This window comes from Watersipora subatra, chromosome 3, assembly GCF_963576615.1.
Source record: "Watersipora subatra chromosome 3, tzWatSuba1.1, whole genome shotgun sequence".
Classification (NCBI taxonomy): Eukaryota; Metazoa; Bryozoa; class Gymnolaemata; order Cheilostomatida; family Watersiporidae; genus Watersipora; species Watersipora subatra.
The window spans coordinates 70,519,349-70,641,244 of NC_088710.1; the positions used below are offsets into that span (position 1 = coordinate 70,519,349).

Here is a 121,896-nt window from a genome sequence, read left to right on the forward strand (position 1 = left end):
TCGCATAGTTAGCCAATCATAACAAACTAAATAATGTTCGGCTAACCAATCGCTTCAGTCTAAACACTTGCTATCCTGCCAGAAGAAAAGTGTTTTATTAAGCTGTTGTTCTGTAATTAAAGATATTAATTTAATTTTAATTATTTTAAAATTTGAAACGGCTTTTTTATTTATTTAAAAAAACTATAAATTTTAATATTTGTACTAACTAACATATAACAACTCAGTTTTATTTTATGATACTTCTTCTGCGGGTAGATCTCAACAACCATTTTAAGAGCCTTTTCTATACTCTCATGTCATCAGAATATATTAAGTTTTCTAGTTGAAGATATTAAACAGCTTTTAGAAATGAATAAAAACCGATAAGAATCCTATTTTGCTGTATCAAAACAACTCCATGTCGGCAGAATACAAAAAAGCAAAGTAACTTTGATTGTAAATAATGCAATAATTGAAAGATAAGGACTTGAAATAACTTCAGTTTTCAGCAACTTAAAATATTTTAGCAAAGTTCATTTTATTACAAAAATTTTGCTGTTTTTAAAAGATCATATGTAGCTATATGGTGAACACTAGCCTTTAGCTCTGTAGATATGACATATTCTCACAGTGGCAGTTAAGATTATTGCTGTGTTCCAAGATCCATGACCTTCTAGAGATCTACTACACAGAAGAATATTTTTGTCAGCCATTTAAACCTGATGGTTTGAGTGGATGTTGTTCATCTTTGTCTGTAATTACAATAAAGAGCATATCAAGTAAATGCCAATAATATGCAGCTGCCTTGTGTATTATGATTATTTCAGTGACACCAGGTCAGATAATATATGCGCCACAATCGGCCTATTAGTGATAGTCGACTGCCATTGGCAAAATAGTAATATCAGATGCTGGCTCCTCATACAGCAGTCTTGAACAGAGGCGCCACGATGCTTGAGTGCAACTGATAATGAGCGCTTTAGCTGTCTGTTAATGTTACACCGTATGCCTCCCCTCATGATGTCTATCTCTCAACCCTGTCTCATCCTGCCCATGCATGAGCGCCCTCGGCAAATATTATTAACGACTACTATAGTCATGCTCATCAAAACACAATCATCTCTTGTAACAGTAAATCTCCTCGAGGCTCCATTAGATTATGACCGCGATACGCTTCTCTTTCCCTCTGATTGATGTTTGCCAGTGATTGTTTTGATCTGCGAGAATTATTAACTCTTCATCATAAGCAACAATTGGAGACTATGATGAGACAGGCCTGGTACCAGTGAGCCCTTTGTCAACCAGACCATGAACGCGAGTAGACATTCGCGTTAACTCATCAGCTACTCAAGAACTGAATTGTTTTTCCTGGCTGACAGGCAGCGCACCCTCTGTCTCAAATATGACACAGCCTCCATTGATGTTTATTAGGAGTTGTCTTCTACGTCCCTTTCCATTACACAGAGAACCAAAATTAATGCAATGCATATAAGAAGGTTCTAGCAGCAGTTTGTATCAATCCTGAAACAGTTAATTTTGATATCAAAGTGTGATATTCACTGACCGCTCTTATAACTAAAGCCTACCCCAATGATGGAGCCACTAAAATACGCACTAATGCTTGCAAATAGACATCAAGCTCATAAACCTATAACTATTATAAATTCAAATCTCAGATGTAGAAAGATGCACCAGAACCCTCTGCACCCATGAGATAACTCATTTATGCAATGCCGATGCAATGAGTGACTTCTGTCCTGTCATACGTTTGCCTGGTTCTAAGTTTTGGACACACCTACCTTCTGCCAAATCTCATGGGTTAGTGTTTTTTCAATACTATTATATGTATTATTACTACATGAGTTTTAGTGGTCCATAGAAATCTTTTTATTAGAGTCTCGAAACACCCAAGTTGTCTACATTACCAAAGTAGATATATTTACCAAGTTTTTATGTCTGTTCTCTGAAAATCATGTGAGTGTCACCTCTACATTATGCCAAACGTCAACTTTAACTTTCATGGTATAAATGTGTCCAGTTTTTGGAAATTGACCTTTGACCTTTCACTGTAAGAAAGCTTTTTAAATAAAACTGCTTTTGCTAAAATTATTTTCCAATCCTTTCAGTTAAAGAAAGTTGAGTAGATGTTATCTTATGTTATAGTCACAAAGCTTATATTGAAGAGAAGCCAGGCATGTCCAAATGTCTAAATGATTTATTCAATTTAACAAATATTTCAAAAATATTTAAAGAGCGACTGATCTAGGTTTAAGAAACATTATCAGACCATAGAGTTATTTTACGACTCTCTCCTCAAGTCAATGTTAAACCATAGATGTTTCTTATAATTCTCTGTTCAACTCAGTGTCAAACCATAAAGTTACTTTATGATTCTCTCTCCTCGACTCACTGCTAATCATAGAGTTACTTTATAACTCTCTCTCTCTCCTAAACTCAACAAGATTGTTTTTGTTTGTTATCCAGAGTGACAGAGCAGAAGAGTACACAGGAAATGCTCCAAAACACACTAATTTTATATCAGCATTTACTAAGTGCCAAACAAGCTTTACAGTACATAAAGCAGATTGTTTGATTATTGAATCATGGTTCTATGACCAACCTCTCTCTACAAGTATGAGCTCACAGTAATACAGGGGTAAGCAACTCAAACAGCAAACGCACAGCCATGGCCAACCTCTCTCTACAAGTATATGCTCACAGTAATGCAGGGGTAAGCAACTCAAACAGCAAACACACAGCTATGACCAACCTCTCTCTACAACTATAAGCTCACAGTAACACAGGGGTAGGCAACTCTAACAGCAAACACACAGCCTTGTAGGTATGTAAAAAAGCTACATGTACATACATGTGCGTCTAACAGCTCTTCCGTAGCAGCGCTTCACACCTTCAGCATCTCATAAGCTTGAGTAAGTAATTCGCTATTTTATCGCATATTTGTTTCTTTCAACATTAGTACAGATGACTGGCTTTATGGGGTCCCTTTATGGGGTCCTCTTAATAACGCATTAACAAGAGATCAGCGTAAATCAGCCTCGGATTAACTATGAATTGCGCAGCATTCATCTGCGTCATCGTGACAACATAAACGAAGAATATTTATTGTTAATAGTGATAAATCTGTAAATAATAATAATAACAGATTGTAAGCTGCGGAGTGTTGCACTATTCAAGACTGTCAAATCTCATCCTACATAGTTAATCCGTTCTGATATTTGTTTTGTATGCCAAAACGATTATTTGTCGGAACAAGTATTCTTATAAGAAAACACTATATTTTGTTTTATTTGTTTCATAGTTAAAAAACTTGACGCAAAGTTTTCAAGTATACTCATACTTCAACATACGAGCATTACAGTGCGTTTTGGGATTGAGCTCGTTTGTGTCTCAAGGCACGACTTTTTATGTAAAATAACTTAAGGCAAATTTATCCGTTCCCATACTATAAAAAGCACATATAACACAATATTACGGTAGAAAAACGTATTTTTAATTGTTGTAATTTGGTACTTATACTAACAAACTAACAAATACCTATTTAGTTGTTAGAATCTGCAATAAAATGTAACGTTATTATGTACACTACTGTGAGCTTTTACCTTGGAGACAGATGATAACGGCTGAGATATACTAAACCTTTGTGACGCTACATACCAGAAACTTTGAATTGAACTTATACGAATTTAACTTACTTACACACTTACAGTTAATTTTTAATCTTGCACTTACTTTAATTTTGTCGTCTTAATGTTGTATTGTTTCCGGTTTGGCACTTTTTGCCCCGCATTCCCTATAACTTTTAGCCAACCTTTGAAAAAACTTTTTCAAACTGATTCGAAGAGAAAGACCGAGCGATGCAATTTATGAAAGCAGCTTCTCGTCTACTTGGCCATATAGTAGCTATCGAGTATCAGCTTGTATGCTCACATACTCGTATCTCAAAGCAAAAACCTGCTCGAAATTCTGCACGGTTCTCAGTTTTCTGGTATGTTGGGGCACACGTATGTTAAAGATTGACTTGCAACAAAATTCATATTACAGTTATTTGGTATCAAAAGATTCACCATGTCTTACTCTGTTGTATTGTAAGTGCCAAATATGTGGAAATGTGATTACAAGCTCTTCAAAGCTCAAAAACGAAAAGCCGCCGTAGATTGTAATCTCTGTATTTCGATGACGTAACCACGAAATTTGGTTATCGTCTTGTCACGTATGTTTTCACGTGAATTGAAAGGCCAATAAAAAGCTCAATATAAAACTTATCGTAGTACTAGTTTATGACAAACACTTCGGGTTTTACCGAAGACCCCGTATCAAATATAGATGCTCGCTACTTTACAGTTTTGTTTCGGCATTATTCAATCGTCAAGTCGTAATCTGAACATGTGACCAAATACTTTGCAAATAATGTTTGCAGCACTTTTCGATTATCACAGGTGACCAACAGGCTCGTCATGATTATCAGACAATGATATGTACTCTTTCGAGCTAAGGTTACAAAGTTTAACGATTTTTTACGGTAAGTTATATCACTGCTAAAAGTGACAGCATTACAATGATGATAAAATAGACGCGTAAGAACAATATACAGTTTTATTGAATGCGTGAAGTATATTTGTGAAAATATTTCGACGAATAAGGTTGCAAGAAAGTGTAAACAGAAACCATCTCTCACAACTACATCACATTTGAGCCGTTTTGGAAAGGGAATCCAAACTACGGCAGTCTCGTGTAGCTGCAATTTTCTGTTCGTTTTTGAGCTTTTAAAAGCTTGTAATCACCTTTCTACATATTTTGTACCTACAACACAACAGAGTAAGACATGGTGAATCGTTTCATATCAAATAACGGTAATGTGAATTTTATTGCAAGTCAACCTTTAAGGTATGACTGTAATAGTATTAAAAAGTTGCATTATGCAATGAGATGTAAAAAGTTAAATGTAAAAATTTGATTTATACAGATTATTAAATTAATAGCGTCAAAATAAAGAAAACATGTTTCTATTGTGACTTTGCGTTTACTTCAAAGGAAGGCAACTGGACGTCTAGTCTTGATAATACAGGATATAGCGCATAGGTAGAAAGACGGTGAGAGTGAGAACTTTAAGTTAGCATAAGTTATTTGTATTTTTGATAATTTTACTTTCAATTGTTGCATTCTGTCGTGTTACTCACTTCAAGCATTTTTGTTTTTTTATAATTACTAGCTTTAGTTCTAAAAAAACACTGGCGTTGTTTTTTCATCACAGCTACTACTTTTACTCGTTCCCTAAATATTTGTTATTTCAAAAATAGATTTAGATAGTTGGAAATACTGTTTAATATTATTCAAACACCGCAGGACTAAACTGTGTGAGCAAAAAGTACAAACATACGTTTAGAAATAATGTGGATGTAGATGTCAAAGATGTTAAAAATCACTGTGAAAGTTGAGTGAAGTACTTGCTCCAATTTTACATCGCGTATCAAAAGTTCATACTATAGGTCGAGGTTTGACCACATCGATTAATAGAGTAAATTAGAGAGTAATAAAATTAATTCTCCATAGGCCCAAGTCATTCTTCAGCATCTTTTTTTCCACCAGTCTCATTCTGATTGGAGAGGATAACTCTAAACTCATTATTTTTGTCGTATCTGCTGTACCCAAATACATTCTCACAGCCATGTGAGACATTGCAGTGTCTAAAGATGGACAATGAAATTGTTTATAATTCAGCTTAGCATTAGCAACATCTGGCTAATTGTCCCAAACTTATCAAAGAAATAAGGATGCACCCTTGAATAAACAAGTGAATACAGCCAATTTTGTTCATCTCTGTCCGGCATATTATGTGACCAACCTGTTAATAACTGATTGGCAATTGGACTCGCATCTATCTCTCTGTCGAAACACATTCCATCTCTCCACTGGCATATGTATCAAGTATTATTTTTAATATTCCATGATATCCAACCAATGGACAATTTCATGTATTCAATGCCTGCCAGATTATTAAACCGCTTGTGACCTACTTATGACATTGAAACTTGTACAGAAACAGCCCTGTTTAAAGGAGTATTATCTTTATCATTATTCCTATTTAGAAGTTATACCAACTATAGCTGCCGAGCTAATTCAGCTTGCAACTTGTTAGATGCCCCAAACCGTAACCTCTACTTGTCTATGCTCAAATTCTTTACTTCATCATACATCTAAGTGCAATGCGTATGTAATATCTTGCTAGCTTGAACAGCAGGAAATACACATAGTGTCAATCCTTTCTCGTACACTCGCCAAGTTTTTATAAAAATCTTTTTCAAAACATTGCGTAAGAAAACTCATGCAGGCTTTAACAAACTAAACATCTGAACAGTCTCTTTGGTTTAAATACTAATTAGGACAGACTCATGGCTGAATGTAAAACCAAAATCAATAGCGCAAAACCAGACCCTAACAACCTGTCAGGAGTCGTCTTACTACTAATATAAAACTGAAGTAATGTTTGTATGATTAAAACTTGGCTAAAATATGAAATATTCACACTAAGGATTTAACCCATCTTCTAATCCCACCAGGTATCAAAAGAATTGTGACCGTATTTGGAGTTGTCTTCTTGAATATTACTTAAACCAAAAATGAGTTAGAGAATTATCTTCTCTAACTCTTTTCTGAGAAGATGATTTCATTTGCAGTACTCGCTTATATACGGTGTTAGACCTGAATACAATATGCTAAGACTAGCTTAACAAATAGCATTACCTGAAGTTTTGCTGATGGTTTGGGCATCTCCAGAGTTCTATAGCTCTACTCAACGGAAGGCAGTTGACAGTTCAGTAATGGCTGGTGCATTGCATCATACCCGTATCACCACATATACTAAACTTTATATCCTGTTAATTTTTTGGGAAGAATTCAGTAGGACCGGATAACCTTTCGTATTTAGGGTTGAGGAATAACACAGTACAATAGCTTGCTCAAACAAAGCAGTGTGATTAACCAGTGCCCTCAGCTTGAGTGTGCTCAAATGTAGTACATAATACTAGTAAAATCAGCAGAAACAAGTGTGTAAGATTATCACATATTTATTTCATTATAAGCATTAAAAAATCTGACTTCGCTATTGGCAAATATTATTGCACAGTATATGACTTATATAAACTATATACACGTTTTAAATGCAATACTAGGTAATTTTATAATTATATATCTTGCAAAAAGACTGACAACCTGTTTTATTAAAGCGCATATAGAATTTTGTATGTCTAAGGTCTCTCTTCTTGATGAATAAATATCTCGTAAAAGAACGACTTTTTAACAAATGTAAGCGCTTCAACAAAGTTACAATTTAAATTCTTGAGCGAATTTGTTATGGAAGTCTGACACAGCTTTACAAATAGATAGAGAGAATAAATATGAAAGGATAATTCATAGAATACAAGCGCAATAAAACCAACATACGCATTTGAATGCAAAAAAGCAGGTATATCTATTAAATATGGTGAACATACGAATAGAGTACTATGGGTATAGTGTTAAAATAGAAGTTAGTTAACCGTTAGCCTGTGAACTGTTGCTGCAGCAAATATGATTGTCTCACAATAACCCTTCCTTCTATATACGACAAAATTAGAATAAATGATACAAAAATAGAAATCAATAATCATAACCCGCCTTTTACGGTACGTCAAAATTAGATACGAGTCTATTACTGTTAGAAAGGTGCGAGCGTATAGGCACTTCGTATTGTTCATCTGTGAGCAGATGTGACATCTGGGCCTTGGTCTTCAGCTTATTTCGCTCGATCACCCAGTGCTTCCGCGAAGAGTTTTTTCGCTTATAGAACCAGACTTTTACAATGACTAGAATAGATGCCATAACAACTACTAAAAATATATAAACTAGGACCATGACTAGCATGAAAACAGGATGCACCGTCGACTCTGATTCTGACCCTGTTGTGTTGGAGTCTACACTTGCATTGTGTTCAGTTGTCTGTTTAGTACTTTGAGATGGCGCTGAGGTGTCTGCTGGCGGACTGGCTGCTTCCTCCAATGAGCCTATAAAAAGAGTTGTTAAACTGTCAGCAGTCATCAAATAGGTTAGTACAAGTAAATCTACAAACAGCTTTCTGCCTTAAATCCCATGAGTCATTATTATTCACAATTTCGAAACTTTATTTGTCCAAAGAGGCAAAAATTATGCAAATACTAATTATTATCTTAATATTTTCAATTTGAATGAATAATTATTCACAAACAAGTTTAATGTGGAAAAGACCTAATTTGAATATTCAGTGATACACGGTATTAAAGGTACCAAGGTTTTATAGAACACGAACTCTAGTCTAATTGTTTGGTAGAGATGTCATTTCAGAGATCAAAGGTGCAGACTGCTGAGATTCCAAAAAAACATATTGATAATGAAGTTATCACAGAGAAGTAAACTACACACTTTACGAATAATGGCATATGAATTAAATGAAAAACACATAGTCGATGTTTTGCGTTGCTATTTTGTTCTGCTCTGACTGCACAGAATGATGCAAGGGAACGATGCATGACATTGAAACATAGCGAACTGTAATAATAATACCTGTACTAGCTTTTGCATTTAGTTATCATTTTTGAAACAATGTCACTATTTCAGAAATGACTGTCTGATTCTTAATAATACTTTTTGCTGAAAACAGTTGCATTTGCATAAGTTCCGACTCTCCTATATTTTCATAAATGAGAACAAGGCTAAGAATAATGACGAGTCTGGTCTCGCTGTTGTGCCAATTTTAGACAAAATGGATGAAGCTAGAGTGGAATAGATGGAAGTAGAGATTTATCCAATGATGATCAACTCTTTCAGTCATTTACAGGTGCATAGGTTACTCCTAGGCTAATGAAGCTTAAAGTGTTGGTGTCAGAAACGACGGGTTAGTCAGCTAAAGGTTGGCAAAGTGAAAAAAATTTTGTGTCGATGTGTGCTGCCAAAGCTTGATATGTAGAATGAAGATGGTTCAGCCGGTTGTCGGTTCTGCTGCCAGAATGTGATCAGCAGTAGCAGTAGAATATTGAAAACAACTTTCCTAAGAGCCCATGAATGACTTATAACGAAAGATGAGTATGAACACTTACTGGTAATTTGAAACAGTTTTTCAAAAATCTTGAATTGTCGATAAATTTAAAACAAAATGACATTTTTTTCAGTGAGTAAAATGTTCTGCGAAAATTGGGCGAACTCCAGTTTGAGCTGATTAACGTACAGATAATTGTTTCAACATTACAACCAATCAGAGCAGATCTAGAACAGCTTCATGTTTTCATATAGAAGAAGCTAGCATACGCTAATAACCGATGAGAATGACGAGCATATCAGCCAGCAGTGTAGATTGGTCAATGTTCTTGCAAACTGATTATCATTAAAATAGCAGATTATCCATCGTTTTTTTATGTCATCAATTTGTTTGCACACGCGCTCATTCGCAAAAATGCCGCCATATCTGTAAAAAACGATCGTCATTCTCTTATTTAATAGTATTTTTTGGTGTTGTTTTGATATTATAATAAAAAAATTGCTGACAAAAGCATCGTTCGCAAAAATTAATTGCAAAAACTTTGTTTTTTTTAATGATAAAAGTTGTCTACAAAGATGGCGGACAATGATAGAATGACGTCACAACAAAAAGAAGGATTTGGTAGTGTTTACACAGCTTTAAGCAATAGGTTCCGACCTCTACTATTGTTTACTGATACTACCATTGCGGGAGAAGATAATCCCAAAATTGAATATTGCAACCAACTGAAGGCCCACAGGCTGTAAGCCTCAGATGCAAGCACTTTCGATGACTTTGGAACTCAGTCTAGTTTGTTAGTGTTTTGTATAACTCACTTTTCATTGGCTAATTTTGTTAGTGTTCATAGTGTTCTAGGTCTAGAAAGAATATGGCCACCATTGCATAATTTCTTTGGTGAGCAATGCAGAGCAATGCAATATAAAAACAACTACAGACTAACTTGACTGTAAGACTCATCTGCCAATATACTAACAATAAAAATTTAATTTTTCATATATGAATCATCCTGAAGCAACCATCAAGAAAATTGATAGTACAGCGTAGCCAAGTTTGACAAGTACCTGTCACGTCGGGAAGGGGCAGGTCAAAATTGCAGTGATCTGTATAGCAGCAAGCAGTATTGGGCCACTCAGAGTTATATGGTCCCGGGCGAATGTGAGAGCTGTCGCACCAAAGAGAGGCCTTGACACAGCCCATGGTTATTGCTGGCTCAATCTGTAACGGACAAACAGTGTACAGATTGGTCAGTGACAACAGGCTGGTTTTCAGCTCGCAACTTCTGTAAGATTATCAGCTATATAAATGAGCATAAGGCAAAAAAACGATTCAAACTGAATGGTTTAGGGAAAAACTGTTTAATGATCTCTAAGAAATATGTCATACGCCTAGGCAGCCATAGACGCCTAGCCAGACACAGACGCCTAAGCAGGCACAGATGACTAGGCAGCCATAGACGCCAAGGCAGCTATAGACAGCTATAGACGCCAAAGCAGCCATGGGCTATGACAACTCTATGATCATAGACTGAAAGCTGGTTGTCAGTTCAAAGGGGTATTTAGTATATTTTTATGTAGAAATTATTGCTCGGCATGCGTATATGAGCCGAGCGAGCGCATGACCTCTGTAACACAGCACCAGACAGACTCTAGAATGAGCAATACTTAGCAGTATTTAGAGCATGTATAAAGCTACAAGCAATAAAACCAAATATGTCTGCGTTGGCTGTCTGCCCTGTCATCATGTTTTTGTTAGATTGACTCGCCACTTTGTCACCGCACTGGCCAGCACAGCATCGCCTCACTGAATACTAACAGACTTCTTCAGTCATGATTTATGTGCTGGAAACTGCACACGGCGCAGTACTTAATTGATAAAAACACGAGATAAACAAGCGATTTATAACCATTATTAATACTAGGCAATAACAATCTCTATGATGTCTTTGACATGATATTTATCCATATGTAGCTATCCACTGTCTCTGTGCCACATAGAATTGCTTCTTGAATTCATCGCACACCCCCACTCCATCTCCTACCCTCACATCAGAGAGACTCACAGCACTCACAGCGATGATGCCGGCAGAGCATTTGATCCTCCAACTACCTTGGCCAGTAGTCAGCAACAGCTCTGACTGAGCGCCTTAGTGTGGGCACAGCTTTCACTAGACCTTTTAGTTGGGATACTCATAAAACCTTCAATGTGATTTTAGTCTCGATTTTTTACACTCGTTTACTGTTCTTATAAAAAATTTCAAATGCACAAGAAATAAAATAAAGGATAGCCTCAGCTCTCAATATTAAAAGGTCTAGCAATGCAGGCGACGCCTGCTGAAAGATAGCCTCAGCTCTCAATATTAGAAGGTCTAGCAATGCAGGCGACACCTGCTGAAGGATAGCCTCAGTTCTCAATATTAAAAGATCTAATAATGCTGACAAGGCATGCCGACGAATAGCCCGAGCTCTCAATATTACTTTGATTCATGGTAAATCATACATTGCTTGTGAAGGTTTTTAGATACGAATATATAGCATGGCCAACGAGTGTGCCAAGCCAGGACCTCTCATAGCCTTGTTTTAATATTAGTTAGCAACTGACAGAGCAGACAGTTAAACGAAAAGCTGTTTGTAGAAGAGTCGAAAGAGCAATGGACAATTCCCTGGATTAAAAGTGGCTCTTATCTAGAATCAGGCTTAAAAAGAGGCATGAGCGTGGCTAATACGCCGGCTATCAGAGTAGCTATATAGCTATCATTGAGTAATCCAACCCGATGGGTAAATAGACACTGTTTAACTTCAGCCTGCAATCTTCTCTATTTTAGTTACCTCTGGCAAAAATATGTTTAGTTGTAATTTTTCTTTAAACACCTATTTGCGACATCTTCAGTTCACTGCCAGTGCAAATGAGAGTCGGATGCCAGAGCTGATAAGAGCCTGGTACCGGTTCAATAGAATGTCTTGTGTCAGCTCTAGTGAAACTCTGGTGTTAGCTAAGGTTAAAGTTGGTTGTCAACACAGGCAAGACCAGGTGTCAGTACCGGTGAAAGCTTGGTGCCAGTGCGATTGAGAGTCAGATGTCAGCACTAGTGAGACTCTGGTATGAGTCAAGGTGACAGGTGGTTATCGGTACTGTTAGAAACTAGTGTTAGCGTAGGTGAGAGTCTGATCTCGGATCTGGAGAGACGCTGTTGAGATTCTACTGCTGATACTACAGGTTGCTGGATGAGCTGCACTGCCTCTAGTGATGTTTCATATGTTAATACTGAATAAATGATTCAGTGTTGATGATCTTACGATAACCAGTAATGCGAATGTGGAGCCACACAATAAATCGCTTGGATGGTTAACTGGAGTAAGATGAAATGTGCCTTAGTATTAAACCATCTCTGACAACCACTTTGCTCAGAAAGTCCGTTCATAAGCTATCAATTTACTTCTGAACCAACCTTGGAATAGTACTGCTTGTAGCAGCCCAGCTCAGGGTTACTTTGGACACACATGTTAGACCTGTCTCCGCTCAAACACTCGTCTTCCGTGCAGTAGCAAAGCAGAGCATCTGCAAGTAAAACAAAGAGCAGAGTTGTAAGTATGAGGCGCAGACTTTGGATTACAATCAACTAGTTAGACTCTAACATGCCAGAGAACAGGCGAACATCTCGCAAGACTCTCACAGCCATAAAACCTGACCTTAAAATGTTAAATAGCATGTTTTACATCTTTACAAGCAATAAATGCGATTAAGATTGGGGTTTTAAAGGCCAGGCAGGCGTATGAAGTGCCAACTATAACAGACACCAGATCAACTGATGCAAACATAAACTTATTAAGTATACTTTGTAATTATTTATTATAATATAAACAATGGTTTATGTTATAGTTCTCTAGCGGGAGGCGTATTAGCCTGCGCTGCATAACATGATTGTTAATGAGTTTATAAACACTGCCATAACATGATACGATATTGAAGAATATCAGAGGAGTCAGGCTGCTAGTGCCGCTCTCTACAATCCTCAACAAGCTAATATTTATTGCGAGTTTTAGTGATGCTTCCTTAAGCTCACCGAGTCTGCAAACTGCAGCTAACCAAAAATGATGTTTGGTCAGCATGTGCTATAACAGGAAGTGCTGTTTCTTCACCCACACCCCTTTCTGCTACTATCCCCTTACTATTCCCTTTGCTAAACACTTGCTAAAGCCGAATCATTAACAAGAGGGGACATTCGTACATTTGCGTTCTATAGCGCGTGTTGAAATAGCCTTCACATAGGCAATACACTGGTAAATAGAAGGTTGACCGCAGAAATTTCCCTTTCAGTATCGCACATCGTCAATGGTCGATGCCGTGCTCGCTTCGGCATCACACCGGGGCTGGCTTGTAGCTAAAGCTGTGTTGGCAGAAAACGATCATTATTTTCTCATTATACGTTTATATTCTTATCATAAACTCGACTATCATCCCCATAACACCCTGAACTCACAAGCCTTGAGACCGTGTAAGAAGAAAGGTCATCAGATCCTGCAGTCTTATGATATGCCTTTAAGAGTTTACTGCCGTTTCAATCTCGCTACAGCTGAGAGCGAGTGAGCATAAACAGCCAACAGATATATTTTATGACAGGTTCTTGTCTAAGTGGCTCCACTTTAATTACCGGTGTTGGGCTCTGACTAACCCGTGACTGTCAATAACTTATGTATTTCTCTCGCTGTTTGTTTTTACAGAGAAGCTATATCTTGGCATCTTCAATAAAAGAGTCAAGTACCACCCATCAAACACTCAGGAATAAAGAGATGATGAATGAAGTCTCTTCAACATGAGCAACTCATCTTATTAATATCATTCTTCTTATTCGTATCGTTCTTCTTATCAGGCAGATTGTAAGAAAACAGTCTTGGTAAAACGCAAAATCTGTGTTTATGTTACAATATATGAATAAAACAAACTATTTACAAGCGGGTTGCCAATTACATAAATAATGTGATTAGATGTCTCTAGCGCTAGGCCTGCCACAATGTGACAGCGTCGCAGGTCAATTCTTCAGCAGACGACTGACTATCTTATCGTCAGATAGGAGCGAAATCAAAAGTTTATGTAAATTTTTGGATCAACTAGAATGACACTGGCCATTATTAGCTGGCCAGCGTTACATGAACCACCCTTAATCTTATGAAGGCACTGAACATGAGTTCGAGGTTTGAAATCAGGCTGTAGGCGCGTCTATGTGAACGAACATTCAGAAGTGCAGTGTGGCAGTTCTTATTGATAGATAAAAATTGATAAGCGAATAATTCCTGAGCCCACTGAGATCTCGCTGTTCAAGAATTAAGGATTATTTGAAATAGTGTGCGACCATATGCAACTGCCGATTCTATCACAGGGGTTTCTTTTCGACTAGCTACAGTAACTGTCAGGTAAAAGACCTTGTTATTTCAAGTGATTGTAGTCATTGAATCTCAAGTCAAGCAGAGTTCCTAGTCATAAGGATGCTGAAAGAAAGTGCTAGAACATATCTACTCAGTTTGAATAGACATGAACATCCTTGACCAATCATGATAAACTCTGGTTGTCTATGTAGCCTATATAGCTTTAGTTTTTGTTAGGCTTGTGTCTATTTTGCTTGTTTCACACGCACACAGTCACTGTTGACGAACAAGTTGCTGGCAGCTGCTGGCCACACGTGTTGCAGTATTTCATAGCATACGACAGCCCGCTCATTATCTCACTAGCCGCTGCTTCTATTCATCTATCTGGATTCATTTTGAGCCAAAGATTAAAATTCTTCGCATTGCTCTAGGATTCTGGGATCGAAATATAGATCAGCATGTGCATGGGTTAGGGCAGCGGGTAGATCAGTAGGTAACTAGCCACTTCCTGCCTCCGCTTATAGAGTTGTCTGCTCGTAAAGACTTACTATTCTAAAGGCTAACTAAAGGTTAAAATTCAGTTTATTTTTCAAATTTGTCTGCGAATCCCGACTCATAGTTGGCATTTAATGTTAGTCGCATTAGTTTCTGAATTATGTTTTGGAAAAAAGGAAAGAAACTATAAACATCTAACTTTTTAAGTCATTGAAAGATGTATCCTAAAGTTTTCTACAACAAACATGTACTTATTACGAATACCCTGAGTTCTTTTATCTGACCAACCCAAAAATTGCTTTACTTGATGACTTAAACACCTTTAAATATCAGTCTTTCATTTAAATGAATTCTGCAACAAAACTTGTTAGTCGATATATATTTTTCATTTAGCAACCTTTGCCCAAAAGAACTTGAGAATCATATAGTAAATGAAACATTAGTCCATTTACAATGATTATGTACTAAGCTAGGTAAACCGCAGCAGTTTTTTTATATTCTTGTGTCTATCGGCAAAAAATAGAGTAATATAATAAACAACCAATATTTGTGCCAGCAAACAAGTGAGAATTACATGAAGAAGGTTAAAATTCTGGTGGTCTTTGTTGATGCATAAAACCTCCAATAACAAGCAATTAATTTTTTGTCAAGTGCATTTCAAAATGACATTATTTCATAACAGGTTTGGTAATATATATTGTCACACTATATCGCGGTATGACGACGTTTTCATTTCGGCGTTCATCATTGATTATGTGAACCGTAAACCGATGACAGCAACGAAGCAACGCGGAAACGCCGGGAATGTTTGCAGCTGTCAAACTTGCCCATTATTTCACCGAGCATCGACGACTGCCTTTACAATGTGAACCATTTAGGAGATAGTATTGGCAGTCGCTGATAACTGTGATTTATTTATTTCTGTTTATGATAGTCGCTGCGGGACTAGTATTTGGTGAAAACAAAGGGGTTTTTAGCGAAAAATGAAAAAGAAAATTAGAACACTACGTCATGGAGTATTTGCTGATGCAATTGCAGATGGGGTTGGGATAGTGTGAATATTGTTATCATCGAAGATCACCGAAGTACTGTGGCATCAACGCTGAGATACGGCGATATAGTGTAAACCAGCCGTAATTGTATAGAGGAGTGGAGTAGGAGTGGGCTTGTTGACACTCCAATCAGAATGGAAGGCATTGGTGTAAAGGTCTAGTGACTATATCGTAACCTTTAGGAAAAGCTAAATGTTGGACATTCTACTCCTGAGAGACTATATAAAAGAAACATCTCAACAATAACAACCTTAAACTTAAGTTAAATAAAATTAATTAGAATTATTACTCCGTCGCTCTTATTACCTGTTACTTGATGACAAACGAACTTAAATTTAGCCTCCTGCTATCGAATAGCTTATTCGAATAACGTTTTTCAATTTTTGTACGAAGATGCTTCATAATAGCGAGTAGAGTATGTCCAGTTTTCTATAGCTCTAAATATAAATAAATGCAACTTTGGAAGTACGAAAATCTATCGCAGTCAGGCTAAATTAATTCGAGCTACATGTATCTATTTTACTAATGTTAGTCATCAGGCATCCAGGACCTAAGGGAGGCCAAGAGACTGGCGACACTTACATTTCCTTCCCTGTGCTGCAAGAAAGCACCTGGCATTGTCTGCGTATTATGAGCTCATCTATCCGATTAATACACACAATAAAATATTCAAAATCAACACTAGACATTGCTATATACATAGATGTCTTGCGATTGTTTGTCATAGCGGCGGCTTAGCATAGATAATGTAAAGAATGCTGGCTCTTTATTGATATACTCACCAATCTTTGCGAGTGAAAGAATTGCTATTAAGAAAGTGCAGAGAGCTGACCAAGCCAGCGAGTCTGTTGCCCTCCTCATGACGAGCTAGCATTTGACGCCTCCTTTCTGTCTCCGGCCTCCTTCTTTTACTGAAAATAATGTAAGATGCGCCATTAACGAGTTAATAGACCAAAACAGTATAGCTGATCATTTGAGTCACGCCAAAAGCCTGCCTTGATAATGGTTGAAGGAGACGAATGGCTGGCAGTTTCAAATGGATGAGCACGCTGTCTCTGGTCATCTGAGCGCTGAGCATTTTGGGGACAATGCTAATGAGGAATGAAAAACTATATGCATGTCTCAAGTGACTACTGTAAAATCTTCAAAGGGGTACCATATCACCTAACAGGCTGAGCTCAACACACGGTTGACCTCACCCTCAGCTTTTCAAGCATAACACGCTCGACCCGCAGGTAAACAAGCGCAAACCATTTTATGAGCTCAAAAAGTAGCTTGTCACAACAAGTGATTGCCAATTTACACAGTGCCTGACGCATCATACCAATATGAATAGAATGCAGATTATGACCATTAATTGGTATATCTGCCAATAAATTTAGATAGCCCTGTATAAAGAGATAAAGATGCCCCAAATACAAGTCCTCTAGTGCATGCTCCGCACCAAGGGTTAACTGCAAATCTCTGCTGTGATATTGAAGCGCATGCCTTTTCTCTGGGTAATAGTTATCGAGGTTGCGCTGTCTCTACTCGCGATCCAACGCTACCACAATGTAACAGACCTGACCAGAGATCGCAAATAGGCTAATTTCTCTGTGAGCTTTAGATAAAAACAGCAGTTGTATGTATGTCAGACAACTGGTCAAACTGTGTGTAAGAATACTCACCATTAACCAGCTGGTCAGTAGTTGAGACAACTAATTTCTGGCATCATATCTTTTATGCTTTCTCAAGTTTTCTCTGAGGAAATCAATTTCTGTGTCTCGATCTATGGTTTCTTCTTGCGCTCTGACCATAAAATGATGGAACAATTAGCCAGCTAATAACCCTCCTTGGAATACTCTATGGTTATTAATAGGAGACTCTTTATCTTCTAACTAATCGTCGTGCAGTGCGAGTAGAGGCTGTAGCAGTTGCAAGCCTTCTTAGTTGCTTATGTTCTAAAGTGTGCATACGAGCGTGCACAGTATATATAGTGGAGGTAGCGGGCGCGACGTAACTGTAGCCACATATAGACAAGTGAATGATGCCTGAGACGCTTGGCCTCCATCTCTATAACCCTTGACTTCATTTATCTGATATTGATAATACAAACATTGGGTACAGCTTAGAGAAGATCGGGTACAAGTATAAATAGCCCTCTCAGCTCACGAGATGGCAATACAGAGCTTAGGCTAACAGAATTCTGTGGTCGTAATTTATCACGAAAGCCAATCCTGGGAGAAGACAGGCGTCAGAGTGTTCTGTAAGTCTGCGCATCTCAAGGCACTGAGCTCTGTTCTCATCTCTGGCCTGCTCACTCTGCAATCGCAGGATTACTGTAATTAACAGTTTGTTACGCAATATTAAACAATTGGGGTGACACTTAGTGCAGCAATCTTGATGGCTGCGCGAGTGATAAAACTGAGGCATTTAGGTTAACACTTCGTATTAAAGGCGCCATGAACAAAAATCAACTGAATTGTAATAGAATTTTTCATTAGGAAAAGATATCACTATGACATTTATATTTATGATGCTTAAACGTTCTTATTTTATAAGCTTTAGCCGAACAATGGGTAGACTGGCATGTGTTCGGTTAGGGGCTTCCTTTGCCATAAATTTCTGGAGCTAAGACTAGCGTCAGCCATTTGGCAAATGTCAAGCTCACCTTAGGCTATTAAATTCCTTGTAGCTTTACCCATCAAACCTCGAAACCAGAGCCCTGACTTTGTTACTTGGGCTATATATATAATTCTGTGACATGTTGAAAATTTTATTGTGATACACGAAAAAAAGATAAAACAAAAAGCAATTAATGAGTGACTTTTATGAAAAAGAAAAATTATTTGTATGTTACTCATAGCTTTTCTGGTTATAGGATCACACAAAAAGTTGCTATTCAAAAGTTTTTTTTTGTTTTTTTCTGTTAAGCCATGTTGAGCTTCTGGCTACCTGATATACATTACACATTCATAGGCTATTTTTACATTCACATGCATGTATGTTTGTGTGGCTTAATTCTATTATCTTTATAAAGGAGCACTAACCTTGAAACATACAGGCGAAACTAAATCTTTTTCAAACTTGTTTATGGGTGCTTCTAAAACAATCTGATCATATGTCTGTAAACTCACCTTGAGCTAACTGAAATTTCAAAATAATATATTAATGCAATATTTAAATAAAAGGTTAGATAGAAAATTTGACATGAAAGAATTTCGACGCGTTTGTGCCATTCATACCACACCATTATGTCATAGCTATAACTTTAAACCTTTGCAAGTTACACTACCGTTGTAAGAAAAATATTCACAATGATCTCTATAGCTAGTGTAACCTGATTCTTAGGTTCTACTCTCGTATACAGTCAAACTTATCTCTGTTTACGTTTAGAAGTTAGGGTTCGAAGTAGGGAGTGAATTGAGTTGAGTGACAAGTCTGTGATGTCATCAACTCTCCTACCTTTGGCTCAGCTAATTAAAGTCCTGAATAAATATTTTTTAGCACTTGGACGACTGACAACGGCGTGCGTTCCTTCAAAAAGGATTAGTTTGGTGAACAGCTAGCGAGGCCAGGTATAAAGATGCTAATTGCTGGGGTATAATCTCCAGCTGGCTAGACTCTGTCTAGCTGCTCGACACTCAAGAGCTAGTCCTTGCTCTCACTACCAATACACACACCCTCCAAGCCGTGCTGATCCATATTTGCATTGCATTTCATTATTTGAAAGCATGTGAATCTTAGCGAATGAGGAGACAAAGGTAAAACCATATTCTATGACATGTTGCTTTTGCTCATTGCACATTTACCTTCTCGTGGTGCGTTTACACTGGCCGATTTTGTCGAGCACCGACAAATTTGATGAGTTGGTGTCGGCGTCGGTAGGTGTGAACAAAGAGATCGGTGTCAGCACCGATCTGAAAATCGGTGTCGGTGCAACCCAGCAGTGCCTGGTTGCGCCGACAAATCGGATGCTCATCAGCCAATCAGAAGCTAGGAGCCTCATTAAACTTTCCCTCGCGCTCTTTCTGATAGTGAAATAATATTTTTTAAATAAATAAATAGTAGTAGACTAGGCTGGTACGTATGTTGATAGCAGTCGTGACATACAAACATACACCAAAAAGCTCCTTGCGTACACACACAAAACAATAACTAATAACTAGTACTACTACCAACAAACAACAACAACAACAAAATAAATATTATATCAAACAAACCTGCTCTTCCTCCTCCATCATACAGGCTGTCAGAGCAGCAGCAGCCAATCCTGCCATCAACAAAATCTCATCGTCATCGGAAGACTCCATTCGGCATACAGTAGTTGCTTCTAGCGGTGGTAGTAGTAGTAGTAGGAGCAGCAGCAGCAGTAGTAATGTAGTACAAGTATAGAATTTTCCACATCAAGCGCGTTGATTTTTATGTGTCCTCGTCTTCGCGTGGTCGAGTGAAGGTCAGAACGGTGAAGTGCTGTGATTGGCTGTTGGTACCGACAAAAATAGTTTGATCGTTGCAATGTAAAGGGGGAGTCGGTGTCGGCACCGATACGTGAAATGTCTGAGTCGGGGTATTGGCACCTAATCGGAGTCGGTGTCGGCCAGTGTAAACGCACCTTCAGTGTTACTAAAGAAAGTGGTTCATGACGGTGAGTTGTAAATGGTCTCTCTTGTGTCTTGAACATTTAGTTCACTTCATCCTTTAAGGGTATGAGTGAGTCTGGAGGAGTTTGCTATGGTGAATCATTGCAGTTATCTTCCCATAGGTATCACCGGCATGAGCTTCGACTCCATTGAAGATGTTTATTGACGTTTATAGTCGTAACTAGTACCATCCGAAGTTGTCGAAAACATCGAAAGGTTCAGCTCAGAAGCCATGACAAAAACATCATCATTTGTATATTTGACCACTTAATGCAAATCTCTGTCAGGCTAATAACACAGACTAGAACCAATTAGCTAAAACTATAGAAAGAAGTACATCTGGCTCTGCAATATTTCGGAGTGAAAGATAGATTCACTCACTTTTGCTTCTAGTAACACAAGCGTGAAAAAACATTCATACAGAACAACGATATTAAACAGCTTACATCACCATTATTAGCTGCCAATTGAGAAAACAATTTTATTGTTGTCACCTCCAAATTCATTCAGCATGTTCTCACAAGTCCAGGTTTATGATATAGGACTAGGTGAATTGTTCCACATAAACATTGCATTAAGAGAGATATTAACACAAATCTTATGGTTGCGCATGATTCAGACAATTTTCAATACCAAACTGCTTGCAACAGCGCAACTTCTGATGGTCGAATCAGTAGGGACAACTCCTCAGCACACATAGATTTTATGCCAATACATATTTTCTTAATCCCCTTTGATAGATCATGGATCGACATATGGTAGACCATGATAGGTATAACAACAGTAGGTTCTTGAACATGCTAAGGGACACAGAAGGATGCCTGAATATTGCAGGGACACGTTGAGAGGTCTTTCTATCAATAAACTGAGCTCTCAGTTTAGTAGTAGCTCATGCTCCTTTTCTTGACACACGGTGTAGTTTGATGGTTGAAAGGTAGCTTGGGAATAAATAAATAAAAGTTGCTGAGGTTAAAATCATTCAATGCTAAAACCTGACGATTGCTTGACTTGCAACAAAATTTACATTACAGTTATTTCGTATGGAAAGGTTCACTATGTCTTACTCTGCTGTGTTGAAGGTGTAAGCTATGTGGACATGTGATTACAAGCTCTTAAAAGCTCGAAACAACTCAAATGTCATGCAGTTGAACACAATGTGCTTCTGTTTACACTTTCATGCAACCTCATTCATCAAAATATTTTCACAAATAAACTTCCCACCTTCAATAAAACTATGTCTATTGTCCTTATGTGTCTATTTCATTACCATTGTAAATCTGCCACTTTGAACACTTATATTTTAAAACTTAGCCTAAAAATCAATTTAATTTTTAACCTTAGCTCAAGGGGTGCATATCATCCTCTGATAAACATGAAGAGCCTGTTGGTCACCTGTGATAGTCAAAAAATGCTACAGAAAACGTTCGCGCCATTTGGCAGGGAAACACGGGTCACATGATCAGATTGTGATGATCTATATTTAAGAAGGGCTTTCCGGTAGAACCCGAAGTGTTTGTCGTAAACTAGTGCTAGTGCTACAAAGCATTTTATATTGAGTCTTTTATTGGCCTTTCAATTCACATGATAACATCACATGTAAAAAACAATAACCACGGCGAGTTCAATACGTCATCAAAATAAGGTATTCCCATATACAGCCAAGAGTACAATAGATTTAACTGTTGGTTTTTGAGCTTTTAAGAGCTTGTAATCACATTTCAACATATTTTGCACATACAACACAACAGAGTAAGACATGGTGAATCTTTTGATACCAAATAACTGTAATGTGAGTTTTGTTGCAAGTAAACCTTAAATATTGTGATTGACCATCAGGAGCCACATTAGCACAAAGATGAATAATTCTATGCGAGCCCCAATATCAATGTGCAGTGAATAACATGGTCTATCTATCTACATTACTTGGTAAGAAAGGTTCCAATCTTGTTTACTTGCTTCCTTTCATGTTTCAGTTGACAGCGGCTAAATAATGGTGATGAGTCTTGTACCTCATCCATTGCCAAACAGCGGAAGTTGAGATGCTGACAACGCTGCCACAACAATAGAAGCTTATCATAATTTATGAAGATTCCCAACCAATAGAGAAAGTACTTAGAACTATTACAGTTTAAGAAATATCTCAATTTGGCACAGCTCAGCCTTTTTATTTAAATTGCTTGTAAAATGTTTATGAGCTTAAAAAGGATGCTATGATCCTTGAGCAAAATTCCTCCAATTTTACACCAGTGATTTTATATATAGAAGCAATCTAACAGCTAGACCACAATTTAAAATTTGCGGCGAGCAGAAGACTTAAAATATACGAGCTTTATCTTCATCTAATAAATTAGCTGAAGTTTCCTTCAAATTTTAACCCATCAATGGAAAGACCAAAGTTAGATCTGTCACTATTTGGTGATTTATGTTGAATATCCAATGAGCCCTGTGGTCATTAGAAACAAGCTAAATAACAAAATTAATGGTAGTATGAACTGTAAGTGAAGGTTACTTAACAAGCTTGTGATACTATTTCACATCATGACTGCTTGGAACTGAAAACACCAGAACAGATTACGGAAAACCCTTGTTAACTTCCATCAAAATTTGGGTACATAGTTCTTTGGTACCTTTTCTTTTGAATATGTGAAAAGATCAGGGAGAGGTTATCAACAGCAGAAAGATTAACAAAACAGCTGCAAGATTTAATGAAACAACTCTCTTTTCTACCAAAGACAGATTTCAAGTATAATGCCCATCTTAAATTTAAATAACAATTATAGCTGCCACATAACCAAGAAAAAATAAACTAACCAAACAATGTTAAACAGACAATATTTACAAAACATATAATGAATATAAACATAGCTATACCACAGTGACCAGTATAACCAAAACTGAGGTTTTAAGCCTACATTTATCTGGACTGAGGTTTTGTGTGTTGAGGGCTTCACTAGGCATGGCTGTCCCGTTAATTAAATGAAAATGAGTCAACACAAGCGGTAATATCATGTACTTGCTATAATATGTAGAATCCGTTACTTCTTGTGATGGAAAGAAAATAGTGCTTTTGGTTGACCAGGTAAAAATATTTTATAATATGAACAAATTAAGCCTCCAGGCCAGTTAACTGATCAATTTTCATAAAAAGGGGAAACTAACAGATTCATATAACTAAAAGTTTTTATTGCATGACAAACGGGGCAGGGCTTTTGCCGGTATATGAGCTGATGGGTATTGAAGGGAAAAAAGGCATACAGCGTATTTAGTTTTTAGGTTTTTTGGCTACCTTACAGTTTTATAAACTGCTTGGCGATTCAAGATGATAAAGAAGGTAGCCGCAGAAGAGCATTTCAGTAAAAAAAATTAATTGTGGTCCTCCAACGTCATTTCATGAAATTCTATGAAGACAAGCAACCGACAGTTACACTTTTTTGTAGTACCAGCATCGTAGGTAGATAACCTTGCACTTTACGAGTAATTCTAAACTGAACTAGTCTCAAATCTCAAAAGGATATAAGATAAATTTTTATTCATAAACTTATACAACTGAATACAAGTGTTTATCTACACTTGAGCTAAACATCAAACTGTATAATTGTGACCTGGTGATGCGGTGACTAATTATTCTTTGCATGTAGAACAATAGGAAAACATGCTAAAATTTTTCATGTCAGGGTTGTGACCAATTTTTAAAAAGCAACATAATGTAAAGAAAGCTAGAAAAGCTTCTTTACGACACACCATACCAATCGCAACTGAACAGTTGAGATTTGCATGGTGCGATAAACTGCACAGTTGTAGTAAATCACGATACAAATGTATTTGCATTTACAGTAATGAATACAGCAAATATCCTATACACAGTGTATAAAACATAAAGGTGCTCTGCCTAGCCTGCGCTTTTAGCCCTTTATATATGTGTCCTCATCAGGTAGGCTCCATTCCTTTTGTGTCTGGCTTTTTGTTGGTAGCTTGGACTAGATGATGGGCCGATCCAGATACAGGACGGGCTGGCTCTCACCACATACCCCTCCTTGGAAGTACTGTTCTCCAATCAGAACAACTCCAAGGGTGTCGTGCTGAATCGGTCATCTATTTCTTCAGCCGGTTCCCTAGCTGGGAAAGCCGTGGAGTTGTTGGCCCCTCAATTATTCTTTAGTTCCTTACTTTTCTTGGCTGGTGCCGCATATGAATGTGGCATCACTGGTGTAGGAATTAACCAGGCTGTTTCCAGGTTATCAGCTAATTACTTTGGTCTTCTCTTTTCTTGTTGGGCCCTCTCTTGGGTTCCTCTCTTGGGTTCCAGGGTGGACAAAATCTGGCCCAGCTTTTTTAGGCACGCATGATTTCAGATGACTTTCACTCTGAATGGAGGGCAGCCCCTGCCTTTCTACCAAGTATGCGTGATTGGCCCAGGCCTTCATAACAGGTTTCAGGGTTGTCCCCCTTCCTTCGACATTGGTTGGAGAGCCTCACCCAGTTGCCGGGTGCATACAGAGGTGGCTCTTCTTTGCCTTGTCAATTTTCTTGGGCTTGTTTGAGCGTGTCATGTAGTCTTTAGTTGGTTCGGGAGCTTGATTACAGGCTCATGAGCCAGGAAGAACTCAGCGGGTAGAGAGTAGCACTCCAATTGATCCGGCAGCCGTAGCTCTTTGTCCAACAAAAGCATATTTGCTGTTTCTAGAGCAGGGAAGTTTGGCATGCCTCTATATGCTCTCATCAGCTGGGGGAGAAATAGGCTCAGTTCATTTTGGTCCCTCACTAGCAGCAAGGCTTTTAGTGAATATGCCAGCCCCTTGTTATTCTTCCCTACCAGTCCATTGGCCTGAGGCTCGTATGGGATGATGTATGTCCTGTCACTTTTCCAGATCTAGCAGAGTTCTGGCATCAGACAACTCTCGAATCAAGCCTCAAGAGGCCAAGCCTCCATGCAGCCAGCTGGTGCGCGTGTGATTTGCCCTCATAAGTTGGCCCCTCTCAGCCCTCCTTGACCAAATCCTTTCGTGTAGGCCTCCCATCCCTTAGCTCGATGAGCTCACACTGATGACGGTCTTTACAAGTTTGCCTACTTAGGCTGCCTCCGTTCCTCTGCTTCTAGCCGGCCTGATGCTTCAGCATGTACCAGAACCTAACCAGTATTCCTCTTTCCACATATCCACCACAGAAAGACATGATCTATTCATAAAAGGAATTGCTGACCATACAAGTATGGCTTGAAATGCTTCACGGCTTTGATCACTGCCAGCAACTCTCTGCAAATAACCTAATAGTTTCGCTCTAGAGTTGTCCCATGGCCAGATCAGTAGACACTCGTCCTTGCTGACGATGTGGCCGAGGTGTCAGGCTTCAGCCCCGTTTCATACAATCTCTGTAAGACCTTCTGGAGATGATGCAGGCATTTTTCAAAGCTCCGAGCCAATACGATGATATCGTCAAGATACAGTAACAGGGCACGCCAATGGAGCCGCGCAGCACACCCTCTATGAGCCTCTGAAAGGTAACCGGAGTAGAGACCTTCGGTAGCCAGACACCACTTTTGTGTCCGGCTCTTTGTTCGCAGCTTGGCTGAGCAAAATTGATGGTCCGAGCTAGCCCAACCACAATAAGAATCTTTCATAATAATGGATAAGGAGTTGTCTTTCCTTAAAATTTGTGCATATTCATTCTTTCCTGTGTTGTTTTACTGAAATCATCTCTGTTAGCAAATGACTTTATTTTTATTTCACAAGTTTTCTCACACTAATCACTGTTATGCTCACTCCTCAAATAATCATGGTGCCACTATTGCAACATTTAATGTAACACGTTTTGATTAATTTGCCTATTGGAGCTTTTTCAAACAAAGTTTGCTTTCTACAAACCAATATATGACGTATTTAACCTTCCTGGTTAATTGCACAGACACATACAATTCCTAGATAAAACCTTTATATACACAACACGGCTATAAAGCTTCTACCAAGCACAGAATATTTTGTGAATAGCAAAATAGCACATTTATCTTTCAGCTGTAAGCTTTAAGACCTTAAAAGAGCTGTAAGCTTAATCTGGCTTTATTATATCAGCTAGAAGGCTAGTCATGTAACAATAAGTATAGACAAACAGCATGTTGCTAGCAGCGCTATTAACCTGCATACAACAGAAGTATGAAAAGTGTTATATTGCCATTATCTGTTAAAGCAGTACATAATGCTATTTTTTTCAGAAACAGTACAACTGTGGGGCCATAAAAGACAGACAACCAGTATTTGCATACTGACCTACATAAAGGTCCTACTTGAAAATGTACGTTTTTATAAAATAGAAAATTCTTGTTAGATATTTATTACTCCAGAAATGCTTGAAACTTTATTACATATGAGAGAAATGACAAAAGGTTTGCAACAAGTAATTCTATTTTTGTCTTTTGATACATTTAAATTACAAATATGAAAGAATAATGACCGTAAGTATTGACTATAAATAGTGATTATATAAAATGAGCAGAGGTAAAGCAAAATCACAAAAACACTAGTACACAATGTATGGCTTGTAACTTTAAGGGCATTTCAGCAATGTGCTGGATTGTATCAGCTACTAGACTACAGGAACTGCGTTTCAGCCTATGAGTACCAGCTCAGAAACAAGTTCAGTGTTTGCTGATGCTAAAACGTGGTCACTGGCTTCCTTACCATCACAAAACAAAACTCATCCCGTTCTACGGCTGCTCCTCCATGGCTACTTACACTCTTTTTTATACTGCAGTCAAGCTGGAAACTGTCAGCCTGCAAGGCAACTGATCTAAACTATCACTGATTGCCCCCCTTTCCTTTTATTGATTTATCTTTGCTTGCTCATTTTCTTACCTAAACACTTGATTAAAATAATTAAGACTTATGAGATAATTTTCAACATTTAGCAAGTAATACTAACACTCTCGTATGTCTAATGTTATGAGCATCCTTGTGTTCTTAACATATATCTTGCCATAAACTGTTTTGAGGATATTTTGTCTCAGCTTTCCTCTCACTTTCTGCTTCTTTGGGAACTCGGCAAACACAACTTGTATTATAAACAGCACCTCTCCATACTTCTTTCCATCTTCATATGCAAAATTACAAGCATGATTTGTGTCAAACATCTTCACTCAGACTATTTTTATAAACAAAAAACTATGTGAGACGATGCCAACAAGCCAATACCTGGTCCTACTACTATTTCAGAATACCTTAATAAGGTTCAGCCCACTATTTGATTTTAGGTGAGTTCTATAAATAGCATAAAACATTCGTTAATACATATTGATTGATACATCTTAATGTTTTCTATTAACTACCGGATATGTGACATTTCGATTTCGATTATTTTTGAAAATAAGCTGGTGTGTGATCATTGACTAACTGCCTTATAAACGAGAGAACATAGTGTGGTAGGCTACGTTTTACTCATTAGTAGTGAGTGGTCCACTAGTGGTACTAGTGGCACATGTTAGAGGGCCGAGGCACTCAAGGATCACTACAAAAAATTTCCACAGTGCACTCTCGGTTGTGTGTATCAATCTGGCTCGTCTCCAAGTGGTCCAACTAATGACGGTGTATATATAGTCACCATTGTTATGAAAGATAGAGAGGTTTCTCTTGTAGGAGTTACATTTCTATAGACCCTGCCTATATGCATATATATTATGTGTTGTGATTAACTATTTTTCTTTAGTTACTCAATTTGTTATTTCATTTTTTGTTTTGCTGGTTATAATCTGGGAATAGTCGATTATTTATCGCTTTTGTAATAACTACTGTATTTTATATATACCATATATGCGAATATAAAATATTTGAAAAATATATTATATTAAATGACAGCAGTTGTGCCGTGCAGACTAGTTTGGTGCTGAGAACCACTTTCTAAAACTTTCCAATATGAGGTTATAAATAGGGTCCAGGAGGTGATAACTCTCATGAAATGAACACCTTCACCTAAAGCTGACTCGTGTCCATATAAATTATTTGCATCACAGGTTAGCCAAGAAGGACTTAACTATGCGCAGCACATATTAAAACTAAATTGATTGTTATTGGCAACGATAAATGGTTAAAGTTGTTTAGGAAACTTGCCATCCGAGTCTGCACCTTTTAATTAATGATTACCAAAAGAACCACATGTTCAACTAAACATAAAATATTATTTTATGTTTATGCATTTGATGCGCATACTTGTACTTTAGACACAAAATTTCATTTGCTCATGTGAGTGTATTCATATGCTCATGTGAGTGTATTCATATGCTCATGTGAGTGTATTCATATGCTCATGTGAGTGTATTCGTATGTAAATATAAATTAAGATGTGACAGACCAAATTCACAAAGTTTATTAGCTATAATGTCACAAGCTGTTGGGGTAAGTAGAAAAACTTACTGGTGCCCATCAAAGGGTGGTATTCGCTTTTGTACGAGAGTGCAAAAATAATCTATGCATAACATGAGTCAAACACAAAATACAAAAAGAAACAGAATAACATTACATTAACATTACTGATTTTTGTTTCAGGCACATAAATATAGAGGCAACAAACAAATATATGCAGATGTCCTTTTTTATAAACAGACTCCATCGTTAGAGCTGACATGTCTTCTTGACCTCAAAAAATCTATATATAGATCTCATTGTTTGTTTGACTTTTTTGATCTGTCTGTGTGTCCAGTTAAAGCAGCAAAGTTTTAAGAATGAAAAATTCATAGTGCACATTTGAGCTTGGCACCTCCAGGTTTGCAGACAGGCATTTATCCAATACACTAGACTGTATAACTGGCTATATTATAGAATAAATTGTGCGCATACTCACTACACATGCCAAGCTTGTAAGGCTCCACGCTAGACATTTCATCTAGCATTACGCTAGAACTGTTGGCCAGAAGAAAAATGCTTAAACTCACAAGATTATTGTAATCAGTATAGAGCTGTAGTAGGCACTGCAGCCGGTACTGTAACAGTATAAGTATACAGAATAAGCACGGTACACAAAAATATAGTCTTTATTTCAGTGCACAAAAAATAAACAAACATCTTCATCTAAAAGTTAGAATGGTAAATGTATATGTTGATTAGAAGTAAATTTTCTGTGCAAAAACCTTTTTATTACCGGTGCAACGCCAAGCATTTAGCTAGTATATATATATACATATACTATATATATATATACAAGTACATATTTACGACTCAAATATATATATGGATATGTTGAAATTTATAATAAGTAGGACTAAAATCACAGTGCTCAACATAGAATGGAGCAGTATAAATTTGTAGAGAATCAGATAGAGTACTTATCTTGGTTAGCTGCTGTCAGTTTCGAGCTTGCGGAGTCAGTTGAGATCTACAGCCTGATATTTGCGCAAGCATGAAACTGACAGTAGCTAACCAAGATAAGTACTCTATCTAATTCTCCACTAATTATACATCCATGTAAATATATATCCTACATCAATGTCAGAATTTGAACTCTAAAATGGTAATGTACAGCGTTTTAATGTTACTCGTGCACAAATGAAAATAAAGCTTACTAGAATTAATGTATCTTGAAACAACCTTTTACACTAAAAAACTTAATCTGGATTTGACATGCGAATGAAAAGGTGCTGGCATATTGAGTTAATGATTCGGTAGAGATGGCTTGATTATCAATTATCGAGATAGACTTCTCCCACAGAAGGCAACTGTTGCATTAAAAGCAAGAGAGTGACATTCATGTCTAAACTGAGGTGACTAAATACTTTAGAATTCTACTAATAAAATGTTGTAAATGCTGTGAATAATGTTCACCTTTTAAGCTCTGCTGACAATTCCTGATGAGGACAGTGTAACTAGCTACCACAAAATTGAATATTATGCACATTGTTTTGAGTTCTCTTGTGGACTACATTATTTTCTTGGACCACATTACACATACTAGTTGAAATTGTGGAATGATGCTTGGCAAATCTTTATGTGCTGTAGCAACACAAGTTATTTCACAACAGCTACAATATATGCCCCAAGCAGATTTTATAGAATTTTTCAAGCAAACAAAGATTGCAGCACCTAGTTTGGCATATGAATGTATGAGTGTTGACTTTTTACAATTAATCCACTATTTTATTGATTTTCGGAGTTGCCATAGGTGCTTGTGTATGAATTATGTTTAGGGGGTAGCTGGTTTATCCAGCCTTGAATTCTGATGAACAGAGTTTTATAAAACTTTCTACTGACTGCATTGATCTGTTTATCATTGCTCGGTCTATTATGCTTGGCTTAAACCTTTTTGTGGATCAATTTTCTTTCTTGAATGACATGTTCTGCCAGTGTTGTTGGCAGTTGTCGGTGTGGCAAGTTGGTTATTTATATTTACTGTTGCTTTCTTGTTATGCATCCATCTGTAGTAAAGTGAATCTAGTACATTTCTGTTGACCATCCATTGAGATGGTAAGCGGTTAGTGAAAAAGATTTATGGAATCTGTTACATATGACTTGGTGCTTTATTATATTGGAGCTAATAAGCTTCACATCATCACTTTTCTTGCCGCTTTTGTTTTTCTTGTAGGTGGCCGAGCTGTTTTCAGTTGATGCAGTCAGACATTGACATGCATAGTTTGTCTACACAAATATTTGCTTTGCCTGTAAAAAATGTGGTACTTTGAAGAAAATATTCTAATAAGAATACACTGCAAAGCATTTTATTTTGTTCTATAGATCAGAAACTTAATAATAAATATTTTAGGTAAGATAGTTTTTTGCCACAAAGAGCACTGAACTATAAAGTACAATACATGTACAAATAGCTTTTAATGCTACTTTATTCATGAAGTGAAATTATAGAGATAGAACAACTCTCGATAGAGGAGCTGCCTGGAGAGCTAAAGATTATAACAGTCAAATAGATGAAGACCATGCGGCTGTCTACCGGAAATCGCCTTTTAACGAACAATTGTGTAGTAGTAACGATAGGATAGGGCTGCTAGATGGTACTGTTCAACCTAGAATATTATATAGTGTCAGTTGATTGTTTTTATTGTAATAGTATAGCCGTAAGTACCTTTTATAATTATTTTTAATCTGGCGATGGCAATTTCTTTACGCATTACTCTCATATTTAATGCATGATATCCACTCGTATTTAATCTACATTTATCCACCTGGACTGAATAGCTCAAAACCGGATATACAGAAAAGCGCCATTCCTGAGTAACTTTAGATTTTATCACACAGCTTACACTGACATTATCATTACTACTACGTATCATATTCTTATTGCATTACTACGGTCGTACCTATATAACATTGTTATTATCGTTACTGCAATTGTGTTACTCATAACACAAATATTATCTTGCTTCTATACAAGACACTGCCTACGCTTGCTGGCTAATTTCCGTGAAGGTTGGAGCAAAACCTCTGAATTTAAACAAATTCCCATTATTCATACATAAGGCAAAAAAGAACTATAAAACGTACTAAACGAAAGAAGTCTCAAATTGTTTCTTTAAATTAAACAAAAATTTAAAAGATCATAACAGGCAGGGTAATAAATTTATTGATGCATGTCATATCAATCTGCCAAACTTTTTATTTTTTGTGTCAATGTGAAGCAGTTGTACAATTTCATTGTCAAGCATGTCCGGTTTTGCCTTAGTGTTATTTCAATCTCAAATCTGCTACATTGCTGTTCAGTTATAATTCCTGCTTTATTAAAAGACTAGTTGAACGCTCGGCGTTGCCTAGACAATAAAAAAGTCTTTGAACAGAAAATTTATTTTTTGAATACGTTAAATAAAAATAAATTTTATTTATAGGTTAAATAACATTTACCATTCTAACTTTTAAACTTCATATCATGGGAAAAGTGTTTTTTGTGCAGTCCAACTAAATTTAGAGAAAAAAAGAAAACAACTGTAAATGTTTTCAAGTTTTTTCAAACAGCTGTAACGATTAAATTTTATATTATGAAAGAAGTGTTTTGTTGAAATAAATTAGGAGGAAAGATAGAACTGTAAAGGTGTTTAAATGTAAACGGGAAATCATTAGCAAGTAATGGCTAAATATAGTCTGTTTTGCTACGATTATAATGAAAAACTATTTGGTATACGATTATACGATTGTAGTTTGTTTAATAAGTGTTGGCATCATAAAATGAAAATATTGTATAGAGTGGTCTAGAAACCTATAGTAATTATCTAATGCATTCACTTCCTGGTAAAAATCATCAAAATCATTATCATTAAAACATAGTAACAAAGTAACAGTAACAAAACAATATGGTAACCTTAGTAACTATAGCTACCTACAATAACTTTGGTGCATTTTGTGTTTATGACCTGCAAGAAAATGTAACATTACAATGTACTATGTGCAGAGTTCTTACCTTCGAGACAGACGTGTAACATAAATGCTGAATCTAACTTATATGAATGTAGCTTACTAAAACATACTTAAAGGAAGTTTTAGTATGCATTTTAGTAACATTTTAACAAAAATTTCATCAGTTATCTGTTTGCAAACTTGTTTTTACCATAACGGATGATGCTGAACTGAGATACAATCGCTAAATTTTATTCTCGATAAAAATTATTGTTTATATCGTTTTGCGGAAAACAAATTAGCCCTAGTATGGCGAGAACGAAAAAGCATCGTATTTCATAGAGTTAATAAAGTTCCAATTAACGCGTCATTTAGCTTGTGAAATTGAAAAAGGGTGTGTACAGTATATAGTAAGAGCTATGAATTGAAAGAGCTTTGTACACTTGTGGTTAAACAATTGGATTACAAACCTGTGGTTGCAATCTTTGTGAGTTTAAATCCAGCGTGATGTGAGATTTTAATTCCAAGATTTTAATAGCTATAGCTGGACATACCGAACTACAGACATACAAACTTTAAGATTTATATATACAGATTGGGTGCTGGGAAACCTGATATTTTGGCCCAAGCATCCACAACCCATTGGCAAATAGTAGCATAACTTGCCTGTCTTTGTTTTTCTGTCTTAGTAAATGTATGTTCACCGTATCTAATTTAATGCTCTCATGAAGCTCATATATACGTTTAATGACACCATATCTAACAATTGGAATATTCTGTTTAAGAATCACAGAATGATGGCAAGTTCAGAAATAGTTTTCTAAATGTGGGCTTTGACAGTATTGGTCAAATGGGTACTCTAGAGTCATAAATAAATGAGATGGGAGATACATGAAAAACCCATCAGGCCTCTTGATGTAAACATCTCCTTGCCAATCATTTATCACATCTTCATTCATCCAGCTCTTTGGGTTGGTCTTTATGATGCCACCAAGAAAAACTGTTTTCTTGCAAAGACATTTTTTGTTGAAAATCATCAATGGTGGTAATTTCTGGCCATTTGCTTGACAAATAAGAACTACTGTGAAGGCTGGCTGTTCGTTTTCTATGGGAAGTAATTTGTAAAGTAAATACACTGGCATGTGGTATTTTAACACTACGGTTACGGGAATGTTGAAGATCACGGGATCTCATCAATGTTCGCGGTATGATTTGAGGAACTTTCAGCTTATTTATTTTTCTCATGCAATATATGCGAAAAAATGATTATTTTCTTTACAATAATCTAGTAGTTGTTGTGATCTCTTTGTTTTTATGCAAAAATATTATGTGTGCATTTCATAAAACAGAAGCACTATAAAGGACTGCCTACGGTTACGGGGCAGTCCTTTGTAGTATCATGTTCAGAGCTCTTGCTATGCACACAACTTTCAGTTGAATAAAGACAGTAAAGATTTGTTATCTGTAGGCTCTGCTTGACAGTTCACAGAATAACCTTCCCTTCCAGTTCTGAAAATTTGGCTTGTTCTCAATAACCAAAATTTGCCTGTTTAACTTAGACTAAAGTGTTTTGCTGCTTTCTTCACTTGCTTTGTGTGTGTGTGTATTTATTTTCATCAATAGAAACAATACAGAAAAATAAACTGCATATTAGTAAATATATCAGATTAATTACAAATTAGTGAAATAATGAAAAGAGTATAGCAAAATTCACTCAACCTGAGCACGAGATAATGATGATGGAGCCATAGGTGCGCTGTAGCCCAGCTAATGTTGCGCAAGCCCCAAAAACAGCCAACAGCAGCAGAACAAAGGCTGGCCTCAGCCCACCCTAGTCAGAGAAACAGGAGATAGCATTTTACTTGTTTTTTAAACTCAAATTTGTTTACAATTTTCTTCAATCTGTCAGGTAGGTTATTCCAATAAAAGGTTGTTTGATATTGAACAGTTTTTTGCCCAGCACTAGATGTAAATAAGGGAATATGAAAATTTAGAAGAGAGTGACGAGTACTATAAGAGTGTGTTGGTCCCCCATTCCCAGATGAATAAAATACAGTATGACCCCTTAGCAGTAGCTTTAACGTATATAACTTATCTAAAGGTAAAATATTAGTTTGAGTAAACAATTCTTTTGATGGATAGTCAAAGGGTTTATGACATATAATTCGCACTAGCTTTTTCTGAAAGACTTTAATTTTATTTAAAAATATGTCAGGCGAATTGCCCCAAGATTCGAGGCAGTAAATAAGTTTAGAATTCACCAAGGAGTTATATAATGTAATCATTATTTCTCGTGGGAAGTACTTTGATAACCTATAGAAAAGTCCAACCGCTGGACGAAGGTCCTTTAGTATGTTAGATATATGAGTAGACCAATTCAGATTATTATCAAGCCAAACACCTTGTAGTTGTTTATATTAAATTCTCTTGCAGCTCTATTTCCTTGTTATAATGTCTGCCTAATAATTTGAAGCTTCCAGTCAGCTTTGTAAATATGTCTTGTAATAATGGCCATTTTGAAAAGCTGGTATAAAAAGTTAAATTGCCATAATAAATAGAATAAAAGAGAAAACATACAAAAGAGCGTTTGATTAGCAGACTCAACTACTTCCCAATACAAAACCATGTGGAGGTTCGCTCTGCTCACACGGGTGCTTATGGGGAGAAAAAATGCAGTTGCAAACAAAAAAACTCTTACATATACTTTATAATATCACGTTCAGCCTTAGAACAATCAGTTTTAGTCTCATCGAATTGAGGTACAACTTTGACGATTCAGGAAAATGAATAAGAAAAGGAGGCGATAGGAATATGAGGACGTAAGGTTATTGCCAAGTACTTAACACATTATGAGCTTTGTTGACAGACTGTGAGAGCATGTGCAGGTTTGCATGTAAGATAGGCAAGGCAGACAATTTTTTCATGCTATGGTTAGGATCATGGAGACAGAAGCGTATTCAGTGTCGTTGCACATGCGTCAGTCTCTGACCTTGTCTCTGGCGTTTTCAGAAAATCATCTGGTTAAACAGCAGATGCAGGCACTTCAACTTAGTTAGACGGTGTTGATAGTGCTTTCACGATACTGAGCTGCTGATGTCAGCAGCTCAACAACGTGAAAATACAGAGACATGTTATAATAAACTTCTGTGCTCCCAAAAATACAATATGAAAACAGTTGACTTGAAAAAAGGTTGAGGTGAAAAAACAGTACGAAGAGGAAGGGCTGTGCATGCAGAAATGTGATACTGGTTAGATTATTATAGCATAAAAATCACTAGTAAGAGCTTGTCAGGACCATAAACCACTTCCCTTTCAGAGACATCCTTTTATAATCATCCAAATAATGTAGTCTACCTGCAAAATTCAAATGCCATAAAGTGAAGACCCCAGATTTGTACTTCAACACAAGGATACAAGTCCAAGATGTGACTATGTTCAAATGCGTATTTGACTCAGTAATTACCATAAAACAGCGGTTTAACATCTGCTGATAATGCCGAGGATGCTGCTGATACATTGCTTGTTTAATGTTCCTTGAATGAAAAACTCCAAAAGGTAACATACGACATTCTGAGCTGTAGGTTCTTAAAGATTATCTCTCCTAGCAACCAACAAACACAAATTCTTGCACCTGTAGCAACTCTGATTTACATAGGAGAGACTTGTCAACAGGTGATTGGTTTAGTACACATCTGCTACCAGCTTTGAAAATTAAGTATGTACTAGACCCATAGCTATAATGAACCTTTATAATTATTTATATTATCTATATCTATTATTATATCTATGACTATACAATACAAGTTGGGAATCAGCTTTAAGCAAAGTCGTTAAAGATTCAATGACAATTTTTGAAAGCTCATTTTGCCTTGTGACAGTAACTAAAGGCTTGTAGTACGTCTCCACAAATCATTGTTTACCAGATAAATTAAGGTAGAGGTTTTCATTTGGTTAGCATTGGACAAGTGCTGTGAGATGAATGCCATTGCGTGGCACAATCTGTTGTGATTCTGAAGCAGTGCCCCAACAAGCCCATAGAAAGATGCTTTTGTTAACAGGACAGTTTCAGTCTTTAACAGAAATGGGACAAACACTGAAGCAAAAAATTGTTCTATTTTATAGCTTCAAGTTCTTAATTTGTCTTAGCCGACTAACCCAACTAGCATCTTTTCTGGATAATTTACCCATATGTCCGCAGGAAGTAGTGATGAGAACCTCCACACAAAGTTGATGATGCGGAGAACTGTTCAAGCTTGTCTCTAGTAACCGGAAACTCAGTGATGATAAGCATCAATAACATTATCTAGCAAGCAATATGTTTTGTGAACTCACATTTAGCCTGAGCCTGGACCAGTTTCCACTAATTTTGAGAACACTTGATTTGGCTTTCCCTGGTGAGATTGTCAATCTATGTTACAATCCGAGATTTCATCTATTTGACATACCTCCTCAGACAATTCACCAGCAGTTTTCTGCTTTTAACCCTAAGATGTCTTTGGGCCGATGAAATCCTGAAAGGCAACCTTTTACAAACATACCCATCAAATGGTGTGATGAATGTCATCAGCTCACAACTTTCAGAATTACATCCAAATTACCAGTTTTCAAAGTTGGCATCCAGCTTGAAAAAACACTTGGCATTCTCTAACATAGTCGACTCTCATCCATGGCAGGCAATGGATAATAGGCGCACTTGAGTGTGGCGTTTAAATGAGTGAAATCTGTATATAATCTGGTTGATCCAGAATTATTGGGTACTATTAGGTATGAGTACACCACTTCGTAGGCTTGCCAACTCTCTCAATAACTCCTAACCTTTCCATACACGCTGCCTCATGGTAGCTACCTTTTTAAGAAATGTTTGAGCAAATGGTGAGACATCACATTCCAATGCAAACACTTTGAGATCATATGGGAAAAACTCTCAGAAAAATATGTAACAAAAAAGTATTAATGATCAATTCAATCAGATGATAGTTTAGCTCCATTTTTACTAGCCATGACCTGCATGTCTCTGTAATTTCCTCTACTCATTACTCCCAGAAAAAGTCACCAAAATCCTCATAGACACCTTAAACATCCGGCCTTTTTTCAACATTATTTTGTGGACACCGCTTTCCAGTGACCATAATGCTTGCCAATATAACGAAAATTTGGCCGCAGAATATTTGGGACCAAAATATTTCTGCATGCAACCTTCTCTTGGGAGGCTATTTCTACAGCAGCTAGTCGGATGTAGGCTACATGAATTGGAAATTACCACAGATTAGTTATTTTTCGTTTTTTTAGATATTAAACATATTTTTTCATTTGAATTTTTGATTTATAGCTATCAAGCAATGAAGAACTATACACCCTTCAAAATTACAGTGATTGTGTAGTGAGTCAATGCAAAAATGAATTTTGTAAAACCTGTCACCATAACCATAACATAACAAAGTGCTTTTTGTGAACAGCCCTCAGTAATAGCTTATTCTTCGTCATTTTTTCTCTGCCATTCAAGTTCTAGTCTAAATCTGCTATAGTTTGGAGAATAAATACTGGATCAATTAACACTTGTGTTTTGTGTAACTGCACTAACTTCTACTAGTCAGTAAGCCACTATCTAAAAAGTGGCCTAAAAATTGAGTTCCGCTCCAGTTACATGGATATACACAATTTAGGTGGTTTCTGGGTCAAAAAAACCTGAATTTTTCAACTCTTGGTAGTAACTCGCTCCAAACCGGCACGATAGCTGGGAAAACAGGGGTGTATAAAAATACGAACAAACCCTCTTCATTACATATGGCAATCATTTAAAATCAAACTGAGCATTAAGTTTTCTTAAATTTATTGTCTGAACACTCATATCTTTTAAATGAAAGTATATCTAAAGGTTTTGATTGTAAAAAAATCACAGGGTGGATAGAAATGCCCCCTTGCTGGCACATGTCTCGCGAATTATCAAACAAGTTAAAAAACATTGATAGTTGATTTGTTTGATTATCCACTGGTCTATGGAAAAGTTAAAACTACATTATGTTGGAAATGAAGAAAATAATGAACTCAAATACACCAGAACTGAAATTAGCCATCAAAGTCGTCATCCTCTTGGATTTCTCCTTCGTCGTTGTCATCTCCTCCAGCTTTATTCTTACAGTGACAACACTGACAGAACTCGGTGCATTTCAGGTTCTGCTCATAGCAGCCACATTGTCCTGTCTGACATTTACTAGCCTTACATGAGCAAAAGGCATCTTTGAGTACTTCCTCACTCTGTGTGAGATACCATCTTTGCAGAGCACCTAGACAAAAAAGTATGATGATCAGCTTGTAAACTATTATTGGCAAACCAACAGGTTTTTGAGCAATTTAAGATATTCTTGGCTGCAAATCAAATCATGTTTGGTTTGTTTTTTCACAAATGAAACATCTTTCCGAGTAAACTAATGAACAATTCATTACTGGCGCTATGTATTGATCATGCATACCTCTCGATATCAGGGGCATCATCATACTTATTGTGGAGCTCTCTTAACTGAGTCATTGATAAGATCTGCTTCATGGTGACTAATCGATAAGTGATCACTTCCCGGCAGAAGGCAGGGCTGAGTCGTGTCTCTAGGTTACTAAAAAAAATAAGTAAAACATTATTACAAATGCATATGGTACTGCTTGTTGCAATACCCATGTACCGTTATGTTCAGATAGCACGTACTGTAATTCATAAGAAGGTGCTTCCTCACCAAGGAAACAATCGTCAATTTTTTTATTGTTTAGAAGGACACCAGTCCAGCATAGGCCATGTTAAGAAGTTTTTACGATTTCACATACACAGACAGGATGAAAGTGTATTAGGTGTTAGATTATGCATCCTGTTTTGTAGAGTTGCCCCGATTTCAGTATCGGAATTGGTATCGGTGCCGATATGGGTGTTAAGTATCTGAATCGTTATCGGCCTATTTTTTCTGAAACTATCTGAAACTTCCGATACTTTTTACAGATCAACTATTTTGCAGAAAACCGTATTTTAGCCTGCAACACTAATAAAAAATCATCGGCGGCAAGCTTCTTACTTTTACCTAATGAATTTCAGGCCTGCCACACAATTTATTTCATGTCTATAGCCTGATAAACACAGCTAAGGAACCTTTTTGCTTTAGTCAGAACGTAATCACAAAGTGTGGTATTTCCCAATTACAGCGATAGGATTTATTGCAGCCAATCACGAGCAAGATAACAAATACGGAGACAAAAACGCAGTGTAATATTTCTGTTTGCTAGCATTACAAAAGTAATTTAAACAGTCGGTGTATAAAGTTATCTATCACTTTCTTGATCCTGACGATACAATGTATCGTTTGTACCGTATAAAAAACGGTAACCTCAGTGGCTTATTGGTTTTAGCTTGTCCTTCATCATCTGTGGCATCGCCCTTCAGTACGACTGGCTACATTAATAGTGATGGAAGAAAAATACTTCTTTCTGAGAGAATTGAATCACTAACGGTAATTAAAACAAATGCTGATTTGCTCTAAACTGGTACAGACGCAGCAGTTGATCCAGCAATAAAAGAGAGACTTCGTTATCACAGAGAGAACTGTACCACTAACAGTAATTACCTTTATTTACAAATTACAAGAAACACAGACTGTTTTGTTACTACATGCACGGTATGTCAGTATGTGATTATGCATATACATGTAAACAGAAACATGTACCAATAAAATTTAACCAGATGCAGGCATTCATACATTTCATTCATCATTCAGAGTTGTCTAAACAACAGTAAAAACCTAGCTCATAGTTTGTAATTTTAATTTAATAAATGTAATTTAAAATTTTTAAAACATTAGGTACTGCAGATTAGTTCAGAATTATAAGATTACTTACATTTGACTGTTGTGCTGATTTGAGCTTTCCTAAGCTGGTTATCCTTACATAGCAAGTTCAGTGGATTAAAGGCAGCTCAGCTTTGCTATCATGCAGTGGACTTATCAACAACATCATCATAAGTATAAGAATGTATAAATTCCTTGCACAAAGTTCTTTCTGAATCTTTATTAGTAACTACCCAGTCTTTGGCATACTTCAGCAACTTATCATAGCAATGCTGACTCAGTTGTTTGTGTAGATTTCTTTGGCTAGTGCCTTGAAAGTGGCAGCAACAAATCATAATGCTGATTATCTTACTCAGAAATCAAAAACATGTCGATTGGAAATCAATTTTTCAATATAAATAAATGCTAGAACTCCACACACTGTATTAACTCATAAACGACCTTGCGCTCTAAACCAATCAAATGGCCGAAATTTGTTTGGCAAGAAAGGGCAACTCCTCAATTTTAGTTCTCCAAAAAATCATTAATTCTGAGTGAATGTGCCGGTTTGCAGTGAGTTACTACCTGCCATGTTGTTCAGCACCTTCAACTCTATAACCCATAACTTACACAGTGTATATCCATGCAACTGGAGCGGAACTGAACAATAATTGGAGGTGGCTTACTGACTATACTGGATTGTTTAAAATATTAAAATTTCTAAACTTCATTTCCATTATCTTTCTTCACATGAGCAAACTCTGTTTACACATTCTGGATCAAGTTTTTCGATTCTTGTGCTAGGTTAAGTTTTCTAAGATCTTCTTTTAACCCTTTTACTGCCATCCATGTACAAATTTAGCTATTGGCCTACTGCCAGCCATTTTACTGAAAATTGCTGATTTTGTTTCATGGTATGTATACAATATTTTTCAACTTCAAACTCTATCTAGAACATTTTTGTTATATATTTTATTTTGCCAACATGTTAACAAACACTGCTATGCAAAAAATTCAACGTATTTATAATAGCCATAATGAAAGCCAATAATGAAAGCCATAATAACACTAAATAGCTCGAACGGCCGAAAAAAAACTATTCGTTTTTACGTTGGAAATCTCCAAACAAAAATTTAAAATTGCTCTGTTAACTTTGGCTAATTTTATAGAGAAATCTTCGGACAACACTATCAATACCATAAAAGTCCTAAAGACTATTGGTTATGTTGTCAACGAATAATAAAATTAAAATAAGAAATTCGCAAAAATGCACATACGGCAGTGAAAGGGTTAAACTCTGTCAATCTAAAGTTATCTTTGGCATCAGCATCAATTTTAAAGATGAGTTGAGTTGAAAAAAATCTTTTCCTTATGTCCTTATTAGCAAAAGAATTCTCTTTTCTATTGACATTTTCAACCCTCAACAGTTGGCGAACTTTATTTTCTTTCACAGTTTGCCAATCAGTGGCAAACTTTATCGTTTTTGCACATATAATACCATAGTATCATAAAATCTAGTTGCCTGATTCAGATATCCATCCCATGTTGAATCGGCACTTTTTATATCAAAACCAATGAAGATCAAAGTTTCTCTACCAACATTGCCAACTGCATGCAGCATTGTAAAAAGTTCCATACAATCTCAATCATGACATCATCAAGCCCTAACTTTATTCCAACCATTTCCACCACAATTTCAAAACTAATAAGCCATATTTTTAGATGACCTATTCACATCGTCACTGTCCAACTTAAATAATAAAAAATCGTCAAAATTACATGCCATAATTAGCGTACAATACAACACACTACTGGGCCACACGAATAGACAAGCACAAGCAAAATGCTGCCATTTTTAAATTGACACTGGATAATCATTGGTTGTAGGTGATGAAGCTGTGGCACCTGTCACACCTAAAATTGCTGTTGCACCTGGCCCATCTAGGGTTGCTACTGTACTCAATTCACCGAAAGTAGCTGTTGAACCCAGCTTATCTAGGGTTGCTGCTGCATCCAGCTAATCTAGAGTAGCTGTTGTATCTAGCTCATCTTCATCTGTTGTTGCAGCTTCTAATCCCATTGAAGCGATTACCCCTTTACAGTCCAGTAGTGCTATAGCAGCTACACAATCTGAAGGTGTTTTTGCATTTCATCAAAGGTTATTGTCGCAACTTTTAGGTCAAACGATGTTATAGAATTCCAATGCACTACGAGAAAAAGACGTGCAGGTAAACAATTCAAAGCTGAAGTAAAGTTGAGCTTACATTTTTGGTGCTTTGTAAGATTTTTACCAGACTTTCTTATGTTGTAGATGTTGCATATTGCGTTAGGAAATTATTTAGGTACATTTACCTAAATAATTTTCAAACACAATATGCAACTTCGGGAATTTTGAATAATGGTCCATGAGCATAATAGGATACTTAAAATCCGGTGATGCTCCACAGAGAGGACCAATAATGTCAATTGCAAGCTTTTCCCAAGTCATAGTTGATAAAGCTACTGGTTGTAGAAGAGCTTGTCTGTTTACTGCAGATTTGTCATTTAGCTGGCATTTTAAACAGTGGCTTATAGTGCACTCAACTTCTTTATCCATTCCCGCTTGCCAATACCGTTCTCGAAGGCTCTGCTTAGTACGAACTGTCCCTTGATGTGACTCATGAGCTAGAGCAACCAACTTCTTCCTCACTGTAGTTGGTGGAACCTGTCTATCACCACAACAAACCACTTTGCTTTCTGTAGCTAGTTCATCCCGCACCATAAAGTAAGCGTTCTTGTAGCCATCTTCATCTGATCTAGGCTTGAGCCATTCTTGTTTAAAAAGGTGGTCTCGTATATAGCATAATTGTTCCAGTTTTATTAGTAATTAGTGGTTAGATTAGTCATTAGTGAATACGGCTGCTACATCTCTACTTGGAACACCCTCTGGATTTGTAAACGACACCGAAAGTCTACTAAGTGCATCTGGTACTTCATTCAAACACCCTTTTCTAAGCCGAACATCGTAGTTGAATACCATTAGTTTTGCACTCCAACGCTGTATTCTAAACCCAGCTTGGTTATTCTCAGTAGACAGTAGACATGCAAGAGCTCGGTGATCTGTGCGCAGTGTAAATCTGCAACCCCATAGATACACTCTCCACATTTCAACAGCCCAGAAACAACCCAAGGTTTCTTTTTCTCTTACTGAGTATTTTCGCTCAATTTTACTGACCAACTACAGCCACCTCTTTTTCCTTTCCGATCTGAGAAAGTTGAGCATCTAGACCAGTTTTAAGCATCCGTAAACAGGGATGCTAAACAATCAGCTTCAACTAGTATTTTTTTGATTTCATCAAAACTTTGATGAGCTTCTATTGACCAGCAAAATGTGCTTCTCAGAACTGCATGCGACGGTTCAACTACAGTTGAGAAGTTTGGAATATATTGAACATAGTAAGAGATTAAACCTATCTATGATCGATGCGCATCACTTGGAAACGCATTGCATCACTGGAATTGATGCATCCATTATAGCTTTCATCTTAGATTTGGTGAGTGATATTTTCTCAGCTGACAAGGTATGGCCAACAAATGACACAAAGTTTTACCTGAACAAGCCGTTTGCCATACTTAACTTCAATCCGGTGTCAAAAAAGCTCTGAAAAACTACTTTCAATGTCTTTTCATGCTCTTCCATGATTGTGGTGGCCATAAGTATATAATCCAAGTAGACACTTACACCAGGTATATTTATAAGACCCAATTCATCATTTTCTGAAACAAGCTGGAGCGGATGCCAATCCAAATCGTAGTTGACAAAACCAAAACAAGATGTATTGTTTCCTAACGAAGTGGAACCTGTTGATAAGCTGCTTCCAAGTCAATTTTTGCAAACACCTTAGCTCCAATTAACTGATTCAGAAGTTCATCTATATGAGATATTACATGATCATCAGCTACTATAGTCTTATTTATTCCTTGTAGGTCAACACTTAAATCTTACTGATCTACCAGGCTTACGAACATTTGCCAAGTTTGAAACCCACTAGGAAGCATTTACTCGTTTTATAATTTCTTGTGCTTCCATGCCCTGAGCTTGTTCTTGACTTCCTTTATAACTTCTATAAGATGTCTCCGCAGATGCGGGCTAATAGGTTTTACATCAGCTTTTACAGTAGCCTTGTGAATATTACCTTTAACATGTTTTTTATGACACCCTTCAAGTTTGTTAGGACTTGTTTGATGACAGCATTCTTGTCATCGGTAATACTTTCAAGATCACTCAAACAGTCTCTATCCAGCAAACAATCTCCCTTGGTTACCACATAGAATGTACCAGCTACACATCATCCCTTGAATAACACATCACATTTCAAACAGTCCAATGTTTCAATAGGCGTCTGATTAGACGACCTACCGTAAAACCTCTAATTGAATGCCATAGCGCTCTATTTTTCAACCCTTCCTCTATAGTGGCCGTCAGTTGGAGGTGGTGTTCAAATAGAAGCTGGCGGTATATTTTTCAAATGGCTCATCAGAATTTTGGGAGGATAAATTTAGTCAAATTATAGGCGAAGCGAATGTCACCTATACTTTGCTCTCTTTTTCCGGTGCAGCGGTGTTAAATCTTTTGGATGCAATATATCTGCTAACTTACCTCCAACTTGTCAAAAATCTTTTAGTAGATAGGCATCGAGACACCAAGAAATATCTCTACCAGTTGATATCTATTGCTTGCAACTGACCTGCGATGATATTATAGCCTGTGTCCTTCTTTGCATTTTTAATTTTTACTTCATTCTAAATTTGAAGACATTTTTATTTTATATCTATATTTAACAATGTTTCATAAAAGCTCATTGCACTCATTGATATGTTTGCTACAGTTTGCAGCCAAAAATAGCTGTTTATGTGCAATAGAAGTGGAATTATGAGCATCGATCCATCGTAAGTCGTGTTAAGATAGCCACAAAGATGCTATTAATAACATGCTATGAATCTGCATATTTATAATCCCACGACCAAACGAGCGGATGCGATGTTTGAGAGTTTTTATGATAAATGCATGTGCACACAACTTACGAAAATTATTCATCAACAATGAGACGAACCTTTGTCTTGAAAGCTCATCAACAAATTTAACCATCGTTTTGTAGAGTCGTTAAAGTATAATAACGATACAAAACGCATATAAGCCTGTTTAAATATATTACTAAGTCTTTGTATACCGTCGGCATTATCTTAAAACTTACCTATCTGAACGGATTATACACAAATCGACAAATTAATTTGGCTGAAATTCTTCACAAAACGCTTGACAAGCTTGGTTTAATAATAGTTAAGACCGGAAATTGAAACGCCGAGTGACAGAGAATAGAACCATTAAGTCGTGCGCATTTCACGGAAAAATAACGTGCACATTTCACCAGTCTATAGCATTGTCGAATTGCCGAAGATTTCTGTAATCAACGTAGGAGTACTGAAATCATTTCATTTCATGAAAGTTTCATTTTTGCCGATTTCAAAGTAACTGACATTTTAGACACTCTTGAGTGCTTTGGTATTCTAACTGATGTCCAACGCAGTGTAAGTAAAGGAAACGACGATGATTTTTTTTCTAACGATCCTTATCAGGTTATTACAATATTTAATAAGTTTGGATGACTACAGAACAATGACTACGTAGTACAGATTTTCTAAAAATCTATCTAAATATCACAACTTCTTGATATTGCTAGCTATGACGTTTTGAAATGTAAACAAAATTGTGCATTGGTTTTATATTATTACTATATTAATAATGTTGGTTATTCTAATAATATCAGTGCATTTTACTTCTAATATTGGCCAATATTGCATTTCTCCTATTGCAGGGGGAGAGATATAAACATATAATCTTTTCCTTTCATTATTGCTATTTGTTGTATATAATAACACCCAGTACATTACAGCTACCATTGCAGTTATCCTATTGCACTGCAGTGCCATTTGACTGCTAATATTGCATTTCTCAACCATCAGTACCCTTTCTTTTTTTCCAATATCTCTTTGGTCGTGGGCTGTATGACAGTGGCATTTCTAGGTTATATAATGATAATCTATCAAATGATACAAATATAAATTCATGAACAAGTGACATAAACGAACCATACTTATATCACATTACATGCAAAAGCAACAATTAATGTTTTCAAAACAAAATTATTTCCATCGATGGAACGAACATCTTCTAGTTGTCCAATACCTTCCACAATATCTTCTGGCCTCAACTTTTTTTTGCACTGCTGAACTAGCCTATATTAGCGTCCAAACAATTTTTTGGCAGAGCAAAACTTTTACGCCATGCGTTTAGTACAAATGCAACACATAAAAGTTTGTTGCTTAACAATGAAGCTTTGTATCTGGGAGTTGAAGATGAGCATTGGTCAATCTATTTTCCTCACTTTCTACAAGTGAGAAGAGAACATCAATTCTAATCATAAATTTAATCTACTAGCTAAAACTGCCAAAGAAAATTTGAAGCAAATATTTTAGATAGATGAAACAATAAAAAAGTTATGAAACGATGATTGGTGATAGCAAAAAGGTATAATTTTATTAATTAGTAAATGTAAACATAAGTAGTAAAATTATTACATTTAGTATATACATAGGAGACTAAAATTTAATAATACACATGTAGATTTACCTCCATTCTCCTATCTTCCTCTGCAGCGTAATGCTGCTGATGCATGTCAACTTTAACCATAAGCTGTCTGCCGCAATCTTTAACTACCTGATGCTCAAAAAACTCTGAGTCACCTTGGTTGAAACTAGAAGCATTGCAACAATTTTGTTGTTCCTCTATAAAATGTGTCGATGCAGTAATTCAGTAAATTAACGATGTCACTTAATTCAGTAAATTAAATGGCGATGATCTAGTAATTGAGTAAATTCCCTAACGACGAGAATCTTTGATCTCACAGAAAAAATGTTTTACTAGCGATAACGTATATTATGATCTATATAAAAATTCCGTGCTGATGATTGGCTAAAGAAGTGATAGTATGTTTATCACTCACAAACACTTTCATATGCGCTCAGTATACACGTCACAAATAAAGCACTTGCTTAAATCTGAGCGTTTCGAAAAATGATCTCATTCAAACGCTTATATCTATGGACAGGGCTAGTTTACAAAGACAAAAATGACATCAAATTGTAGATGTTCTAGCCTTATATTGGTCTTAATTTCCTTGGCTCAACTTCTTTGACGCAATCACATCTTCATCAAAGGTTGACTTGCAACAAAATTCACATTACAGTTATTTGATATTAAAAGGCTCACCATGTCTTACTCTGTTGTGTTAAAGGTTGACTTGCAACAAAATTCACATTACAGTTATTTGGTATCAAAAGATTCACCATGTCTTACTCTGTTGTGTTGTAGGTGCCAAATACGTGGAAATGTGATTACAAGCTCTTAAAAGCTCAAAAACGGAAAAGCCGCCGTAGATTGGAATCTCTTTATTTCTCTGACGTAGTCATTACAGTTTGGTTATCGTCTTGTCACATGATGATCTCACGTGAATTGAAAGGCCAATAAAAAGCTCAATGTAAAACGTATCTTAGCACTAGTTTATGACAAACACTTCGGGTTTCACCGAAGACCCCGTATCAAATATAGATGCTCGCTATTTTACAGTTTTGTTTCGGCATTATTCAATCGTCAAGTCGTAATCTGATCACGTGACCCAATACTTCGCAAATAATTTTTGCAGCACTTTTCGATTATCACAGGTGACCAACAGGCTCGTCATGGTTATCAGACAATGATATGTACTCTTTCGAGCTAAGGTTAAAAAGTTTAACGATTTTTTACGGTAAGTTATAAGATATCACTGCTAAAAGTGACAGCATTACAATGACAATAAAACAGACGCGTAAAAACAATAGACATGGTTTTATTGAATGCGTGAAGTATACTTTTGAAAATATTTTGATGAATGAGGTTGCATGAAAGTGTAAACAGAAACCATCCTGTAACAACTACGTCCCATTTGAGCCGTTTTGGAAAGCGAATCCAAACTACGGCGGTCTCGTGTGACTGCGATTAACTGTTCGTTTTTTAGCTTTTAAGAGCTTGTAATCACATTCCCACATATTTTGCACCTACAACACAACAGAGTAAGACATGGTGAATCTTATGATACCAAATAACTGTAACGTGAATTTTGTTGCAAGTCAACCTTTAAGCAAGGAAATACTATTAACCTGAGACAGATACCGGTAATAATCATTTCTATGGTGTTGCTTTCAAAGTTCATCTTCCAACGTAAATTTAAACCGTTTTTTTTTATATAGGTACATGTACTTCAAAGTATCAAGACCGCATTAAACAAGGAACTACTATTAGCCTGACACCGTTATTGATTGTTTCTATGTTGCTTTCAAAGTTTTAACGGAAAAAAAGCAAAAAGCTTTGAAGTTGGACAACGAGAGAATTGATTGTTATTAATGTAAATGATTAATTATTAATACGTTTTTGTGGACACTTTCTACTGACCACTTGATATTGTGAGTTCATAAAGATAAAAAATAGTCAAAGTGGCAGTCAAATGGAGGTGGCGTTAAAAGAGGGTGGCACTCTATTTTTCAACCCTTACCTCATAGTAGCGGTCTAATAGAGATGATGTTCAAATAGAAGGGGCATTCAATTAGAGGTTTCAGAGAGCAGAGCAGCAACTCAATGCCGCCAAATGTTGCTTTCGCGTCAGTTGCTGTCAATATAGACACCTGTGATCAAGAATCAACCGCAAGGTTCACTGCGTTAGATACATTTTTAGACATCAAGGTAACACTGCTTTTCCTTGGTTTGTTCACCTTGCTTTTAACTTGCAAGACATATGAGGGTTGTTCTACTTCGACAACTGAAACCTTGCTAGCAGCCTTGTCTTTGCAACGCTTTCTAAAATGTCGAGTTTTGTGGCAATCATTGCATTCAGCATTCTTTGTGAGATAAACTTGATCATTAGCCAAATGTGAACCCGAGTCACTTTTAAAACATCTTCTCTTCCCTTGGCCATGACGTTCATTCTGTACTTTTGCTACCCGCACTTCTACATTTACTTGAGGCTCGTTTATCAATTTCGCTCCATCACTAGCTCCCTCAATATTCGTTCATGTTGGCAGCAGTCCTAGTGTTAAGTTCACATCTATAAATAAACTCTTTGATCAAGGTTGTCATTAGCATGCGACACTAAGCTGTGACAAATATCCTGCTCCAAATCATGAAATGACCACGCTCTGCTAAGATCTCTCATGTCAGTCACATACGAATTCGCAATCAAACTCTTCTCTCATTTGTGTGCTTTAAATTCATATTGTTCAGCAAACACATTACCTTTTGGTGAAAATTACTGATTAACCTTTTTGAAACATTTCTGATACTCCTCGTTAGTGAATGCATGCTCTGAAGTAGACTGGTAGGTCAGTAAATGTGAAATAGGTTCTTTGTCCCTCAACACCCAGAGAGTTACACAGCAATACTAAGTTGTGTGAAGGTGACCAATTTTCAGTATTAATGAGCAGTGTATAGTTATGAAACAATGTCTTCCAAATTGTTCAAGGAACAACAGGACCTCAGGTACAAGTAAGAAGGTAGAAGCGGTTCAACACCCATCTTCGCTATTTGTAATGTTTATAGTGATTAAATATATTACCAGGTAGTATTAGTTTAAGGTCTTTGATATTATTCTCTCATATTACAGCAGGAATTTGTACAGCAGTTGTGACACCAATAGAAATAGAACTGTAAGATTAAGGAGTAATAATGAGAACATAATAAAAAGTAATATCACAAAGGATTCTACAGTCTATCATTTTTTTTTACAATCCGGTAAGCTGCTAAACTCTAAACAAAGTTACGCGATTGAGACATTCTGCGCTTTACTAATACATGTATAATGTCTTTCAGATGTAATAGTAGTTGCGAAAAATTTACTCCAAAACGTCAGCGATGACTGACGATACTTAATAAACAAGCCCTGGTTACAACAAACCCACGCTTACACAAATTTTGTTACCAACAGGCTAGTCGAGGTTTTATTGCTATTTTGATTTATTGAAGGATGTTAGGCAATAGCCTAAATCCTTACATGCGCTGCGCCATTATTGTACTTTCGACTACTTGTCGGTCACATTTTTTATATTAATCAACGAAGAGAGATATGGATATTAGTTTTGCATCACCTCGGTGCTTCATATGCCAAGCTGTTTTACACATGCCATATATTAAATGTGTAGAATGCGTTTATATACTATTAAACTCCGTTAACCAACCTGTTATAGATATACAAGGAGATGGCACATCTGAATTTATCGTGGAAGGTGATAATTTTGTTAGATATATGACAAGACAACATAATCTTATAGATGTTGACTGCAAACATCAACAATATTCGACTACAAATATTTCTTTGCATCACTCAAACTTTTTTCATTTCAGATAATAAGGTTGACACGAAACGATCAAATGACTCAAGTCGTTGATTTAAATCTTTTTCTCAGAAGAATCACGTTTTCCGATGTTTAATATTTTTTCATAAATTTGCACAAATTAGTGCTTCTTACCAAACAATCTTGTTTTGATGTGCGTGTAACAAATCTGTAAACACTCATTTGTCATGAATTAACAAGTGTGATGGAAATAACCGACTGCATGTGTACTGTAATGCAGAGCTGCTTTTTAAGGCTTTAAAAATGACTCGATTCAATCCAATTATCATAAAAAAAATTTAGCAATTAAAGAATTAATTCATTTAAAATCAATAAGCAAAACTCTACAGTTCAATTCTCAATTCTTTAACTATTGTAACTTCCAATTAGTCGATTCAACTCAATTCAGTTCATTGGACAAAATCAATTCTCTATCAATTTGCCACCTGTCCACTAGCTAGCCTGTTTAACTTTTGCTCTGATTAGAAGTTGCTCACTTACGGAAATGTTGTTGGGTAACTCTTATGCAAAACAAGCCTAGAAATACAATTGTTGGAGTTTTATTTTAGCATGCATCATAGGACAGTTTCTCAATGCGCTTGGTGGTTACATTTATTAAATGAAAGTTTTGTTTATGTTGCTGGGTCATCCTCTATTTATGGGGGTGCATAATAATGCACAAGACTGAATATGCACTCAACTGGCGCACTGGTTGCAGGCAGAGCGAGTGCATAGCATCTACTTAATTTCAGCCAGCTTGAGCATCTGCCTTTTGTGTTTACTCCAACACTCTACTCTATACAGGAACCTGTGTGAAAGTTTTTACTGATGACGATCAAATTGCTTTCTACAGTTTATCCAGAATGCTTATTAAACAGCACCAGAGCATCACAATTTTCATTTATAGAAACTAGCTACCGGATTTGCATCATCATCAACCCTCTAGTGATATCACATTGGATTAGTCAACACATCACTGCTTACAATTATGGCAACAAAAGCAACAACCACTAAAACAATAATTTCTGTCACTTGATATATATATATATATATATATATATACAGTGAAACATGGATAACTCGCCCTCGGATATATCGAACACATGGTTAACTCGAATGGATTTGCTTGGTCCGTTCCCACGCAATGATAAATGGCTCTATATAACTCGACCTCGGCACCGTTAACTCGAACAGTTTTTTGTCGAATTCACAAACATGGTTTCCGTTCAATTTGTTTTGAAGGAGTTTCCACTAGTCGCGGAGCTGAGACCACCCTGCTTTCTTAACGAAAGCGCTTTTTATACGCGTATAGTGTACATATAATTTCCCCCGTACCGTATAATGGAACCGAAAGGAAATCGTATAAAAATGATTAATAGGGTCGCTAAGACGTTCGCTTAGTTACGGCCAAGCTATAAACGTTAGAAGGTATTAGCGATAAAAATTTAATAAAGATAGACACAGCATGCAAAATACATATTGTAGCAATGATTATATGTGGATACATAAAGATAAAATGTCACAAATAGGCTCGTGGCTTGGCGTCCGCTACAACAGACATCCACTTTACGATGGCATCACGCAAGCAAAGAAAAGCATGGAAACCTTCTGACAAACTTAAAGTACTCGAGGAAATCGAAGCAGGACAAAAGCTATCAGCATTATCAAAAAGAGAAAATCTTCCAAAAAGTACAGTGTCAACATGGATTAAACAAAAAGAAAGAATAAGATCGTTATGTGACCAAAATTCATCAAGGCTAAGAGATCGTTCAACGTCGCACGATTATTTGGATGGTGTATTATTGACTTGGTTTAGACAAGTGCGTAGTGAAGGCGTACCTATCGATGGGCCAATTTTGTTAGAAAAGACTAACAAGTTTTTAAGGACTATAATAACTGTTTAAAATCTATTTCTACAATAAGTCACACTGTTGATCTTTGTCAAAAAAATACCTTGTCACAGACTACACTCGATAAGTTTTTTAAATGAAACAACTGATCAGATGTAAAGCATGCTTTTTTGCATTGGTCGTAAATGTTTACTTATGTCCAGTTTTAAAAATTATCAGAAAGAATAGATATTTTTCTATTGGGCTGAGATTTGTTTGCAGTTTTAGGTGATGTGACTGACAAGAAGTTTTAAGATTAAAATTGGCAAAATTGATCTCGAGTAAAACACTCAGAAGAAAAAATGTCTTCTGAGCGTTTTAACCGCGATTAGGTTTTGCCAATTTTCTTCTGAAAAAGTTCTGGCAGTCACATCACCTAAAACAACACACAAATCTCAAGTGTATAAAAATATCTATACTTTCTGATAAATACTTTAAAACTCTACATCAGATGCCCTTTAACTTACAACAAACAACCTATACTTCAGTTTTATATATACATGTAGTTTGTATATGTATCTACTGATAAATACATTCACTTGTGACTGTGCTCTGATAACTTGAACGCTCTGATAACTCAGACACTTTCGCTCGGTCCCGTGAAGTTTGAGTTATCCATGTTTCACTGTATATATATATACAGACAGTAAAAATATGAAAATGTGAAATTATCTTTATGTGTAGCAGTCAACTCATGATATTTAAGTAGTTTACCCTCTAAGCTAACATCACGCACTGGAGGAGCAATGGCTCTCTTCTTCAGTTTGTTGAAGTGACCTACTCTGTGCTCCTCTGGCTCCTTGATGACAACAGCTGCCACTGGCTGAGCAGCATGCGGCAGCCATTTCTTGAGTTCGAAAAGCAAATACAAGTTATTGAAAGCAATTAGTGGATGAAAAAAAATGACGGCTTTGTAGGGCAACTGCATGCAGCAAATGGAAATAGTGTGTCAAATTATTGCCAATGCATACATTGCCACATTAGGACTGCAATTATTATTACATACCACCATATCCACCATCTGATGTACACACTGTCAAAGGATTGACAGTGTGTACATGTCCATGAAAGATTTTCCATCAACACAGTACTAATCATACTAATCATAGAGATACTGAGATAGTAATGATAAAAACAAGTATTCACTCGAGTTTCGCTTTTTGAAAAGTAAATAATCGAGTTCATTCATCTAGGATGACTGTAAAGAATCGATTCAATTCTTACTGGTCATTTCAATCTTACAGTCATTTCAATTTTACAGTATGTGATAAAACTCTATAAGTCTGCAAATTTATAAGTTATTTTATCTATCAAATGCTAAAAAAATATTAATTAACAAGTAATACAACCAAACAATATTTATAATACATGGATATACAAAAATTAAAATTTTTGAAACAAAAATATTTGCATTGTTTGCTCAGCAAATTGCGTTCTGATTATTGTTTTCATTTGGATCCATTTCACTTTTTCTGGCTTTTCAATACCTCCGCAGTGTCATCTGACTTCAAATTTTTTTCTGCACTGATGAACTAGTCGATACTAGCTTCCAAACAATTTTTTTAACAGAGCAAAACCTTTACACGTTGCCTTTTAGAATACACTTGTGGCGCAAATGAAGAGAGTCCACGTGTAATCTTGGACATGTTTGCTAAGCAAAAGTTGCAGCCTCAAAATAGTAGTACAGATTCCATTGTAAATGTTTAATGGTTTTGTCAATGTACCAAGACTGTATTAAACAAGGAACTACTACTAGTCTTCTACAGTTATTAATTATTTCTATGACGTTGCTTTCAGATTTTTAATGAAAAATTGTAAAGTGTTGGAGTTATAAATGAACTTGCAACCAACTATGAACAGCAACAGCAAAAGAATTAATTGCTATTGGTGTTACCGAGTCATTGTTCGAACCATTTTGTGGAAAAGTTTTTACTGATCATTTATCGATTGGTAAAGATCAAAGAATGTCAAAGTGGCGCTCAAATAGAGGTGGCATTCAATTGAAGGGTGGCGCTCTATTTCTCAATCATTCTATAATAGTGATGCAGTGGCGCTCAAATAGATGTGACATTTAAATAGAAGTGGCATTCAAGTGAAGGTTTTACGATACATAATTGTCATAAACGTTGTAATATAAGAAGCTTTGTATTAATTTTAATTCGTTTTAGAGTTCAATAGCTTTTTAATAGATGCTTCAGTTAATAATAGAAAATGTTAAAGCAGTAGCAAAGCTAAATTTAATATTTAAATTTTATTTAAGATATTAAATATAGTTATTGCATTTACTTTACCAATAAGATTAGTTGTTTATTAAAGCTTCGCTTTCTTGCGCAAAGAAGCAAATTAGGTAGATGCACCGAACATAAGTAGTGGGGATAATAGATACATGAAGCTACTCTAACTTGAGCGACTCTAGGCCACATGTACTGCAAATTAACAGCTTTGTTGTATTCTTACAGTTGATATTTTTTCATTTTATTATTAATTATCATGATGAGCCTCTCCACTTGCAATAGTTTTAAAAATTCATATGTTGAGGTGATCATAAATTAAAATGTGACAATAAAAACTGAGTAACTTGACTTCTGTTGTTGCGTTTAAATTACAAATGTGTATCTCAAACTAAATGCTGTTCTGTGCTCACTTTGTGTCTTAAACAAAGGTAAATGCAATTGTTGGCTTCAGAATTTAGGGGCTCAATGTTCAAAAATAGGAGGCAGAGAATCAGGAAGGAGGTACGGTAAAGAATCTGGAGTATTCCGCCTGTATCTGAAAAATTAACAAATATGACAAGAAATTAATTTTTTTAGAGGTTGTGCTCATCATGCAAGTCTCTTTTTTCTGTACGAAAACATGGCGTTCGACTGGCTACGTACAGCAAAACAGCAGAGGTGCAATTTATCCTAACTCATTTGGAGACATTGTGCGCATTCAACTCCTGTGTGTCGTACTTTACCAGCACAGCTAGCTTTATTGCTCTCATTAGCCTGATGAAACTTGTAATTGATAGGCAGGATTAGCATGTGCATCTGTTTTATTGTCAGCATGGAACAAAGCATGACAGTCTACCTGTTTATAGTCAGTCTGTCAGCACTGTTGCTAACAGGTTGTCGAAGTAGCTAACTACTCCATCTATAACCAACAAATAGCTAGGGTAGAAACAAATTAATGTCTAGCACAAGATCTCATAGAGTAGCCCACATTTATTGCCAAGCTATGTACATTTCAGACCATGTTTGTCATTGCACAGAGGCCTTGCCTTTATTTATTATAGCTTGTGGTGTTATCTATCACAAAATATAATAAACAGTAAAGTTACCGAGTTTGATGGCTGACCACTCAGTTACACCGATTTACAATAAAGTGTTAGCAGTTTCTAAAATATGTTTTTTAGAATTAATATGCGACAAAACTGGTAACTCCGGAGAGACAAAGCTATATGCAGAGAGATATAAAGGAACTCCTCAAACAGAAAATGCCTTATTATGCACACTGTGCTTTAGTACTGGCCGCAGCAATGCCGTGCACTCTGCTAATCATTCCTATGAGATTATTGTAAGTACTCAGTCTATTAGTTTCTATCAGTTGTCAATTACCCTGGCCTTAGTTTTAGTGTATGCACAAATTTCAAAAGCTTTGTCAGCCTTATCATGGACAGGAAATTGCTGCTAGTGAGGTCGGAGGACAAGTGACTCAACTCTAGAGTAAGTGCATGTCAAGTACATCACATATGGTGATTTTACATTGCCTGAGTAGGTTTCAGAGCCGCAGTGGACTAGACTTTTATCGCAATAGCCGATGTGAATATGAGAGATAGAGACAGACTGTCTCACTGTATACATCATTTTTGGCAAGTCTGGGCACATGTTTTTTCTGAGCGTTTTTACCGCGATCAATTTTTGTTGATTTTAATCTTTAAATATCTTGACAATGAGATCGCTTAAAACAACAAACATCTCAAATTAAAGGAAAAATTTCGATACTTTCAGTTATAATCAACTAAAATCTGACGCAATCACATCTTGAAGGCGCTATGAAATCCAGTTCTAACGCGACTTTTTTGAAGAAAATGGCACCATCATTTCTAATAAAGCATGTGACTAGGAAGCATAAGTTCAGTATTGATGACCATATGCGATACTTTGAAGCGAATAATTATTAAAAAAGTTTATTTCCAGTAGAATAGCTTTGTTGGTTGTAAGGATATTATTTGCTTATTATATTTCTTTGAGTACAACGTGCACGTGTATAACAGACACCCTTAACTTTGGAATGCCATTTGGTATAAAAAATGTTTCTATTTTTTTTCAATTAGTCTTGCATATATTTGGGCTGTATATGAGCTATGTGACTTTCCAGGCTCGTGTATAACGCACATCCTTAATTTTTGATTGAAAGTTGGTACAAAGTTTTGTGTGTTGTACTCAAATAAATATGGTATATTTGTGCAATCACTGCGCCTACCATGTTTGAATCATTAAATTGAAAAATCAATAAAAAATCATTGATTTTTCTTGTTACTTTGTTATAAGCTATTTTGGCAATTGGTCAAGCATTGCCTTAAAAGAGAACTGAACGCAAGTCTTTATTTGTCAGCAGTAGCCGATAACATTACCGATTTAGATTTTTGTAGTGTTGACAAATTTTCAAACATTTTTCTAGTTTTGAAAATAGACACTAGATTTGCGATCGCTGCAAAATATTGGCCTGAAACAGCTTCATTGCTTTATAATTATATTAGAATCACTCATTTTTTAATACTAAATTATTTAAAAATTATTTGTTCAAACTCCTCATACCTGATCAGAGAGGACTTGTTAATATGTTTTAAAAAGATTACTTCTGAGAGTAGCTGTTTTTTACAGATAATTTTTTTAATTCCCTCATTTTTGTGAAGGTAGAATTTCTTGCTAGCTCACTTCACAAAATGCATGCACAAGTCGATCGGTGTAATTCTATAAACACTGCTCGAAAGCTAATGCAGGACGTATAAATACGTTGCAGACTTTGAGTATTTCAATATGTTGCTAATCATGGTTGACAAAGCAACATGGTTAATCAGAATAGAATATTCTCTTGTCTTAATCTTTTTTAGAATTATTATCATGATTCTTCTGAATGTGTGTATTTACCATAAAACCTCTATTTGAATGCCACCTTTATTTAAATGCCACTTCTAATAGAATGCCATGCTAGAAGGAGGGTAAAAAATACAGCGCCGCCTTTTGAACGCCACTTCTATTTGCCCACTACTTTCACATTGTTTGATCTTCAAAAACCCATAATAGAAAATGATCAGTAGAAGTCTCCACAAAATTGAACTAATAATGACTCGGTTACATCAATAACAGTTAATTTTTTTGTTGTCGCTGTAGTAATTGCCATGATTTTAGTGATGTGTACCAGAGAAGATTGACCAGAACTAAACTTTGATTTGAAGTAACTAAGGTCTAAATCATATCCATTGTTTTCAGATTTGTCCATAATGAGGTTTACAATCTTACCTGAGGACTTTAAAGTGTTAAATACTCTTCAGGACCATGTGTGCAGTAATAGCAACCATTGTTATTGCGTATTCTAACTTTAAAATGTTAAAAACGTTTTTGAAAATTTAAAATGTTTTGTTCGTTTTGTAACTCCAAAACTTTATGCTTGTTCTTTAAAACTTTGACAGCGTCGAAATGCTTAATAACAGCACCATGCTAATAATAACAGCACCATGCTAATAATAACAGCACCATGCTAATAATAACAGCACCATGCTAATAATAACAGCACCATGCTAATAATAACAGCACCATGCTAATAATAACAGCACCATGCTAATAATAACAGCACCATGCTAATAATAACAGCACCATGCTAATAATAACAGCACCATGCTAATAATAACAGCACCATGCTAATAATAACAGCACCATGCTAATAATAACGGCACCATGCTAATAATAACAGCACCATGCTAATAATAACGGCACCATGCTAATAATAACAGCACCATGCTAATAATAACAGCACCATGCTAATAATAACAGCAACATGCTAATAATAACGGCACCATGCTAATAATAACGGCACCATGCTAATAATAACAGCACCATGCTAATAATAACAGCACCATGCTAATAATAACAGCACCATGCTAATAATAACAGCACCATGCTAATAATAACAGCACCATGCTAATAATAACAGCACTATGCTAATAATAACAGCACCATGCTAATAATAACGGCACCATGCTAATAATAACGGCACCATGCTAATAATAACAGCACCATGCTAATAATAACAGCACCATGCTAATAATAACAGCACCATGCTAATAATAACAGCACCATGCTAATAATAACAGCACCATGCTAATAATAACAGCACCATGCTAATAATAACGGCACCATGCTAATAATAACAGCACCATGCTAATAATAACGGCACCATGCTAATAATAACAGCACCATGCTAATAATAACGGCACCATGCTAATAATAACAGCACCATGCTAATAATAACAGCACCATGCTAATAATAACAGCACCATGCTAATAATAACGGCACCATGCTAATAATAACAGCACCATGCTAATAATAACAGCACCATGCTAATAATAACAGCACCATGCTAATAATAACAGCACCATGCTAATAATAACAGCACCATGCTAATAATAACAGCACCATGCTAATAATAACAGCACCATGCTAATAATAACAGCACCATGCTAATAATAACGGCACCATGCTAATAATAACAGCACCATGCTAATAATAACGGCACCATGCTAATAATAACAGCACCATGCTAATAATAACAGCACCATGCTAATAATAACGGCACCATGCTAATAATAACAGCACCATGCTAATAATAACAGCACCATGGTAATAATTTATAATCAGATTAGTTCCTTGTTTAACTCAGTCTGATATTTCGACACTCATGAATTTAAGTTTTTTAGAAAAAATGGTCGACCGCATTAATGTCAATTCGCCCGAAGGAAAGTGTAAATATCTATCTATATAGGCGACATTAGCATCATTTTGCCTGTAAAAGGGTCAAATTTATCATTCCAAAATTCTAATGAGCTAGTTGAAAAATACAGTGCCACCCTTTTTTGAAAGCCACCTCTAATTAAATGCAACTGTTGGGGGACGGCTAAAATAATAAGGGTTTGAGGTTCTTACATGTATTGTAACTATCATGGTGGTACTAAGGATCGCTGAGAGTTTATTAATTGGCATAACGTATCTGGCTTGCAATGCTTCAGATAAGATAAATCGTAGCTAATATGCAAGCCATTGCCTTGCATTTACTGCTATAAAAAACTGGCCAGAATTTGTGTTGTTTGAACATCATGGTTGCCATACTTATATATATTATCATTTTTGTTAGTTTGTGGCAGCTTACAATGTGTATCAAGATTGAGAATCAAGTGATTTGATAAATACCATAACATTGCTAAAAATAGATCTGATAGTTTGCTTTTCTTGACCATTATTGTCTTTTAGAGAGAAGACTTCCCTGTGATTCCGGGTTCCGCATGGGCTGCCAAAGAAGAGCTGTTGTTATTGGATGCTATTGAATCCTGTGGTTTGGGGAGCTGGTGAGGACAACGCAATGTTTTGTAAATTTATCAGTTTGATTAAGTGGTTTTCTGATTTCATCTGGGTCAAAAGTCTCTATAAGTGCGTTCCATATACTGTGGACGCTCCTACAACAGAAATAATGTGTTCCGGGAATGTTTACCTTATAGGGATTACACATTATACGAAGAGTAAATCCATGTAAATAGCGAAATGCGTTCCACGATTTTCCAAAACTCACCCCTGTGACCCTTCCAAATGAAAATAACTAAGCTTAACTTTTTAATTTATTGACTGGTATATTAATGATCTGTATAATCAACATTTCCCTTTTTCTTATCACTTAACACTTTGTTTAGCATCCTTGATTATGGTAATTTTTCCTTTAAGTTAATCGGAACGCAAACGTTAAAGTTAGTTAAAGTTAAGCGGATCATTTTGATCATTTTTTTCTCCACAACAAGCTCTACACTCCAAAGAAAAAATATTGTTTTTGTCTGAAATACAAAAAGAAACATACATCTTTACTATAATAAGAGCTGTGTCTGCCAGCTTGTTCGAAGCTAGGGTTAGAGGTCGAGATACAGTCTTGATTTTAACTGAACTTGAACTCATGGCATTCAACTTGGTAGACCGATACTATAACATCAGCACCAATTGCTGCCTCTGCCTGCTGCCTCTCGGTATCTCTCAATAATTCTGAAGCTAGTTATTCCCTTTACTTTATTGGCACACCTGACGATCTCTCATGATACACTAGACTTTCAGGGTTCTATAGCCGTAGACTTCCAGGGTTCTATAACCGTAGACTTCCAGGGTTCTATAACCGTAGACTTCCAGGGTTTCTTTAACCGTAGACTTCCAGGGTTCTATAGCCGTAGACTTCCAGGGTTCTATAACCGTAGACTTCCAGGGTTCTATAACCGTAGACTTCCAGAGTTCTATAACCGTAGACTTCCAGGGTTCTATAGCCGTAGACTTCCAGGGTTCTATAGCCGTAGACTTCCAGGGTTCTATAACCGTAGACTTCCAGGGTTCTATAGCCGTAGACTTCCAGGGTTCTATAACCGTAGACTTCCAGGGTTCTATAACCGTAGACTTCCAGGGTTCTATAGCCGTAGACTTCCAGGGTTCTATAACCGTAGACTTCCAGGGTTCTATAACCGTAGACTTCCAGGGTTCTATAACCGTAGACTTCCAGGGTTCTATAACCGTAGACTTCCAGGGTTCTATAACCGTAGACTTCCAGGGTTCTATAACCGTAAATTGCGGCGAATACGTCGAAAATTTGACACCAAATCTCATGCTCAAAAATCTATCCTTGACTTATACGGCGGAGAAGTTTTTCATGACACAAGTTCTAGTAAAATTCAACTTCAAAAATCATCCCAAATCAAAATTACATGATATGACATATAGGCTAGAGGTTTATTTATTAAATAGTAAAATACTAATAATCCTACTCAATATGAGATCTAACACAAAGTTCCATTATTTACCAATTAAATAGTCATCACTAGGATTCTCTTATGGAATAATGTGCTTTCATTAAACTTTATGGTTCTTTCGTAGTATCTGCCTACGAGCCCACACTTGGGTAATCCACTTGACACATTCCCTATCGTCCAACCATCCTTTTTCTTGTACATGAATCACAATTCCTAACAGAAATCTGACTCGTGGGATCGCTTTTCTCTTAAATCCGTATTATCAGAGATTACAGTTTCGTTCTATTGGCAAGGCGACCAATGCGATTGTGAAGTGCTGTTTTTCGTGCGCAGTGGTCTTCACTAGAACTGTCGCCTCTCGCTTTTTTGTTAATGGTTGTATTGCCGATAGCACCAAAAGACATGAGCGTTTTTTATTGCTAGATCCTCCGCTACGCATCACCCATCTCTGATGCCAAATTAACTATTAGCGATTGACCAATTTGAACCAGAATAAGGGAGTCGACTTATGCGGCAGGTACATGTCCAAACCAGCATTTTTCAACCAAACTTTAAACCTTGACTTATATGCGAGGTCGATTTGTACGCCAGAATGTACGAGATATATAATAGAGATACTCTCGCTTTCTCTCCCAAGTACGAAAAAAGAGAAAACAATATTTTTATGGCTAACTATGGGGATCTCGTTATTCAAATCGAATTTGGTAACTTGCATCAACTTGATGCTTTACATTATATGGAATTTTTTATGTAATACCATGCAAAAAGCTTACATAAATTCTTTGTGTGAAGCATAGACCTATTAACTATAGTGAATATATTGTTAATAATATATAGTATAGTTAATAGGTCTATGGTGTGAAGTGGAATTTATGTTAAAAGAGGTTTACATTATAAGGGCATCTACTGTATCGGTGTTCTATGTATTCACCTGTATACTGATCATGTGAAAAGTTAATCTGCCCGTGATGCTCTGTATAATTGAGTTTGAATTTGTGAACATATCAGTTTTGCAAAGTTATCTTCTCTTGTTCTACAAGGGTTTAATGATAAATAGATTTTCCAAGGTTTGCAGCTTTTAAGGAGCGCTTTTAAAATGACCCAGGTTACCAGGGGAGCCTGTTGTATAGAGCCTGTGTTACTTTAAAAACTTTTTAATGATGTTCACTTTGAATTTCTATTCAGTCGTAACTGTCATATACATGTGCCAACGATTCCCTCTTTGATAGTAACAGAATAAGGATTCTACTCAGCCAAGAGCTAGATTAAGTATACTTAAGATGTACTTTTGTAGAGTAAAAATGCAACACTGAAAGTCATAAATTGAAGCTATAAATATAATATTGAGATGCTAAATAAAACATGTCTTTTTGAGGTGGGAGAGTGGGTTGATCTGGTTTGCACTCATTTATTGTTATTGGCTTACCAACAATCTATCTCTAATAAATTCAAATTGAACATTTTTTTAACTTAGCTTGATAGGTATTATTCTTTTACCGTTGTCACAGATTGAAGTTTAAATTTTTCAGTCTAGCTTCTTGATTTATGGAGACTTGAGTGATAGAGCCAGATGATAAACTCATTGAGCCACTCTAGCTTCTTCACTAATAGGAACTCTAACTCTTGGATGTCTCAAAAATCGCCAAAGAATTACACTGATTAATATCTCAAAACTGCTGCTGGGTTGTCTGCACAGTATAAGAAAGCAAGCTGATGTTCTCATCGGGTTGTTTTACTTGATATACCAACTTTAGGATAGTAACTGTGCAGATTGAATCTTGGTCAACAATAACTGCGCCTGTTGGACATTAACTAATTGTAGCTGTATGAGTTGAACTTTGTCCAATGTTGTGTGGGGGTAAACATTGTCCAATATTGTGTAGGGGGTAAATATTGACCATTATTGTGTAGGGGGTAAATATTGACCATTATTGTGTAGGGGGTAAATATTGACCATTATTGTGTAGGGGGTAAACATTGACCAATAATAACTGTATGAGCTGAATACTGGTCAATAGTAACAATGAGATGAACATTAGCCAATTGTAACTGTTATTCTTTATTTTTATTGTTAATAAATTTCTTAAAATGTCATGATTTTAAAAATCCTGGTTTGGCTCCACATAATGATTAATCAAGTAATAGGTGATTCGTGTAAAAACTTTCTAAACAAGAAAGGTAAATTTGATACTATCTGAAGTAGTGTACAATCTGAATATGTAATTTTCTGAATTGTTGTTCTATTAAGTTGAAGCATAAGCTACTACTGCTGGCTTTTCACGATAGCCCATCCCGTTATAAGCTGCTATAGCTGACCCCTCACATTAGCCCATCCCGTTATAAGCTGCCATAGCTGACCCCTCACAATAGCCCATCCCGTTATAAGCTACTATAGCTGACCCCTCACATTAGCCCATCCCGTTATAAGCTACGATAGCTGACCCCTCACAATAGCCCATCCCGTTATAAGCTGCCATAGCTGACCCCTCACATTAGCCCATCCCGTTATAAGCTGCCATAGCTGACCCCTCACATTAGCCCATCCCGTTATAAGCTGCCATAGCTGACCCCTCACATTAGCCCATCCCGTTATAAGCTGCCATAGCTGACCCTCACAATAGCCCATCTTGTTTTAAGCTGCCATAGCTGACCCCTCACAATAGCCCATCCCGTTATAAGCTGCCATAGCTGACCCCTCACATTAGCCCATCCCGTTATAAGCTGCCATAGCTGACCCTCACAATAGCCCATCTTGTTTTAAGCTGCCATAGCTGACCCCTCACATTAGCCCATCCCGTTATAAGCTGCCATAGCTGACCCCTCACATTAGCCCATCCCGTTATAAGCTGCCATAGCTGACCCCTCACAATAGCCCATCCCGTTATAAGCTGCCATAGCTGACCCCTCACATTAGCCCATCTTGTTTTAAGCTGCCATAGCTGACCCCTCACGATAGCCCATCCCGTTATAAGCTGCCATAGCTGACCCCTCACATTAGCCCATCCCGTTATAAGCTGCCATAGCTGACCCCTCACTATAGCCCATCCCGTTATAAGCTGCCATAGCTGACCCCTCACATTAGCCCATCTTGTTTTAAGCTGACATAGCTGACCCCTCACAATAGCCCATCCCGTTATAAGCTACTATAGCTGACCCCTCACAATAGCCCATCCCATTACTAAGTTAGTCAGCTCTGTTTTAGATCGATACTTTAACTGAAGGAGAACCATTATGCTGTAGGTCAGACATCGCCAAATATGTGCCCTATAGAACTGCCAGAGAATGTGAAAAACATTATTTTCACACATTTATCAATGGAGCAAGCTCACTCTTTCCAGGTAAGCAAGAGCATGCATCTTGATGGCCGTGATTCTTACCATCACTCATTGGCTCTTAGCTTCAGTTTGCAGTTTTAGTTAGATGTAGTAGCTTCCATCTGGCCGTCTAACATCTTCAAACAGTCACATGGAAATGATTATCTCCGGTCATCTAATTTTGAGCTGTAGTATGCAATTCCTATTAAAACCTTTACGAAAAAATCTGACGTTTTTGAAAAAATTAAAAGGGTTTCATTAGCCAGTTCAATTTCGATTTGGTGTTGCATTGGAGCAAATTTAATGGAGAGTGTGTATTGTTGTGATTGCAGGCTGCAGGCAACCTCCAGAAGAGTACAGCTGTTTTGCACCATATAAGAACACAGGTGAGTTGTGTGGAACTGCTGCTCAGTTATATTGAGTGACCTCGATGTTAGGCTGTCTTTTGCGTTGCGTAATTTATTGATTAGATCTCTTGATATCTAATCAATAATTGATATCGAGTGTCAGCATTGGTTCTTTAGCCATCAGTTGTCAGTGTGAATAAAGGGTTTGGTAAGTATTAAGTCTGCAGATTTTCTCGACATTTATACTCGATGGACATTTATACTCGATTCATAGGATGATCCAAGGAATATCGCTAAATATGAGTTTTTCAAATGCTTGAAAGTTACGCTTAAAATAGTTATCCACCTCCTGACTGTGATAGTTCCTTCATTGAAGTAGAGTGGTAGGCACAGTGACAGATCTTATTTGCGTTTTTTTCATAAAAAGTTAATAAAGTGATATCTCACGATGTTGTATCTTTTGACAATATTGGTATATTGTAGTTTGTAGCCTCCCTCCGCGTCCATTCATGTCGTCTGCTGCTTACAACGATATCTCTGGTTATATGGCAGCTCGAGGAGAGTTTGCCACGGAGTATGATAATTATGCTGAACTGATAATCAAGGATGTCGAGTTCACATCTTTTGAAGAGGAAGGTAAGAGAACGACTTTAATAATATTTGCACCATGCCTCGGTGTCCACTCACTGATGTATCTTGTAAGATTCAATGTTCTGCTGCGCAATCACGCGTAGTTTACTTGCCAATCTACTGGAAGATACTGGTTTAATATACGTTTTAATAAGAACCATCTGACTGCATTCGTAGGTTATTAATAGTCGGAGTTGTCTTTTCTATTTATTAGCAAATTCATGTGGGTATAACCCTTAATATTCTTTAGAGACATGCAAGTAATACTTTGAATTTAGTTAATAATTATTGCTTCGATAAAAGATGTTTGTAGGTCAAAGTAAGTAGTTGTTTGCGGTTTGTGTTATTTTGGTTTTTCCTAGTACGGGCTTAACGAATCTGTGAACCAGGTTTGCTAAAATATGGATTTGTTAGTCTAGTTATATGAGGGTTTCACAGTTCATTCTTCTTCATGGCGTTCGTTTGTGAAGGGTGTAACTGCATTTTATTTTACTATTGCTTCTGCTAATGAGTGATTTATGTTTGCCCACTGATGCATCAAGGTTGCATCAAGGTTGCATCAAGGTTGCATCTGTCGAAGTTATCACAGAGCCGTGTTGTCTCAAGGCTTTCAATAACTGTTAAACAGACTCGCAAATTTTTAAACATTTTGCATTTTCTAAAGGGGGAGGCAGTCATTTTTATGATGCGCCGGTATCTCTATAAGCTACACTTTCTCAAGTTGCGTTGTATCATCAGAAGACTTATAATTCATCACTTAGTAATGCTGCTACCAATGAAATTAACAACAGATTAGACAGCATTTTTATAGCTTCTCCCGAGCAGGCTTTGCTTTTCCTTGTGACAAACATTGAATGTGCCTATAATAGACTAGCTCTCATTCTCTGTTTATGCATCACTTTCCAATGTTATACTACTTCGCTGAATATACTAGAAGACAAACTTGATTGTTGAAGACTACATCGAGTTTTCTGGTGAGACAATGTCATTGCAAGACTGCTTGCTGTCTGCGTCTCTGTGCGTGATGCTTATGAATCAGTACACGTATAGCTCTTGTGTAATCAACAGGCTTTGGAAGCTGGTTTGACAACCTCAAATTAGCCATGGTGGAAATCTATCGATACAGAATCTTTGAGCGTGAGCGACGTAAAAGGTACGTGCATTTTCAGTAGTTGACTGGCGCCTGCGTTACAATAATGCGACGCACGTTTCTGAATACTTGCGTAATCACTGTCTCGGGAAAATAATTACTATAGAGTGAGGGCTAAGTATATACTGTACATGTGCAAGATGCCTATAATATATATTATAATAACCAGTTATCAAGCTTCTCTTCCCGATATATCTCGGTCTTGCAGTAAATATGTATTAAGATATTAATTAATATGGAAGCGCATAGATAATAACCATAGCGAGTTTTAAAGCCATCAACCTCTCCCACATTTAACTTTGTATATTACTTTAGCAAATATGGAAGTCTACTTTGTGGAGTAGTCCTGATGCTCTGCTTAGCTGTCTGAGTCGTTCTTAGCTGTATCTTTGGCATCTTCCTGGGGGCTTGAGACGAAAAAAATGTTTTGGTGTTAGAGTTAGGCTTTTTTCACGCGCAATCACTATTATTTTTGGTGTCTAGTAAGAGTCACAACTCTTTATAGCTAAACCAGCCATTTACATTCAATACAGTGCTTTGTGGCAATCTTTTCAGTTTTGTAATATATTTTCAAGTTTATTTTCTTAAGTTTATCATGAGATATACAATTGGTTCAACTTATGCACGACTAAAGACTGCACAAATAATGGCGTCTGAGTGAGCCATAAATGTTAATATAGATATCGTGTTGTGCTCTTCTTTGCTTTGGTTTCATTATAGTTGTTCTCAGTCCTGGAATTACTGTAAAAATGAAAACTAGAATTGTTGGTCTGCTCTGGCCAGAGGTATTCATACTTAACTAAGCTTAAATTTGATTAAAATATGCCTTTGATTTTTAATATATTGGCCTAAACAGCTATTAGTTTTTGTACTATTATGTTACTGTAGTTATGCATAATTTTATTAGTTTTTATATCTAGTAGTGCCCCCTTCCTGGTATCAGTGTAGTGCTCTGATATCTTGATCAGGTCCCTGAATCGGTATCAATCAATATTTTTTAAATAAATCTTACTCTCCAAATACTTTCTATAAACCTGCCATTTATCACTGTAGTAATATCTTAATGTATCGCACCAACAAATGGAATTAACTGCAAGTTTGCATGAATACCTAAACACCTGTATCATATTTATATATTCCACATAAATTCTCGAGTCATGTTTATAGCATTAAACCAATCGGCTTGCGAGCCTCATCTTGCGGATTCCGCTAGCACTAAATTTCTCATTTATTCAAATTTGAAATTTAAAAAATTGTCCCTAAGAGTTAGCTTGTCCCCAAAATCATTTTTAAACACTTGTTAAATTACACTCTGCTTTCAGGAATAAGAATTTTGAAAGAACAACTTTCTAAGAATCCAGCTCAAAAACTGAGTAATATACAGTCAAACATGGATAACTCGTCCACGGATAGCTCGAACACATGGTTAACTCGAACGGTTTCTTTGGTCCGTTCCCACGTAATGATAAATTGCTATAGATAACTCGAACTCAACACTGTTAATTCGTACTGTTTTTTTGCCCAACGGCTACCGAAACGGTTGTTATCGCTTTAGAAAATCACTTTATTCAAAGCCATAGAGGTAAACTTCATCTTTTCGTAAATCATAAGCGTCGTTATTACCACCATCGGCAAAATATTTTTGTCAACGACTTTTCTAAATGTTTGGTGAAATTTGATTTATACTGCTATACGATGAATAGCACGGGCTAGCCGGGTCACGCGCGCAAGGATTTTCGCCACGCACATACAAAACAAAAATCGCATGTTGTTTTTGTTTTGTATGTGTGTGGCGAAAATCCTTGAGTACGTGACCCGGCTAGCCCGTGATGAATAGTTTTCCGACGTTGATTCCGTGTTGAATCAACGTCGGAATGTTGAATGTTTAAAACGTCTTAAAAATTGTTGTAATTAAACGTATACGTTGTCTTAGCTACAAAAAACTATTCATCGTTTGACCTAAACACAGAATACGTGTGTACATTCAATAAGTATCTATTAAAAAAGCGTGAGTGATATAGAATGTACCGTAAAACCTCGTAAAACTTCTAATTGAACTGCCTCGGAGTGTTGCTCTTAACGAATCCCAGGTAAAGTGAGGTAATCTTTGCATCAACTTCAAGAAAAAACGGCAAAATTGATCGTGGGTAAAACCCCAAAAGAAAAAAAATGTCTTTTCTTCTGAGCATTTCAACAACGATCAAGTTTTGCCAATGTCAATCTGAAAAACGTCCTGGCAATAACATCACCTCAAACAACAAACCAATCTCAAGTGATAGAAAAATCTCTATACTTTTTCATAAAAACGTTTTAAACTTTACATTAGAAGCATTTAATTTGAAACAAGCCATTTGTGCTTTTGATTTATATTATAGTTTGTATATGTACATGTATCTACTAATAAATAAGTAAATATATTGACTTGTGACAGTGCTCTGATAACTTGAACGCTCTGATAATTCGAACACTTTTGCTCGGTCCCGTGAAGTTCGAGTTATCCATGTTTGACTGTATATAAAACTACAGTATATCGCAACTCTTCTTTATTATGTCAATATTTTGCAATTTTCAGGAATCTTTCTGTCCCTTTTTCGTTTTTTGTTTATTTTATTTATTGTTTCGTAGTATTTGGTTGAAATTGCACCAAAAATATTATTCACATTCCAATAGGTAGTGTTCTCAACGACTGATAAAGCATTAATTTTGAGTTTTAAGTTGAGTAATTTTGAGCATTAATTTGAGTCTGTAGTTTATGATACGACAAATCTCATGTCTATATAAACAAGGCAAATGTTTCCACGCAAATATGATATGTTTTTATGTATTTATTCAATTTGGAATATTGAGTGTTCAAGTGCAGAACAACATTTTTCATGTAGATAGCCGAGTGTATTACAATTCACCTTGACCTTGTTCACTCCGACCATTCATACCGTGTTAAGATAAATAGTATTGGGTGGAGCTGCTGACTAGCTGCAAGAAATTTTATAACTTTGTTTTATTCCAAAGGTATGTTATAGCAGATACTTGTCTAAGATGCATCGTGTTATTGTCCTTTAACAAATAAGCAATAATATATTTTTGGCTTAAAAGAAAAAAAATGCTAATATTTCTCTTTAGTTGAGAACAATATCTGATTACTAGTTCAGCTTGAATGTAACCTCAACCTTGCGTAAGGAGTTATCCACACTTGGAGCAAGAATGCTCTGTTACCTCGGAGTAATAGAGTGTGGATAGCAGGAGTGCTCTGTTACCTCGGAGTAACAGAGTGTGGACAGCAGGAGTGCTCTGTTACCTAGGAGTAACAGAGTGTGGACAGCAGGAGTGCTCTGTTACCTCGGAGTAACAGAGTGTGGATACACCATTATTAGTTAACATGTTATTAATGTAGCTGAAAACATTGTGTTATAAGGCAGCAGACATGCAGGCAAAATCAAAGCATGCCACAATGTACAAGACAAGCGGAGAGTATAAGATATATGTACTGTATACATATGTTCACTACTCTAGCAAGGTATATAAATGTGCCTGAATTTGCAAGCTTAGTCATGAGGGTAAAGAGCAAAGTAAACTTCAAATTTATATGAAGCACTTGAAATTTATTACTTGATATGGTAAGTAGTCAAATATCCAGCAACCTTTCAAAAATGCAGCAACCTGATTCTGCGTAAGAAAAATCTGTGCTGTATTTACTGTGTATTGAAGGTTATTTACAGTCATTTATCAAAACATCTTTTTGCAACGCAGCCATTTTAATATCATGCTTAGGAGTTGAAAAGGAGAACCAGTTTGTCGACTCTCTATTTGAATGTTGGCAGCATACCATGCCATACACAAGTATGAGCACAAGTCATCACAAGATAACTTTAGAATGTGAATGTAAAATTTGTAATTCTAACTGAATATTTTTTGGCAAAGATATTTTCACATGATAGAATTATTAATGTGGACACGAGTTAGGTGGAGTATCTGTCCAAGTCATGTGTAGAGGTATTTGGGTGGTTGGAGGTTTGGTCTCTGCAAACAAGCATCGATAAACTGCAACCCGCTTTATGGCTAATCGTAAAGATTCTTATGGCCTCTTTTCTTTAGTCAAATGTTCATTTGTTTTAGTGTGGTATTTAGTGTTTCATTAATCAGGGAATCACTTGAAATTAACATAGTTTTCTGTTGCATAAGACTCCATTATTCCTCAGTCATGTTCCGCCTGTTTGCTACATGAGCTATAAACATTTTTTTCAGTTGCAAAATATTAGTGGCTAAAATTGAGAGGCTGTTAACATACTATCGGACCCATATAGCACCTGCTGTAGTTGGCCTGTGTCTTTTCTAACTGTTGGTACCGACTCTGCCAGTTGCATTTTTAACAATTGATCTAACATTTTTTATCTGCAACAGTTACAAATGGTAAACCACTCGCTAGCTTGTCTGACACCCTGCCACCGCTTCTTCATTATATTCTCAACTTGAATATTAGGGAGGGTTGTAGGGAAGTATAGCATTGCTAAGAGTTAATGTAGCTCAATGGAGAGAACACAAGTTGGCTATTATTTAAAAGGAAAAACGGCGACTAACCAATCTGTACTATTATACGAGAGACTGTGTGACAACCCAGATGTCACGACTTTCCATCAGTATTCTTAGATTTCTTGTCATTGAAAATTATGCATTTAGTGTGCTACTTTTGTTTATGAGGGAGTGACCATCCAACCATTTGCCTATCTGGATTTGTATTTTAAAGAGTTATCGCATCAGGTTGCCATAAATTAACCGAATATCTAAGCAGTGTTAAGTCTTACGAGCTAACACGATCTCAGTTTCCTGTTTCAACCTGTCAACCTGTCAACCTATGTCATTGGCTCTAAGGAGCATGACTAAACTTTTACAGACTTCCTCAACATTCAAAAACACAGAATTATGCATTTTCTGTTAGTATTATATTGTTTTTTCATGCTCTTCATTTTTTCATAATACTACAATTTGGTTATTTTTCAGGTATGCATAGTTGATGAATCTTTTAGCCCATGAACAAACAACCTATTGGAAGAGACATTTATAAATAAGCTCTACATAACTTTAAATGCAGATTTGTAAACTAACATCGCCTAACCATTCATGGCTAGTTCATTCTGAGAGTAAAAAGAATACTGCGTTAGTGTACTGCCTTAAATTTTTACGAGCTTCCGGGAAACAAATACTTTTGACTGCTGTAAAAATTAGTAAATATCTTTGAGATTTATGCTTTCCTCATCATCTAAAGTTTATTTAAAATACGAAAAATATATTGAAAAGCTACTTTGTACATGTATAATTTAACTCGTGGCCTTCGTCATGTCTGCCTCAGCATCTTTCAACTATCAATTGCTTTTAATTCTTCCACTCCTCCGTTAAGGTTGCTCATCAGATATTTTTAGTGTATTATATGATGCTGCTGCACTAAAGAAAAATGTGTAATTTTATGTTAGGTAGTGCCAAACCTGGTTTAGCATATACAAACACAAATCTACTCACTAGCGACCATCACACCTTTATTATCCTACTGTACACAACATCAACCTGCCTTGCATACTGCGTGATACTTTTGTAGTTCACCATTATTTGTGTACATCAAGGGCAGACAACTATTGTTTTTCCTTCAGAAAAGCTTACCTTATACAGTTGCATGAAAACAAATTTTAGTCAGCAAATGCCAAGTTAGATTGGGCTATTTTCATCTTGAAGCCAATACTCAAAAACCATCCCGATATCAATAGCTCCAATACTTTCATGTTATATTTCAATACTCAATACCAATATTCAATACTCTTATTGAGAATATCCAATACTCAATGTCAACATCCTATAGTAAGGCAGACAATATCCAATACTCAATACCGATATCCAATACTCTAGCAATATTCAATACTCAAAACTATTATCCTAAACTACGGGCTGCAACATCTCAATATCAATATTAAATAATTTTACTGAGTATAAACTCCTGCGATATTGCTATCCACATAGTGATAAGGAATATCACAACAGGCCAAATGAACCTGTTCAAATGGGTATAAGCCATGCGTGTATTCAATTAGGTAATTGTATTTCCACGATAAAACATCTTGCTGTGGTAAAAATAAAAACGGGTAAAATATAATGTTATATAGCCACATAATTTCAACCGGTTTTTTATAATCTTTATTAAATATATTGAACAGAAAGAATAATCAAGATAATAGACAACAAACAAAGCATATTAATAGATTGTTAATACAATGTATATGGATCGACTAATAATGAATTAAATGATTTATCAGGTAAATGATGGCTTAATCATAATGGATAGATAATATAATATATGGAAAAAATTCTTAACAGTCGCGTCGTTTGATAATATGCTTGATGGAATAAATCAACTAGCTAATATAGTTACGGAGCAGAAGAAATGTCATTAAAGCATGTTACTATTACACTTAAATCATAACTGCCACGAACAGCTTTCATTGTTTGTTCCTAGGTAAATCAGGCACGCTGATTCCGATTTTTACTCAAAATAAAGATTGGTCCACTAACTTTCAAAGTAATTTTTGTTTTTGAAGGCTTTTTTACAGCGCTTCAATATCGGTCTCGCAATCGACACAACAAGCCCCGCCCCATAAATATGTGACGTAACTTAGCTTTTTAGCGCCGGAAGTTGGGGGTGTTTAATCCGATCTAGAATTATAGAGATGGGTGTCTTAAAACCCATTATTCTCTAATTTAGCTTTCAAAATAATCTCAGTCTTTTTTGAAAGGTAGATGAGCTATTTAACATTGTTTGTAGCTTGTTACAGGATGTTTGATAGGCTGAACGCTGAGAAAAATGAGCTCAAAAAAGCATGATTTTATTACAAGCTAGTGTTGTTATAGCGCTCTTTTGAGCTCATTCTTCTCCGCGTTCAGCCTATCAAACTTGTATGTTAGAATTAATTTCAAATGGAGAGACAAACATATTCCCAAAATCTAGAGTTTTATGTAAATAATTCATGTCGGACATGTTGGCTATATCTTGATGTTATCTCTCTATACACGCTTCAGTAGACAATACTGCATTGTAGAATCGAGGTATTACATGCATGAAATATCCCAAATATGCTTGGAGCATATTTTGGATATTTCATGTGATGGAACTGATTACTTAGTGAATAGTAAGCTGGTAGTATCCACTGGTTATTTGTGAACTCCTATAATATCTGTGTCTCAGGTCGTTAATATATAATTAGTTGAGGACTATTTAGTCGAGACAAGATACCACTTGTGAAAAGGCGTAGGAGGCATGTGCCTGGGGGCCTGTTCTCTTTTTCTCATATTACAATGATAACGAGGGGGGGGGGGAGAAAGGAGGCCATCTTATTGACATTAAGCTATGCATCGTAGGGCATGTTTTAAATTATGTGTTTAAATTTATATTTTTTAAATTAATGTGTTTAGTCACCCGACCAGGTACGGTACAAATCGTACGATGCACTTAATTATCTTTTTGCCTGCTCATCTTTGGGATATGATCATGCATCAGGCTTGGTTGCATTCCTGAAAGCTTGACAGCTGTACCTACAGTGGGTTTCTCATTCGACTGAGATTTTTTAGTATTTAAATTGTTGAATTACAGCCAAACCTTTACACACAAAGTTAATCCACTCTGATATTTCCTTCATACGTTGCAGCCATATTATGTTAGAGCAAATATTCTTACAATAATACAATGTGTCTTGTATAATTCATTTTAGTGTCCCCAAAACAATAGACACTTCAGTCCTTTACATATGACATTAAAATGCATAACATAGACCTATGTAACCAGGTAAATGTGAAATTATATGTAAAAACTATACAAATGAAGTAAAACTTGGCACAAAAGATTTTTGCTGTTACTTTAATTTTAAAAACACATGAATGGAAATGTAGGCCCAGCAATGCATATTAGTAAAACTGGCTGAAATTGTGATCTAAATAAGTGATGTAACTTACTCTAGCTTATGTTAGATAGAATAGACAGGGCTCCAAAGTGAACTTGTTACGCCTCCATGTGTCACAACTGACTTGATATTTGGAACTTGGGCCGCTCAGTTCCTTTAAGGTATATATAATGTATCAAACTATGTAGGCTTCTATTGAAAGTTCTTTATTATTGTTAGTTCATGGCACTTTTTCGTGGAGTCTGAACTGTATGTAACAGCAAGACAATGCATGGTAAAAATTCTATGCCTTTTGCATAAACTTTAATAATTTATGTAAAAAAGTTTTAAAATAATTGTTTTGAGCATTTATTAAATCATTACAAAAGAACCATAGTTTAATTTTGCTAATTGGATTTTCAGATTGAGTTGTTGAGAATCTTTCAAGCATAGATATTTTGCTTGTTACCTAATTTTGGTATGTTTATTTGTCATTAAGTAATAATCATACGTTTGTGTCTAATAGTGAAGTTATGTCCACCATATTTATATCATGGGCAGATGTTTTCCAAAGTCACCTTTCAATAGTTTATGACTTCAGAGATTTAAGATTGTCGATGGAACATGCTGGCTACAATGAGCAAGGTTGTCCTTGCATGCTGATTTCTCCAAAAATGGGAAACTACCGGTATATAACAATGTTGTTAGAGGATTCAAAATTATCCTTTTTACATTATGTATATCTATCTATATATCTCAGCGTTTGCCTGTCTGTCCTCAAGTCCAGTTATAGCTGTACAGTTTTAGGAATTAAAAATCCAATGCGCCCTGGATTTGAAATTGGAATCTCCATTGCTGCGGACATACATTTATCCAATAGACTACGCTGTCCAACTGGCTATACTCTGGACTAAATTGTGCACACACTTATTACACTTGCCAATCTTTCATGGCTTCAGCTTAACACTTCAGCTAGCATTATATGTGAAGCCATACTAGAAGAACAATACTTGCCTGTATTTGAAGAAAAATACTTAAACTAACATGGCCAACAAGACTATTGCAATCAGTATAGAGCTGTAGTAGGCACTGCAGCCGGTACTGTATAAGTATACAGAATAAACACAGTACACAGAAATAAACACAGTACACAGAAATAAACGCAGTACACAGAAATAAACGCAGTACACAGAAATAAACACAGTATACAGAAATAAACACAGTACCCAGAAATAAACACAGTACACAGAAATAAACGCAGTACACAGAAATAAACACATTATACAGAAATAAACACAGTACCCAGAAATAAACGCAGTACACAGAAATAAACACAGTACACAGAAATAAACGCGGTACACAGAAATAAACACAGTACACAGAAATAAACGCAGTACACAGAAATAAACGCAGTACACAGAAATAAACTCAGTACACAGAAATAAACGCAGTACACAGAAATAAACACAGTACACAGAAATAGACACAGTACACAGAAATAAACACAGTACACAGAAATAAACACAGTATACAGAAATAAACGCAGTACACAGAAATAAACACAGTATACCGAAATAAACACAGTATACATAAATAAACACAGTACACAGAAATAAACACAGTATACAGAAATTAACGCAGTACACAGAAATAAACACAGTACACAGAAATAAACACAGTATACAGAAATAAACGCAGTACACAGAAATAAACACAGTATACAGAAATAAACACAGTACCCAGAAATAAACAAACTCCTTGATTTAAAAATTAGAATAGTAAATGCTGTATATGTTGAGTAAACGTAAAGTTTTTGTGCAGAAGTTTTTTATTACTCATGCAACATCCGGGTATTTACCTAGTATATATACCAGCCACATTGCACATTCTTAATTTAATCATTGCGTTCACTTCCACCAGGGATCAACTTGCGCTCCTGGACATGCATTTATATATATAAATCTCAATGTTTTTCTTTTGTTTTCTGTCATCGCTTTGTCCAGCAATAGCGATTAAAATCGCTATTGTGATGGCAAGTATGCAAACACGAGCACCTAAGGCCACAAGGCTAAGCCGTTCGTATCTCATTTAGCTCATCTACAGTATCCTTAGCAGCTCAGAGTAAGCAAGGGAGATAACTCCCTTTGACAATTAGACTTTATCTTCTACCATGAAACAACTAGGTTGTCTTAGAGACTTTAAAAAAGTCAATGTGCGACAAAAGACTGCTCAAATCACAAAAATGATGAGCTTTGCATTACGCCCAATATTGTCGCATCTCTCACAGAGAGTTCAACTAAACTGAAGTAAGGAAGCAAAATGCTCATGCTACAGACAGTACTGTTTTGGCTATTTATGTCTCATCAATGCAGCTCTGAATAAGCAAGGGAGATAACTCTCTTTGACAATATAATTATATTAGTCCTTCGCCATATGACATTAATTCATTTCGGTGTTGGCACCGTAAGGTAAAATTGTCGTATAGAGAGGTATGGAAACCTGTAGTAATTATCTGATGCAAACACCCCTTGGTAAAAAAAACATCAACAATTTTATACACTATTGTACATAATAAAAACTAAGAACAAAATAGTATATTAAGCTTAGTTACTATATTTACCTTATAGTTAACTTATAACTAGTCTAGTATTTTTAGCTTTATAGCCATGGTAATCATATGCTTATTCTTACTTTAATGTCGTTATCAATTTTAGGACCCATGGCTAACAAATTTAATTTATATTTGTAGTTATATAATTTTATAGTAAATATTATATTAAACACTAAAATGCACAGTAAATTTTCACTTTCGCCTACTTTTCACTTATTTTCATTTCACTTCTTGCGATATCAAGCATTTTAGAAACACGAAGAATGCTGAACTAAGTTAAAGGGAGAGAGTGAGGGGGAGGGGGAGAGGTAGAAAGAGTTTCTTTCATGCATTGGGGGGAGGAGATTTTGGTGAATAGCATATATCAGCATGTTCGTTATTCTGATGTATTCAGCACACCGACTACCAAATTTGAATTTCGAGAGACGTTTTTGTAGATCTCGTATGGCGAAAAAATGTCGTAAGTGCAGTTTGAAACTAGCTGCTTTAGTGTTGACTCATTTATCACTAACCATATGTCGTGCATTAGGTATGAATCTCACAAATACACACGTGCTTGCTGAAAATGTAAAATTAAAATAAACTAGCTTCTTTGAAAATCTATTCGATATTTTGATAATGTGATGGCATTGAAGTAGCACTAAAAACATTTTCATACAAGTTTGTATGTATTTGTGCGAGTTGAAATGCACAGTTATTACGTATGCACTAGTGATAGCTCATTCACGATATGTTCATATTAGCTTCTACTCTCATCGACTACCTACACATTTATATTGGTTAACATACAGGTTGTTGTTTTTTAGAATTGCCCGTGACCACGGACTTCTCAACATTCGTGCCAATGCTTGTAAGTTTAGCTGTCTCTCTAGTTCCCAAGTTGATTTCTATAGATGAGTTTATCCAGCTCTCCCCTACTTATATTCTCATCTACATTTTGAGAAGTTTTAGGCCATGGCTTTCACCAATCTCCTCGTCATACATAAGCCGTATTAATTGTCATATGATTACAATTTTAGAGAAGTTAACAGAGTTGCGTTTCCTTTTTGCATTATTTGAACCACTGTTAATTGCTTGAGCGAATTTTTTTGTAATATTCAGTCCTATAACTACATGATGATTACGCATAATGTAACAGTGGCATGCGTTTACTAACAATATATGGTCTCTGATTTTTTTCTTCAAATAAATTCATATTTTCAAAAAGAATAATTTTATAATATATGAGTGTAATAATTTTGAGTGTTATTACTTCTGATGAAACTTTGATAAATAACTACTGTAAAACTTGTATTTGAACGCCACCTTTATTCGAACGCCACCTTTATTCGAACGCCACCTCTATTTGAGTGCTACTAAGGGAGAAGGGTTAAAAAATAGAGCGCCACCCTTTAATTGACCGCCATTTCTATTTGAACGCCACTGCTATTTGACCAATACTATTTTACATTCTTGATCTTTACGAGCCCATGATAGCAAGTGATCAGTAGAACAATGTCCACAAAACCGTGCTAATAATAACTTGATTACATCAGTAATAATTAATTTGGTCGTCCATTTTTCAACTCCAAGTCTTTACGGTTTTTCCGTTAAAACTTTGAATGCAACACCACAGAAATAATTAGTAATTGTATCAAGCCAATAGTAGTTCCTTGTTTAATGCGGTATTGATATTTTGGTGTACATATGACTGAAATAGCTTTCACATTTACGATGTAATCTTTGCTACTGCATATTTTGTGGCTAAAATTTTGAGGCTATTTTGATCACACGCGCGGTGTCCCTTTATTTGGGTGAGATGCTTATATTCTAAAGTGCATCACATAAAAGTTTTGCTTTTCTAAAAAGTTGCTTGGACACTAATATCGACTAGCTCAGCTGTGCATGAGAGGATTTGAGGTCAGAAGACGCTGTGAAAGGTATTGAACAGCCAGAAGAATATGAAATGGTTCCAAACAAAAGCAACAATCAGAGTGCACCTGGCCAAGCAAATGATACAAATATTTTTGGTCTAAAAATGTTAATTTGTTTCTGAATGTTTTATAAATATAGTTTTTTATTTCACTTGTTCTTGAATATATATTTGTAGCATTTGATAGATCATTATATAGCTTATAAATTTTCAGATTTATATCATACTGTTTGATAACATGATTGCGGTAATCTGAACTCGACTTACAATGAATCGACACTCATAACTCCTCTTCTATTGCACATAAAAACCAGTTTTGTCTGCAAACTGTAGCAAACATCAATGAGTGCAATGAGCTTTTATGCAACCTTGTTAAGTATAGTTATAAAAATGAAAATATGCCTTCAAATTTAGAATGAAATAAAACACTTGAAAGCTCTAACAAATTGCAATGCAGGCTATAAGATCATCATAGTTTATTGCAAGCAATAGATATCAACTGGTAGAGACATGTCTCAGCTTACCGTGCATATCCATTTAGAGATATTTGACAAGTTGGAAGTTAGTTAGCAAATTTCTTGCACCCAAAAGGGTTAATGTCACTCCACCAGAAGCAGAGTGCAAAATATAAGCGACTTTCGAGTTGCCCGTGAAAAGCTTAAATTTATCTTCTCAATATTCTGACGAGATGTTTAAAAATACAACGCCACCCTTTATTTGAACATCACCTCCAATAAAGAGCCATTCTAAGGGAAGGGTTGAGAAATAGAGCACTATTGTGTTCAAATAAGGGTTTTACGGTATTTTTGATTTTAATTAAAACTAACCAATTGGACTACTCTCTCATTTTTATTCAACTATTTAACCAGTAGCGCTTAATTTTTTTGCTAGAATTTCATTATTTAATAGTAACAGTAATGGTTAATAGTAACCCAATATCTATTTTATAGATGTGCCTCTTTTGCTCACCGACAGTCTTGTCTCCCAATATGCGTATTTGGCTAAAAAAATTTAACACCTTCATATATTTAAAAAGTTATTAATTATATGCAGCGTAATTCCATAAGTATGCGGTGCGTATCGGATGCCTGTCACTTTAATGGGCAATTCTTTTAGCGATGGCAAGGCAGTGGTGACTGGGTGTGGGCAGAGTCTGTATGAACTAATCACCGATATCAGAGATATAGGCGTAATGACTTTCCACCTGCGCGAACTAATTAGTAAGCCTTGTGCCTGACTCATCACAAATACTTTCAAATTTTATTAGAACAAACTGTGCGTGTATGGCATCATAATTCCTAAGGCTATTTCTTCATCTCGTTTCAGTGTACTTTGTTGGGCTAACAAAGAGATTCAATGCCCCGTTGGTGGGGACTTTGAGGAAATGCATGAGGCTCACAAAACCTGAAGAGTTCTTGAAATATGTGGAAAGTTTAAAAAGTGAGCTTGTCTTGAGTGTGCTCTTCACATTAGGAGTTATTCATTGTGTTAAACTGTACAATTTTTTATGCTTATACTGGGTCTATCTGTTGAAAGGAGGTGTGTAAGATGCTCTGAGATTTGTCTGTGATTTCGTCTGGTATTTGTATAGTTCCAGAATTTCCCACATAGCAGTTGTAAAAATAACTGTAGTTTATGTGCTGAATAAGTTTTTACATACATATATTGTTGCATCTCTTTTCAGTCGATTTATCCTTATAGTAGCAGTATTTTCATGTGAGAAATATATATGCATTACAAATCAATTAATGAATATTAGTTAATACTTGATTATATATAACAGACATTCAACACAGCAGGATACTTTTGATTTCAATTGCTCAACACTTTCAATTGCGGATATTTGGAGTTGCACCCTTTTGGACAGTACATAGCTGTTTAGGTTTTCATTGGAAATGCTTTAAGGAATTGAAAAGGCCAAGACAGCTTCTCTTAGCCACTTAAATTTAAACCATTTGATGCTTGTATGTGAAGATGTCTCCACTAGCCTGAGGATGTTCTTCAATCTGTAGATGTCACAATTACTTGTCAATATTTACCTGTTTTGCTATACAAACTTCAGCCATAGTTGTTTTAAATTAGATTATGTTTGCCTCTGTTTGTATAGCATTATGTGGTAATTCACCTTTGCTTTCATCTATCAGCTAAATGCTAAGAGCTCTAAATGATATCTCCACATCTATGTATATTAATCTTCAATGTGGCATGTCTATATGCTGTGTGAGTATGGATCTGTTTATTTATTTCGTAAGTAGTTCTAATGGTTGTTTATATTGTTTTTCCTCAGGTTTAAACCTGTGTTATACTAAGATATGTATAATATATTTTTGTTCTCACTTGGGTCAGCGGAGGTACGATTGCGACAGCGGATCAGTAGACTATGCGAGTATCGGTCAGATGGCATTACGAAGCTACAGAACAGCAAGCTGTATGAGAAATTGAGGAATCGGAGGCTGGAGACGCAGAGAAATCGAACATCGCTCTCTAGCTGCTTCAGTGTCGTACAGGTAGGCAGCAGTTAACTGCGACCTTCTGACAGCGTTGCGGCTTTCAGTATAATTGGAGTTGGCTTGCTAGATAGGCTTTGGCCATGTAGTTTGGACAATAGACACATGGTATGAGTAGTGGTCACATGAGGTGTGAACAGCGGTCAGTGGTCACATTGCTATTGCTCACATGCTATAGGTAGAATCACATCGCGTGTGGACAGTAATCACATGGTGTGTGGGCAGTAATCATATGGTGTGTGGACAGTAATCATATGGTGTGTGGACAGTAATCATATGGTGTGTGGACAGTAATCATATGGTGTGTGGACAGTAATCATATGGTGTGTGGACAGTAATCATATGGTGTGTGGACAGTAATCATATGGTGTGTGGACAGTAATCATATGGTGTGTGGACAGTAATCATATGGTGTGTGGACAGTGTAGTCACATGGTGTGTGGACAGTAATCATATGGTGCATGGACAGTGAACGCATGGTGTGTGGACAGTAATCACATGGTGTGTGGACAGTAATCACATGGTATGAGCAATTGTCACCCTGTTTACTCAGGGTTATAAGAAGGGAGAATGAAGAAAGAGAGTTTCTAGTTATAGTTGGTCACCTCACAAAAGTTCGGTCAGTAATATTTGGCACCTGTGTGAACCCATCACCTAATTCATAGTAACTGATACTATTCACTGATGCTTTACATTGTTTGCTTGGTCTCTCATTTACTATATCTTGCACACAGGAATCTATCTCACTAGCTGTTCTTCTTGAGAGCTTTCTTATAACCTCTGGAGGCTCCTGGTGAGCTTAGGTTTCAGTGATTTTTTACGGGGTAACTGACGCAGCCGTTTAGTTACCCACAGCCCAAGCTGTGTAGTTAGTCACTATGTTTCCATGATGCGCAGTGCTTCGGAGTTGCGCTATCTCCAAATCATGGAAACAGCGTCTTCGCACTGAAATCACTGCGCACTGATCAGTGCGAAGCCAGTGCAAATTCGCAGCAAGGAAACAGCGACTGCGCAGTGGCTGCGCATAGCTCTCATGCCGTGGAGACGGATTCTTCGAGGGCCATAAACTAGTGCAAAGGTTGTCCTGCTAATCTTGTTTTTTTACTATTCTTCCGATCTTCTTTCACCTAAATTTAATTATGGTCTGCATTCACGAGGATGATGAGGTGATTACTTTCCTGAACTTTGTTATCGATGCCAACACTTTTCGAAAAATAGATGGCAAATCCTAAATTAACGTTTAAATAATATATTACTTAAAAATACTTATTAAAATATATTACTATGTAAAAAGTGTGTTAAGGTTTGTAAAACCTTGTGAATGTGTATTGTAAATAAAAGTATAATGACGTCAGAATCGTAAAAAGACCGTTTATGACGTTCGGTATCTGTGATCGATTCTATTTCTCCATCAGGCGATTCGATTTATACATTTTCTCTTCTCTGGCTAATTTGCGGTATTTGCTGAAAACCACTGCGCAGCATGGAAACGTACAATCCCCTCGACTTCGGAGGGGGCTGCTTCGCAGTACTGCGCACCATGGAAACATAGTGAGTGAGGCATAGTCTGTATCTCTATCCTCAATAGAGCAGCCATGGCATAGGGGGCTAGAATGCTTGAATTGTGAGCATGTTTGGGTTCCATTCCACAAAAAGACCACTGGTAGTGCGAGGAATAGCATCCAATCATAAATTTCTCTATGCACCTGAGCATGTCTTCAGCCAAGATCACGCAGCCAAGGTTTGTGTAACAACGCTCATCACTTATCCTCCTTTTTAGGATCAAGAGGCGTGGAATAAATATAAACTAAACAATGCAGTGGCTGATAAGATTGCTAAGGGGGGAGTGGTTCCCCACCCCGCCTTAGGTAAGTCCTTTTTTGTAATTCTTTGTACAAGTGTTCACCTGTTAATGTTTCAGCATTTATCAAACATCTTGTTTAGCTTGCGGGCACTCTAAGGTCTGTTAACTTTGATCTTTCAAAAAAGGCACATCCTGCGGCGGAAATGTCTGTACTGGCTAGTGATTTGAATGGTTACAAACAGCAGTGTTTCGGCACTTGCATTCATATGACTACACTGGTTGATGTTTCTCAATGTTGTAAGAACTCATGCTAGCATACCCTCCCGATGATGTCATCGCTAATTCCATTTGGTTGGTGCCTGTCAGAACCTTTAGCATCGCTCTCGTTTCATTGGTCAATTCTGTTGCCATTGTCTAGAGTCATTGTCTAGAGTTAGCGCAGGTGATAAAACTGTCATTGCAATAAGTCTTTCCTGTCTCGTTTTATTATATGCTTTCAATTAATGTACTATTGATCAATTAGTGTAGCCACCCGAAACAATTGTAACTATAAAACTTCAACCTGCGCAGCAGAAGCTAGGTCTTTGTGTTTTAAGTTTAGCGACCAACAAATTAATTTGAATCCGAAGTAGTTTTCTCATGATTCATTCACTTCTCATGATTTAGCATGTTTGCACATTAGCAGTAATGTGGGTCAAGGCTGAATGCCAATCGTTGTCATTATAGCTGCTGTTTGCTACCTATTGATCTAACTAGAGACATTCGAAGCTATGTATGGGTCACCTATTAGTTCATCACTTCCTATTCGTCCAAGGCTTTTATAGAACTTCATTTAAGATAGTCGAAAGTTAAATTTTACTAGCAATAAAATTATAGATGCTTATTTATTACTTTAAAGCAGTTGTATTATATGAAGCTATACAGAAAAAATAAATGCAAAGAATTAAGTTCGCGTAAGAACATACACAAATATATTGATAAGTAAAAGAGGCCTCTATTGTCACCTGACCTTTACGGTAAAAACTGAAGAATGGAGGTGTAGCCTTGACAATACAGATGGCAGACGGTGTGCAGGTAGAGGTTGTGATAAAGATGAAAGACTAGTCTAACTTAGACTACGTTTGATTTAAATTAAAATAACTGGTTTAAATGTCCTTTTATTTGATGTTTTCACATTTCTAATTATTACGTAAAGTTTTTCCACTATAGTTTTTAACTATACATCCATAAATGCTTGGCCACTTCTTTCTATAATTTTATGTTTTTTTCCTTTTCATCACGACTACTACTATCCCTAGTTGTTTCAACTTAACAAGTCTTTCTTAGCTATAAGAAATGGCGAAATGAAACACTGTTCAGTATTATTCAAAGACTGTCAAATCAAACTACAAGTATATGAAGGAGAATTGCTTATATATTCACAGATTTACAAAACCACTATGCTTCAAGAAACTTTGGACTTCATATGTTGGAAATTGCTGCGAATTTTAAGCCAAGTATCTGCTCAAATTTTACATTGCATGTCAGACATCTGTCTGTTGTGATCGTAAGTCAAGGTTTGGTTAAATTACTATAGCAATAGCTGGCAAGTCAGTAAATTTTAATTTTTTTCACTATTGATTTTATTATACTTGTTTATATATTATGAAAACCTATGAATTTTCCCATTTTTAGTTGCATCAAAATATGACAACAGTAATTTTTCTATATTTTGCAGTATCCGCTTACATGAAAAGTTGTATAGACAATAGTAAAAAGCACAGTACTTGGCAGTAGTTCAATGGACCATCTTGCAAAGTTTGTACCGAAGGAGGCAATATGAAAATTTATTTCTAGTATAACAAAATATGACCTAAATTTTACTGTATGAAATTTGTAAGTCTTAGGTCATACCATCTTTAATTTAGTATTGAATTTGACTGTAAACTAGCCTGGACTGTGTCTATTAAAGCTAAACTAAACGTAAATAATTAACTAATACTGAACACATAGAGAATAGAGAAAAATATTACAATGGTCTCTGTTAAAAATAAATAATTTCTCCTGACATTGAACATGATGTCCTATGGTAGATTGTTCAATAACAAACATGTTCACCTGATATTGAATATGATGTTCTATGGTAGATTGTTCAATAACAAACATGTTATGAGTATCTAAATGTATGCATACCAAATCACTACAGTTTGTTGATATGCTGAGATCAATATTGAAGGCAATATGGGAAAATAATTTTACTATTTGTAAAAAGTAATAACTGTCTCATGTATACAATGGACTAAAGCTAATTTTAGATTTGCTTCCCTTGGTCAGCCGTTTTCATTGGGGTTATAATAGCATTAAAAAGATCAGCATATTTAATCGGAAATGATGTGAAAAACATTATCTCATGTAGACTAGAAACCAGTCTTTTTCTCCAGCTGTTTCATTTTGACTTCTCCATAGAGATTCATTAATTCTATCGGTACAGCTGATTGTTTAAGTCTCGGACGCTGCAAACTGCAAATAAAATGTTTTAGAGTGTTTTCTAAGGTTAAGGGTGTCGGCATGCTTGCACCACAAATGAAACTTTGTTGATTATCGCTGAACCAGTTTTTTTATTTAGAATTTCCACATTATGAAAGTCATTTGTGTCTCATGATTTAAATTATGTTGGACTGATCATAGGTGTACTGATCATAGGTGTACTGATCATAGGTGTACTGATCATAGGTGTACTGATCATAGGTGTACTGATCATAGGTGTACTGATCATAGGTGTACTGATCACAGGTGTACTGATCATAGGTGAACTGATCACAGGTGTACTGATCATAGGTGTACTGATCATAGGTGTACTAATCATAGGTGTACTGATCATAGGTGTACTGATCATAGGTGTACTGATCATAGGTGTACTGATCATAGGTGTACTGATCATAGGTGTACTGATCATAGGTGTACTGATCATAGGTGTACTGATCATAGGTGTACTGATCATAGGTGTACTGATCATAGGTGTACTGATCATAGGTGTACTGATCAGGGTTGTATGAATTGTCAATGTTCCCAACTTAGCTAGCTTTAGACTACCTCTAAGCTTTGATGAGTTATAGTTAATGCCACACACTGTGATTTTATTATAAGAATGTGGAAATACAAACACTGGCTTCAAGTTTGGCTCTGATAATAACATGGATTCTTTTTGCGAGTTCAAGACGGTGGCTAAGGAGAAATAGATTATTTTTAATTGCAAAACTAAAAAGTGTGCTGCAGACAATTAAAGTTTTTAGAATAATTGTACCTCTACAACAAGCTTTGGAGTTTGGCATATGTGCTAGTCATATTTTAGTTGAATTAACTGTATCTTTGCTATATTATGAAAGTGAGATAATTTTATATTACCTGAAGGTAATATTAATTTTGAGGTTGCAAATGTCGGTAAAATTATCCACAGGACTAGATGCTTCTAAGTATTCGCAATGAATAAACAGTTCATTGGTTACACGAGTAGTTTAGAATTATAGCCTGAGCTCATTGGTTACACGAGCAGTTTAGAATTATAGCCTGAGTTAGTTGATCTACTAATGCTTAGAATATACATGTACAATGCGCTGCATCTGCATAACATACAGCACGAAATATGCTATATTTCACAGTCTATTTCCTAGCTCTTTACCTTGTACCGCCAGCGATGCAAAAGGTTGGACAAGTAGGGTCTTCATGCCCAGTTTTAATGTTTTTCATCCCTCAAAATATTGCAAGAAATGCTGCAGATGTGGTGAGACATTAACTAGAATTGCACTAAGATCTTTAGATCTTCAGAAAACATACAAACCAACTCCTTTACAAGTAATGCCATTTAACGGTGACAAGTGGTGACAAGTGACAAGTAATGCCATTTAACGGTGACAAGTGGTGACAAGTGACAAGTAATGCCATTTAACGGTGAAAAGTGGTGACGAGTGGCAAGTGGTGCTGTTATAAGGTTTGACTTCGCATTATTCTTGATAAGCCAGTTTGTGCTATTATAACCTGGGTGTCTCTCCTTCATACAAGCACAAACATAGGAGCAAGCCTAATGATTTCTCCAATTCATTTACTGTATATTCATAAACAGAAACACTTGTTACATTCAGCCTTATTCATGTGTAGAATTATAGTAGGATATAATGTTACTCACTACAATATTCAACCAACTAACCAACCTGTTAGTGTAACTCATACAGAGTACACATATCTTGTGAGAAAAGCAGAGTTCTCCACTGGTTCTTAACACTCTGATTATTATTAAGGTAAACATAATACAAACTATATTTCAGCAAAAATCTTTACTGTTTAAAGTGTTTATATTTATTTATGGTATGAATATACAGCTGCTGATATGATATAATATCCTCCCGGAATGACATGTGGCTGGTTCATTAATAATTTATTGTTTGGATCTCGCTGCTAAAACGTAAGTTGCTTGGTCTTGGACAGTATGAACGATGTTTATAAATAATCCAGAATGGTGTCTATATAATGATGGTGTCTATATAATGATGCATAGAAATTAAATTTACCATGCTTTAAACATATTTATTTACATGATGTAAGGTTATACTAAGGTTGTGTACACCTCAGCCATCCTCTGAATTGTACTGACAATCCACCCCTATTTAAGTGTTAGTTAAACACACTGCTGTATTTAAACTGACAATCCACCCCTATTTGAGTGTTAGTCAAACACACTGTTGTATTTAAACTGACAATCCACCCCTATTTGAGTGTTAGTTAAACACACTCTGTATTTAAACTGACAATCCACCCCTATTCGAGTGTTAGTTAAACACACTGCTGTATTTAAACTTCATTCATAAAAGTTAATAACCAAACGATTAGAAAGACTACAGACTTTTGACAAGGGACAAGATTCTTTAAAGATATCAGGTATAGAAATTCGTGACTTTTAAAGCCCTTTTCAGCAAATCACTTTGAATAAAAAGAAAGTTGTCGTGTTTGGGTTCATGAGTTCATAGCACTCGATGCTGCCAGCGCACTTCCTTTTTGTGTTTTCATATCAATAGATATCTTTGCATATATATTTCATTTGATACCAAGGCATTAATATTGACGTTAATGTTAGCTTAAGTTGTAGAGTAGCATTGCCATCAATATCTTAGGGTTATTTAAAATAGCCACACGGATGTTCACTAGTATAGCTGATATAAAGATGTTCACTAGTATAGCTGATATAAAGATGTTCACTAGTATAGCTGATATAAAGATGTTCACTAGTATAGCTGATATAAAGATGTTCACTAGTATAGCTGATATAAAGATGTTCACTAGTATAGCTGATATAAAGATGTTCACTAGTATAGCTGATATAAAGATGTTCACTAGTATAGCTGATATAAAGATGTTCACTAGTATAGCTGATATAAAGATGTTCACTAGTATAGCTGATATAAAGATGTTCACTAGTATAGCTGATATAAAGATGTTCACTAGTATAGCTGATATAAAGATGTTCACTAGTATAGCTGATATAAAGATGTTCACTAGTATAGCTGATATAAAGATGTTCACTAGTATAGCTGATATAAAGATGTTCACTAGTATAGCTGATATAAAGATGTTCACTAGTATAGCTGATATAAAGATGTTCACTAGTATAGCTGATATAAAGATGTTCACTAGTATAGCTGATATAAAGATGTTCACTAGTATAGCTGATATAAAGATGTTCACTAGTATAGCTGATATAAAGATGTTCACTAGTATAGCTGATATAAAGATGTTCACTAGTATAGCTGATATAAAGATGTTCACTAGTATAGCTGATATAAAGATGTTCACTAGTATAGCTGATATAAAGATGTTCACTAGTATAGCTGATATAAAGATGTTCACTAGTATAGCTGATATAAAGATGTTCACTAGTATAGCTGATATAAAGATGTTCACTAGTATAGCTGATATAAAGATGTTCACTAGTATAGCTGATATAAAGATGTTCACTAGTATAGCTGATATAAAGATGTTCACTAGTATAGCTGATATAAAGATGTTCACTAGTATAGCTGATATAAAGATGTTCACTAGTATAGCTGATATAAAGATGTTCACTAGTATAGCTGATATAAAGATGTTCACTAGTATAGCTGATATAAAGATGTTCACTAGTATAGCTGATATAAAGATGTTCACTAGTATAGCTGATATAAAGATGTTCACTAGTATAGCTGATATAAAGATGTTCACTAGTATAGCTGATATAAAGATGTTCACTAGTATAGCTGATATAAAGATGTTCACTAGTATAGCTGATATAAAGATGTTCACTAGTATAGCTGATATAAAGATGTTCACTAGTATAGCTGATATAAAGATGTTCACTAGTATAGCTGATATAAAGATGGTCACTAGTATAGCTGATATAAAGATGTTCACTAGTATAGCTGATATAAAGATGTTCACTAGTATAGCTGATATAAAGATGTTCACTAGTATAGCTGATATAAAGATGTTCACTAGTATAGCTGATATAAAGATGTTCACTAGTATAGCTGATATAAAGATGTTCACTAGTATAGCTGATATAAAGATGTTCACTAGTATAGCTGATATAAAGATGTTCACTAGTATAGCTGATATAAAGATGTTCACTAGTATAGCTGATATAAAGATGTTCACTAGTATAGCTGATATAAAGATGTTCACTAGTATAGCTGATATAAAGATGTTCACTAGTATAGCTGATATAAAGATGTTCACTAGTATAGCTGATATAAAGATGTTCACTAGTATAGCTGATATAAAGATGTTCACTAGTATAGCTGATATAAAGATGTTCACTAGTATAGCTGATATAAAGATGTTCACTAGTATAGCTGATATAAAGATGTTCACTAGTATAGCTGATATAAAGATGTTCACTAGTATAGCTGATATAAAGATGTTCACTAGTATAGCTGATATAAAGATGTTCACTAGTATAGCTGATATAAAGATGTTCACTAGTATAGCTGATATAAAGATGTTCACTAGTATAGCTGATATAAAGATGTTCACTAGTATAGCTGATATAAAGATGGTCACTAGTATAGCTGATATAAAGATGTTCACTAGTATAGCTGATATAAAGATGTTCACTAGTATAGCTGATATAAAGATGTTCACTAGTATAGCTGATATAAAGATGTTCACTAGTATAGCTGATATAAAGATGTTCACTAGTATAGCTGATATAAAGATGTTCACTAGTATAGCTGATATAAAGATGGTCACTAGTATAGCTGATATAAAGATGTTCACTAGTATAGCTGATATAAAGATTTACACAAGTATAATTTCCATGGTAGTTTTAGCACCAAGATTCAAGTCTTTCGAATATGCCTACTCATGGCTGTGTTACCGTTTTAGAAGTATAGTGCGCCAGTAAATACCAATCAATTTGCATTTCAGTATTTATAATTTTATTTATTCTAGTTTAATGTTTATAATATTATTTATAATTTTACCTCGAGTCTAATTCCATTATGTGTGTGTCAGTTTGCATCCAATTGGTGACTGAGACAAACTAATTTATTTTAGCATAATTTAAATCTTGCTAAAAGTTGTAAGAAAATGCATGTTCATTTGAGGCCTTGATATGAGGTGCAGGAGTCAGCTTTTCTTGATATAATTTACAAATTAATAATTGCGATGTTATTTTTCGTTTGAAATAGGCCTGGTTTTCTGTCACCGAATATGCATTGTGTGCACCCATGGGAATTTTGTCCGCTATTATAAATTCATTATATATTTCCTTTACCTAATTTTTCTATTGCTGTGGTGCTAGAATGTTTCTATATTTTAGCTGCATGGTCTGGTGCAGAGATCACGAACATCTAAAACCAGAATCTTGCACTGATATTTTATTGCAGTCTGTCTGTTATTTCAAACCCTCTCATGTTATCAGCATTAATAAAGTTATGCGTGTTCAAATCCTTTTTATAATATTATCAGTATGAATATCCAAATGTATAATAAAATATTATACGTACACAAATAATATGCAAATAAAATTCAACCTAATTCTAGTGTTAATAAAAAATGGTATGTTGCATTTTCAGATGGCAAACATTCCATATTATAATTGTTGAAAGATGGAAAGATGCCAAAACATCAACTTAAAGAAGTTCTTAGAAATATGTAGACTAATTTTAAAGCTTGTATTAATCAAAACCTTTTGCAAATTTGTCGTATCAAGTTGCTGTCAGGGTTTATGATAAGCACGCTGCTTGACACTGACATGTCAATGGCTAAATGTAATAATATGCTTAAAGAATTTCCATGCTCTACTTGGTACACAACTCTGGCGTGTTTCTATTATTTGTTAGTAATTTTATTTCTTTATTCCTTCTAATTTTGTATTTTAGCTTCTTTTCACATAACTTCCAACAAGCTATACGGAGAGTGTTTTTGATAGGTTGGCAGCGATTGCAATTAGGGAAACTATAAATTTCAAGGTTGGTCATGCCTTAATAGGTGGTACACCCGGAGGACTATAGCATTGTTGCGAAAGAATACAAATACGTGGAATGATTGCTGGAGGTTTGATAAGATAATTAGGCCTAGTGTATTCTCATTACATACCTCTTATTAATTATCATTATTTGGCAATGAGGGAAAGATAAAGTGAGTGGGGTAAGACTGGTCAAACCTCAAGCAATGTACGTGTCGTCATTGGGGAGAGGTAATATCGTACAAGTGCTTATTTGCAATAAATTACATTTTATAGATTGGATATAAGGTGAAATATTATCGCTGATCAGCGGCTTCAGCATCAAGGGGAAATAATACCAGCTAGCTATAATATAGTAGGTCTACCGACAGCGCTACTGCAGTGACAACACGGAGCGTACATTTAGTGCTGACACTATCAATGATTACTATTGTTCTTACTTTTTATGTATAAAGGGATGTTATAATACGTGTCATGTCATACATTTTTTAAAACTCTAATGAACCTTTACAGACTCCTTGCTGGAGTGGAAATGTTTCTACTACTAACTAATAACAAATAACTACTCAATGCTTCTTGCTGATGCCTAACTGACCTTACGCATTGCTCTCTTATAAGTGTAATCCCCTAAAATATCACCTGTTGGTCATCATATTCATCCTCCTCCTCACAACCATTATTGGTCTTTCAAATATGCAGCTCAGCACTATTCTATCTTTGTACAAGTTCCTAGTAGGACTACATACTGGCTGATATTAGATATGTTTGATTATTTTTATAATCTATAACTGTCGTAGAGAAATGAATTTATGCTACATTTGGCTTTTCAGCAGGATTACATTCTGATCTCTTTCGTACCAAGTTCAAACACATACTTTCCCTTCTGTGCCGGATATTGTCAGCCCCAACCTTCAGGGTTGTTCAAAAGCAAGTGATCGCTTGCACCAGTAGGAATAAATTCCATGGAATAAACATTGAATAACAGTGGTAATTATTTTCATGGAAACTAAAGTTCATCATTTAGCATTTAGCTGTACCAGCTCTATCATCGTTGCAGTACCGTGTTTATGCATATTTTGTTTCATCGACAGCAAGAAAAAAGGCTGGCCCCCTGGATATTGTTGGTCTACCTGGTTGCGAGAAGCTCACAGCTGATGAGAAGGAGGTGAGACACCGAAGATCACCACCTGTGTTTTTAGTTTGCAGCTTTTTGTCTATGATGTCGGCCTTTCCATGCTAGTTTACCACCTAAATGATGTAAACATGTACTATCGTGTCAATGTTCGGTCACTTATCAAGAATTGACTATCCCTGCATTGTATTCAGAGAAGGCTTGTGCAGGATCACTTATGTTTGGTGAATTGCAGTTCATGAGCCTTGCTGCTTTTCTCCGATGTTTATTACTAAATATTATAAAGTTGTCCTACCTACCTGCTTATTTTATGTTTGTTGCAGGTATGCGCTGTGGCGCGGATAATCCCTATCGCATACATGGATTTCAAGGCTATTCTCATCAATGACTGTAAGAAAGAAGGATTCCTGAGATTAGCAAAGGCTCGCACTCTTATTAAAATAGATGTAAATAAAACTAGAAAGATCTATGACTTACTTTTAAAGAAGGAAATTATAAATAAGGACCCATTAAGCTGACTGACCTTTTTTCTGTTCATCATAGCCTCTAAAATTGCTGCTTTATCAAGGTCAAGGCTTTCCGCTTCAAGCTTGGTGATGTATAAAGAGTCTGTGACAACCATAACATAACGCCTGCCATTCTGATACAAATCTCAGTTAGCTTTCAATTACAAAACTAGTTACACACTGCAACGCTAATGAGTAAGATCTCCAAACTATTACCAATAATAAACACCATTCAATATGCCTTCTATCAATGTTGAGCTAGTTCTGATATTGAATGCTACACAAATTGTCTTCTGCCAGCCTTGTACTAATTTTGGTGTTGCATGTTAAATATGGTACTTAAAATGTTTTATTGCTCGAATTTACAATAAATTGATAAAAGTAATGCCAAATACGCAGAGAACGTATTTCGGTCACATGAAGGTCAAAGGTTCGAAAAAGAGTTGAAATGTTCTATTGAATGGATGAGAATCAGCAATGTCCTATTTTAAGATCGGCTGTACAACCAGTGACATCCAGCGGTTAGTGATATACACTCAAACAGTGATAGTAACATCTGCCAAGCCTGCAGCATCTCACCCACTCAACTATTATCCAGCCTGTTCCCTATTACTTTATTATGTTTGAGCAGGAGAAAAACATGGTAATCATCGTACTTTTATGCAGACAACCTAAGTGCCTATTCAAAAGCAATGATGGGTGAATATAGCAAACACACGTTATTTCTTGTATAATGTTATTAGCACCACTTTCTTGTAGCAAGTGGAAGGAATACCATGTGCAACTTGCCAAAATACATTGGCAAATTTTAATATGCAAAGATACAATATTGCAAAACAGTTTTTGTAAAGCTGTTAAACAATAAATTATTCATTTTTTGAGTAAAAATCACAAAAATTTTTATCTTTGCTTTCGCTCATAATTATGCAGTTATGTAAGTAAGTCACTATAATAAAGATTATTCATTTTCATGATATCCGAATTCCTGATTGTCGTATATCATGTCCTGGAGGCGAATCGGAGCTCCTTTGATCCTGGAGAAATGTGAACACAATTTACACCTGATGCATATTACGAAGAGCAAAAAAATTAATATAATAAAAGTGTTCACAGAGGTGAGAACAGTGACTGTAAGCAGCTGTGTTGACTCTGGTGGGTTTGTCAGTGACGATCTGGGTAGCATCGTAGTCGAAGGTATAAAGGGTAAACAACTCCCATTGCTATTTATAAATCGCAATAAGTATGTTAAGTTTATATAAGGTGTTCCACATCTGCAATATATGACAATCATTGCAGCGCTAATGTTGAGTTAATATCTATGTCTGTCAAGTACTACGATTTAAAAAAGCAGGTGTAACTACGAGGCTAACTCGATGCGAAGCACTCGAAATGAATCTGCCGTTATACACAAATGCCCTTTTGCAATGAATTGCCTATATTCTGTGTAAATACATGTAACTGCTAAACAAACTTTACCCTTAACCCCTAACCCGCAGTTTGAGAATAATTTTGCCCTGTATCATATGATATTCAAAAAGACAAACCTGGCCACTCCCACGGAATATTCAGCTGTCTTGTTGGCTTTGTTAGAAAAAGATGTTGACTTTATGCAGATTAATCGATCAGCACTGCTGCGACAGCCTGCAGATTCATTTTTCAGGGTTATCACCTCATTATAAGGAAAACCTTTGCTTTCCGCGGACACCTTCATGTCACACGTTGAGTCATCTGGCCAGTTCTGAATAATAGGATAGTCATTAGACAGAGTATTGCGATGGCATTGCGTAAGAAGCTGTTACAATTGCCTATCAGATATACGTGACCTCTTTTCGTCCTCCTTTTTGCTTCTTCCTCAAATTTTTACGAAGCAATATCTTGCAACAAGTTATTTACAAGTTTGGGCTGTCATAAGGCATTGGCTAAATCTCAAGAGTAAATTATAGGTGGTAGCCATTTTGCAATAGAAGTTTTGTGACTTGTTTGGATTTTTTCGTGTGTAACAATTGTCCAATTAGATTAGTTTAGTGGAAACAAGCAAAAACAATTTTGTATGCTGGAAAATGATTGCTCCGGCCAATAGCGTGCTTCAAAAAAGTGATTTGGCTAGAACATAAAATAGAAAAACCTTTTTTTATCAATTAAGCGCAAAATTGATTCATTATCGGTACACTAGAACAGTATTATTAAGTTTACTTGTCAGTTTAACCAGACATATCCTGATCAACAGGTCACACTGCCTTATTTGGCAGCTAATAATGTGTAAATATGGACCAGCAGGTAAATGAAGATGTAATACGTGAGCTAAAGCAGGGATTTGCAACAGTCTTGATCAATCGTTAGATAGTCATAAAAACTTTATTTCATTATTTCATGGTCTGCTTTCGTAGCCCTAGTAAGACACATTCCATTATTTTTGCTGCGCGTTAAGCAACATTTGAGAAAGCCTCTCACAGACAGACCCATTCATATTTTCCTGCAATTATAAATGAATCGTTATGAGGCTGATGTATATGCCATTGTTTGGCTGGCCCAGCAGATTTGCAAGAGTCTCATAAATTAACTGCAACACTTGCGTCACGAAATCGACATCTCTTTCAATAAATGATGAATGATTTGTTTTTCAGCAAATTTGTAAAATTTATTCTTTGAATAAGTCATGGCGCTCAGTTTATTGTTAATTATCTCTGATAGTCATACTACAAACACAGAAATCTAGCCAACCAGATGTATGCTTTGAAATAGATCTTCAAAGGGCTGCTGTCGAGTTACTTACTAGGTTAAATATTGCAGTGCTGGAAAAAGAATGACTACATATATAACTAATTTTAAAGATGAGCACAATTATATACAAAGACCTACATATTATTTTATTGGCAACAAAGTAATATGTAATAGTATTAAAGTAATAGCACAATGTGTTCTTCTTTATCTGGTTTGCCATTCCTACAATTCTTTGCTGTGTCAGTTGTCAACTCTATAGTCACTGGTCTTAAAATCAATTAAAATACCTTTATTTTGTAGATAAAGTCTTTAAAATGACTCATCAATAAAACAGAGTAAGTTAAAAAAGGTAGTCACAGTAAGCAAAGTAAGTACTAATGTAAGTTAGAAATACACTGGTTGGTATACTAGGTTAATGTTCATATATGCCAGCGCATGCAGTCAGCTGTAGAGGTGCTAGCTGGTAGGAGTAGTTAGGGCATGCCTCAAACTTTTACCAGAAAGTTATTTCTAGAAGCCACTAAGCTACCTAATGGATGAATGCCAGAAGTGAAAAGTCTACTCACATTGTTACTGTAGAGCAGCAGCTGGATAGGGTTGATCTGGCTGTCCTTCAGACTGTAGCTAACGGTAAAGCTAAAAGCAACCGTCGCATTGGGCTCAAACTCTTGTTTTAGAAGTGTGCCACACCATGAGCTATCTATAAGGAGTTGTCCCTCTCCGACGCAATCACTCATAACTTTGTTAAACACAATGTTAACCAATGTCCAAACCTTGCATATAGTGTAAAAGTATTTCATTCTCACAGCTGAACTTAACAAAGACTAGTATTCTGCTGCCGCTGTCTATCCAGTCATGTATTTGAGTGTCACGGCTCCTCTTCTATGTTCTTTATCACGTGTATCCCATAAAGCTCTTCTGGCTAACATAGGGGCCATAAACTATTGGTGGGATAGTGAGGATTCTTGCATATTTCTACATGAAGTGTTTCACTCTTATCTCTGTCTCTTGTTCTAACAAGGCTTAGAATTGAGCATATCGATAGACTATAGATTAGGGCATTCATCAAATTTTCCGTGTAATGAAAATTTTGGTAGAGATTCAATCATACTCAAACTAGACAGTAGCAAAAAGGACAGAAGCCTTTAGTTGCTTTTGCAGAGTAAAACACGAAGACCACAGGCTCATAAAATAAAAATATTAAATTCACTGAGCTAAGAGCTCAAAAATTATAATTTATCTGTTACATCAGTGTAACGACGGCCAGACAGAGATGATCTTGAGGCACATTGATGACATGATGACTTTCTAGCCGCAATAATTATGGTAGAGGCAATTACGCAGCTTTTTAGCGCCTCATATATTTGCTTTTATTACTCTAATAGATCAGTATAAGCAGTCAACAACGATAATTTTAACATAATAATTTAAGGTATTGATATATTTTTAAAGTTACAAAGCCAAAAAAGTAAAATCTCAGTCAACTTTCAATAGTTGTCTTGCTCTATTGTTTACAATTAAAGCAATAGGTCCTTGACAAGTCATCTGCTATGGCAGCGCGTGCAGAACCACTGGAACTATTTGGCATATTCTCTATTTCTAAGATGCATCAAATAAGATGAGACTTTTTGATGGCTACTACTCAACTTTAGTCCTAAGACTTAAAAGTATGCATAGAATAATTAAAATCACAGGCTAACTAAAAAATTTTAAAACTTTTTCTACTAATCATAAAGAATAGGTTGTAACGCTAGCCCATTGCGTTAAATCGGCTGTAGAACAAACTAGCTAAAATGTATATACAACACTTCCATATATATCAAATATGTTAACTTAACAGAGGTAAGTAGGCACAGAGTCCTATAATGCATTTGTAAGGAATCCGCTCTGGTGCCTCTTCTAAACGTTTGTTTATAGTTAGTGACGACTGAGTCATGCCATGAATTTAATGGGTCTTCATGCAGTCAAAGGTACCTTGATGAAGTAAGTGCCAAGGGATTTCTTCATCAGAAGTATAATAGATATAATATGCTTTAATCTGGCACCTTTTCATTATTTCCGGATTACAACATTAGCTAATCCAGATATCCATGGCCCCTGGCGATCCCTTGGTACATATCTGTTAGCACTCCTTCATTCATCAAACAAGTTTTTTGTCTCCTTGATTTACAACTGCTGTGGCTCATTGGCCGCGCTTCTGTACAAATGCCATGCCACGAGTAAAGGTTTTTTCAAAGTAACTTCCTCCGCTCCAAGCTAATCCACAGGCAATTTTCTACTGATAGCCAAATATCTAACAAAGGACTTTTTAACCAACTTGCTGACTCAATGAGTAGTAGTCCCTTCCAAGTAAAAAACAAGAGTTGGTGAAATACTCGTCAGACTGACGGCTGACAGAAGAAATTCCACCCAGTCTCTCACTCCTACATCGTTTGTTAGCGCAGATTTGCGCCATCTCGATGTCGTCAACCTTAAATCAAGAACTCTCAAACGAATTAAAATAGATTTTTTCCTGGAAGTAATTAATATGCATTGGGAACGTGTCTGGACGGTATTCCCATGAGCTTGACAGGCAGCGCTGACTTTGTCTTTCATCAAATGTTCAATACTTTGTGGTAAAAATTTAATTGAATGTCAAAGAGTTGGTTCATTCTGATTATTGTTGAAGCGCTGGGTATGCGACCAAATTCTGCTTTCTTGAAACTAGACAGCAATTTGAATATGAAGCTTTTGAAGCAAGCTCTACTTGAGTGGTTGACACCGTCTGCTAAAAGATTTAATAATCAAGGTCATTTGAAGTCTATCATTTTGTGGATGTAACTGATAAAAACCCAGCAAACATCCACCTCCAATCATTTAAAAATGTTTTCACTATGTAACTTGATAACTAATCAGTTGCATAGAGATCGTCATCTACCATTCGGGAACAGGCTTTAGGTGCATTATAAGCATGAGAACGCATCCCACTAATTTATCGCTTCATGTGAATAAAATAATTTTGGCAGGTCTTAGAATTCAGGTTCATGAAGGAAGAGCTGCCACAGCCTGCAACACGTCCGATAATTGCTTGCTAATTAAACTCTTAACTATCACCCATATAATTGCTACCTACTAATTACCCAACCTTTAGACGTAACTAACACTTAATAGAATACTTGGAGAGTTCTGATTGGCTCTTTCATTTAGCCGTCATGTACATGCAGAATAAAACTGATGATTCGAATCACGTAAGAATGGTTTCTCTCGGTATAAATTCCACATGGGACTGACCATATCAATCAGATGAAATCAAGCTGTCAGATCAGACGAATAACCTTGGCAAACGCGCTGCAGACATGGATAATATTCAATCTCTTCTCAACATTATTCCATTTATGGGAAAGATAGCATCACAACTCCATAGGTAAATTGCATTTCATGTTTTAATTAATAAATCCTTAATTTACTCTGAGTTTACATACAGCTGACTTATGTAACATGAAGTGTATACATGCAATGCTTGAGGTTTCACATGTGAAACTTTGTGGAGCGAGAGCAGCTGCTCAGAGTTGAGTATGCTTCATTTAATAATTCAGTTTATTTATAACTTTTTAATAATCTATTCTAGGTCACCAAAGGAGCTAACAATCCTGTTTATTCTTCTACTGCTGCCGCACACAATACTCGCGAAGCCTGTGGCCCAGCTCAAAGACAGTGAATCTATAGACATTCTAGAGTCCATACTTTCCTCCTTACCTGAAAGAAGCGAAGCAAATAAAGCAGAACATATCATCAAATCGCAACCAATGGTTACCCTACAGATAGAGAACAACAACTCGCCTTTGAATTCCGGACAGTTCGGTGCTGCAAAATCCAATTCTTTCAATGGAAAGTTACTCGCATTATCTCTATTTAACCAACCGCAGAGCAAGAGACTTGGTAAGCTAAACGATCACACGGTTGCACTCTATGACCCACTAGGAGGCGGAGTCTGGGGCAGAAAGAAACGCTCGGCTGAAAATTATGCTGACTTTGAATATGAAAGCGATGATCTGTAGAGGCTGACTTCCGTCAGTCTCGCCACAGATGAAAGCTATCATGCGAACAGCCATTTCCGTCCTCAGATTTATTCTCTCCTGGCACTCAAGACAATCAGTTGTACATCCATTCGCACATTCCACCGCAGTTCTTAATAAAGTTGCTGTAAATGGAAACCCGAAATGCTCTTGGAATACTTTACCAAATATGTTATGTAATTTTTATTTATTTATTTCTTTGAATGTTATTTAAACACTCCTTTATGAAATATAATAGGTAATAAACTTTTATTAATTTTGGTAGCAGAATGTGTCATATTGTCAGGAAGTTATATCTAATCATGACTGGACTAGCAAAACCTATGTAGTTAGTAATCACAGCCAAGTTTAGTAATATTCCTTATAACCTAGAAGCAAATTACAATAGAACTGACCAGCTGGCAGGTTCATAATAAGCATTGGTACAAGATACCGCTAAACTTCTATGGAAGTTAAAAAAAGAGGTTGAGCTGAGACAAATACACAATATTTTTAAAGTATTGTTTTTCATGACTTCAAAAGCTCAAGGATGAAATAATGAAGAGTTATACTTTCCAATTATCAGCGAGAGTTTCGCTTGAGATTTTATCAGAATAGGCTGAAGAACTACCTACTGCATGTCAGCATTGTGAACTCTGCTGTTACACATGCACTATACGCTTTCTAGAATATCAGCGCATAAACAAGTGACTGTTTCATTTTTAATGAGCCAATGCGTACAGAATTTAAAGTGAGTAGGACATTCCTTATAGCCTGACCTCCCGCATTCCGTTATATCAAGTAATAGTTATTGGTTGTCTATGCCTGTTTTGTGTGCACACTGTAAGAATTTTCAACTAAAAACTATGGCCAATCTATTCACCAAGAACATAATTCATGCCTTGAAAAGGCAAACACGTGCTAACTTGGATTAACCAGTGGACATTTCTACCAGCATTACATTCTTACTAATATGTACTTACACCTCCTCTTGCATAGCCCTCCTCTTGCATAGCCCTTTTCTTGCACAGCTTTACATAGAATAAACTATTAAATATGGAATAAAGGACAAAATTGTGTACTTGGTGGCTGTGGAGCTCCTACCTTATGATGGTCTTATAGTAAACCTAAAAGAGGGTAAGTGATGTAAGAAAAATTTGATCAATTAATATTATTCTCTACAAGTACCTGTAGAGCGCATATGACACTTCTCTACAAGTACTTGTAGAGCACATAAAAGTTCTCTACAAGTACCTGTAGAGCGCATATGACACTTTTCTACAAGTACTTGTAGAGCACATAAAATTTCTCTACAAGTACCTGTAGAGCGCATATGACACTTCTCTACAAGTACTTGTAGAGCACATAAAAGTTCTCTACAAGTACCTGTAGAGCAGATATGACACTTCTCTACAAGTACTTGTAGAGCACATAAAAGTTCTCTACAAGTACCTGCAGAGCAGATATGACACTTCTCTACAAGTACCTGTAGAGCACATATGGCATTGATTTTATCCAAGTTGCATAGATTTTGAGGCATTGCTGAGGTTGCCCAGACAAATTGTCGTCCTGTTCATGTTTCATGTCGCACATCACGAGTGAGCATAACATGATATGCAATGTGGTTCCTCTAGATACTAAACATTAATAACAAAAAGATGGTGTACGTTATCAAGTACACAGGCTTTTTGGGAAGCCTAAAATGATGGCATTTAAGTATAATATTCAATTAGTTCTACCGCAATAGTTTGAAAAATAAAATTGTTTCTAATCTAAAAATGTTATACTTATGAAGCAAATTCTTTTGTTTTTTTCAATTATTTTTTGCCTGTTTTGATCAAGATTGTTTACTATACTAATTTATAATACAACATCATTATTATAATTTATATCATCTATCATATCATATTATACTTTATTGTTATGTCTACTGGACTACCTGCCTATATCAAGAGACCATGAAACTATGAAATCACATTAAAGAATCATGCTTTTGCCTATTGTTGATTATTTGCTCACTAGTCTATGCCGCACGCAATAATTCTGCTTGTCTGGTTTATACTGGATTTACTGGTATTGACTTGTCCAGTCTATGATGCACACAGAACTTCTTGCTTATCCAGTTTTCTAGTAAATCGACTCAGCTTTTTATTTCTCTAGTTTGAGGAACCTCTGCATAGCCGATTGTGCCTGTTCTTGCATGCTGGATAGCTATGCTGCGGTTTGATAAAAATTCAATGAATGTAAACCCATCACTCATAGCACAATATTTTTTAGACCTTAGACCTGCAACTCTTTCTGTTGTTCATATGTTGCGCTTAGCATAGACATCGCTCTATAAACATGCGCAATCAACAGCCTGTCTACTAGCCATCTTGGAGGACAGGCTTTAGTCTAAAGGTGATTTAGTTGCATTTTATGGTCTCATCAGCTTCTTATTAGGGTTTGTGCAATTTTCTAGCCGGTCAGTTTACTTTATTATTTAAATATTTAAATGAGTTTCCACTTGTAGAAACTGAGTACACATTCTATATGTATATAGTTTCTACATGTAGATACTGCGTACACATTCTATATGTATATAGTTTCTACATGTAGATACTGCGTACACGTTCTATATGTATATAGTTTCTACATGTAGATACTGCGTACACATTCTATATGTATATAGTTTCTACATGTAGATACTGCGTACACATTCTATATGTATATAGTTTCTACATGTAGATACTGCGTACACGTTCTATATGTATATAGTTTCTACATGTAGATACTGCGTACACATATATGTATATAGTTTATACATGTAGATACTGCGTACACGTTCTATATGTATATAGTTTCTACTTGTAGATGCTGCGTACACATTCTATATGTGTACATAGTATCTACATGAAGATACTGCGTACACATTCTATATGTATATAGTTTCTACTTGTAGATGCTGCGTACACATTCTATATGCATATAGTTTCCATTTGTAGATACTGCGTACACATTATATATGTATACAGTTTCTACATGTAGATACTGAGTACACATTCTATATGTATATATTTTCTACATGTAGATACTGCGTACACATTATATATGTATATAGTTTCCGCTTGTAGATACTGCGTACACATTCTATATGTATATAGTTTCCATTTGTAGATACTGAGTACCCATTATATATGTATATAGTTTCTACATGTAGATACTGCATACACATTCTATATGTATATAATTTCCACTTGTAGATATTGTGTATACATTCTATATGTATATAGTTTTTACATGTAGATACTGAGTACACATTCTATATGTATATAGTTTCCACTTGTAGATGCTGTGTACACATTATATATGTATATAGTTTCTACTTGGAGATGCTGCGTACACATTTTATATGTGTACGTAGTATCTACATGTAGATACTACGTACCCATTCTATATGTATATAGTTTCTACAAATAGATACTATATACACATTCTCTTTGTATGCAGTTTTTACAGATAGATAATTTATACAGAGTCTATATGTAGAAACTACACACATATTTTACATGTTCACCACCTTTACGTATACTGAAGTTATAGCCATTAATCAAATACCGCTATATTTTTATTGAAGCAGCTTGTTTGTAGCTGTTGTCCCTTGTTGCTGTCTGTTATAGTTGTCTGCTCTTGCTACCAGTAGTTAATGTTTTAAGGTATTCTGATGAGTCTGACTTCTAGAAATACGCAGTTTATATTAATCTAAACCTGTAAGGTTAACTTTGATTAGGTGAGGTAACTTTTATGGTTACTAGTCTTTGGCTCATAATATGAAAATCGACAAATTGTCAACGAGACCTCGTTGTCTTATGCACTCCGTCACTTTGTAGGCCGCTGCATTTTCTTTGGAATCTCTGGTCCTTTTAAAGGAGGTAAGTTGATAAAATAACTATTGGAGTTTCCTTGCCTAGTCACATTAAATAACAGTAAATGCAGAGGTAAAGTGGCTGTACCAACAGTTTTTGATTTCTTGTTATATGTAGTTTTATAATATTAGGTTAGCGATGTAGGTAATGTAGGTCGGTATTTCATTTAAAGTTGAAGACAGGCAAAAGTTCTTTTCTGAGAGCTTTATCACGCAGTATTTGTAAACTCACGGCCTTGAGCATCAAATAATGACGTGGTCAAAGCTAATGTTCTGTAGCGAATTTTTTTGTTAGCTGGTTATATTTGGCAAGCTCACATACATCCAGCAAGTCAAATCAACTAATTTGACGGGCGAAGCTAGTGATAGAAATCAGAACAAGCGTTGTCTTTTTTTTGTTATTTAAAAAGTATTAGTAATAAACAGTAATAATAATAGTAGTTGTAATAATAAGTTCTGAACTGTAAGAGAGGGTGACAATAAATTTTAAGGGATCTTTGTAATAGTGATAATTAAACGGATTGTTTCAGTGATTTTTATAAAGTTTCAACCTTTTTGAAACTTTTTTGACTGTTGTCTCCCTCCTGCAGACCATAGCTCCGAAATTCCTGAGCTCCCAGAATCCTTAACTCCCATAGCTTTCAGCTCCCCAAATGTCACAGATACTCATTTCCTGCTAGAAGTAAGATACCATCTGTGAAACAAACCTATTAACGCTTTGTTTTTGCCAACTTTTGTGAAACGCGTAATAATTATCACTTTACCAAGTCACCCTTTGGATATCAATACAGGAAACCAGCATTAGTTTAGTTTTAATCTCATGCATCCCTAATGTAGATATTCACATAGCTGTGTTGCTAGGCAGTCACACAACACTAAATTAGTGCGCTTTTTATTCAATAATTGCTAACATAGCTACAGTGTAGTTCGCTGCCAAGACGGAGTTGTGGTCCTTACCATCAATATGCGATAAGGGAAATACTGTAATCAGAACATGGAAGATTTTGTATCAGAATTTAGAAAGATACTACACGCAGCATTGATTTCATAAGCGATCGTAAAGGTATGGTTAGCTTTGTACACAATATTCTACCATAGCTGCTAGCTAACCAGTTGTGACAGCAACTAGGATCTATATAAACAGCTAGTGACAATGTATACCGGGTAGCCAGTATCAATTCTATACCTTTGTTTCTACCAATACTATCAATTGTAGCACTTGCTTAAAGATGTCATGTCATGCTCATCCCAAAATTGGCAAATATTTTAATGATTCATTCTGGCGAGATAACTATTTGTTTACTAACTTTGATGCATAACTACATTTGTCATAATTACAGATAGATTGTACGTGCGAGAAAGCAGACAGAGTGGACCCAAGTTATTAATGTTGAAACAAAAAATTAAATCATTAAGGAGGATGCATTGTTAGGCAATTTTGACAAAAGTTTTATGTACTGCATTTCTCTTACATGGACCATTAACCAGGAGGTTTTCACCCTCTGATTCATAGGAAAGATAGAAGATTCTAATTGCTTCTATATAACTCTATGACTCAACTCTTCCATATAACTCTATGACTCAACTCTTTAGCCTGAGGTTATCAATCATCTGGAAGGAAAATGTTGGTATAACTTCTTCAGAAAGGACAGAAACAATTACATTATATTTCTCATTATGACATTTGCTAGCTTCAAAAATTTTGCTTCAAAAACTTGTTTTAATGTGATAATGTCACCCTGGCTTTGCCCATGCATTACTATATCAGTTACAACATTTGTAGCAGTATTTACAATTGTTCAAGCACATATAAAAACATTTCGGAATGCTCATTTGTAAGAAACAAGTGATTGAGCACTTTGGTTGAACGCATACTTCTACCTTATTTAGAAAATTTTAGTCAACATCCTGCATCGCGTGCTAAGGTGTTGTGGAATAGATACAACTTCATAGCAGGTGTCAAGTGCCACTTTATGGCGCTCATGCAAATAATACACAATCATGTTTGATATGCAGTTTGTGTAGCAAGCCTTCTCAAGTTAATTAACTAACTACGCAAATCCAGACTCCAATTAGCTATGGTAATGTTATATTTTGAACATACATTTTGTAATGACTGTTGCATGGTTAATGATAGCTCTCTCGAATTGTGAAAACACAAACTATCAGCGCCTTTGTCAGCATTCAGCACGTAATCACGCCATGGTAAATAGATAAACACGTTCTGCAACCCGCTTAAGAATATAAAAATGAGACAATTATATTGTATAATATCAATAAATATTATGTACATATATAAAACTAGAATTGTATTAGTACAACAATAATAATAATTTGAGAAGGCCAGACGAAGGTCAGGCGTAAAGAAACAAATAAATAGTCGATGAAATAAAAATGTTTAGTCATCTACAGATGCAAAGGAGTCGTGGCCTCGTTATTCCATGTCAAGATCATCAAATCCGTCGATCTCCTTAACAAGCGCTCGCTCGAGAATGACTCGCCCCTCCTTATACCTGCGAGTCAAGACAAGATATGAAAACTCACAAATACTGAAGCCCTTACTTATGTCTGGATTCGGGTCAGCAACAGATACAATTTAACCACGATATATTTAAAAATGAACTAAAGATGACATTGCTTTAGGATTCAGATCATGCTGGTAGCGACGCCCAACAAATCATATCAGATATTAACTCTAGTGAATCAATTTTATTCGCAACAATAGCCAAGATGTAATGACTAGGAAATGACGCTCAGCGAAACGCAACACCGTAGGTTACCTCTAAGTCAACTCTTACTGTATCACTAACTAAAATATCCTCTGTATCAGATAGAGAAACAGGTAAAACCATCTCTATATCACTGATGCAATATTGGTGGATATACTAAATACTATGTAGCTTATTGCTCCCACTAACTACACCTATCTAGCACAGCTGATAACTTCATACTCGAGCTCTTTGCATCTTTGAAATGAATATTTACTAACATCAGAACATGCAGGCAGTAGCAGAATATAGTCCCACTATCTCTGCTGACAGCAACTAAATTAGTTACCAGTCAACTAAAAACACTAAAATACAACCTCAGGATATGATTACTCTGATATTCGATTTTTCACCTTACATGGAACATTTTAGAACGTGATGATTTTTTAAATTACCATACAACCCTTATTTCATCATACGAGTTCAGCAAAATTTTTGCCCCAGTTTAAAATTTGGCAGTCGGGGTGCTTATTACGCATATCAAAATAACAAAGACGCTGAAATGCTGTTCGCTGAAAATATTTTCACAATGCCTCAAAGAGACACGATGACTGATTTCTCTCAGTTCAGCAATTCTCGTGTGTAAAACGGTAATATTTTCCCTTGAAACCAGTAGCAAGGTTGGAGTTGCATCCCTTTAAACAGAAGGTCAGACGACTTCCCTTGACCTGCTAACAAAATTCACTCCACAATGAAAACAGCATCGTTCGGGTTTTCTTGACGAATTAGTAGGAAAATTTTTTTAAACAGGTTTGCTAAAAGTTATAGCGAAAGCAAAGATAGATACTGATAAGTGATAACATTTTAGTAATAAAAAGTTGAAACTCAGTAAAATAGGTAAAAATACACACTAAAACTTAGCTGTATGTGTGTTTAGTAAAATACATACTAAAACTTAGCTGTATGTGTGTTTAGTAAAATACATACTAAAACTTAGCTGTATGTGTGTTTAGTAAAATACATACTAAAACTTAGCTGTATGTGTGTTTAGTAAAATACACACTAAAACTTAGCTGTATGTGTGTTTAGTAAAATACCTACTAAAACTTAGCTGTTGTGTGTTTAGTAAAATACACACTAAAACTTAGCTGTATGTGTGTTTAGTAAAATACCTACTAAAACTTAGCTGTATGTGTGTTTAGTAAGCTAAACTTATTTGAGGTGAATTCACAGTTTATTTGTGTTATACATAAGTCTGTCTTGAAGGCAAGAACTCCCTATGGTATATACTGCATCTACTGCACATACACGTTGTACATTGTAATGTTACATTTTATTGCAGATCATAAACACTAAATATACATAAACACTAAATATACTAAAGTTACTGTAAGTAACTGTAGTTACTAAGATTAACATACTACTTTGTTACCAATTTTTAATATGTACCTCAATTGTATAAAATTTTGACGATTTTTACTAGGGGATGTTTGCATTATATAATTACTATGGTTTCCATACCCCCGCATATGATTTTTCACCATATGACGGCAACCCTGGAATGGATCAAAATCATATCCTGAGGGTGCAGTTTTTGAGCACAACAGATGTGAGAGTTATTCTCTCGCTATAAGGAAGATCACAACTCTGTATAGGGCAACAAAATAGATCGACTATCAATCTTTACTTTTCCTGGTGTTATTCAGACTATCTGAAATGTGTTGACAAGTACCTTTGGCCCTCTTCAACTGCAAACTCGTACACCCATCCCAACTTGCAGCTACAGTTTTTACATGCTACATCACGCACCATGTGTCGTCCCGTCAACATCACCCTGTCTTGCAGTTCACTGTATTTTAGGTTCACCACCTGAATATGCAGTAATATAAACCATCACTATGAAGTATAGGGGCCATTTTGATAAGAAACAATTATTTCTATTAGATAATGATAAATGCTTATAAAATAACAGGTACCTAATGGAATACTAGGTACCTAATATACTAACAGGTACCTAATAGACTAGCAGGTACCTAATAGACTAACAGGTACCCAATAGACTAACAGGTACCCAATAGACTAACAGGTACCTAATAGACTAACAGGTACCTAATAGACTACCAGGTACCTAATAGACTAACAGGTACCTAATAGACTACCAGGTACCTAATAGACTAACAGGTACCTAATAGACTAGCAGGTACCTAATAGACTAACAGGTACCCAATAGACTAACAGGTACCCAATAGACTAACAGGTACCCAATAGACTAACAGGTACCCAATAGACTAACAGGTACCTAATAGACTAACAGGTACCTAATATACTAACAGGTACCTAATAGACTAGCAGGTACCTAATAGACTAGCAGGTACCTAATAAACTAACAGGTACCTAATAGACTAACAGGTACCTAATAGACTAACAGGTACCTAATAAACTACCAGGTACCTAATAGACTAACAAGTACCTAATAGACTACCAGGTACCTAATAGACTACCAGGTACCTAATAGACTAGCAGGTACCTAATAGACTAGCAGGTACCTAATAGACTAACAGGTACCTAATAGACTAGCAGGTACCTAATAAACTACCAGGTACCTAATAGACTAACAGGTACCTAATAGACTAACATGTACCTAATAGACTAACAGGTACCTAATAGACTACCAGGTACCTAATAGACTAACAGGTACCTAATAAACTAGCGGGTACCTAATAGACTAGCGGGTACCTAATAAACTAGCGGGTACCTAATAGACTAGCGGGTACCTAATAGACTAGCGGGTACCTAATAGACTAACGGGTACCTAATAGACTAACGGGTACCTACTAGACTACCAGGTACTTAATAGACTACCAGGTACCTAATAGACTACCAGGTACCTAATAGACTACCATGTACCTAATAGACTAGCAGGTACCTAATAGACTAACAGGTACCTAATAGACTAACGGGTACCTAATAGACTAGCAGGTACCTAATAAACTACCAGGTACCTAATAAACTAGCAGGAGCACTCTAAACTAGCTGGTACCCCAGGTACCAGCTAGTTTAGAGTGCAAACTATGCTGTCTATGAAATAGCAGGTACCTTATATAATGGCGGATACTTCAAAGGAGATAAGACATTGCAATAGAAATTTTAAGCAGTATTACCTCTCTTACTTGAATTTACAGACAACTGCATTTAGATTTAGTACCCATACGTGCAATGGCATGTCTAAATGCTGTTGAGTGCACGATGTTGTAGCTGCTCACGCAATAGTTCTTATTAGTGTGCATAACAAAAAAATTGGACTGTTTTTTCATGCAGTTAATATAGCAAATTCCATGTCTTCCGTTTCCCTAATATTTAAAGGTTGACTTGCAACAAAATTCACATTACAGTTATTTGATATCAAAAGATTCACCATGTCTTACTCTGTTGTGTGGTAGGTGCAAAATATGTGGAAAGGTGATTACAAGCTCTTAAAAGCTAAAAAACGAACAGTTAATCGCAGCCACACGAGACCACCGTAGTTTGGATTCTCTTTCCAAAACGGCTCAAATGTGACGTAGTTTTGGGAGATGGTTTCAGTTTACACTTTCATGCAACCTTATTCGTCGAAACATTTTCACAAATATACTTTACGCATTCAATAAAACCATGTCTATTGTTTTCACACGTCTATTTTATCGTCATTGTAATGCTGTCACTTTTAGCACTAATATCTTATAACTTACCGTAAAAATCCATTTAATTTTTTAATCTTACCTCGAAGGAGTACATATTATTGTCTGATAATCATGACGAGCCTGTTGGTCACCTGTGATAATCGAAAAGTGCTGCAAAATTATTTGCGAAGTATTGGGTCACATGATCAGATTACGACTTGACGATTTGATCAAGCCGAAACAAAAACTGTAAAATAGCGAGCATCTATATTTGATACGGGGTCTTAGGTGAAACCCGAAGTGTTTGTTATAAACTAGTGCTACGATAAGTTTAATATTGAGCTTTTTATTGGCCTTTCAATTCACGTGAGAACATCACATGACAAGACAATAACCAAACTGTCACGACTACGTCAGAGAAATAAACTGATTCCAATCTACGGCGGCTTTTCGTTTTTGAGCTTTTAAGAGCTTGTAATCACATTTCCATGTATTTGGCACCTACAACACAACAGAGTAAGACATGGTGAATCTTTTGATATCAAATAACTGTAATGTGAATTTTGTTGCAAGACAACCTTTAAGTCAGATAACAAAACGAAGACTGGCGTAATAACAACTTTGGGCAATCTAGTACGGCTCATAATGATAGATATCATAATAAAGAATGACAGGGTGCACACCTGACCTCTTATGCAAATCTATCTTAAGGAGATTAGTTGATAACAAAACATCTGTGAGTATAAACGTAGCGCAAGTTAAGATGCTTTCTTGACCAGTATTCAATCCTTACAAACAAAGCTTTACAAGCTAAGTACCACTAAAAACCGATAAGTACCTAATAATGCATTCTCTATGACACTAAGCTCTCAGTCAGTGAAGCTGACAGTTTAATAGCAATAACAATAAAACTCGGTTTATTTCCTCGAACATTAAATTGTGTGCCAAAGGATGAAACCCTTTTTTGCAGCCAAATAGTTCAAGATTAAAATAAAAAATTATGGCTCAGGGCTGTTTTTTGCAAAATGTATAAGCTTTGTAGCTGTCACACATTTTTAACAGATTAACAGGCGCAATGCGCTTGGTAAAACTAGGAGCTTCAACAGTAGAAAACACAATTACTTTGGGATGCAATAGATGTTTAATGCCCAAAAAGGTAACAGAAGCTCAATGAAATGGGAGTACCTTATGGAATAGAAAGGCTCTTCCTGTTGCACCGGTGAATCTGGTCGACAGCAACTGATCTCTATTGGTTAGAGGTGCAGCACACTGGGCACATGTGAATATCCTCTTTCCTCCAGGATGCTCTAAGAACACTCGACCCATATCCAACAGCCTATTTATAAACAAAACGAAAACTAACACTTGGCTTGCTTATGGCATTCCTAGTAATAAGCCTTTTCTTGTTTTCATCAACCATTCTTTATAAAAGCATCCAGCCTACACCGAGTCTTATTTTATTTGCTTAAAGCTATGAATGGAATTCTTGTGCTTGGTTACTCATTGCACCTACACCATTTTCACAATCTATAACCTATGGTCGGTGACAAATGATTATGGTGACTTACACATGAAAATAAAAGTCACCCTAGTCAGGAAAAACTGAAAATACTTTCAACACTTTGAATGAGTATTGTGAAAAAACTCTACAGATATTACATATCTGATTTGGTTAGGTACCAGTGAAGAAGGCCTTCGGTAAAATCTATGTCTGGCATGCATATTAAAGTGAACAGGAAAATACAATTGTTAGTGAAGATGAGACAAAATAAAGAATGACCAATGCTCCCACGATAAGTGAGGAACAAGGCCGATGACATTACGAGTACACAAACTGCTCTGATGCTTAAAGCCTGTTTGCTATAGTCAGGCAACTATAATGCCAACAAGCTTCGTATGCAAACACCATATTACAATTAACATGACAGCTTTGTATATTTGCATGACTTGTCCCTCCGTAAAGATGCAGTAGTGCTTCAAAATTCACTCTTATTCAACTAGGAATAACTTCAGCATTGTATCTGATGAATTTTAAACTTACAGCCTATGACCTTTGCTTCAAGTAGGCACACAGGCCACTTGCAAGAATATTTATTTCCCAGTTCGTTGCGTCAAAACAGTATAAATGAATAAATGCAAATATTTCGCAGCACCAGCTTTGCTGCTAAAAATGACATGGTCAAGCCAAGGTTCTGACAAAATCATATCAGTCACACCCGGAAATAAGACTTTACGTGTTAGTTCACTTTCACAGATGAATATGGTGATGGTAATGCCAAATAGACGTTGAAGGATAATTAAAATGCACCAAACTTTTTTTCCAAAAAAATATATAAAAACAACTCTCAATAGCCTAGTAACAGATTATTGGTAAAAGTTTAAATATAACTTTATAGCCAAGTACTACCGAAAATATTTTTTATTTTGTACTTGTATTTAACCGGTTGAACATTGTGATGAAGCAACATATAGACTATAGTTGATAGATTACCACACTATCATCATATTCATTCTTAGCTAATAGCCATCACTTGAATTCTATTTATCATATCAAAAAGCCTACTACAACGCTGATTATTATTTAAAGGTTGACTTGCAACCAAATTCACATTACAGTTATTTGATATGAAAAGATTCACCATGTCTTACTCTGTTGCGTTGTAGGTGTGAAATATGTGGAAAGGTGATTACAAGTTCTTAAAAGCTCAAAAATGAACAGAAAATTGCAGCCACACGAGACCGCCGTAGTTTGGATTCGCTTTCCAAAACGGCTTAAATGTGACGCAGTTGTGAGAAATGGTTTCTGTTTACACTTTCACGCTACCTTATTCGTCGAAATATTTTCACAAATATACTTCACGCATTCAATAAAACCATGTTTATTGTTCTTACGCGTCTATTTTATCGTCATCGTAATGCTAATTAATTTTTTAGCCTTATCTTGAAGGAGTACATATCATTGTCTAATAATCATGACGAGCCTGTTGGTCACTTGTGATAATCGAAAAGTGCTGCAGAAATTATTTGCGAAGTATTGGGTCACATGATCAGATTACGACTTGTTGATTAGGCCAAACCGAAACCAAACTGTAGAGAGCATCTATTTGATATGGGGTCTTCGGTAAAAACCCGAAGTGTTTGTCATAAACTAGTGCTACGATAAGTTTTATATTGAGCTTTTTATTGTCCATTCAATTCACGTGAAAACATTTTGTGACAAGACAATAGCCAAATTTCATGGCTACTTCATCGAAATAAAGAGATTCCAATCTACTGCGGCTTTTCGTTTTTGAGCTTTTAAGAGCTTGTAATCAAGTTTCCACATATTTGGCACATACAACACAACATAGTAAGACATGGTGAATTTTTTGATACCAAATAGCTGTAATGTGAATTTTATTGCAAGTCAACCTTTAAGGTTTTTTTGCAGGTTACGCAATTTAATTTTGGCAAACATGAGATATTGAGTGAACTTTCTGTGACCATTGAAAATATAAATTAGCATTATTGATCATCTACTCCAATTACAAAAGATGGCATCTCATGCTTTGAATGGCAAAAAATAGACAAGAACACGAGTTACATATGTAAAAATATGTTATTATTTATCCGCTCCTAACTCATTAATTTTTTTTGTCCAAATCTCATTAATGTGCACCCTTTCTGGAAGATCAATGTGTTTATGAATGATATACATAACTGAAGTAGCAATATTGCAGTTGCAGCCAATGACAAATATCTAGAGCTAAATCTGCTTAAAATAAACTAGTCCCATCCTGTTTAGAGACCACATCCATTTGTACAGTCTAAAAGAAGTTAACATGATGAAAAATAAAAACTAGAGGAATAAAAAAAGAATATTAATAAACATTTTTTAACAGGCCACATAGAATATTTAAAGCTACCACCAGTTAATTTTATTGAAATAACAATCAATGCCTCCAAATATGTTAGGCAATGCTAATGGAGCACATGTAACTTTAAAGCATAGTGATATTTGTTAGATTTTTTTTTAAATTTGCTCTTTAGATTTTCATATATAGATCCAAAAATCAGTACAGAACACCTGCTTATGAAGGATAGGCCTTCCCCTCAAAACCTTCGGTCGACTAAGTATTTTGGATGGCCAAAAATATGATGTATTAAAACAAGACACAACGTATGGTCTAACTACTCAAATCGTACAAAAACAAATTATTACCTAAAATGTCACAGGCTAAAATCATTGATCGAAGCACTACTATAAGAGTGCGAAAATGCCAACCTGGCGTCAAGGCACTAATCAAACATCCTCCTAAAATTCAAAACTTAAAAGCAAACAAATAAGTAAGCATATATCGATAAGGATTACTGTGCAGTTGCCAAAACGTGTTGTCGTTATGGCTCCAAAATAGTATAAACAAACTAAATTTTCAAACCAGTAAAAAATTACATAATTACCTGAACGTCTTTACCTAATACAGTAAATGCAATAAGTTATACAAATGATAAGGGTTATATAATAACGCTACATAAGATTGGCTATATGTCATAAACATCTAAATAATGTACGGGCTCCCAGTAAAATACTTTGAGAAATATACAAAATTACTACCTAATACGTAATAACAAAACTGACAAGAAAAAAATGTGTACAATCATAACTAAACAGGAAATATAGACGTATTTCTATGACAAAAAGCTCATAGGCAGAACCGTTACTGTGCTCCTGTCTTAATTTAGTAATGCAAAATTTAACTATATAGCCTTTCCATTAATGACCTTTGTAACGTATAAATGACTGAATCTAACAGAATCACCGGCTTAGTTACTCTTTGGTGTTTTGACGCGGGATTTGCTTTATTATTTAACAGTTTGATAATTTTGTAGATGCAATGAAATTTTCTTGAAGTTATATTATTAACAAAATCTTAAAATATGAAGCTATTTAATAGTCATTGACGCTACTAAATTCAAGGCTATAATTAAAATTTTTTTTACTGCAAAATAAATGCGTTCATGCAATGAGATACAGCTTCCATGGGGGGGGCTGTATATTATTGGTTTATGGAATAACTTATGGTCACATAAGCTAACAAGATGTTTTATTCTTACTGGTCGCTTACTAGTAAGCAGCTGTCAAATGAGCTACGGTCTGGTCACCCTATATCTATATACTAGCTGCATTACCCGTGTTCGGGAACAGATTTACGTAAAGCAATAGTTTTATTGGTAGTTGTCTTTCATACTGTAAAACAGCTCTAAATATGCAATCTACTGAATTTTTGGTGCTGATCAGACTGCATACACATATGCAGTCGTGCATGTCAATAATGTTGGATAGACCAATGGAAATATGCAATGTGTTCTACAGGTAGTCTACAATGCATCAGTCTCAAGCCACTCAAATCGGAGTTGTCCTAATTTTGTACAGAACTGATAATGAAATTGACATTGCAAGGCAAACTGAAGTTCTTCAAACTGGCAGTATTGAAAAGTTTTACATATTTTAAGAAAATGTAGAAAATATTTTGCTTTTGCACTGCCAAGCTATCGCCAGCATTTATTGCATTGAGACTTCTACATGCTTAAAACACTAATCATGACTCACCAGTTCTTCGTCTATAGCCTGTGTTTTGACATGGTATATACAAACTGTGCAGCAGTAACGTGGTTGTGTTGATAAAATTTATTGTCAATAAAATTTACTATATAAACTACATATTTAGCCTCTCGCCTTTCCAACATAAGGCATTACATCTGGAGCATTTTTGGACATTCGTCCCATAGAAAAATTCAGCCCTATACTGTGTAGCAGAACTGTAGTCAAGTGGGAAGTTTTCTGCCCATACACGGCACCTGGTAACAGCTGCTGTAGTGCATCTCGCTGTTGTCGCCGTTTCATCTGTTCTGAAAATTCAGCTCGCCGAGCAGCTGTTGTAGCTAGTGCATTATGTTTTTGTCACTGCTGCACCCGCTCGGAGGTTTCTGCACGTCTGGCCAATGTAGCGGCTGCTCTGAGCCGTTTGAGTCGCTGCTGGGTCGGCTCAGCAGTCTGCACTTCTAGCAGCTGCAGCATCTATTCTGGCCTGCTCTCGATGTACCTGTGTTTGTTCAGCGGTTTCTGCTCTTCTAGCAGATGCTATTCTGTTTTGTTGTAAGCGTAGCTGTGTTTGCTCTGCAGTTTCTGCACTTCTAGCAGATGCAGTAGCTATTCTGTTTCGTTGTAGGCGTAGCTGTGTTTTTTCTGCAGTTTCTGCACTTCTAGCAGCTGCAGTAGCAGTTCTGTTTTGTTGTGGGTGTAGCTGTGTTTGCTCTGCAGTTTCTGCTCGCCGAGCTTCTGCTTTGCGAATTCGGTCTCTTTCTCTACGGGAACCAATCTGTTCTTGCGTTTGACCAGTAGGCTTTTTGGGAGGCATTGTACTGCTTCAAGCGTTTCTAAAAGTGAATGAGATGGTGTACTTTTTTTGTAATATACGCTGCTCGCTTTCTTCTCCCCGTCGCCTATCGGAGTGCCCGTGCAAGTTCTGTAGTAGCTGTAGTTCTGTAGCACTTGTAGCTGGAAAAAAGTAAAAGTAAGTCAGCTGCGGAAGGTAATGAACATGTTTACTATCACGAACAGTGGCAAATCTAACGTTTTTTAAGTAGTGGATGTGTGGCAATTCATAGAAAATACAACATTGAATAAGACGTACTAGCCTTTTCGCTGTAGAAATTTAGTAGGTAAAACGCAGTAGCAGCACCCGTGCAAGTTTTGTAGTTCTGTGGTACTCGTAGCTGAAAAAAAAAGTAAAAGTATCTCAGCTGCAGAAGGTAATGAACATGCTTACTATCATGAACAGTGGCAAATCCAACATTTTTAAGTAGTGGATGTGTGGCAATTCATAGACAATACAACATTGAATAAGACGTACTAACCTTTTCGCTGTAGAAATTTAGTAGGTAAAACGCAGTAGCAGTACCCGTGCAAGTTCTGTAGTAGCTGTAGTTCTGTAGTACTCGTAGCTGGAAAATAAGTAAAAGTAACTTAGTTGCGGAAGGAAATGTACATGTTTACTATCACAAACAGTGACAAATCCAACGTTTTTAACCCTTTCACTGAAGTAGACTCATTTATGCGTTTTCTATGGTTAACCGCCGTAGACGCATATTTGCGACTTTCCCAGCAATTGCTAGTAACTGAATTTTATTATTCGTTGATAACGTAACCAACGATCTTTAGGGCTTTTATAGTAGTGACAGTGTTATCCAAAGATTTCTCTATAAAATTAGCCTAAAATTTAATTTTAATATTTTGGTTGAGAATTTTCAACTTAAAAACAAACAGTTTAATTACAGTTTAAAAAAATATGTACTCACGTTGATGACATTATAGCCAATTCAGATGTTTGTGATTACGCAGAAATAGCAAATAGCAATAGCAAAAAAATAGCAATAGCAGCACTGACTCTGATGGTGATGGAAGTATTGGTTTTGTAAGAATAAGCAACATTGTAGGGGATCGCTTCGTAGCCTCACATAGCTTTATCAATGCACTGAGTATAGATACAATGAATTTTTTGAATAGCAGTGTTTTATTAACAGGTTGGCAAAATCTACGATATTGTTATAGCTCCTTTTACTGCTTTTATAACTAAGGCAATGCTATAACAACACTATATCAAACCTAGCATAGCTATCTCAATCAATCACGTTACTGATAAATGCAATCAATGAAATAATTCAAAGAACCTTGAGTTCAAGTTTCCTATAATTCAAATAGCGTTCTTGAGTTGATCTCGATCCCAGTGCATCCACCACGTTGGAAATCCGGACTCCAAAAGAATACCTTTTTGTCTTCCAAATCTCCCACCTCAGGTTAGTTAGAGACGCTCTGCCAGCGTGTAACAATCTTATTGGATCTTTCCTTAAACCTGACAGTTCTAGCCTGAGACGCAAAGGTAGAAAAGATGTTGAATTAGACTGATGATGTCGTTTGGTAGAATATCAATATTCTTAGACTACCTCCGCTTTCTAACTTTAGCTTAGTTCATGTTGACGTGATTGCAGCCCATAAATCAATGTTATTGAAGGTTTCTCTTCCAATGAATGTTGTGAGTCAACCTCCGCAACATTCTATTGTTCAGAATATATAGACTCCGTCTTGTTCAATTTCAGCTATCTACTACATAGAGAACAGCGTTTTTCCAGTGGTCGCAAGAAACAAATGTTCACGTGACCTTCCTGGTACACGTTAGCAGTAAATATTAATTATATGTAATTTACTACTCATTAATTTATTTAATGAGTAATAAATTTTATTTAATTCATTACTAATATTTACTACTAATTTGATTTTACTACTTACTCATATTAATTAAAGAATAGAGAAAGCATAATATTATTATGCTTTATTAGTTATCTTAAGGTGTTGACTGATGTTCTAAAAAAGAATCAAGGAGATTGACCCACTAGAAGCTGAGATAAAGCCAGCCAAACACAGGTCTACCTAATAGAGAAAGCATAATAATATTATGCTTTTTCTATTCTTTAAGTTTGCTTCGTACGACCGAATCGAAAAAGAAAAGACCGCTCTGTAATCTATTTATACTACTCATATTCGGGAGTTATCGGTAACTCGATATATCGAGAAGACAACTCCAAAAGACAATATTATTAGCATAGTATTTATCGTCCACTCCTACGATGAATAGTAGGTTATGTATTATAATAGAGGCGTGTACTAACCGGATATTCCCGTTAATGCGCCCAAGCGGAGAAAGAAAAACCACAGAATAGCCGCGCCCTTACGTATATAAGCCGCATGGCTCACAAACCATCAGAAAAAAGTAGCGGCTGATAGTCCGAAAAGTACGGTACTCTATAAAGCAGACAGATAGACAGACAGATAGATAGACAGATAGACAGACAGACAGACGATTGCCGTTTATATAGTAGATATATATATTTCTCAAAGTATGTCCATCGTATATCTGTTGGTTTTCTGGCTATAGCTATTATTAGAACAGCGGAGCTGGACAACAATGCCGACGCAAAGTTATGGAGTACCGTCATTGGAAGCCTAGCCTTATTAACTAGCTTAGTGGAATTTTTCATTGGCAATATGCCAGGCTACTAGTTTGAAATGTACAGTTGTTTGACAAAGTTTTAAAACCTTTACAGTTGTTTTTATTTTTCTCTTAATTTATTTCAACTACACAAGACACTTCTCTCATGATATGTAGTTTGAAAGTAAGAATGGGAAACGTTGTTATGTATTAAATACAAATCAATTTTCTGTCCAAAGACTTTTTTATTACCTGGGCAACGCCGGGTGGTACAGCTAGTATATATATATATATATATATATATATATATGTATATATATTGTGATGGATTTGCTAAACTCAACTATTTATAATAGCCTTATGCATCAAGCTATCCTGGGATTAGCATAGTAATATGGAAGCCAGCTTTCATGGAAAGCCAATGGACTATCACATAACACTGTATATAAGGATATGTAAGCCAGTGTATAACAAGATGGGTAAGAATCTGTAACAAAAGAAGATACGCTAGTTAGACAGAAGAACAAAGACCACAGAGCAACGAAACTATATATAGACATTTGTGGATTATTTGAACATTAACTCATCTCTGTGCAGCTTTAGCTTGCATACTAAAGAGCCATACTAGTTCACCAGTCATCTTGCTTGCAACAATTGCTTGCAGACAACATGTCACCAGAACCCACTTGCTAGTGAATAGTCAGCGCTGACTTCCACAACAATATAGCTTTTACCTCATGTGCCATCCTAATCCGGGGCCTGGTAAGGCCTACCTAGCCTCAGAGTCTACGATATACATAGATGCATATAAAACATCCGTTTTTGAGCTTCGAACATGGAGACTAATATTTAGGGTTTAAACAGACCCCACCACATTGAAATTGCCCGTACCTGTATGGATTGAGTTAACCTCTTCCCATTCTTACACTCTGTGCTTCACCAGCTCTCACCAACCTGGAAGCCTGCTATCATCAGCGCAAACTTGTAAATCAGCCCCAGAAATGTGTTCTTAGGCCCCCGTGCTCTCTGTTTTAGCATGGCTAGCTTTATGGCTAGTACAGGGTGCTGCAATAGCAGCAACCTCTGCACCTCTCTGTTTCGAGGTGTGGGGAGCTAGGTGAGCTTTTCACTGCCAGACAGCTGATTGTCTGCAGGTAATTTTGTCTGAACCTGGTTAGCTATGGTTAACTATGGTTAGCTGCATGGCTAGTACAAGTTGCTGCGACATTAGCGACCTCTCTACCTCACTGTTTCGAGGTGATGGAGCTAACTGATCCTCCCCACCGACAGACAGTTGGTTGTCTGAAGGTAACTATGAATATGAAACAAAATATAGACCTCAATAAACCTGATAGTCTGTCGGCCTATCAGATAGTTTGCTAATTCTACCATATCTGGTCACCCAAACATTACTTCGGTTTGTACCTTGAGCACTTATGTGACGCTCGATTTGCTCACTTTGTGCTGGCATTCTGTTC

General features: G+C 36.0%; 3 protein-coding genes and 1 long non-coding RNA gene across 4 annotated transcripts; 1 reads left to right on the forward strand and 3 right to left on the reverse strand.

The window, feature by feature from the left end:
• Positions 1 to 7,047: 7,047 nt before the first annotated feature.
• LOC137391403 (uncharacterized) lies at positions 7,048 to 17,905 on the reverse strand. Its single transcript, XM_068077865.1, has 5 exons — positions 17,624 to 17,905; positions 16,739 to 16,867; positions 12,495 to 12,604; positions 10,111 to 10,264; positions 7,048 to 8,042 (listed from the first exon to the last, which is right to left on the reverse strand). The coding sequence occupies exons 2-5, from the start codon at positions 16,815 to 16,817 to the stop codon at positions 7,660 to 7,662; spliced, it is 726 nt and encodes a 241-aa protein (XP_067933966.1). The 5' UTR covers positions 16,818 to 16,867; positions 17,624 to 17,905; the 3' UTR covers positions 7,048 to 7,659.
• A 27,592-nt stretch (positions 17,906 to 45,497) lies between these two features.
• On the reverse strand, positions 45,498 to 47,956 carry LOC137391291 (uncharacterized). Its single transcript, XR_010978112.1, has 3 exons — positions 47,359 to 47,956; positions 46,739 to 47,116; positions 45,498 to 45,669 (listed from the first exon to the last, which is right to left on the reverse strand). It is a non-coding gene; the product is annotated as an uncharacterized lncRNA (long non-coding RNA).
• Positions 47,957 to 50,871: 2,915 nt separating this feature from the next.
• On the forward strand, positions 50,872 to 94,894 carry LOC137391316 (transcriptional adapter 2-alpha-like). The gene is made up of 13 exons (XM_068077745.1): positions 50,872 to 51,038; positions 56,430 to 56,590; positions 60,545 to 60,639; positions 65,308 to 65,405; positions 65,714 to 65,767; positions 66,212 to 66,364; positions 67,427 to 67,511; positions 78,839 to 78,882; positions 81,271 to 81,384; positions 82,291 to 82,451; positions 84,232 to 84,319; positions 93,820 to 93,893; positions 94,184 to 94,894. The coding sequence occupies exons 1-13, from the start codon at positions 50,879 to 50,881 to the stop codon at positions 94,376 to 94,378; spliced, it is 1,482 nt and encodes a 493-aa protein (XP_067933846.1). The 5' UTR covers positions 50,872 to 50,878; the 3' UTR covers positions 94,379 to 94,894.
• Positions 94,895 to 107,269: 12,375 nt separating this feature from the next.
• LOC137390591 (protein yippee-like 5) lies at positions 107,270 to 112,723 on the reverse strand. The gene is made up of 3 exons (XM_068076919.1): positions 112,578 to 112,723; positions 109,466 to 109,602; positions 107,270 to 107,538 (listed from the first exon to the last, which is right to left on the reverse strand). Exons 1-3 carry the CDS (start codon positions 112,716 to 112,718, stop codon positions 107,460 to 107,462), a joined length of 357 nt encoding a protein of 118 aa, XP_067933020.1. The 5' UTR covers positions 112,719 to 112,723; the 3' UTR covers positions 107,270 to 107,459.
• Between the last annotated feature and the right edge of the window lie 9,173 nt (positions 112,724 to 121,896).

Coding starts and splice junctions, on each gene's coding strand:
- LOC137391316 (XM_068077745.1), top strand. CDS start 50,879: ATGGATATTAGTTTTGCATCACCTCGGTGCTTCATATGCCAAGCTGTT. Junction 65,768..66,211: donor TGCACCATATAAGAACACAG/GTGAGTTGTGTG, acceptor GGTATATTGTAG/TTTGTAGCCTCCCTCCGCGT. Junction 78,883..81,270: donor CAACATTCGTGCCAATGCTT/GTAAGTTTAGCT, acceptor ATCTCGTTTCAG/TGTACTTTGTTGGGCTAACA.
- LOC137390591 (XM_068076919.1), bottom strand. CDS start 112,718: ATGGGTCGAGTGTTCTTAGAGCATCCTGGAGGAAAGAGGATATTCACA. Junction 109,603..112,577: donor GAGCCTTTCTATTCCATAAG/GTACTCCCATTT, acceptor CTGCATATTCAG/GTGGTGAACCTAAAATACAG. Junction 107,539..109,465: donor GCAGTTGAAGAGGGCCAAAG/GTACTTGTCAAC, acceptor CTTGACTCGCAG/GTATAAGGAGGGGCGAGTCA.
- LOC137391403 (XM_068077865.1), bottom strand. CDS start 16,817: ATGAGGAGGGCAACAGACTCGCTGGCTTGGTCAGCTCTCTGCACTTTC. Junction 12,605..16,738: donor TCTTTCACTCGCAAAGATTG/GTGAGTATATCA, acceptor TTTTACTTGCAG/ATGCTCTGCTTTGCTACTGC. Junction 8,043..10,110: donor GCCCCTTCCCGACGTGACAG/GTACTTGTCAAA, acceptor CTCTTTTTATAG/GCTCATTGGAGGAAGCAGCC.